This window comes from Podarcis pityusensis (genome assembly GCF_964106645.2).
Source record: "Podarcis pityusensis genome assembly, chromosome: 6".
Taxonomy (NCBI): Eukaryota; Metazoa; Chordata; class Lepidosauria; order Squamata; family Lacertidae; genus Podarcis; species Podarcis pityusensis.
This window is the reverse complement of record NC_138030.1, coordinates 57,917,759-58,061,937: the sequence shown is the minus strand read 5'-3', so window position 1 is coordinate 58,061,937 and position 144,179 is coordinate 57,917,759. Positions and strand designations below refer to the sequence as shown.

At 42.7% G+C, this 144,179-nt stretch overlaps 2 protein-coding genes and 1 long non-coding RNA gene across 4 annotated transcripts; 2 read left to right on the top strand and 1 right to left on the bottom strand.

The window, feature by feature from the left end:
* Positions 1 to 28,393: 28,393 nt before the first annotated feature.
* USP24 (ubiquitin specific peptidase 24) lies at positions 28,394 to 105,083 on the top strand. Of its 2 annotated transcripts, none has more exons than XM_081011707.1 (67): positions 28,394 to 28,840; positions 39,602 to 39,767; positions 46,139 to 46,206; positions 46,855 to 46,998; positions 48,089 to 48,211; positions 49,004 to 49,039; positions 50,069 to 50,134; positions 50,507 to 50,572; positions 51,744 to 51,818; positions 52,798 to 52,956; positions 53,673 to 53,787; positions 54,555 to 54,658; positions 57,296 to 57,403; positions 57,559 to 57,654; positions 57,748 to 57,909; positions 58,314 to 58,421; positions 59,809 to 59,958; positions 60,133 to 60,264; positions 60,622 to 60,733; positions 60,943 to 61,019; positions 61,688 to 61,828; positions 62,746 to 62,799; positions 63,402 to 63,517; positions 65,363 to 65,429; positions 70,099 to 70,209; positions 70,765 to 70,863; positions 70,939 to 71,109; positions 71,833 to 71,918; positions 72,054 to 72,147; positions 73,196 to 73,351; positions 74,419 to 74,516; positions 75,682 to 75,777; positions 75,896 to 76,124; positions 76,351 to 76,510; positions 76,668 to 76,823; positions 77,100 to 77,170; positions 77,699 to 77,859; positions 78,650 to 78,711; positions 79,525 to 79,716; positions 80,499 to 80,616; positions 81,578 to 81,722; positions 81,964 to 82,083; positions 83,130 to 83,255; positions 83,773 to 83,871; positions 83,979 to 84,061; positions 85,494 to 85,635; positions 86,113 to 86,232; positions 86,673 to 86,893; positions 87,396 to 87,520; positions 88,165 to 88,306; positions 89,269 to 89,419; positions 90,221 to 90,316; positions 91,554 to 91,657; positions 91,758 to 91,871; positions 92,468 to 92,564; positions 93,332 to 93,448; positions 93,954 to 94,046; positions 94,837 to 94,939; positions 96,389 to 96,510; positions 96,675 to 96,788; positions 97,713 to 97,778; positions 98,147 to 98,213; positions 100,045 to 100,126; positions 100,708 to 100,783; positions 100,876 to 100,962; positions 101,821 to 101,931; positions 103,319 to 105,083. In XM_081011707.1, the coding sequence occupies exons 1-67, from the start codon at positions 28,493 to 28,495 to the stop codon at positions 103,379 to 103,381; spliced, it is 7,839 nt and encodes a 2,612-aa protein (XP_080867833.1). In that variant the 5' UTR covers positions 28,394 to 28,492; the 3' UTR covers positions 103,382 to 105,083. The 2 variants fall into 2 exon arrangements, with proteins under 2 accessions (XP_080867833.1, XP_080867834.1); XM_081011708.1 differs by lacking the exon at positions 28,394 to 28,840 and adding an exon at positions 35,880 to 36,095.
* A 931-nt stretch (positions 105,084 to 106,014) lies between these two features.
* Positions 106,015 to 132,040, bottom strand: PCSK9 (proprotein convertase subtilisin/kexin type 9). The gene is made up of 12 exons (XM_081011773.1): positions 130,852 to 132,040; positions 127,008 to 127,199; positions 121,908 to 122,031; positions 120,306 to 120,439; positions 116,425 to 116,566; positions 115,520 to 115,716; positions 113,935 to 114,118; positions 111,136 to 111,306; positions 110,721 to 110,869; positions 110,407 to 110,587; positions 109,046 to 109,227; positions 106,015 to 108,540 (listed from the first exon to the last, which is right to left on the bottom strand). The coding sequence occupies exons 1-12, from the start codon at positions 131,044 to 131,046 to the stop codon at positions 108,343 to 108,345; spliced, it is 2,049 nt and encodes a 682-aa protein (XP_080867899.1). The 5' UTR covers positions 131,047 to 132,040; the 3' UTR covers positions 106,015 to 108,342.
* On the top strand, positions 127,214 to 130,532 carry LOC308480419. Its single transcript, XR_013988096.1, has 2 exons — positions 127,214 to 129,553; positions 129,726 to 130,532. It is a non-coding gene; the product is annotated as an uncharacterized lncRNA (long non-coding RNA).
* Positions 132,041 to 144,179: the final 12,139 nt, after the last annotated feature.

The window sequence follows — 144,179 nt, the reverse complement described above, 5'->3', positions numbered from 1 at the left end:
AATGGCCACTCAGTCCTTTCTCGGGTGGGTGGTGGTTGCAGCCCCTCACCCTCAGCTGTGGTTCCCCAACAGCCAGATTACTCGTGATGGGCCAGCCACTTGGGAATTCCCCAGCCAGCAGGGTCACAGGGTGGGACTTCCAGCCCAAAACTTAAGTTCAAATTGGACCAATCAGAGCCCCGCTACTGGGCAGTGCCTTGCTGGCCATGCCCAGTCAGGCAGCAAACCATAAAAGCCGGCTGTGTGTTTCTTCCGCAGCGCAGTCAGCAGAATAGGGGAACAGGAAAAGGGCTCATGAGAGGGTCATCATATTCCCCAGGCAGGTTCATATGGGAGAAGAAGGTCCTTGATCCCAAAGCCTTTGAGGAACCTGTGACCCTCCAGATGTTATCCAACTCCCATCAGCTGTCGCCATTATGGTGAAGGGACAGTGATGATGGGAGTTGAGAGTCCAACAACATCTGGAGGGCCACAGTTTCCCTATCCCCTGATTTAGGGTTTAAAATATTTATAAAGTTTCCTTAAATTTTATATATTTGCATGTGCATTTAAAATATTTTCTATGCTTCTACACTCTTATGTACTTTATATAATTGTGTCTCTGATGTACTATTCTGCCCATTTTGGCCGATATATACTTGAAGATCCCTGCAGCAGAAAATGTAAAAGTTCAGGGCTTGAACGTATGCATTAAGTCATGGCCTGTTGTCTCTTAAAACAGGAGATTTCAAATTGGTTTGTCGTATAATCTTAGCATGACTGAAGTCTCCTGCTACCCATACCAGTAAAGTGTATCTTGCAGTAATGCTTCAAACTGAGCTCTTTTGCAAGTGAAAAACTCCAAAGAGAATACATAGAAAATTCCAGTCCTTCGCCCCGTCCCATCTCACCCCTTGCTGGTGTGGATTACTGCAGACCCATTGGAACCAATGGATTTTATGTCAGCTGATGATTTGTTCTTAGGAGTAGTACACGAAAGAGTGAAATTAGCTCCATACTTTCCTTTCGGTATCCAAGGAAAATACATCGCCCCAGAGCCATGAATTGACTCAGAATGGAGAAGGACATTGTGATTGAGCTAATTACTCCTCTTCTAAATTATGTAGCATAGTTCCAGAGGGGAGGGGAGGATCATGTGTTGAATTGACAATGTGTTTCAACTAAACAAATGTTTTCCCTTTTAATGGTGCCTGTGGGCAAGGGAGGGAAGGGGTGGGAGGGAGGGGGAAAAGAAAGAAAGAAAGAAAGAAAGAAAGAAAGAAAGAAAGAAAGAAAGAAAGAAAGAAAGAATTGTGTTTGTGAAGAGCACTATGTGTTGATGGGGATACAATATAGTTAGTATATGTAACTGAATCCTCTTGTCTAGGGGCTTGCCTATACTACTGGTTTAACACGGGTCAGTGCTGAGCTGAAAATGATTTAGTTAGCAGCTGACCAGCAAATTTGTTATTGAAAACATATGGGAACCAGTATAATTGCCACTGGAAGTTGTATTTGTGCAGGTCATATAGTATACTTTGATGTAGCAGAGGCAGAACTGTAGGATTCTGTGACTAGTTAACCATGTCCAAAGTCTGGCGTATGTTTTGATATCTTAGAAGGGTAATTTGGCCAAGATTGAGCCTAACCAGAATTTGAGGGAAATGTGCTGGGTGAAAAATCCAAGGTGGTCAGCACCAAACAGTAATTTTACATATTTCCCTCAGAGAAGTAACAGCAAAGGTGTATTTGGTGTCTAAACAGGGATATTTTGGGTCAAGGAATTCATTTCTGCCAACGTAAAGCAGCTATTAAAACATGTTTGCCTCCCAAATGGTTTATGTTGGTGGACAATCTTCCATGTTAAGTCTTTTTAAAGTGTGGGGGCAGAAATCACCATTGACCTTATATAATCGGGCATCATAGTTGTAATATGAAATGTCCTGAAAATTAGCCCTCGCCAGCTTCAGCCATTGGCGTACAAATATTCTGTCTATGGTAATGAGGAACCCTCCAGTCTGACCATTTGTAACCTTCCTTAAAGGTTAAAGATAAAGGTAAGGGGACCCCTGAACATTAGGTCCAGTCATGACCGACTCTGGGGTTGCGGCGCTCATCTCACTTTATTGGCCAAGGGAGCCGGCGTACAGCTTCCAGGTCATGTGGCCAGCATGACTAAGCCGCTTCTGGTGAACCAACGCCGTTCCCACTGGAGCGGTACCTATTTATCTACTTGCACTTTGACGTGGCAGGAGCAGGGACCGAGCAACGGGAGCTCACCCCGTCACAGGGATTCGAACTGCCGACCTCCTGATCGGCAAGTCCTAGGCTCTGTGGTTTAACCCACAGCGCCATCCGCGTCCCTCTTCCTTAAAGGTTACTGCCCATCTAACATGGAATCACCGATTACCATGCCTAAGCTGACGGTTTTAAAAATAGCTACTTCACCATATCTTTTCATTAGTAGTAGAAGACAATATTATATGCAATTTAATGTGGGTCTCCTGCTGCATCACTTCCCTTGAGCCTTTCACTGCACATTCCAAAAGAAGAGGCAGAAGAATGCTTGCAATCATTTTTTATGCCAGGAGATTCTGTTTTTTATTTGGTGGTAATCTCGATCAATAACAGTCAGATCATTTGCGTGAGGAAAAATGAATGTGAGCAGCACTGCAAGTTTATATTCCAGCTGTGCGGTGGAATCTTGGTTTACTTTCCATGTCCTTGCCCACAACCCCCCATTCCCAGTTTGTCAGCAGGAGAAATTTAGGCTAATAAATGCCACATTGGGTTCCAGTGCAAGTGTGATAGACATTTCTCCCTGATTACCTCCATCTGCAATACATCTTATAATTACAAGTCAGGTAATTGTCCTAAATAGACACTGGGGGGAGGGAGAGACTGGGGGAGAGGGAGAGGGGGAATTCACAAGAGTGAGTACATTTTTTTTAATTCTGCATTTGCAGTTTTGTGATGATATTCAGGCAGGCCTCCTTAGAAGGCTACAGACCTCTACCTGACACTTCACAGATTAAAGCAGGAGACTCTTGTCACCCACCAAAGAACACTTTCTCGTTCCACACAACTACAAACCCCTGACATGTCTTTTTGCCTGCTCTGCATAGCGATGCCAGCTTTCTAACCAGCCCTTGAAGTTGTGCTTGTAAATGTGGCCAGTTCGTGGCATGGAGCTAAATGCTATTGCTTGCTGATTGCTGCAGATCACTGTTAAAAGCACAGCTATGGGACCTTCTTGAAAGGTTGGCAACCATAGCTGTAGGCATTCATTTCTTGTGCAATAGCCTCCTGTCATACATTGGGTCATGAAACTCAGTGTGCTCATAAGAGTGTGCATGCACACGAAAGCTCATACCAATAACAAACTTAGTTGGCCTCTAAGGTGCTACTGAGGGACGCGGGTGGCGCTGTGGGTTAAACCACAGAGCCTAGGACTTGCTAATCAGAAGGTCAGCGGTTCAAATCCCCACGACGGGGTGAGCTCCCGTTGCTCGGTCCCTGCTCCTGCCAACCTAGCAGATCGAAAGCATGTCAAAGTGCAAGTAGATAAATAGGTACCGCTTCAGCGGGAAGGTAAACAGTGTTTCCGTGCGCTGCTCTGGTTCACCAGAAGCGGCTTAGTCATGCTGGCCACATGACCCAGAAGCTGTACGCCGGCTCCCTCGGCCAATAAAGCGAGATGAGCTCTGCAACCCCAGAGTCGGCCATGGCTGGACCTAATGGTCAGGGGTCCCTTTACCTTTAAGGTGCTATTGGAAGGATTTTTTTAAATTTTGTCCTTATGGTCAGTTTGCATACACAATTGAAGGAAAACTAGGGCATCCAGAACTTTTTTAGGTGGTGGGGGGACTATTTCCAATAAGCAAAACAGGGGCAATGATTTAGCAAAGAATGGTACCAGAAAATGAGATAAAATAGGGTACAATTGGAGGTATGAAGACAGCTTTGGAGATAGTGTGTTTGTCAGTAAGATCTCATAAAGCTTGACAGGGAGAAAGAATGTGGATGCAATTACAGAGTGTTGAAATGCTGTTTGCAATGACTAGATTGCATGATTGAATTAGCACTTAGACCTTAGTCAAAGACTTGCCATGGGACAGGCTTCCCTTTGATTCAGTCAGTCATCTGCCTCATTAACCAAATTTCTAAAGAAATGTAAAAAAATACGCAATCATGTAAAAAATATTCTTTATTTCCTTTAAAGACAGCATAAAGTATTTTGAAATCATCATCACCACTTATTAGTGTTCTTATTGCATAAAACCCATGCATTCTGTATTGCTGGTCTTTTAGGGGAAAGGAAGTATAGAGCTGAAAGATGGGAAGGTGACATCCAGACCACAGAGCTGAGAGCTCCTCCAGATGATCTATCCACTGTGCATTCATCCTGATTTGCTTGCACTAGGTTTGCATGGAGTATAGATCATATTTGGTCTTTATTGAGCATTCGGTCAACTTGTTTGCAGGGAGATTGAACTACAATGAGCATTAGACCTGCATTCATCCTGATTTGTATTCCCCTGAGTTATTTGTTCATTCTACACATTTCACCCCATTTTCCCATCACTTTCTGAACCACAGTGTGTGTGTGTTTTAATGGATCTGTTGCACTAGGATAACAGAGTGTTATGATTCACTTTAATTGTGCAATCTTAAATTCTCTGTTAGGCACTTGAATCCCTCCCAGTACATTCTGGAGACGCACTGTCAACATTCAATAGCACAAAGATAAGAATATGGACAGTATAGTTGTTGTTGTTGTATTATTATCTATATGCCACCCATCTGAACTGATAAAGGTCAGCGAAAAGTATACTGCAAAAAGCAATATGGTGAAGATGGTGGTCACACACTGCTGTGGCAGGGGAGTTCCATAATTTAAAAGAGTCCTTTCCCCAGGCCACCATTCCCTGCTCTTCTGGGAGTTAATCTCTTTGGGCATGTGCATGGCCTTACAACATAGTGTTTGTAATATTGTTGTTGTATAACTCTCATTGTGGGTTCTGTCAAAGGAAAGGTAGGCTAGAAACCCACTGAATATATGAAATAATCCGTTTCACATGGACTTGCCATAGGAGAAAAGGAAGCTCACTGGCTTGTCATCTGAAATTCTGATGTCAGGAAGGAAATGGCAATGTGGAGCCATAGGGTGTTAGATAATACCAGGCTAACCCATTTCGATGATGTCAGCTAGGTTTGTACAAGCAAGACTTGCCAACAGAGCATCCTAAGCTAAGCAAACATTATTACTTACTACAGTGAGCCTGCAAAGGTTACGTTCCGGGGGCAGTGCATAAAGCCAAAATTACGTCTAGTCGAAACACGTTGGGTGCAACGGCAGGTGGGTTTGCCATAGTCCCCCCACCACCACCCAGATGCCAGCCCTCTTTTTATTTTATTTTTTAAGTTGCCAAACACGTAAAGCTGAATATGCACAAGTCAGATGTGCGTAAGTTGTGAGTGTACACTTTTGAGGCATTGTCTAGCCCTGGAAGATGGTGAAGGAGGAGGAGGAGGACAGGAAGAAATCTGCACCTTGATTGCTGAAGGTACTAGAGTATCTTTTTGACAGCAGAATCCTCAGGCCTGGCTTGTAGCCTGAATTTTTGATCCAAGAAGACCCTCCATTGTTTGAAACTGTATAGTGAGCAGGCTAAAACTAAACCAGGTGTTGTTCCAGTTTTGCCAAGAACAGGCTTGACACACGCTAGCATGTAAATTGATGGCTTTGCAAGATCAAACAATGCTATATTATGTTGGCCGTTCCAGCCGTCCCAGAGAAAAGCAATTTTCCTGCAGTTTTTTTTTTTAAAAACGTTCTTTATTTATCTATGGGTATAATTGGATATCATCAGGCTGGCTGGTACTGTTGTGAACCAATGTAAAACAGAAACGCTTGAGAAGAAAAGCTGATGAGATAAAAAAAATCAGTGATAGCTCTATAAGACTAAACTTTCCTTCAATTGTCCTTTTGAGGGCATCATTAAAAAGTCAATTAGATACAGTAAATGTCAATTGCCTTCACCATTTTAAACCAAATTATGGTCCACGATCAAGACTGGGTCATCTTACATCCCCAAATATCCAAATTCCATGCCAAAGAAGTCCAAATGTGCAGCTCAAAATTTGGGATGCTTGAAGAATTTGATTTTTTTGCAAATTCTGGTACAAACTGACCAGATCTGTACCTCCCACTCTTTAGCGCTCCATCAGAGCAAACAGCAAACAGGTTTTCGTGGTTTGTCGTTTGTTCTGATTGAAAGCTAAGGAGCAGGTTTTCCCTGGGGAAAGAAGCAGGGCAAGAGGAAAACTGCTTGGACCTGTGTTTTCTAGGCACAAGACAAGCAGAAGGATCTATGAACCCTAAAAGCAAAATCCCTTGAGGGAAACAGGATTTTCTCTTTTTTGTGAAAAGTGGCGGGGGGGGGGAGAAGATCAGCTGGATATTCAATGGCAAACCAGAGTCTAGGTGACCTGACTGAGAAGGCGCTCCCACCATTACCCACAAAACTCACTTCTGCTTGGGGTGGGATAAAGAGGAGGCCTCTATCCATTGCAGCAGCATAAAAGAAGTTCATATGGAAGGCTGTGTTCCTAAACCATGTAAGGCTTTCAAGACTAGTACCAGCGCTTTGAACTGGGCCCATAAACTCCCAGAAGCCAACGAATGTGATACAGCCCACTAGCAGCCTAGCTGTCATATTCTGCGCAAACTGGTGTCCAGGCACTATTCAAAAGTATTGCTGTGTGAAGCATGCTATAGTAGTCCAATCTACATGTAAACAAGGAACATGTACGGATAGCGTCATTATAGAGTTAGGTGCCCACAGGATTTATCAATACTTTCTTGAAGCTTGACACAAAACAAAAGCTTCAGATCAGGCTGACATTCCAAACAATCTGAATTTCTCTGACTTTTGAAATAAACAGGAAACAAAGGTGCTTTTCAACCCCTGTGCTTCATTGAGGTTTTCTCTCTTTTTCTCTCTTTTTTTTTTACAACGGCAAGTGCGCTTGCCCATAACCCCCTGAAAACTGCAAATGGTTCTTTCTGGAATTCCTCTTTCGCTTATTAAACAAGGATCTGGCATCATCTTCCCCCTTAAAATAGCTGGCTATTCTTCCTCTCCCCTATTTTTAAATGTCTTCCAGCCATAAAAATGTCAACTGCTCGACTGAAAAATGTTGTGTAACATTATGGCTCGCATGTTGCCTATCTCCGCTTGCCACGTTTTGGTGTGTTGGGGGTGGGGGGTGGGGAGCACAGCAGTGAAAACCAGAAAGAGAGAGACATGGAAATGAAGCCTCACTTTGCTGCACAATGTGTGTGGGCTTCTAGCCAAACAATTCTGTATAACAAGCTAGTCCCAAAGCCACCTCTCATGTCGGAACATATGGGGAAAGTGGATTAAAACGTATATTTTAAATAAAATAATAATTCTTGGCCATTTCATTTTTATTTCATTTATTTTTTGCTCTTCTTAATTTTAATTAAAAACACTCCCCACCCCACCCCAAGCTTGCCTGGACTGAGTTAGCTGGATCAAATAGAAGCTATTCTGTGCAAGAATAATTCATGTTAAGTTGCTAGATCTTTCATGAACCATCCTCCTTCATTCAGAAAGCCACACTATACATCCATGTGTTTAACAAACACTTGCTTGCCTGTTTGGCTATGGAGCAGGAATTGGGAGGGAGGTCATTTTCATATAAAATAGAGCATATTGCGGGGGGGGGGGGGAGAGAGATCTGATTTTTTTGCATTTTAATAAGAAACTTCCCAGTGCACACTTTTGGAACCAATGTGCAAATCCAAATGCTTTTTTTGGGGGGGGGGGGGGAGTTTACACTTCTTCAATTTTTGTGGGAGAGCTCTCCAACCAAACAATCTGTAGGAGGGAAAAGGCATATATTGTGGGGAAATTCACACTTCCCCCAATTTTGTGATGCAGTTATATAATCATAATCATAATCATAATATGGCTGGGTTTTCCCAGCCCCTCTGGGTGGCTGCCACAATAAAACATTAAAAACTTCCCTAAACAGGGCTGCCTTCAGATGTCTTCTAAAAGTCAGATAGTTGTTTATTTCCTTGACTTTTGATGGGAGGGCATTCCATGGGGCAGGCACCACTAGTGAGAAGACCTTCTGCAAGTACGGAAATGAACACACTAAGGTAAAGTGTGTGTTAAAATGCATATATTCATGAAAACAGCATACAAAAATGTGTTATGTTCACTCTACATCAGAACTGACTTCCAGTCTTTTGGATTTCTACAAATGCCACAATTTGCCAGCCTGGAAGGGACTTTGTTTCCATGCCCTCTGCAGCCCACCATTTCTATATACAACCAATGAGGGGACGTAGGTGAGACTAGCTAACCACCATGACACCCCACATTTAACCTGCCTCTTGTCTCTTACCCCATCTTCCCACTTTGGTAATAGGTTTTCCATCAGTGTTCTCTAGCTTCTGCCAAAGGGCAGAACCAGCTTATATGAAGGAAACAAGACTCTTTATTTTTGGGTGTATCTTAACTGTAACACAAGTAGCCTCTAACCCAACTGTCATCTGAGCAGCCAACGCCTGTTTAATTCCTGTAAATATTAACACTCAGCTCACCAACATTGCTGTTTGCATATTCTCTACCACGTTCCCATGATGACTCACTTTGGTTACTTCTTGCGCTAGATACCATTTTTCTCCCAATAGGTTTCTTCCACGCCTAGCATTTGACAGTTCAGCTTCTCCACTTCATACTAGCTCGGTGCCTTGGTCAAACATGCACCCTCTTGACAGCTGGAGAGGCAGGTCAATGGTTTATTTCTTACCATAGGCCGTAACAAAGTAGCAAAATATAGTGACATTTGCAATTAAACAATAATCAATTATTAAAGCCCATGTCTCGAAAACAGCCTTTCAGCATACAGATTCATTTGTCAAAGCAGTAATCTGTCACGTGGCTCTCTAAATGCACCACGCGCCCTTTGTCTTTTTCGCTACTGCCTTTGCAAAAGCAAGTATTTGTTGCACCCCTGTCAGCTTGTAAGGGACCACAGTCAGAAATCTAGTAGTGTGCTAAAAATTTGTAGAGACTTTTCTAAGTGCCCCAGGGAGGAAATATGATGAAGACCATTAACGCAATTTCTCTTTTTACCTGAGGCAGCTCGTGAACTCTGACTTTCAAAGGTTGGAAATCTCCCTTTCCCTTTTAACCGTGCAACGAAGTCCAAGCAACATTCAGAGTTTCCACTCCAAAGTTGAAACGTGGCTGTGATTAATGTGTAGCTTTGAGTTTCATGTATTTCTGAACTGTGTACATTGCTCAGGGCTTGAAAGGTTTCCCTTTTTAATGTGCAGTACAAATGTAGGTTTAAACTGGAGGGGCTTGAGAAGGGAATGCAAAGTCAAAAGTATTTCCATATGTATTTTGAGAATGTTGAGCCTGAAGTAGAAGAGTACCTGGGGATTTATACTGTGTTCCACCAAACTCTGAGAAGTGTGCTAATGAAGACGCTCTGAATTCAATTGCTGCAGTGCTTTGGATTACTACACAGCAGCCAAGATTGCCGAGAATCCAGCATTCTGAAAGTTGCCAACATTCATTCAGACAACATCTGCAATGTGCTTTGTGCTGCTGTGCTTCAAAACAAGCCAACTCATCCTTATGCTGATTAGGTCGAAACCTTCTGAGTTTAGGAGTCCCTGAATCTTGGATGGGATTTCATCACCGAAGCTTCACCAGTGCTGGTGCAGAAGCTGTTTTTGATACCTAAATAGAACACTAATTATTTCTTCTGTTAATTTAACACCTCATAAGGCTCTATCTTTACTATACGTTTAAAGAAGAATCATACCAAATCGTGGCTTTCCACACAGAATCCTGGGAACTGTTTTTAAGGCTTCTGGTGCCATATCTAATACCGTATGCTGATACGAATAGTTGTGAGGAGACCTCTATTCTCCTCACAGAGCTACCATTTCCAGAGTGGTTTAACAATCCCACTTCCCAGGGAACTCTGGGAATTGTAGCTCCATGAAGGGAATAAAGGCCTCCTCACAACTGGAGGACTATGTTTCGCGCAACACGCCAGCGATTCCTTCAACCCTGGGTTAGAGATTCAAAGGATAAAGCCAGTTTTGTTCAACAAACATGACTTGCTGGCTCTCACATTTTCTCTGTTCAAAAGTTCAGAAAAGGGCAAACAAAATGATGAAGGGGATAGAGCAACTCCCCTATGTGGAAAGGTTGAAGTATTTGGGCCTTTTGAGTTTATAGAAAAAGCAAGTAAGAGGTGACATAATAGAAATGTGTAAAATTACACATGGCATGGGAAAAGTGGATAAAGAAATTTTTTTTCTCCCTCTCTCACAACACTAAAGCTTCGAAAGAGGATTAAACAAATATTGCAGGTCTGAATGTATAGCAGCAGAATGCATATATGACTTGTTTGGTAAGATGGCTGGTTGAAAGAATAAAAAAAAAATATTAAGGTTTATTACCCTTGGGAAACAAATCTATTCTGAGTACCAACATACATGTAGCCTAACTGAACAAGAAGGAGGAAGGAAGGAAAACCTGGGATAAACATTCTACATATCAACATATAGTTAACTTAGGAAAGTACAGTGGTACCTTGGGTTACAGACGCTTCGGGTTACAGACGCTTCAGGTTACAGACTCTAATAACCCAGAAATAGTACCTCTGGTTAAGAACTATGCTTCAGGATGAGAATAGAAATTGCATGGCAACGGCACAGCAGCAGCAGGAGGCCCCATTAGCTAAAGTGGTACCTCAGGTTAAGAACAGTTTCAGGTTAAGAACGGACCTCCAGAAGGAATTAAGTTATTAACCTGAGGTACCAGTGTATTGGGAAAGGAAAAATAGATTGTCTTTCTGTCTATCACCCCTCCCCCTCCAAGTGATTGAGGGAACTTGTAACAAGCAATGATGCTTTACTCTCAACTGCAAAATTTGTGGAGGAGAAGACTATCAGTGGCTTCTAATCCCAGTGGATATCTTCCATCTCCACTGTTGGGGACAGTATGCTTCTGAAGACAAGTTGCTGGAAACCACAGGAGGGAAGTGTGTGTGTGTTTGTGCACTTCCCAAAGGCATCTGACTGGCCACTGTGAGGAGAGGATTATGGACTAGATGGGCCACTAGCCTGGTCCAGCACAGCTCTTTTTATATTCTTATGTTCTCTTTGCTGAGATGTAAAGCACCTTTGCAGAATATGAATGCCAACTTTCCTTGTTTAGTTCTCTTGGATCATTAGAAAACCTCACCACTACCCCCGCTACCCTTGCTTTCTTTTGTGATATTTCAGATTCCCATACTTTGCACCTAGAGATAGGAAGCAGAAGGGCACTCCTCAGTCTAGTGACAATTCCACTCTCCCAACTTCTATGACACTTTAATTAAAATAAGTGCCAAAGTCCAAAAGGAGTGCTGACTAATCCTAAACTAACCTATTCTTTATAACACACCAACGTCCCGAATTATTGGCGTGGCATCCTGTCTAAGCAGGGTCTAAAAGACCATCCTATAAAGATGTGATTTGACATCTCCCATATTCTTCCGTTTAGCTTGACTAAATTAAAGCAGAAAGCACACATGCACTAGAAATGCTGTTCATTTCTGAAATGTATAGTATTTGGATGGGTTACTGATGCATGAGCTCATCACATTTGGTGTGTTAATCAGTTCTGAGCACCCAGCAAATCCAGAAGCCCGCTTTTACAATGCCAACCTTGTCCTGTTTGAAGTGACCTCCTCCCCCAAATTTTAATTTCACATGGCAGACCTCCTCTCGTTTCTTAATTAAGCCTAAGGGAAAGGAGAGGGAGTCTTGCAAGCCCCGCAGAGTGGCCCCCCTCCACTAATTGACATGTCTGTAGGCTCACTCATGTGGTTACATTTTCATAGCCTGACCCTGAGCAGCCATTCTTCTCTACCTAGGCTTCCCCCCCTCCCCCCCGCTTTCCTCCCTTTCTCTCTCTTGAAGCAATTTTGCATACGTTGATTTGGGTCGAAAAATTCAAATTATCAAAACTGTCATGGGTGATTTGCTGGATATAGAGATACCCAGGGTCGGATCAGCTTGGGTGTCAGAAACAATTATGTATCCCAAAGTGATTCCAGTTAGCAAGCCCTCCACTAATGGGCCACCACCCTAAGGATGCTGATTGCTTCTGACGTTGTTTTTCATACTGTTTGCTAGGAATCGACAACCCGGGCATTTGCGGCTTAGCATTTTAGAAAACGCTCTCATAAATGAAATCTGCACATATACAAAAACATACTGGAAGTTCTTCAGCCTCTCCACTCCTTCAGTTCCCTCCTCCCTCCACCTCCACCTTAAAACTCGTTTCTTGAAAAAGCTGTAATGGGAGGACTGAGCCTTTCTGTCTTCGCATACCCTAATGATAAGTGTGCACTTGGTATCTGCTGTTTGCGCCCTCTTTTGAATAAGTCATGGTTTGTCGCAGAAAGTGGGCCATAATACATACACCAAATCATTCTGCTTAACCCTGCCTTAACCTTCATAAATATTTTCTCTGCTGTTCGTTGTGTGGCCCTACAAGGATTCTGGCTACAGTGCAATTGGTTGCAAAGCATCATGGTACGTCCAGATACAGGTGCATATCTGGAAATGCCTCAGCTGGTAGACCATTCAATCCTTGGCACTGATGTGGCAACATAAAGGTACAATGTGCTGTGGCATTCTAGATCTGGGAAATTATAAAGGTTTCCAGGAAGAACTTGCTTTCTCAGACTAGCGGCAACCTCAAATGTTTTACTACTGTGACCATATAGATACACACACACACGAGATACAACTGGCTGGAATGATGTCATTTCCTGGCTCAAAGCCAACAAGAGCTTCCTGACTTGGACATGTTTTGGGACTCATGTACAGTGAGAAGCATGTGAGAAGCAACCAGTTCATTTATCTATTCACACACTTGAGCTTTTTCCTTACCGCACAAAGTACAATAAATACAGAAATGCTACCAAGCACTTCTTAAATCAGATTTCAGAAGCTGTAAGCTAAATCCACAAGCACCCCTGGGGCATTCCAACAGAGCCTGTCTTATCCAATGCACTGACATGGGCTTTGCCCTGGGTACTCTAAAACAAAAGACCAAGATTACGAGGCTCTCTTGAAGCTAGGCTTCTAAAGGATTTGTGCTTATCTGCTCCCTCATCGATAAAAATCACTAAACTTTTAACACAATTGATAGTTCTGTGTTTTCTTGGTAATTTAATGGTGAAATTCTGAATATTTCCCAAGACATTGCTCAGAGATGCTTTGCAACTGAAAACACAGTAATTTTTTTTTTTAATCTGGAGGAAGATATATGGCATTTGGTAAACTTCATAGGAATTTCTGTGAACCATGAAAAATAAAATAAAGCCTAAAAAAAATCCCAAAGACTGGCGTCAGAGTTTCAGAATTTAAAGGGGGGGAATACTAGCCTGTGATTTGTAAATTCAGGGATATTTTTTCTAAAGTTCTCTACATCTTAACACCTCAATCCTCAATACTTTGTCCTGTCAAAATTGGCCACCCCCTCGCCTCTCGCACTCTATTCTAAATAATAGTTGCCACGTCCCCTGTGGCACCCACAAAGCTCTGCACCCAGTATGACTGAATGTGCTCCCTTAAATCCCCCTCTGCCTGACCTGTTGGGTTCCAAAAGTTTGAGACTTTTGATGCCTGAAACACCAGTCATCTACATCCACCTCCTTGTTTCTTAAATACATTGAAGTCGATTCAGGAGAGTAAGAAGAAGAAGAAGAGTTTGGATTTGATATACTGCTTTATCACTACCCTAAGGAGTCTCAAAGCGGCTAACAACCTCCTTTCCCTTCCACCCCCACAACAAACACTCTGTGAGGTAAGTGAGGCTGAGAGACTTCAGAGAAGTGTGACTAGCCCAAGGTCACCCAGCAGCTGCATGTGGAGGAGCGGGGAAGCGAACCCGGTTCACCAGATTATGAGTCCACTGCTCTTAACCACTACACCACACTGGGGTAGTAACCTAAATACATCCTCACAAGATGTAAGATTTGCTGCTACAAATGTTGTAAAATGTTACCACAGTGTGAAGCTTTACTATGAAATTCTCGCTACAGCTGATTTCAAAAATGATGCTGCATTGTGTTCGTTTTCTGCTGGTGCTCTCCAAAACCTCTCCCCTCCAAGTAACTTTTCACAGAATGTTTTGGTTCCTTTTATCAGTTCACAAGAGTTAAGGAGAATGGACAAGTGCTCAAGTCCTGCTTGATCCATTCCAAGTCAAAATGAAATGCCTGCTGGTAGAGACTATGCCAGATCGGATTATACAATATTCTACCCCAGCTGTGGCACTGTTCAGAATATAGGACACGGTGGCTTCTTGTTATCAAAAGCATGGCCTAGGGTTCAGCTGTTAACTGTGCCCTCAAACCCTTTATACTGAAAAGAGACACCAGCAGGCTCAAATGTGATTTCCATGTGATAGGCAGTCAGCTTCATTGACTAATTTACTCTTGCCCACATAAAAAGGATGCTTTAGGATTATCTAGGTTACATATGAAGTGTGGAAGATAGGGATGCAATTGCTGTAGTCAGTTGCTTTGAGGACCAAAAACTTACAGCAATGACAACTCTCACATGCCTGTAATATAATAGAATTAACTTAGTGTATATTAGGGACACGGGTGGCACTGTGGGATAAACCACAGAGCCTAGGGCTTGCCGATCAGAAGGTCAGTGGTTCGAATCCCCGTGACGGGGTGAGCTCCCGTTGCTCAGTCCCATCTCCTGCCAACCTAGCAGTTCGAAAGCACATCAAAGTGCAAGTAGATAAATAGGTACCGCTCCGGCAGAAAGGTAAACGGTGTTTCCATGCGCTGATCTGGTTTGCCAGAAGCGGCTTAGTCATGCTGGCCACATGACCCGGAAGCTGTCTGCGGACAAACGCCAGCTCCCTTGGCCTACAGAGCGAGATGAACGCGCAACCCCAGAGCCGTCCACGACTGGACCTAACTGTCAGGGGTACCTTTACCTTTATATATCTATTATGACGGTCCCAAATTCTCAATACCTCTTAATGTGCAGTAAATGGACACCTGGCTCATGGGGCACAATGCTATGTATATTCATTCAGAAGTTCCACTGTGCTCAAAAGGTAATCTTCAATGGTGCTTTTAGTATTGCATCCTTAGTCATAGAATCAGGAACCTTAGCTAAAGAATCCATGACAGGTGGCCATCCAACCTCTGCTTTAAAACCTGCAAGGAAGGAGAGTCCACCACCTCTCGTGGAAGTCTGTTCCACTGCCTAACAGCTCTTATTGTCAGAAAGCTCTTCCTGCCTGCTGTTTAGTTTAACTTGAATCCATTGGTTTGAGTCCTACCCTCCAGAGCAGGAGAAAACAAGTTTGCTCCCTCTTCCATGTGACAGCCCTTAAGATATCTGAAGATGGTTTTCATATCTCCTCTCAGTCTCCACTTTTCCAGGCTAAACATACCCACCCCCTTCAAGCGCTCCTTGTAAGGCTTAGTTTCCAGCCATTAATTTAGATGCAAACTCATTCCATCGCATGTTGAAATATAACACAGAGATCTTTGATGTGCCCAAGGTGGATGTGCTACATATAGAGTATGTTCCCTCCAGCAAAAGAAGAGAACAGAGTGAGCTTTAAGCATGTTGCCTTCGGTGATACATGACCTACAAAATAGAATGGTCAGCAATTCAGGGGATAGCTTCAGATTTGAAAAAAAAAAATGGTATCACAATAGAGAGTATCAAGGACATCAAATCTGTTTAAGCCAAGAAGGTAAAGGATAAATAGTATGTGGCAGAACAAAAGAAAGATTTGAGTTGTTCTAATTTGGGGTTAAATCTGTTTGTATGTTATCCATTAGTGCCATCTGGTGGAACTCAGTAAGAATTAAGAAGGCAAAGCATTTGTTCCTTGAAGGCCAGCATGTGACCTTGCATTTTAGAATTAATAAATAACCTTGATTCAGATTAAGTGGATGATCATAGCTAGGCATCTGAGCTAATGACATCTTTAAATTTGTTTCCAAAGTTGAAAGTTGGACACTGGCAATTGCATCAGTTTAATAGTGTAAAGTTAAGTACATGCACTTTGGACAGAGCAATCTTATACTCACTTTATGCCAGAACTGGAGATATGCCAGCACTAGGCAATTGTATCCAGCATGTGCTCAGGCCAGGAGGGGAGGGGGAGATAATGCACAAACAGAAAATACAAAAATAGAGTGAAAATGATCGACCGTGTGCCTGAACTTTCACTTACACCAGCCAATCAAGGATTGTGCTGGCAATTACGCCCACATGTGGATGGAGCCAATGAACTCATTCCAAGAGGGACACCCCTCCAGCGCTGAGCAGGCTGCCTACAGAGAACACACACAGCCGCCTTGGGACATGGATTCGAGACATGCCCAGTGAAGGGAGTATGCTTTTGCCAAGCTGGTAAGGGGAAGGGTCAAGAAATAATATTTATTTCTGTATGTATTTATCTAAGTTGCATACCGTCCTTTAACCGTAGATCTCAGGGCAGTTAACAGCATGAAATAAGGAGAACCACACAGCCAGACAGACAGACACACAAACACATAAACACTGACAACAACAGCCCTCAGTGGCCCACTGCATAGGGCACAGGGTTGGGAAGACTGAAGGAGTTCACTTTGCCCTGCATGCATGAGGAGATGAGAATAATCCACCTTTAGACCACCCAAATTTTGCAGCTGTACCTTGCTGTGGTGTTTGTTTGTTTTTAAAGCATAAAAAGACCTGGCACAAGAAATTACACCACCTGAGGTGGGCAGAGGACACCGCCTCCTTCTGCCTTCTCCTCCCCACTCACAGTCTCCTCCTCCCCTCCTCCCTCACTGGCCTGCTAACAGAATGAGGTGGGAAGATGGGGCTGATCCGCTGGCTTCCCGGTTTGAGAGTCATGGGAATTGTCTTCAAGTCATTTTCAGACTGGTAGCCATGTTAGTTTCAGCAAAAAGGACAGAGAGTCCTGCAGCACCTTGAAGACTAAACAGACGTATTGTGACAAAAGCTTTTGTGAACAAGAGCCTATTTCATCCAATGCTTAGCATTGTCCTAATTATATAATAGTACGACCTGGTGGAAAAGAGGGCAGGCCTCGTGTACCTTTACCCCACCTTGGACAGAGAGCAAGAATAGTTCAGGGATTTTTTTTGTGAACTATTTTTTCATGTGGTCCCAACACTCCCCACCAGAGATCCTGCCACCCTGCTTAAAGTGTATATTTTCACTCTACTGGAGTTCTTCCCGCCAACTGAACAAAGCAGTTCAGACAGGTTCAAATGATTTTAAAGTTTTATGGCCTTGGTCCAGTATACCTGAAGGAGCGTCTCCACCCCCCATCGTTCTACCTGGACACTGAGGTCCAGCGCCAAGGGCCTTCTGGGGGTTCCCTCACTGCGAGAAGCAAAGCAACAGGCAACCAGGCAGAGGGCCTTCTCGGTAGTGGCACCCGCCCTGTGGAATGCCCTCCCACCAGATGTCAAAGTGAACAACAACTACCAGACTTTTAGACTTCCGGGGTGGCGCCATCGGCAATGGCGAACTCCCTCTGATCTGGAGGGACTAGCTCCACGCGAAACGGGTCTTTTCCACTAGGGCGAAGCGGGGACCCTTTCAGAAATCACAGGCGGATGAAGCCTGTGACCATGGGACTCGGCGGGCACCTTTAGCGCCCCCCCAATCTGCAAAAGAACCCACTAACGGGCTCCGGAGCGAAGAGGGGGAAGTGGCGCGGTGCTGAGAGTCAGCTGCTTCTTCCGTGGAGCGAAGCCGCACAGCTGTTGCCGGAGAGCGCTGCCTTTTTCCTGGGACAATTTGGCTTCTAAAATAATCACCCGTGAGTACTTAAATTTCGGACAATTGGACTTTAAATAAGGACTTGCGAGCAGAAAGGAAAATTGGACTTAAAAGTTTACCTCAATTTGGCACTGAAACGGGAAGGTCTAAACAGGAAGTCAGCCTTCCGTTTCTTTGTAGATAGATTAAAGCAAAGACATGGCAAACTAGAGCTCAGAAAATCGCTTGTAAAAGATTAACTTTCATCATTTAAAATTGTTGAACCCCCCTTCGGAAGCAGGAGAAGAGGGGGGGGGGGTTTTCGGACTGTTTAAACCTGCAGAAGTGAGTGTAAAGTAAAGTAACTTTCCACCGTCCTGATCCTGGAGCGGGGTGTCAGGACTGACGTTTTTTGAAGCTCATTGACCAGAGACAAATGTTTTTGACAGATAGCTAAAAGAAGAGAAACATTGATTCCATTGTTCCCCTTCGCATTTTAAAGGAACAAATATTGACAAAATATCTGAAAAAGGAAACTTTGTTGTTAGACTTGTCTTTAAAAGAAAGAACAAATAGAAGTTTTCCCCCTAGAGGGAGACTGTGAAACTGTAACCAACTCCGGGGAGCTTGCAGCTGTTACAGATTACATTCGTGGGAATAGACTTCTGACCTTGTAGGACAATGTATTCAGAAGCTCTGTTGCGTGCTTTCTGTAAAACAAATGCCCTACTAGAACAGCTACATGAGAAGACGGACTTGATGACTGATGCGATCAGAAATTTTGAACAGGCAGTGGGAAATTATACGGAGCCCATCCAGGAATTAAATCAGGGGTGTGCCCTGACAGAACAGATGAGGGAAGAGGATGCTGCTGAATCTTGGGCGCCAGAGATGAAGGGAGCTGTGGCCCAGCAGGAACATGAGCTTTTGGACTTGACAAATGAACTTGGAAAAAGCCAGATTTGGAAAGATAAAGTTTGGTTTGGTTTGGAAATGGGGGGTTGGACAGACCCCCCTATGCAGGGATGTTTGGACCTTTCAAGTCTGGCAACGGGCCGTGAGATGTTTGGGGTTGTGGGGGCTCTTAATTTTGGAGGGATTTTGAAACATGTTCTTAAATATCACATGGAGTTTAGTGTGGACTATGGAAAAGGGGCTGATTTGTCGAGAAGGGTCAAAAACATTGTTAAGCTGGAGTTCCCACGAGTGAAAGGAGCAGGAGACAAAGGAAAATACAGTTATAAATATGAAGAAGAGCTGCGGAAGGGACATGAAAGAGACTTAAGGGCCTCGGATACAAGGTTACCAGGTTAATGCGCTAGATCGATGGGATAATAAGGACTGACAAAACCCGGGACCAGGAGGAAGGGACGCTGGATGAAGACTAGATTGTTTTTATTTCTTTTTTTTTTACTACTAGGATTGTTTTATAAAATTGATGAATGTTAGAAAAATGTTGGAATGAAATTACTTGGCTTTAGCAAAAATGTTTAAAGAATTATGTAAGAATATTATGGTTATGAAAAGTTGGTAAAAATAAGATTTAAGTTTTAAGCTTTAAGGTTCTTTATAGTAAGATAAGATTAAAATAGATTAAGGTAATGTAATGACAGAATATTATGAAATATGGAAAGGATTTGCTGCGACAATTAACAACTAGGATACAAAAAAAGGGAGGAGGAGGAGGTCAAAGAAAGAAGGTAATGACAGTTGAGGATTTGAGAATGATGGATTTGTTTTTGAGTGTTTGTGGTGTATTTTTGTTTTTTGAATTTGTATTGTTTGATGTGGTTTGTTTTTTCTTTGTTTTTTCTTTCTTTTTTTCTGCTTTGTTCTCTTTTGTAATTTTAAAAATTTTCAATAAATATCATTTATTATGTTTAGGGAAGCTTTTAATGTTTGATGCATTACTGAATTTTAATATTTTGTTGAAAGCCACCCAGAGTGGCTGGGGAGGCCCAGCCGGATGGGCGGGGTATAAATAATAAATTATTATTATTATTATTATTATTACTACTACTACTACTACTGGATACAGTCGTACCTTGGTTCTCAAATGGAATCCCTTCCAGAAGTCTGTTTGACTTCCGAAAACATTCAAAAACCAAGGCACGACTTCCGATTGGCTGCAGGGGCTTCCTGCACTCAATCAGAAACCACAGAAGCCGCGTTGGACGTTCAGGTTCCAAAGAACATTTGCAAATCGGAATACTCACTTCTGAGTTTGTGGCATTCGGAAGCCAAAACATTCGAGTCGCAAGGCATTCGACAACCAAGGTACGACTGTACTCCTTTAACATACAAAAGAATAAGAAATGACACACAAAAGAATAAACAGCACAACATCTGCTCAGGGGTAGGGGATGCTGGAGGTGACAGGAGAGAGAGAGAGAGAGAGAGAGAGAGAGAGAGAGAGAGAGAGAGGGAGGGAGGGAGCTCTGATGCGTTTGCAAAAGTCAATTGCACCCATAGAGCTGAAACATTGGATATGACCCTTTGATTGTCATGTATCTAGCAGCACCACATACACCTTTGTTCTTGATGGCGTTCTCATCATTTGCCTAGGTAGTTGGATTTTCATCCCTGTTATGTACTGAAGTTCTCACCCTGGGCCAGCAGGGGAATACTGTAGATAGTTTTCACTCAGGTCCACATATGCAAATAAGGGATTGAAAGTGACGTTCAGTGATTGGATAGTTACAGAAATTTGTTACAGTTGCGTTGTAGTGGAGCTCTATATAAGCAGGCTGGCCGAACCCTTCAGTTCAGGTCTGTTCTGGCCTGTGAATAAACAAGAACTGTTTGAAGAATCGCTGTGTCGTCTGATACGTTCACCCACAACTTAACAATCCCCTTTTTTGCGATCCCCAGAAACAGCTGGCTGGGTTGAGCAGAGCTGCTATGCTATTTTCCCTCTTTCGAAATAAGATTCATAACTACTACTACTACTACTACTACTACTACTACTTTTTATTTATCCCCAGCCCCTCTGGGTGTCTCCCAACAGAATAATAATAATAAAGTGATAAAACATCAAACATTACAAACTTCCCTCAGCAGGTGGGTGTGGGAGAGAGAGAGAGAGAGAGAGAGAGAGAGAGAACATGCATGTGTTATTCTAGTTCTATGACAGTCATAACTGCATAAAAGCAGTTACAGTGCTTTTTGAAGAGACCATGTTACAGTGACCATTGAAGAGGCCATGTTAGTGACAAGGAACACAAACACATTGGCCTTGGTAAATGTATCTTAACTTTGGAGCAGACATATGTTAGACTGCATTGGAAAATGCCTTGCTAATAGTCCTTTGGGGAGAAAAATGCAAGTATAGATGATTTTCTTGAATACACACACAAACACACACGACTAATTGTAGCTTGGGAGAGCAAGGGGATTCAGAATGGAAAATAGATCCATGAAAAGGGTTAATGTGTCAACTTCCAGTGCTCCAATCAACTTCAGAGACCCCTGCATCTGTTTTAAGGTAAAAGAAGGAAAGGAAACAAAAAAGTTCAGAGAGCCAATCATGGATTTCCCGCATCGTGTGTGGTTTGTCCCTCATCTAGCTTACTAGTCAAGGTTGTGTATTTATTTTGTTATCTAAAGACATACACCAGTTTCAGCAAGAAATCTCAAGAAGGTTGCAATTATGTTCAATCCAATGGCTCATCCGAAAGATCTGCCAACATCCAGAAGAGGGCAGTAATGTACCTGCAGGAAAATACATCTATCCAGTGCTTTTTTTTCTAAATAATAATAATAATAATAATGTTTAGGGGTACTCTCTTTTTGACTCAAGAAAATCACCATTTTATTGTTCAAATCAGGGGGAAATAAATACAGTAAATGGACAAAAGTACAAAGAATCACAAAATGTTTAGGGATATGCATACCCCTGCGTACCCCCAGGGAAAAAAAGCACTGCATCTATCCATTTTCACTCTCCTTAGCTCTATGGAGAAATGATTGATTTCTCCCTTTTTGTTGGAGAAACTGCATCTCTGTTTCAAAACGTTGCTGCTTTGCACCTAGTTGATGAGGGTATGGATAGATGAAACAAAACTATTGGTTGCCATTAGCATCAAAGGGGGGGGTGCGTCTTTAGCACACCATCTCAGTGTTCTGTCAATGGATCTATACCAGGGTTGGGGAACTGGATCCGGACAGAGGACTGGAACCAGAAACGACCAACCCTCAATGGACCACTGTGATTACAAAATGGCATTTGAGAATCATGTTGAGTATTACAGTGTTATATACTGAGTTGAATAGGATCCAAAATGCAGCAGTCTGATTGGTCCTAGAACAATAGGATTCAGAAAGCAGCAGCCTGATTGGTCCTAGAACAATAGGCTCCAGAATGCAGCAGTCTGATTGGTCCACAGGAGCCACCCAATCCAGCTCCAGGTGGAAGTGAATCCGCGACCTGATTGGCCTTCAGGAGAATCCCGGAATTAGCCAATCACGTGGGGCTCATTGTGTAAATAATGTATATAAGTCAAACATTCTGGGGGAACTTCCATTCCTCCTCACCACTATGAGCTGAATAAAGAGCATGAAATCCACTCTCGACTCCGAGTATATTTCATACAGTAAAGGGAGGAGGGTTTGCTAGGAGTTGGGGAAGTGGGGCTGGCAAAGGGTCTGCCAGTGTTGGAGAGCAGCAGCAGCTCCTAGTATATAATATAAATGATCCTGATTTCTTTAAAACATGGAATTAAGTGCTCTATACTAATTTTAAAAAATGCTAGTGCAAAACCACCTAATTATCTTCTATGTTGCTGATCCAAGAGGAATATGTTGGTGGCATTTTACCATTGTACTTTTGAGAGTGTATTAACTTATGGTCTATGTGTGTGGTTTGGGAGCTGCACGGTCAGGGGAAAAACAATGTTGTCCAGGGTTGTAAAGACTGTGGAGAGAATAACTGGGTGCACTCTCCCTACCTTGGATCAAATCTATGCTTCCAGGTGCCATAAGAAAGCTGCAGAGGTAGGGCAGGATAGTGAGCACCCCAGAAATGATCTCTTTCAGCTTTTGCCTTCTGGAAGAAGGTACAGGTTTATAAAGTCTAGGACTAGCCGCCTGAGAAACAGTTTCTACTCAAATGTGATTTTGGTTTTAAACGCAGTGTAAGGTAGTCTCTATGGGAGTATATTGTATTTAATGATGGGGTATCAGAGTAGAGAATGCTGAAAGGACCCTTAGCCATAACAAATTTGATAGCTGTGGCCTTTAGTTGATGTTGCATAGTAAGCTAGATAGATAGACAGACAGACAGACAGACAGACAGACAGATATACATATCTCTCTCTCTGTGTAGACGCATGTTTTTACAGGTTTTTCAAAAGGAACATGACCCTACTTATCAAACATTTTCCCTTACCCACACAAAACACAAATTCTTATGGGGAAATGATGCATAGTGTTGAAGGTTTGAAGGCAAATGTGTTTTAGTGGTAACGCTCTGGATAGTGTTTGATATTAACCGCCTTTTCTCTCACCTTATGCATTTCCATAGTTTTTGAACGCTGAAATAAAATGTGGAAAATAAAAAGCAGTACTGTATCATAGGTTTTTATTTCATTCCCCCTTCCCTCTTTTTTTCTTTTCTTTTTTTACTAGTAGGTGGAAAATTTTCATTAAACAGATACAGTGGTACCTCGGGTTAAGTACTTAATTCGTTCCGGAGGTCAGTTCTTAACCTAAAACTGTTCTTAACCTGAATCACCACTTTAGTTAATGGGGCCTCCCGCTGCCACCGCCACGCAATTTCTGTTCTTATCCTGAAGCAAAGTTCTTAACCCAAGGTACTATTCTGGGTTAGCAGAGTCTGTAACCTGAAGCGTATATAACCTGAAGCTTATGTAACCCGAGGTACCACTGTAATATAATCTTACTGCATCATCTGCCCTTAATAACATTACCATGCTGGTACTAATTTAAATATCTGGAAGTTGGCCACTTGCTCTGAACACTCTCATTTGAACTACAACAACAATCCAGTCCTATATACATATCTATTCAGAAGCAAGTGTCATTGAGTTCAATGGGACTTACTCCCAGGTAAGTGAATACAGAATTGTAGCCTATGATGCCTTAATAACATTGAACCTCTAGCAACAGTTGGTTAAAATATGTTAGTTATTTCAAATGAAAGAAGCAGAAATGTATCGATAATTAAGAAAAATTCTGGAAAGGGCAGGATTTATTAAAGCTTTTCATACTGTACCCTGTGCAAATGGGTATCTGAGGGTTGGTTTGGGTTTTACAATCAAGTGATTTATACTTTTTCCTAAATAAATGAATAAAATATGCCAGAATTTTTTATTTATTTTATTTTATTTTTTATTTTTTTGCAGCTTCAAAATCCTACCCTCAGGTAGATAGATTATGTTTGGCTAAAACATGTAGTGCAAATATAACCATTCACATAGCATTCAAAAATACCTAGTCTAGCAAAAGCCAGTATATTTGATTCAGTCACAGCTTATTTTTAGGCTGGCTAGCTATCAAACTCCCACAAGTTCTTGCAGTCTTTCCAAAGAGAGACTGAAAGGTCACAGGTCTCTGGAAGATCCAAAAACATTCATATCCATTGCAGCTTGGGTCAGCCTTTATTTCATTACAGGGATCCTGCTCTTTTAATAGTTCCATTGCAGGCAGAAGTTTAATAGATGCAGCACTCTCAGCACAGAAAGGAAGAAGACCCTGTTGAATTTCTATATGCCTTGTATTATGAAACAAGTGGTGTTTTCCAGCACCTCTGCAATGTAAACATATGCAAAACGGGATATCTACGGGACCGCCTCTCCTGGTATGCCCCACAGAGGAACTTACGGTCTTCAAATAAAAACATCTTGAAGGTCCCAGGCCTCAGAGAGGTTAGGCTGGCCTCAACTAGAGCCAGGGCTTTTTCGGCTGCGGCTCCATCCTGGTGGAACGCTCTGTCACAAGAGACAAGGGCCCTCCAGGACTTGACATCTTTCCGCAGGGCCTGTAAGACAGAGCTGTTCCACCAGGCCTTTGGTCAGGGCGCAGCCTGACTCCCTCCTTTGGCAATCTTTACAATACTTTAGTTTATGGTTGCCATCAATTTTGATTTTAATTAATTCTTTGATGTTTTTATAATGTTGCACTATTTTAGTGTTGTTAGCCGCCCTGAGCCCGGCTTCGGCTGGGGAGGGCGGGATATAAATAAAATTTATTATTATTATTATTATTATTAAAACAACAACTGTTATGTACTGAAGTTCTCACCCTGGGCCAGCAGGGGGATACTGTAGATAGTTTTCACTCAGGTCCACATATGCAAATAAGGGATTGAAAGTGACATTCAGTGATTGGATAGTTACAGAAAATGGTTACTGTTTCGTTCTAGTGGAGCTCTATACAGTGGTAGCTCGGGTTAAGTACTTAATTCGATCCGGAGGTCCATACTTAACCTGAAACTGTTCTTAACCTGAAGCACTACTTTAGCTAATGGGGCCTCCCGCTGCCACCGCCACACAATTTATGTTCTTATCCTGAAGCAAAGTTTTTAACCTGAAGCACTATTTCTGGGTTAGCGGAGTCTGTAACCTGAAGCATATGTAACCTGAAGCGTATGTAACCCAAGGTACCACTGTATAAGCAGGCTGGCTGAGCCCTTCAGTTCAGTTCTGTTCTGGCCTGCGAATAAACAAGAGCTGTTTGAAGAATCGCTGTGTCATCTGATATGTTCACCCACAACTTAACAACAACAATGCAACAAATGACGCAGTTAGCATCTTACCAGATGAGCCCAAGGCTTTCTTCATTGTTGAACACACAACCCAAAAAATTTGCTTTGCCTTTCAAGTTAAGGCAACTTTCCAATATTATTCTAAGGAGTTCAAATTTAGGGCCTGCCCCAGAATTGGAGGTTCGGTGCTTTGCACCCATGCATTTTCCCTGCCTCTTATATATCTTCCATAACCCATCTAATCTCTATTATTGCTGCTCCAGCTCCTATTATATATTAGGTTCAGAGAAAGAAAGAATAAAAGGCTTCCACCCTCTCCTTTTAGACGTCCAAGATAAGGAGTTTACAAGAGGAAGTGGGGAGACTTGCAAAGCTGTGTATTTGACAGTCATATGACATAATAATCTAGGTCATGTATGATTGTGCTTCCAAAAGTTATGGGTCCATGTCCTGCCCACTGCAAGACTGGCTAGAGATGGAGGCAAGCAATAGGCCATTTTCTGACAAGGCATGCAGGGTGGCTCAGGTTATTGCACGCTGTCATCTGTACTGCAAGCGGCTAATTTGAGGTTTCACTACTGCAACAATGTCATGAAGAGCTTTGGGAAAATAGAAATACGTATGCATAAGCCTTAGTAATGTGCATTCCCACCATTCCTTTTTTGCACCTCACTTTGCTCATATCTCAATGTTTCATTGATGTGTCTGTTTGTATGCAGAAGTGTGAGTTTCCCCCATATGGTTTGCGGTTATGCTTTGGCCTGTGTCAAACAGGAATTATGTTGACATCAGGGAAACATATTTCATGTTCAGCGTTCATTTTATTTTAAGATCCTTGCGTTACTTGCACATTCCAGAACGACAGTGTTCACGTGAAATGCTATTCTTGTGCAAAAACACCCAGAACGTTTAAGAAAAAAATTGAGGCGATGCTGACTTGAACAATGACCTATGGGGAGGAACTGTAGAGACCCAGAAGAGGAAACAAGAAGTGGAGGGAATGTAGGAGGGAGAGAAACAGAGGTAATAATAGGGCACTGTGTGTGTGTGTGTGTGTGTGTGTGTGTTCAAATAGGGTGGACAAGACCACAGAGAACTTAAATCCAGAGCCTGCATAAATATGGCAGATAGCATAGACAGGCAACTATGAGCAGGCTATAACTGATTGCACACAAATTCCATGCTTCAGAGTCACAGCAGGATATATAAACCCCTGGTGACAGTGTATATAAGCACCACTATAGATAATATGATTAACTAATCCATCAAACATGTTAAACAGATCCAGATCCACACTTCAGTGTTGGAATTTGGCTTAAGGTCTGGATTTTTTTGAGGTTCAATAAATTATGGCTTTTGAGGTCTACAGGAATTTTGAAAGCTGCAGCAGCTTCTGAAAGCAGAAATCAAAGACTGCCCACTAGTTACATACACAATTAAGCAGCAGGATCTCAATTTAGAGATCTGATTCTGCATGAGGATTGTTGTGTGTATGCCTCCAACAGCAGCACTTTAAGCAGAATTTGAGCAGGTGCAGTTTTTTTCATGGAGTGGTGAAGAAGTGATGGGGAATCTGCACTAGTAGCAGAGGATGAAATACCTGATAGAAACCAGTATTTGATTATAAAAAAAAAAAAATGTCCAGTAGCACCTTAGAGACGAAGAATATGAAGAAGTGTGCATGCACACGAAAGCTTATACTCAGAACAAACTTAGTCAGTCTCTAAGGTGCTACTGGACAATTTTATTTATTTATTTCGACTGTGTCAGACCAACATGGCTAACTACCTGAATCCAATATTTCATTTTCTGCCTTTAGAAATGTCACATGGACCAAAGAAATATGGAAAAGCAAAATATGTCCAAAGCTTCTGATGACCAGGGAGGTAATTTATGCCTCTTTAGGAGAGGAGACTGGTCCCTACATGCCTTAAAGGCATCTCCAAACAAGTTCAGGACCTGCACTGTCTTTCCAGGTACTGATGGAACAAAGCTTGGTGTAGTTTTTTGAGACTTTGGCTCATGGGGATTTATTTATTTAAATATATTTACTACCTGCCCTTCCCAAAAAGGTCCCAGGGCAAGTTACAAAACAGAAAAGAACAATGCCACCATATATATATAATATGGCATACATATAAATGAGAAAACCCAGCCACAAAGTCACCGAACCCAAAAGCAATATTTTATTTATTTATCCGGGGAGCTTTTCTTCAAAACGGAGAGGTCAAGGTCTGGAAAATAAAAACACCAGCGAGTACAGTAGTAAATAAGCACGTGGTGGCAGATCCACCCATGGGCGTAGCCACGATTTTTGTTGGGGGGGCTGAGGTGGGCGGGCAGCCAAAGTTGTTGAGCTTCTTTTAGGAAATCAAAGTTGAGCTTTTCTTGGTAAAATGCTCCGTAAATAGGACATTGCGGTGGGGGGCAGCAGGCTTCTTGGGGGGGGGGTGAAGAACCTCAGATAAATGAATACTTTCCATGCTTTTCAAGCTTGGCGGGGTGAGCGGGGCTCAGTATAATAGCCGCTTCTTCGCCCGAAGCGGCATTTGCGGGATTCCACCGCCTGTTGCCTCTGACGTTTCCAAGACAACCATACCTCTCCTCCCCTCCCTTCACGTTCGGGCATTGGCCTCGCCTCGCCTCCCTCCGCACGTGATCGCGGCGGCGCTCCCCCCCCCCTTTCCCCACGCTCATCCGGGCTTCAGCAGGCCGCTTCCGGGTGGGTGTGGGGCTCGGCGTTGTCCTGCCCTGAGGCGGTGGCGGCGGCGGGAGGCGGGCCAAAGGAGGAGGAGGAGGAGGAGGTTCCCGTCAACATGGCGGCGCGCAGAGCGGGCGGCGGCGGTGGCGGCGGCCGCCGGAGCGGGAGCAGCAGCAGCAGCGCCTGAGGCGTCGCGGAGCGAGGCGCCATGGAGAGCGAGGAGGAGCAGCACATGACCACGCTGCTCTGCATGGGCTTCTCGGACGCGGCCGCCATCCGCAGGGCCCTCCGCCTGGCCAAGAACGACATCAACGAGGCCGTGGCGCTGCTCACCAACGAGCGGCCCGGCCTGCACTATGAGCCCATGGACAGCGGAGGGGGAGGCGGCGGACAGGGAGGCCCCCAGCAAGGCAGCGGCGGCGGCGGAGTCTCCCGCGGCGGAGGGGACGGCGAAGGCACCGGTGGTGGTGGAGGAGGAGGCCAAGGTGGAGGCGGCAGCGGCGGCACTACCGGCTTCGACCCGCCCCCTGCCTACCATGAGGTGGTGGAGAACGAGGTAACGGTCTCTGGGCGGAGGATGGGAGCGGGCGAGGCTCGCCTGTGCTTTGCGCCGCCGTTAAGCGGGATCCCAGCCTGACCTTTGGCCCCACCGCCCCGTTGGAAACGCATCGGAAGGGGGACGGGATCGCCTTAAAATACCGCTTTGGTCTTGAGAATGAGAGGACTGGGGGTACCAAGAGCTTGCAAGGATAGGAACCGCGCAGCCCTGAATCCTCACCTCGATTTCTTCTCAAGGGGCCCCCTCCCCCAGTTTCCACCAGTTTATAGGGACCCCGCCAAGCGCGCCTTGGGGGTCTTGGTGGAGTTGACCCCCCCCCCCCAAAAGCAGGCGGGTTTTCCCCGGCGTCTTGTGCATGAGCTGTCAGGTGCATAACCCAAGCTTCAAGTGCGATCTGCGTTTGGGTGCCCTGGTTTGTCACCGGAAGAGGAATGTAGCCTGGAGCCTAGGAAAAGGGATTGCTGTGCTATGCCTAGGCTGCAGTGGTGGAGGGTTTGGAAGCTGGTCACTTGTGTGTGTGCAGACTCATTCTTTCATTATGAGGTGCCCATACTAATACTTTACATATCTAATCCGATGTAGGCCATATTACTTTCAGTTGAGTTTGCTCCCATGTGTGTATAGTTTTGCAGCTTTTGTTAACCAAGGAGTTCTTTGAGCACCCATGCAATTCTTTATAGCAACACTGTCCTGATTGTCTTACTTGAAAGAGTCTGGGTGGCTTACAAGCAACAAAATCAGTAAAATGATCCAAAACCATGAATTAGGTAGGAGGCTTTAAAACTATTGCATCATTAGTGGTTGAGGTAGAACTGGATTTGATGCTTATCTAAAAGTGATATTGATAGGCCCAGGTGCACTTCTTTTGGGCAGCTGTTCCAAATCTTAGGCACCACATCTGAAAATACTATATCTCTGGCACTATCCTGCTATACTGCTGATGGTAGAGAGATTCGGCAAAGAGTCTCATTAAGCAAACAAAGTTCTCAGTTATGTTCATCTGGGAGAAGGAGATTTTTGAAATATTCTTGTCCCAGATTGCTTAGAGCTATAAAGCTCAATAATTTTGTGCACTATATCACATAGGTAGCTATGTTGCATGAGCAGCAAGTCATAACATATTCAGACATGGGCAAAAAATAAATAGAGGTATAAAATACGCATTCTGACAAAACCTCATAAAAGCATATTGTGTCAGGAACTTAAGAGTTGTAGTCAACTTTTACTCAGAGTGGACCCATTGAAATGAATGGCCGTTTAATAATTAATGTTTGGATCGTGTAAGCTGATCCAGACATTCAGTAGCAACTTGCCTGGTGAGCAGTGTGGAGGTTGGGGCTGTCTGGGCACATCCAGTCCTGCCAGTACACCTGCACAGGCTCTGCCACCTTGCCCCTCTTCCTCTTGGTAGTGATGCGACTCTCCCCACTGAGTGAGCTGCTTCTGACTATGTTGCAATAGGTAAGAAAATGAATAGCCTTCCTACAATTGAATGGGTTTGGGAATAGGAATGAAAGGTAGGCGGCTTCCTCAGCTGCTTCTTGGTGGAGTCACTCTGAGCACTTCTACCAAGTGCATATTCTCTGCTGCCTACAGGAAAGGTGATGGGGGCTTCCTGGGGAGATACACTACCAAATATTGGCCAAGGATAGCATGGACTCCTTTGACTTCTGTACAAGATAGGAATTCAGAATGCATCTGGGACATCATCCAAGCTGTCAGTGGAGAAGCAACATGGCAGCATTGTAGACCTCTGATACAATCTTATTCTGATCCATCATACACTGAAAGAACTAACTTATACTCTACTTTTTCTTCCATACTTTCTGCTCATTAAGACCTGCAATGCTGATTAGATAACATTCAGGTATGAATTTGTGGTTTGTCTCCAGTAATGTACCAGCACGGTTCACCTAGCACAATGGGATTGTTTATTCTACCCCCCCCCCCAAAAAAAAACCTCTGAAGCTGAATTTGACAGCAGGCAATGGCCAGAAAGGGACAGAAGAGGAAGCTCCATTGCTTGCACGGAAGCCCATTGCACTGGTGAAGCTGCAGTGTTGGGTACAGCCCTGTGTTTCTAGTTGTATTTTGTAACCAAGAACAAGTGCCTGAGTTTGTTTTTGGCTCCTCCCTCCCAAGGCCACTTTCCTTTTGAGTCAAGTAAGATTATAAGCTTTAGGTTAAAGACTTGCTTTTCTATGTAGCAGCCTCCCTTTTTTTGGCTGAGGAGTGAGATAAAAATCCTTCAAACAAACAAATACTACTTACATTCCTTATCATATTCCCACCCCAAGACTCCAGAAGTGATGTTATTGTATGAATCATTTTAACAGATAAATTAAAAGTTAAAATCAAATTTGAAAAGCTGGTTTTTGTTGTGAAGAAAGAGACAGGTACCTGGGGTTGAGAACTCTGGCTGGGAGCTCTTTTGCCAGGCTTAGCTGTGTACGAACTCCTTCCTTTCCTTGCTCCCAGTTCTCCTAAATTACATGCTGACAACTGAATCACGACTAAAAAGGTAAATAAACATAGGAATCCATGAGCATGTTCTTGTAGTAAGTTGGGAATTTTAATTATGTTGGGAACCAGCACAGAAGTCTTGTTTTGATTCTTAAGCATTTACTATTCTTCGCAGTTGTCATTACTGTAGTGCCACATCAGGGATTAGTGCCATATAACCACCAAATATTTACCTAGTCAGTTTTTGGTGTGCCATGTAAGAGCCAAACTATCTATCTCTTTATTTATTTCACAATGTTTATATACTGCTTGAGTGTAATGAAACCTCAAAGCAGTTTACAAAAAAAAAAAAAAAAAACCACCTACGTAGGACATTGGTGACTGGATTAGCCAACATTTTGATTCTTTCTTTAAAAGCTGTCACAGGAATAACACAATTAGATCTGATCAGTAGTGCTGAGGAAAAGAAGAGACTTTCTCTCCTGTGTCAATTTCTGTTCTGTTTGACTCTCTTGGGAAAATACAGATATCTAAATATTTGGTCCTAACAGAGATAAGCTGCCTTTACAGTTTCCTGTACCTGGTTTTGTTCAGCAGCTATGCAGTGCCAGTACTAATAATCTAAAATAACACATTGGCCAAAAAATAACGGGACTATTCTTTTTCACAAAGAGTCCACTACTTGTATTTCTGCACTGTACATCTGTTCATCACATAACATTCATATTCAGAGTACCCTTCCCATCGATCCCATCTTGGGTGATGCAAGACTTGAGAGTAGCAGAACACTTCACTGTAATGTGTGTTCCACTATAATCATGTTCTTTATTTTTGTGTGTGTTCACACATGTACAATTGCTGTGGCAAACTATGCTTATGCATAGCTTCATATATTTAAGAGCATTGCATCATTCACTAAACATTCTGAATCATTTTATGAATGTTTAATTCTTGTCAATAAACTAATAATTTAAGATATAGTGTTTTTAGAGTGCATAAGTGATATTTTTTATCCGTGAGACAGAAAGTTGCTATCTTAATTTTAAGATGAAGGGACTCGAGTATTTTAACCAGAGTTGGCCGAGCTTCTCTTCCCCCACTCCTGTGGCTTACATTGGCCTAAAAGTTAGAGCTAGGGGGCTGCTTCAGAGGACTACTCTTAGGGTAACTGGGATGGGCAGGTGACAGAAGCTTACCATACAGGTGGCTCTGGGAACAAGAGGGTCTCTTTATGGGAGTAACTGTAGTAGGGCAGTCTTTCAGGGCAAGTTGTAAAATGGAAAGTCCTTTCTGGCTTGATTTTTAATCTGGGCTGGGGAAGAGTTTGGGAGCTTCTAATGGTCACCTCTCCTTCCAGTTATAGTGCGATGTACTGCTAGAATTTAGTTGTCTGTGTTCACGTTGCATAGCTTAGTACTACATCCTGAAGTGCAACAAGTTAACTTAGAAAGTTTGAACAGCTATTGTATAGAATAAATATATACCCCACAGATTCAGATGTTATATTTTCAAAAACAGGTATATTCAGTTATGTGGTACCTTCTCTGAAGGTAAAGGTCTGACCACAGCGTATCAAATTTCAGAGCTCTAACTTATTGGGAAACACCGAAACAATTTTCATATTCCTATCAGGCCAAGCACCTGATACATAGTGGTCTGACACATGTTCGCCAAGTGCAAATTTTTACTTGTGAACAGCTCTTAAGAGTGTTTGTTTTTTATGGTTTGGCATTTACCTAGTTGCTCCTCTGTTTTCCTGTATATTATTACTCAAATTTCTTAACTTGCCCTTCAAGTTGCAACAATTTAAAAATACAGTATTAAAAACAGTTGAAGCAGATTACAATCAAGAATAGGATGCGTTCTAGTTGTATATATATTAATTGTTTTGTCTTTCGGTTATAAATCAAGTGGGGAGTTGAAGCCTGAAAAATAGTGTAAAAGCTTAAGTATACAGTAGTTTCTTCACATTCTCCATAGATATGTTCATTATCACTTTTGTGCCAACTTCATAGCTTTCTGAAATTACGGGTTGCAGTTAAGTCAAATGATAGCATTGATTTCATTGTTTAACTTTGTCGTGCCTGTGTTCTGTTGATTTTTAGAGGAGGAGTTCTTAAAATCTTAGATATGGAAGGACTGTGCCACCAGCACGTTAACCCTTTTGTGTAAATTATAAAATACGGCCATATGCATTTTGTGTATAACACGTTTCAGGATTAAAGCATTTTTCTATGTAGTGTTCTTGGGTTCCTGGTTCTGCAAAACTGGAATCTCAATATGCTTTCAGCACTTTTATTTCTTGAATAAAAAATATTTATGGACATTGTCTTTTTAACCTTCTCCGCAGCTGTTATAGTCTTCAGTATTTTTCTTACTGTTAACTTCCACCTTTAAAGGGTTTCCAAATCCCATGTGAAATATTTTTCTGTTTACTGAAGCAACCTCCAGGCGAAGATTAACACTTGATGTGATCTAAATGTTTATCATTGGTGGAAGTGGGAGGCCATTTATGCATGGAACAAACAGCAGCTCAGCTGGGCAGGAAGTGTCTTTCAGATAATGTTCAGTAGAGACATTTTCTGGTCATCTTCCCAGTCAGAAGTTCTATTCAATGACAGCTGCTTAATAAGGAAGTGAAATGCTGGAGGAAAATGAGGCCAGTGTTAGAAGTTAATTCTACCAAACACATTTTGAATGTTTCTGGATAAGAACAGGAGTCTCTTATAAGAAAAGGCCTGGGAGGATCCTAATCTTTTATAGGTTTTATTTGAAAACAACTTACTTATACAAAAAAGCTTGTCTGGGATAGCGGAGGCAGAGGTCTGACAGTTTATAACAGATCCTCATTTGGTGTCAACTCTTTTTCACCTGTTTTTTGCATGTATTGTTTGCTTTCCTTTGCTTAATATAAAAAACTGTCTAGATGAACTTTTCAAATTCAGTGTTAACTGACAAATATAAAAGGGAGCTATAAAATTGTAACTAAGTAGATCTATACGCTCTGAGTTATTGTGTGAATCATTCGATGCACCTGTGTTTCAAATCATTTTTCCTATGGCTGTCAAGTATGGAATAAAATGTCCTGTCTATGGCAGCATCCTGATCTGGATGCTAGCACCTGACAGAAGGACAGGGGGAAGAAGCATTCCTATTACCATGCCATGGACAATTATCCTTGTTTCACTATGAATGTATTTAGCTGGTATTATAGGATTTAAATTCTGAATGTGTTATCTTTGTGAATGTACAATCTTGGGCACCCCAAAGGAAAAGACAGTGGTGATTAGCACTTTTCCCTTGGGAATGGGAAAAAGAAGTAATGCTAGAGAGAGCTGTTAAAGTACCCATAACTTATATAATCCTGCAGCAATATAGATGAACTAGAATAAATAGGCAGCTTGTGGTTTAATGTTTGATGAAAACTGTGCTGTAAAAAATGAATCGCACTGTTGTGTTTTCCTAGGCTTCCATTAAAGAGCTATACCTGCATTTGCATTAAGAAATGCAGGCAACAATAATTCATTCTATAGAGGAAAGCATAACTTGCAGGGCTGAGCTACATCCAAATATCCCTCAAAGTTCACACTTCATTTGTGCAGAATCGGAATACAGTGGTACCTCTGGTTATGAACCTAATTCGTTCCGGAGGTCCGTTCTGAAACCATTCTTAACATGAGGCACCACTTTAGCTAATGGGGCCTCCCGCTGCTGCCACACCGCCAGCACGCGATTTCTGTTCTCATTCTGGGGCAAAGTTCTTAACCCGAGGTACTACTTCTGGGTTAGCGGAGTCTGTAACCCGAAGTGTTTGTAACCCGAGGTACCACTGTATTACTTGCATGTACATGCTTGCCACTTTCCTGACTAGGTTACTTACTTACATGATTTTCTGCTAGGATAGTGAGATGTTATTTTGCAGTTGCTGTAGTCGTCCACACACTGGCTACTTCCAGGCTAGGCTGCTGTAATGCGTTTTACGTAGGGCTACATTTGAAGGCAGCTCAGAAGTTTCAATTGGTACAGAATCCAGCCGCCAGGTTGCTTGGAGAGCAAAGAAGTCTGTGTATATAACACCCATTCTCCTTCAGTTACTTTCGTTGCCAGTTTCTTCTAAGCTCAGTTCAAACTGCTGCTGAAACGGGACACCACATCTCTGAAAGTCTTTCCCCCAAAATGTGTTTGAACCCTCCACTTGAGTATTTTATGTGGGCCCTGAAAAGTTTATTTTGTTCTGTCAGGCTTTTTGTGATCCTGTTGCTGGGTTTTTGTGCTATTTTTTCAGTAATTATGATGTAGTTTTATTGTGCTAAAAAAACGCACCTTGGGAGGGCACACCTTGAAAGGTGACTTATAAATGATTCAGATAAATAAATGATGTGTCGTTTTGTGCTCTGTGATTTTGCTGTCATGTGTAGCATTGTTTGGTATGCTAGTTTTGCAGATAATGTGATGATGCCGTGCACAGCCTCACAGTAGCTCAGTGTTGACTGAATAACATATCTGATGTTGTTTCTGGCTCTCTTTGCCATGATGGATAGTGTGGAGACTGCTGCTCTGCTCTTAGCAGCAACCTCTGACCCTGTACTTCTCCTACTTGCTCTACAGTCTAACCTCAGGAGGCTCTTCTGCAAAACCTCAGAGGTTTATGCACTGTGTCGGAGGTCGTGGGTAGTGGCTCTGTCAAAGATTGGCTGTATCTTGTTTTAGCCTAGTTAAGTAGATTGAGTTCGGGACATCAATGGGGTATATATGAAGGGATTGGAATCTGTGTTGAAACTGCGTTAGGGTAGGTCCAAGATTGAGCACTTCTGAGCTTGTGCAGTCTTTTTTCCTCTTGAAAGGAATATCCCTTTGCAAATATTAAGTGTTCTCTTTGTTATCAGCAGGATGCCACTATCACCACACTAAAAAAAGCATTCCTCCCTACATATATTCCATAACCCATAGTATATGTATTGCATCACTTAGCCCAATAATAGCATCATTTCATGAAATGAAATTTCTAGCCTTTACTCAATTGAAATGATTGTCTTTATTTTGCCTCTTCTCCTGTGCGCATCATTGAGCTTGGCCAAGGGGCAGACAACTGCTAGGGAATTTCCTAAAGGGTCTACAAAAACATCAGAATATATGAACCTATGGATGGCATTATAGTTCAAGAACATCACTCCCCCTCTCTCTATATAGTGTAGGACCTCTATAGGAGGGGTTCAGGGGTGTCATTTTTATAGAATTTCCCTTCATAGTCAAAGATCCCCCTGTGTTTTAGGTTAATTGATAGAGGCATTGCCATACCACGAGCCCAGATGCTCTCACGGAAACCCAGATGAAAGCTTGATCAATATGAGCAAGCATCACTTGATCTCTATGGGAATCAGTTGAACCACCATACTGTACTTAGGATGCATAATTGTGTATTTGCAAGTGCATGTTCTGAGAGTATAAATGTTGAGAGATTATGTAGCATGTGGTATCACAAGATAAAGATATCTAAGAGTTTTCCTTGCTTTTCTAGCTGTTATCTTCAGTAAAAGGGCTATTTTCATGTGATGTACTTTGGGGCGGGGAATCCTAAATGGTGACTGGTCAGAAACACAATTTTGAGGTTTTGACGGATAGCACAATGAAAATTTGACCCTGTGTGTGGATATTGTAATGCTGAAAAGGGTTCAATAAGAGGAGGGGTGTGAGGGAAGGTTCCAACATTTGCTTAGAAAAAAATGTGAAGAAGGAGGAACATGATAGAGATGTATTCATGCTGCAGAGAAAGTAGGTAGGGTGTTTTTCTCAGAATATCAGAGCCCATGGCTGTCCAATGAAGCTGGGTAACAGAAAATTCAAGACGGGCAAAGGGAAGTATTTCTTTACGTAGCACACTGTTAAACTAGCGATGGCCACTTATGAACTCCTCCTGAATTTCCCATAGACCTCTAGCTGACCACTGTGAGAAAATGCAGCAGGGCTGTTCTTACATTCTTACTGCAATGTTCACCATTCTCAAATGCTGTTCTATAACCACAGTGTTGTTTTCTATATTTCAATCCATTGAAAAGATAGTATTTAATGTCCGTGCTTTCAGTTTGTTGTTGCTTTCCTAGATAATAGTTTCCTGCTCCACAGCACTTAATGTTCATTCTCAGATAGGAAGCATTATTTTATGAATGTGCAGTTGTTTTTAATACAGAGAGAGCGCTTGTTAGACCAGGAAATGAAAGCAATAAATGAGACAGTGGAGTGGTACTGGAAAAACAACCTGTGACTACTAGTTCACAAGTTTTGAACCTTGTCCAAGTACATACAATGATCGAAAATAGCCTGCTCACTGACTAGCCAGTGTGCAGTGAGTCATGGTTTTGGTCTTTTTGTGGTAGCTATGTGTGTTCATGAGAGTTTTATTGTTAGATCCATGCTTGGCATCAATTTGCATCCTGTTGGCACTTTTAAAAAAGGTTAAATCTCAAGCTGAACAATGGTCAGCACTTACTACCCAGTCTTGTACATGGTGAAGGATTTCATAGGCTCCACTGCTTTGAGCAGCATTGAATGCCTTTAGACCTAGGGTGCTCAAACTATTTGTTCGCAATAATAATAATAAAAGTTAAAGCCTCTCTTCATTAATTGTAACAAATGATTCGAATTGTTAGGCCTGCTAGACGGAAGTAGGTAAATTTAAGTGGTGTTTGGGGAATGGAGAGAGAGCAGGGATTTATAAAATGAAATGTGGGTTTTGTGCTTTCTGTTCGGAGAAATGGCTCCATAGGAAATGAAACTGATGAGAAAGTGGCATAAATGACCTTATTTGCTTTACTATAAATAAGTTGAAGGAATGTGCTGTCCTCATGGGCTACATTAGTTGGGGTGGGTCAGATACCATCTTGCTCTTTGTTTGCTTTTATTTCCCCTTATGGGAATCCACCTTAGCCTTGTAGATCTGTACCTATGGATTTCAGAATCTTTTGCTGAAAATGTGAAAAATAATTAGAAAGTAACTATAGCAGAATGGTTTATAAACTAGATAAGACACTCCTGTGGTAACCTAAAGAAAAATAGATACCTGTAAAGATTCTAAACCAAACTTTGTTTTGAGATTATGGTGTTCTCTGTTTCCTTATTCACTGCAGTAGTGATGATTTGGTTATTTAGATATAAAGGAGAAGATAAGTTCAAGGCCAAATAGATCAATATTGATTTGTTTGATATGATTGTCATATCCCTATGTAGATGCAGATGTGATAGCTGTAAGCCTTTCAGTGTGGAAAGAGCTCTTCACAAAGTTGTAGGTCTAGCTGCTCTTCAGCATGGTGATGGTCTTTTTCATGTTTTTCTTTCTTACCTCAGAAGTGGTGCACTCACTTCTTCTATGCATTATGATCTTGGACAGGTGAGTAGTCCAGTAAAGGCAGAAAAGAGAGGCACAGTCAGTGTACACATCCACTGTAATGCAGAACTATGGTAGCTGTATATTCCATATCTCCTCCTGCCATAAAGCAGAGGTTGGTACCAAGGTAAAACTATTAGTGATTGCTCATTATAATGGCTGTATAGTTATTGTGTCCTGTATGATTGGCAGTATGCCTCTGAATACCAGTTGCTTTGGGTCATAAACCGGAAAATGCTATTGTGCTCATGTTCTGCTTGGGGGTTTCCATAGGTATCTGATGGGTCACTGTAGGGGCAGAATGTTGGCATAGATTGGCTTGCGCTCTTATGTTATTAAAAGAAGCTGCATTTTTGTTGCATAGTGGGGAAGCAGAACCTCACTAGAGTGCCTGGCTTGTGGGTCTGGTATGATCAGATCTGTGGATGGGCAATTAATACTTCATTGTTAGCATGTTGGATTAATTATGTGATTATCAGAAGTTGTATTCTATATCTTTTAAATAATTAGGTGATTTTTTTTTGGTTTGAAAATGATTGGAATAATGTCCTTCAATCCTTTCCAGACTTTTGATTCAGTAATCTAGGAAAACTTTTAAGTCAATGATGGTAGTACATCTGTCTCACCACTGTGCATATATATATGTCACAGTGCTAGATTCTGCATTAATCCTCCCTACTTTTTCTGGCAATTCCTTATTTTTCTGCTGGGTGCAGAAATGGTGGGAAAAGAGGACAGCAAATAGGCTTTGTTTTCTGAGTTAAGTAGAATTTCTGTTGCACAGGAGTTGCTTTGTAGTTGGAATGTCAGGTTTTCTGGTATGGGTCTGCTACAATCCCTTTTTATAACAGCCAGTAACTAGAACAACTAACTGTGGCTTCTTCATACAGCTAACTGTGGCTTCTTTTCAACAGAAAAATGACGAAAATGGGAACTGCTCTGGAGAAGGGATTGAGTTTCCTACAACAAATCTTTATGAACTGGAGAGCAGAGTATTAACAGATCATTGGTCCATTCCATATAAGCGGGAAGAATCTCTTGGCAAGTGTTTAATTGCATCCACTTATCTTGCAAGGCTGGGTAAGTTGCAACCTTTTTTTTAAAAGTAGCATCATAGAAATGTTGACTTTTATGTTAATAATGATGACTTGATAGTAAAAACCTGTCTACTCAAATAGCTTTTGACTTCACCTTTTTCCACGTTGCATGTTGGTAACAGGTGTTTAATTAACAAAATCTTTTCTTGTTGGAAGTAGTATGACTCTCTTGGCTTCAGTAGAGTGCTGTGCATTTTTAAGTTGATGCTTTCACCTTTTAATCGAATGTTTCAGAATCACTTTTGAATTATAGGTGATCTTTAGAACATGTAAAGACAGGCACAAATATATCCCTTCTTAAATATTATTTTGTTTGGTGGTTAACAAACTGTTGAATAGGCTGGTATGCTCAAATATTGGGGTGAAAATGAAATTTTATTTTCTAAACTTGCTTAAATATATTGCCAAGAGCAGGGCTCTTCAGGCAATTATAGAAAATTAACTGTGTTGTTTTGTTGCAGCAAAAACAAATGAGCTGCTAATTTAAAAAAGGCTAGTAGTAATGTTTTTTGATATGGAAATGCTTGTAGTCTAATTGCAGTATAATTAAATGGCGGTAACACTAGTCTGCAACATTTCAGTAGAACTTTTGCACACTTGGAAGAGTGTATGCATGTGATGCTAAAGGTGATTATTTGGTGTTAGTTAAGTTGTGGTGGGGGTGTGGAAAGAGATTGGTCTTTTCTCATTATGAAAAAATCACAAAGTCTTCTGAAAACCAATTTCTCAAACTGTGAAATACCCAGCAATTAAAAAAGGTAAAGGACCCCTGACAGATAAGTCCTGTCACGAAAGACTCGGGGGTTGTGGCGCTCATCTCGCTTTACTAGCCAAGGGAGCCGACGTCTGCCTGCAGACAGTTTTTCTGGGTCATGTGGCCAGCATGACTAAACCGCTTCTGGTGAAACCAGAGCAGCGCACAGAAATGCCATTTACCTTCCTGCCCGAGTGGTACCTATTTATCTACTTGCACTCTGACGAGCTTTTGAACTGCTAGGTTGGCAGGAGCTGGGACCAAGCAACGGGAGCTCACCCCATCGCAGGGATTTGAACTGCCGACCTTCTGATTGGCAAGCCCTAGGCTCAGTGGTTTAGACCACAGCACCACTCGCATTCCTTAACCGCTTCTCAAAGAGAACCGTGCCAAGCAATTATTTCCTAGTTATTTCTGCTTGGCACATAGAAAAGGGTCTTGGAAAGGTATTTGCAAAGGGAGGCACAAAAATGGTTCCAGTGGCATTACTGATAACTTTGGCTTAGATCTGCATGTGCGTGCACACCTCCTTTTTCCTCATTTCAGGAATCTAAATCCTTACTAGGGTCTTTATTTTATTGGAGCTTCCAAATTCGTAGAGCCCCTGCCTCGTAACTTAAGTCTCCAATGAAGTCTTGGGAATCTCTTTGCTTAGCTGGTGAGGAGGGTCTAATTGACTACACTTCTGAGGTGGTATGCAACAAATTAGATTGCGCAACAGAACTTCTCTGCCTGTGTGCCCCTTAAATGTGTTCTGGGGATAGCCTGAACCCTCTGGAGCAGATGTGGGGAGAGAAGTTCCCTTGAAAAGAGGAAATCTTTGTGTCAGCAGAACTGCTTATTTGGATTTCACCCCTGAGCTTTTGATGATGCTTAAAGTTAAAGGGGGGGGGGTGAGGAAGTAGCATGACATCTCTACATAAGGCAAGGACCAAAAGTTATTGGTAGAGTGTGTGCTTTGCATGCAAAAGACCCCAAAATCAATATCTGGCATCTTTCAGGTAGGCTGAGGAAAGACTCCTGTAACCCCGTAGAACCACTGCCAGAAATATAGACATTACTGAGCTTAGAATGTTGGTGCATATGGTCAGACACAGGCAACAAAAGCTGAGAAAACTTGTTTTATTGGTGACAGAGGATAATGTGGCTTTTTGGCTTTTTGTGTGTGTGGTGCACAGTTGGGGGTGATTCAGCTGTATAGAATGAGCCAAGGACTGTATAAGCTATCTCCCCACACTAAACTGAACATGTTTGGAGACTGCCTGCAAGCACTTAAGGGTGAGTGGAAGGCTCATGCAGATTCCTTTTATTGCATCACAGGAGTGTAAAGAATCATAGAATCATAGAGTTGAAAGAGACCACAAGGGCCATCAAGTCCAACCCCCTGCCAAGCAGGAAACACCATCAGAGCACTCCTGACATATGGTTGTCAAGCCTCTGCTTAAAGACCTCCAAAGAAGGAGACTCCACCACACTCCTTGGCAGCAAATTCCACTGTCGAACAGCTCTTACTGTCAGGAAGTTCTTCCTAATGTTTAGGTGGAATCTTCTTTCTTGTAGTTTGGATCCATTGCTCCGTGTCCGCTTCTCTGGAGCAGCAGAAAACAACCTTTCTCCCTCCTCTATGTGACATCCTTTTATATATTTGAACATGGCTATCATATCACCCCTTAACCTCCTCTTCTCCAGGCTAAACATGCCCAGCTCCCTTAGCCGTTCCTCATAAGGCATCGTTTCCAGGCCTTTGACCATTTTGGTTGCCCTCCTCTGGACATGTTCCAGTTTGTCAGTGTCCTTCTTGAACTGTGGTGCCCAGAACTGGACACAGTACTCCAGGTGAGGTCTGACCAGAGCAGAATACAGTGGCACTATTACTTCCCTTGATCTAGATGCTATACTCCTATTGATGCAGCCCAGAATTGCATTGGCTTTTTTAGCTGCCGCGTCACACTGTTGGCTCATGTCAAGTTTGTGGTCAACCAAGACTCCTAGATCCTTTTCACATGTGCTGCTCTCAAGCCAGGTGTCCCCCATCTTGTATTTGTGCCTCTCATTTTTTTTGCCCAAGTGCAATACTTTACATTTCTCCCTGTTAAAATTCATCTTGTTTGTTTTGGCCCAGTTCTCTAATCTGTCAAGGTCGTTTTGAAGTGTGATCCTGTCCTCTGGGGTGTTAGCCACCCCTCCCAGTTTGGTGTCATCTGCAAATTTGATCAGGATGCCCTTGAGTCCATCATCCAAGTCGTTGATAAAGATGTTGAATAAGACCGGGCCCAAGACAGAACCCTGTGGCATCCCACTAGTCACTCTTCTCCAGGATGAAGAGGAACCATTGATGAGCACCCTTTGGGTTCGGTCAGTCAGCCAGTTACAAATCCACTGAGTGGTAGCATAGTCAAGACCGCATTTTACCAGCTTCTTTACAAGAATATCATGGGGCACCTTGTCAAATGCCTTGCTGAAATCAAGGTAGGCTACATCCACTGCGTTCCCTTCATCTACCAGGCTTGTAATTCTGTCAAAAAACGAGATCAGGTTAGTCTGACACGACTTATTTTTCAGAAATCCATGCTGACTATTGGTGATCACAGCATTCCTTTCTAGGTGCTCACAGACTGTTTGCTTAATGATCTGCTCCAGAATCTTCCCTGGCATTGATGTCAGACTGACTTGGGCGGTAATTATTTGGGTCCTCTCTTTTCCCCTTTTTGAAAATAGGGACAACATTTGCCCTCCTCCAGTCTGCCGGGACTTCGCCTGTTCTCCAGGAATTCTCAAAGATGACTGCCAGTGGTTCTGAGATCACATCTGCCAGTTCTTTTAATACTCTTGCATGCAGTTCATCTGGCCCTGGAGACTTGAATACATCTAGACTAGACTAGTGTTCTTGTACTATCTCCTTAGTTATTCTGGGCTGTGTTTCCTCTGCTGAATCATTTGCTCCAAATTCTTCAGGTCAGGCATTGTTTTCTTTATTGGAGAAGACTGAGGCAAAGAAGGCATTGAGGAGTTCAGCCCTTTCTGTGTCCCCTGTTTGCATTTCACCATCTTATCCTCTGAGTGACCCCACTGTTTCTTTGTTCTTCCTTTTGCTAAGAACATACCCATAAAAGCCTTTTTTGTTGCTTTTAACCTCTCTAGCAAGCCTGAGTTCATTCTGTGCTTTAGCTTTTCTGACTTTGTGAAGGTGTTGAGCCTTCTTTGTAGAAGTGGAAGTGAAGAGGGAAAGAATAAAGTGAACCTTGTATGATGAGAAATGCATGTTATCCAGCCTTATAGAGTGTGCCAAGAGCAGTGGGGCCCTGCTGAGGTTCAGACCTATATAGGACTGGAGTTGTGTGCCCTAGATTTTCCCCCTCCCACTGATCACATACATTCTTAATGAAATGTGCCTTAGTTAAGGGATAAGGGAAATTAACTGTTCATGTACTCAGAGGCACTTTCCTTTATTATTAAATCAGAGCAAATGCAAATTGTTGGGATAAAAAAAAAATCATCTGAAATGGGGTCTCAGAAAGAGGAATACATTGAGGAGGGTGCAAGTGGACAGATTAAGACTTACTGTCTTACAGATATGGGAACAATCAGCTGTCTGCATTGATTTACAGCAGGGTCCCTAGCTTTCCTGGGCATATTTGGCATTTTCAAAAGGTGTTGTGAATAACACCACAAAATTGCTGCTGTGGAGCGAGCAGGGCAGAGAAGGCTGCAGGTCATAACATGACTGCTGTGAGTGTCATGCCTAGTCACAAATTTTGGAAAGTACGTCTCTCCCCCCCAAACCCACCCTGCAACTTACTTACATTTTATGTCTCCTGGGAAGGAGGTAGGCAGGCCTGGAGGAAGAAAAAACAAGTAAAGGCTCACAAACCCCGGAGAACAGGGGGAAACAAACAGTCAAATGCAGACACCGGTGGCCAGGGAAGTATGGGAAACAAACAAACAAACAAATGTAGATGACCAGAGAGGAAAAGGTTGGGAAGGGGAGAATGACAAATACAGACTGCTTCAGAGAGGGAAAAAGTTGAAACAAGAATTTAAAAATAAAAATGCAGAACTGCCGCCACCCCCCCCCCCCCCGGAGAGAAGGACAAAACCTACACACAGTGTTCTGTTCCTTCCCTTCTCTCCCTCGCTAGGTCCCTCTTTTCTTAGCCCCCTCTTACTTCTTTTTTACAAAACACTTTTTCTCCTGGTCACTCTGTGTTCTCCTTGGATAGTGATTTCAGGCTAGAAAACAAAAGAGTTTGAAGAGGAAGTGGGAATGGCACTCCTCCCACTTCCTCTCTCAGCTTTCTTTTCCAAGCAGAAATCGCTCTCTTCTTACTTCTGAAGGGGCAGGGAGTGAAGTCATAGCATTGTATGGGGTATGGGGAGTACAGAGGCTTTCACTGAAGTTGAGAGAGGCCTTCACAGGTGCTATTGCACACAAAAACCACATTGAGGATGCTGGCATTACAGCCGAAGCTTTATAAATAAATACATTCTATGCATGCCTGCACATATTGGCTCTTCTGATTTTACATGCTGTGGAAAATCACCAAGTCACAGGATATGCATTGGGCCTCCATTTGAAAGGAAGTTCTTATAGATGCTGGTTGAATGTGTAATCTTTTGTTTACAGTGCAGATGTACCTCGGTCTAGTGCAGCCCTGTAAATATAAGCAGTCTGCATTTGCACCCTTCAGGTTTACAGCATGTGCTTTGTGCAATGATGCTTATTCAGGATGATAAGTGATGCTGCAAGACCTATGCTTTAGGGAACTATTTAAGTTGTCTGTGCATAATCAGTATCATCATGAAATTATAGCTAAATTGCAGCTGTTCAGCGCGAAGCATTGCCTGCTTACTTCTGCCGCAGATGGTGTGTGGCACATCTGATGTGCTCAGAAATGTCTGTATCCTTTCCCAAGGGTTTGACAGTAAACACCATTAAAGAAACAAAATAGTTCCTAGGTTGGGGATTGAGTCTTCTGCTCTTGAGTATGATCTCTCCCCCTTCCCCGTTTTTCATCTTGATGCTTCAGATGAAGTGAAGAGCATTTATGTCACTGATAACTGCATACGCTCCAGCTGGAAGCATCTACATCCACAGAGAAAACAGAGCAAAGCTTACCTTTTATTACCTTTGCTGTAATGTTCTACTGTGCCAGCCAGCAAACTCTGCCTGGGATTCATAGAGCTGTTCTGTCTCATGTGAACTACCCTCATAGAATTTCTGACTCCAGTGCCATGTCATAAACTACTTTTGAAAGTCCCACAGTTGAATAAGAAAATATCTAAAGTCTCCTTTGTTCATAGTATTCTGGATCCTGGCCTTTGTGAGCAATACCTTGCCCCTTTTAAGCACAAAAATATGGAGCTTTAGAAAGCATTGTTGCTTCTGTGTTGACTTTTAGAAATCTGCACTGTTTTATTTCATTCATTTCTCCTTATTAAAACTATAACTTCTTTGAGTTTCTTCATTATTAAAATAATTGGTATGCAGTAGTGGTGTTTGTGTGAACCAACAAAAATCTTGTTTGGGTAGCCCTGTGAGCTTCAGTCCGTAGCTTGCAAAACTTTGCAGGATTCTAACTCCTCCTTTTTTCTTTAATAAGGGCTTTCGGATTCTGATGAAAACTGCAGGAGGTTTATGGACAGATGTATGCCTGAAGCATTTAAAAAGGTAGGTGTAAGAGAAAATTACAGTGGATTCTATCTAGTGCTGTAGATAGGAGAGTAGGCGGTATATAACTCATAAAGTGGCAGCTTGCTACATTCTGATACTGTAGCAAGTAAGGAGCAAGAGGGCAAGTTACAATAATGGACATGGTTGACAAATACTATTGTGCTATTCCACTTCAAATTTGCAGAGTTAAGAGCTGCATTTGATTTTTCTTTGGCATGTTGCAGCAGTTTTGTGGTGTTCTACAAAATAGGTCATTTTTTATTGGGACAGCAAATGGGGACAGGAGAATGGGGCTATTGAGAAAAGTTTGTAGGAATAAGGACAGGAGTTTGTTTGGGGTTTTTAAAAGTGGATTAGTGAGGTTATGCCAAGTGAAGATGTTCTCCTAGCCACCTCTGGTCTTGGAATGTATTGAAGATATTGTGTTCTCTAAATATTCTATGCCTAAAAATGGAATCTTCTTAAAACTGGGATGGGGAGCTAAGGTAGATGCCTGCTGTTCTTTCCAGGTTTAAAATCTGCCTTCAGAAGTTGTTTGTTGCTAAATAGATAGCTCCAAAAGCATTTCAAGGCTAGCAAAAAGGTACTCTTTTCCCCCTTGTAGATCCATGTCAGCATTTTAACACATACTGTGCTCCTTTGCAGCTGTTGACATCAAGCGCTGTTCATAAATGGGGTACCGAAATCCATGAGGGAATCTACAACATGTTGATGCTACTAGTAGATCTGGCTGCAGAGAGGATAAAGCAAGATCCTATCCCTGTTGGTCTTCTCGCTGTACTCACAATGGTATTGCAGTTACTTGATCTCAAGGCTATTCAGCATGAAAATCTTACAACTGAACATCTGTTCATCCTAAACGCATGGCTTATTAAAATGTAAAATCTAGAAAAGACATTTCTTGGTTATATTTGCATACTCAATACATTCCGCTAAATCATGATTAAGGAAGCTTTTAACTATGACTTAGTGTGATGTTTGAATTGACAAGGCATATTGAATTGACAAGACATCACCCATTGAACCAGAATAAGAAACCTAGTTTGAAGTGGTTTTTTGAACCATGGCTTGTACTATTCTGGTTTGCCATGTCTGAACTGACAAACCATAGTTATGGCTGTTGTCTCATTTTCCAAGAACTGCTCCAAACCTTGGCTTTCCTGTATATTTGGAAATTCAAACCACTTAGGTTCTAAACTATAGAGAATGTAATTAATAACTTAGCAAGATGTATGTTCATACTTTGCTTTGACACTTGGTATTCCACTGTCTGCAATGACTTTAAACTTGTCAATTTACTGTTTTTAAGAAATGTGAAGAGGGAGTGACCATATCTCAGTGGTAGAGCACATAGTCTGCCATCTCAAGATCCCAGGTTCAATTCCTGGCATCTTCAGTTAAAAGGATCAGGTGGTAGGCAATGGGAAAGATCTCCCTCTGTCTGGGACCCTGAAGAGCTGGTGCTTGTCAGAATAGACCATACTAGAGCGGATGAGCAAACATTCTAACCTGGTATAGGGCTGCTTTTTGAGGTTTCACTCACAATATTTCACTTTTCATTTTAAAAGCCAAAGTTAAGCATCCATGTTAATATCTACATAAACAAAATCCGAAGCAATGCATTTCGCCAGTCTAGGCTCCAATAGCCACCCAGTGTTTTGTCAAAGAAAATTGGTTTTGAGATACTAAAACCATGTCTTCTATTTCTTCACTCTGAAGTTCTGGTCCTGCTTCTACAAAAGTGTATGTACTTCTTGATGTTTAAACACTTTTCTTTCATCAGGAAAACCTGATGAAAAGCCACTTGATCCAAATGTGTTTTACATTGGAAAATTGCTAATCCTATATGTCTGCTTTCTTGTCACACCTTTCGCTCTAGGCTCTTAATCCTGATAATGAGTACCATTTCAAGAACCGAATGAAAGTATGCCAAAGGAACTGGGCAGAAGTATTTGGAGAGGGCAGTATGTATGCTGTCTCACCCATATCTACTTTCCAGAAGGTAAATGTGTACACTTCAGGTCTCTTACTAGAAGTCAGACAGAATTTAAGTTGTGTTTTAGTGCAATATATGTGTCACTTGAAATAAACATTGCCATTTCCTCCCCACCCCCTTTCCCATATCTAACAATTTATCAATCTGTCTCATTGACAGTAGCCTTTCGTGTGCTATTATTTCTGCTACTTTGACTATAATAAGGGCTTAATTACCACTCCAACCACAGTGCTCTCTTCTAGATCTTAGTGGTGACCACAGTGTAGCTGTGGTTTAGACTGTCGTATGGGTGTGATAATTTCCAGTCCTTTTAGATCTGAATAGTGGCTAAGGAAGTGATATAAGGAAGTGATAAATGAATAAATAAAAATTCGGTCATGAGACTTTTTAGACACTTTTGCAGCATTGAGCTTATTGGTGCCAAAATATTGCTTCTAATTTCATTCCTTAAAAAAAAGAACCCTTCTACTCCATTATGGGTTATAAATATAACTGATTCTGTGTCACCAACTCCATATCCTAATCTTGCCATAGAATCATAGACTCATAGACCATAATACATTATAATAGGTTAGGCAATGTTTGGGAAGTGGATAGTGCTAACCATCTCATCCAGAAATGTTATGTGCCTTATCTGAGCAGTTGTCGGCAGGCAGTGCATGTGTTGTATTTGCAGTGACCAGTCATGCATGAAGTAATCTAGAGCTCTAAATGAAACACACAATTAAAACACCATTATTTTACAAAGTATCCTTGTGGGGGAAATGCTACTAATTTGTTAACATCTCTGTTGGCTAGGAACCACATGGATGGCTAGTGGACTTAGTGAATAGGGTAAGTAAATGATAAAGCATTATTTATTCTGAACCATCTGCACATATAGGGCACTATAAAGACTCTCATTAAACAAAAATAAAACCAGTTCCTGGGGTGGGGTGGGGGACGAAAAGAGGATGAGAAGAATGACTGTGAAGCAATACAGTTAAAAATATTTAAGCTGAGATTAAGTTGGAAATAAGGGTGAAAGTGTTGGTCAAAAGACATACGGGGAAAATAAGATACATTTGAGGAAGGATCTGAAGTGGAAGAGTTAGCACCATGTCTATATTCAGGGAGATCACAAAAGAGAATGAATGGGTTGTAATTAAAAGCAAGAGGACTTCCGTCAGTGAAGGATGTTAGCACTGGAAGAATGAGGATCATATATAGGCATGTATTTTTAAATGATATCCAGTGGATGAATTTATAGTGGTAACTGAAGGGAATGGGAAGTATTTGAAGGGAAATGAAGAGCGGATATCACTTGTACAACGGGGGGGGTGAATGTTTTTGTCAGCAGGATGAGTATTTTTAGCACCAAATATGAGGGAGAGGCTAGAGTTCTGTGGAGAGGCTTCCAAGGCTCATTTTGTATGTGTGTGCACACATGTGCATGTATGCAGCATTATTCTTGCAAAATGTTCATGTGTCAGTTTTCATCATTTATCTGGAGCTGTAATAGAGTAAGAAGAAATGTATGATGCATATGGAAAAATAGTTTTACCTCTTAAAGGGATTTGTCGTCAATTTACATGTGAAATGCCATTGAACTGAGTGTTCTAGATGAACTTCAGAAAAATATGAATCTTTGACAGAGAGAACTGCACTAGTAGTTTTCCTATCCTCCTATGAGAATTGTTGTACCTTTACCTCCATTACTGAAATAGTAAAATCCTTAGACTCAGCATACCTTACTGATACACTTTCCTGTGGTGGACAACTGAAGGAAATGCTCATCTATTCATGCCTGTTTCTGAGACCTATCACACTACTTTTATTTATATAGTTCATGTCTTTGACTGTGTTGTTTGTATACTTATTTAGTTTGCAGAATTAGGTGGATTTTCTGCAATTCAGTCTAAGCTTCATTCAGAAGATATTGAACTTGGGGTAAGTTAAAATCCAGATCATTTCCCTTTGTTTTATGAATCTTTCACAGTAGATGGCTCTTGTTCAATACTTATGAATTTTCTGCTGTTGTGGAACTGAAGTAATATTTTAGTCTCAAGATGTGCTGGGTGAAGCAAACACAACTTCTAAAACTGTAGTGTGAATTGGTGTGCTTCATTGCATTACCTTTAGGCTGTGTTTGCTGCTGCTGTCATCAAGCAAAACTATACTAGCCATGTTCATCTGTCTGTTTTATCAAACACCATTCTCTTGTCTTAGTCTCATATGCTAGGGACCAGTTTGGTCCCTTCTTGCGGTATTTGCCTCGGGTCTGTTCTGTGTATGTTCTTAAATGCTTTCTCTTTCTTCTAGGCAGTATCTTCTTTAGTTCAGCCTTTGGGGGTTTGCGCAGAGTATCTCAATTCTTCGGTAGTACAGGTAACTTTCTCTTTAAAATTATGTACAATTAGTAACTTGCTCTGAGCTTTTTTAAAAAAAGTGAAACAAGTGTGGTTCATTGCCCTATGCCTTATGTTTGTTTTTAAGGTAATGAATCTGCAAAATACTTGTTTTGAAACTCATAATATTATAATAATATAATAACACCAAATGATGTTCACATTAACATTGATGCTATTATTGTTAAAAACAACAGTCAGTTTGGGATAACTCTAGATAATCTGCGAGATACCTTTATAGGACAGATTGGAGGTGGGCGGACTGTGAGATCCAATTTGTACACTTAGAATTAAATAATTCTGAACCCTGGAATTTGTTTTTAGTGACAGAACTGAGTTTGCAGTCCTTCCACATAAAAATCCACTTCTCCAGCAGTTGAATGGGGGGGGGGGTCATTTTGCTGCCATTATTAAACAATTGGGAGTTGGAAATCCTTGTTCTACTTTAACCCACCCAGAGATCAATCAGTAGGTCCTAATCTAACATTTGCCCATCCCAATATAGATTTGTATTTATTTTTACATTGGGAAGTATCTAACAGTCACATGTGAAGGTTGTTTGTACAACTGATCTTTCTCCTCCCTACACTTAAAAAGCCTTTCTGGAGGACTTCATTGAACAACGTGGGCTGTTTACCTGTAAGGGGGGTGTTGTCTGAAATTGGGCACAAAAACCTTGCTTCCTTTGCCCATTTTAGGGAGAGTTGCCTATGACACAGCCCATAGGAAAGCCCTCCAGAGATGTTGTTCAGGGGTCTACAGGGGCGGGGGTGAAAAGATTGGTTGAGTGAGCAGTTTCCACTCAGGCAAGCAGTGGATACAACACTTTATAATTAATTAATTTGTTTGCTTCCTTACTTCACATATACTCACATCAAATTGGCTTACATCTATTTTAATTGTACCTAGTTTGTGTCAAATAATGGAACACTAGCATAAGGCTTATGTTCTGAGCATGAGTGGAATATACTTTTGCTCAGGGGAGAGTGGTTGCAATTTTTGTTTTCTGCACCACATTAAATCCCTCTTGGGGAAACTTCCCTGATCTTCCGAAGGGTGCAGGAATAAAAGTTTTCCATTTCAAGAAAGCCCTTGGAGCGGGGAGATACATTTCTTTTTAACATACAAAATGCCTATTTCTTGTTTTACAGCCCATGCTGGATCCAGTAATTCATAATATGATTAAATATGTACAGAATGTTGAAGAGAAGGACCTGAAAGACAAGGTAAAACCTGATTTTTCAGATATGACCTACAACTTGAACTGCAATTTGAAAGTGTAAAACTGACATTCCGTTAGCTAATGCTGCTGCTCCCATGCTTAAAAGCCTGTGTGTACTTAACTAATGCTTGGTGAAACACTTGTAATGACACTTGACAAATAATCAGCATTAGAAGATTTAGCTATTAATGCTGTCAGCTGCAGTGTTCTTAGTACACACTTTCCTTTATAAAGTAATTTGTTCTATATTTATGATTTATTTAGAACATGTTTACCCAGCTCTTCAGCTGGGTTACTTACATGCAGTCAGTTAATACAGGAAAGTGCCTGCCTACAGACTTACAGTCTAAAACACATGATGCACAAGAAAGAAGGGCTTGGGAAGGAAGAGGAAACGCAGGATACCCATTTAAAAAACAAATAAATAGTAATTTCTATAATGACAGCATGGAATAGAATTGTTCAGGGACAGGAAGAGCCCGATAAAGCAAGTCTTTTAGTGGAGCTGGTGGAGTGGCCCTGCTAGAATGGTTGTTTCCGTGTAGCAGTCTACATCAGGCATAGGCAAACTCGGCCCTCCAGATGTTTTGGGCTACAACTCCCATCATCCCTGACCACTGGTCCTGTTAGTTAGGGATGATCGGAGTTGTAGTCCGAAAACATCTGAAGGGCCAAGTTTGCCTACGCCTGGTCTACATCCACAATAGTTGCAAATCAACACTCTTTGTTATAGGAGGTTCAAATCTTGTATAGCTATTGCTTTTTCAAAGCTTGTTTTATAGACAAACAAAACTAAAAAAAGCTTAATAACTTTTGCCAGAAAAATGCTCAACAACTTTTGTGTCCGGATTTTCACCTTTTGAAATATGGCAGCCCTACCCGTACAGTTTTAAAGGCTGCCTGAACTTAGGTGGTATCTTCCTTGCCACTTGAATTCATCACTGAGGTCTCTAAAAAGCGCTCATAATTCTTATGTTTCGCAGAGGCTGGTCAGTATCCCTGAACTCTTGTCTGCCATCAAGCTCCTTTGCATGCGATTCCAACCTGACTTGGTAACAGTAGTAGATGACCTGCGCTTAGATATCCTGTTGCGTATGCTGAAATCCCCACACTTCAGTGCAAAAATGAACTCTCTCAAAGAAGTAAGTTTGCTATGCTAAAATCTTCAACTGATTAGATTGACATTCACAATTGGGTATTTTCAACTTTCGCAGATCTAGGACATACTTTTATCCCAAACACTCGTTTGGCGACCATTTTATTGATCTTTTACCATATATGTGCATGTTGGTGGTGCTCCTCTTGCAAGCCGCCATGGATCAGGCTTCAGCCCATGAATGGGTCCTGATCCAGTAGTTAAAGGCTAGTTCTCTAGCTCATATTAACCGTAGCAACTTAATGATAACCATTGTTGATTTGGATCATAAAGCTTTCAAAGAGAAAATTCAGAGGCATAGGAGGAATCAAAAGATTCTTAGATTCTATCCATGGCTATAAATCCATTTGAAGTTCACTTATGGAATAAGTGGCAAATATATGGTGTTAGTGTGCATTTAAAAGGCCTAATAAACTTTTCATGAGGCCATTGAAATATTAATGATTTTACAGAGCTGGGCACTGCTCAGTGCAGTAATGAAAAATAGGATATAGTTTTGCTTATTCCCTGGATCTTCAAGTATTTAGTGTTTCAGGCCTTGCAAACCTTCACAGTGAAGACACATATTTACAGCCTTCCCAAGAACCACCCATACATACAGCAACTAACTTTCAAGTTTATTTATTTTATTTCCTACACACTTTGGCTATTGATATATCTAGTTGTTACAAATCCTCTGAGTGACACTGTGTTAATTTTTAGGTAACAAAACTAATTGAAGACAGCACTGTATCCAAATCAGTAAAGAACGCAATAGATACAGATCGGTTATTAAACTGGCTAGTAGAAAACTCTGTTCTTTCAATTGCATTAGAAGGTAAGTTTTTAATATCCTGCTGCATTTCTGAACAGAGAAAGAAAGTTGAGATTGTGGTTGCAGTCAGAAGGTGTGCTAAACTATGTTTGGTGTTAATGAAAGTGAGCCTTGTACTTGCATGCTGCCCCATTCCTCTTCCTCCAGGTTGGCTGCGAGGAAATGATGTGAAGCTTCTACTTACATGATGAAAATAAATTCAGAATGTTGTCCAAACCCAGGCAAACTGTGGTTTATCTTAACAGTGGTCGATTGACACAAACCATAGGTTAGAAACTTGGCTTGTTTCAATTAACCATTGTTAAGATGAAGTGTTGTTTGGCTTTGGATGATTAAAAAAACTGATGGATGCTAAAATTGTGTACTTTTTGCAGCCACACCAGAGTACGAGAATAAAGTATATGAGCTAAGACTCGTAATGCTAAAACACAGCACTTTGTCTGAACCACTCATGTATCTGAATATTTTGGTGTAGATATTCCTGGTAAAAGTTCATATTTTAATGAGTCTTTCAAATTCTCTGGTATTTTTAGAAGTATCTTGGGTGCTACCAGCACCAATCCATTGGGGAAGAAAGGGCATTTTTAAAAATATTAAGGGCCTTAGTTGTGTAGTGAATGAGATGGAGAGGGTTGTTAGAAAACAGATCTTCACGTTACTGAACCTCTTCTTAGTTGTTTTGAAGGAGTATATATTTTGTTATTACCGTATCAAAGACTTGATTAAGGCATTCCTTCTGGTTAGGCTCACTGTCCTGTTTCTTTCACTAGGTAACATAGACCAAGCACAATATTGTGATCGTATAAAAGGAATTATTGAACTCCTGGGCAGCAAGTTATCATTAGATGAGCTGACAAAAATATGGAGAATACAGGTGAGGATGTGCAGCAGTATGACTCAGAGTTTGAAATTCTTTTGACAGCATTTGTGGAATGTCTTTTTCAGGTGCATGTATAAAGATCCCAAACCTATCCAAATTTAGCAGATAATAATAGTGTGACTGATCATACGATAGATATCCATGGAGATGGAATATGTGTTATTCTACAGAATTAGGACTCATGGCAGGAAGTTGTGTTCGTGGATGCTAAATAGATGCATCAATCCTAGGATTTGAAGGAGTCCAGTAGGTCATCTTGTTAAACAACTTGCCCAAGGGAAGTTTCACCTCAGTGAATCATATTTTATTTTATTTTATTTTATTTTATTTTATTTTATTTTATTTTATTTTATTATTTTATTTTATTTTATTTTATTTTATTTTATTTTATTTTATTTTATTTTATTTTATTTTAGCAATCACATAAATATGCCACAAGCAGAGAGCAGAGTTTGTTTCAATGCATGCTTCTCAGTACTTTCCTATCACCATATTAAGTCCTGACATCTTTATCTTGTGTTGTGACTTTCCCAAACCTCATAAGACATAACTTGTTCATGTCCTGCTGACCAGTAATCTGCCTTATGCAAGTTTCCAAGAAGATGTGTGACAACCACGCTCTGATGCTATATGAGCAAGAAAACAAACAGTATGGTGATCACATTTGCTGAGGCCCTGGAAAAAATTAAACTAAGATAGAATCTTACGCTTCTAGTTTCATCTCTTTTGTTTCTAGTTGTATCTCTCTTCAAATTCTGTGTGAAAGAGAAAACATTGAGAAATGTATGATTATTATTTTTTGTCCTAGTTTAGAACTGCTAGTTTTTTTAATTGCTTTGCTAAATTTCTTTGACACCCACATACCTTTGCATATCTGTACATTTTATTCAGTCCATCCATCTTCCCACACACCATTACATTATTTGGTTACTTAACTTAGTTATTGCACTTTGATAAACAGAGCTCTAGTAATTCATTTATCTTCAAGGGCACTTCTATCACTTTTCTTTTTTACAGAAATGATGTTCATTCAAATTTCACAAAAGTGTTAAAGGCTGCATGTTCTCTCCCTTCCCTGCCTCCTCACTGATTAATTTTAGTACTCTTATATGAAGCAACTATGTCAAATCTTCCTGTGCGCTGACTATGTTAAGAAACTATGGCCTGCTCTATACCTCAATTTATGGTTATTCATAAATTTAATTGAAAAATTCTGCATGAAAATTTGTGCTGGAAAATTTCTGGAGTGCAGAAATGTAATGAGCACAAGGATCACCACTCCAATTTACTTTATAACTAGATATGGGCGTCTTTAGAATATCCACACAGCATTAAGCTTATAAATATGCAGTAGTCTGTAAAATGGTGACAAAGCTCTTTATTTCTGGCATTGTTGCAACAATGTGACGTACTTCATCATTTATTTTGAGCACACTCATTCTGCTGACAAACCTGTGACATGTTCTAAAAAAAGAGATCTTAAGGCTCTGTGTGTCTCTGAATATCACATATTATAGAATTTCTTTGTAGTCTATCCCTTTCCAGTACTCTAGGACATGGGTGTGTTGTGACTGACTAAGGTGAGTTGCAAATCAATGCCACAGCATAGCAGGGATGCAGGTTGAGTTGATGTAGAAAGTTGTGAAGTCCACTGCTTTTAAGCACACAATTTCCAGTATTCTAAATGGATGACTTCTGTGGTTCAATGTGTTTTCAGTCTCTCAACATTACATAGGATACTTATAACTAAAACTACTGCTACAATATTTTAAGGTGACTTCATTTCTTTAGATTTTGGCCATGCGTTAACTTCAGTTGTATATGAGAACAAATAACATTTGCACACTGCCCATTCACAAGTATATTTCTTGTTGCAATATGTAGCACCAATAGTTTGGTTGATAAATTAGCAGCTCAGTATTCCATACAGTCTTCATATTTGCATTACCTTTAGAATGTTAATTTCAAATACTGTGCTAATCTGCATTCATATAAGGGTTGTTAGCACCTATGTCAGCAACTTCTTTTGATTTCGAACAAATCAATTCAGCCTTCCTGAAGGATTGTGAGTCCTTTCTGACATGGCTTGAGCATTTATTTCTGTAATTTTACCTTCCAAGGTACTCAAAAGCACCATCTTTTCTTAGAGATGAATGAATGATTCATCTTTATTTAATTATGTAGTAGCAGTTACACAATGCCTGCATTTCTACTGGTTCCATTAGCCTCCAGAATACCCAGAGCCTGAAACAGAAAGCGCTTCTGAATTAGTAATCAGTTTACTCAATGACACACCTAGCAAACGGTATCTGCCCTTCACACTTCGTATAAAACCTTTCACAGAATACAAATACTTCCTTTGTTGTGTCCAAAACCTGAATGTAAAACCACAAAGTTGTCAGTGTGGTATTTCTTGCAGTCTCTAAGATGGGGCTACAGTCTTCCTCATTCTTGCTTGATAATACGCAGTGTGAACCTAAGCATGTTTAATCAGAAACATCTATGTTTTCAGTGGGTGAGAATGCCTAAGATTCCAGATTTTCTGTTTAATATACATCTCTGATCATTTTTTCAAGTTCACCGTTTTTCATAGCTGTCTCTTTAACTGTTGCTTTTCTCTCCTCTTTAAAGTCAGGACAGCCGTCAACTGTAATAGAGAACATCCACACCATTATTGCAGCAGCTGCTGTCAAGTTCAGCTCAGACCAGCTCAATCATCTCTTTGTCCTTATTCAGAAGGTGAGGCAACTACAGCAAGAAACTGAAATATATATTTTGAAAACTGTTTGGATCTAAAGATCATAATATGAATAACCAAAGCTTGGCCCAGTTGAAACTCAAATTGTTTTTTGTTTTGTCTTTATTCATTCCCCCCCTTCCCTCCCCTTTTGTAGAGTTGGGAATCTGAGAGTGATAGAGTGAGACAGAAGCTGCTAAGCTTGATAGGACGTATTGGTCGGGAAGCACGTGTAGAGACAACCACTGGAAAGGCATGAGTAATAAATTCCACTTATAAGAGTTAACATGGAGGCTAACTTCTGTAATGAATGTTGATATTTATCTGTGTGTGTATATCCTTGTAGGTTCTTGAGGTTCTCTGGGAGTTGGCTCATCTTCCAACATTGCCCAGCAGTTTGATTCAACAAGCCTTGGAGGAGCATTTGACAATCCTTAGTGATGCATATGCAGTGAAGGAGGCAATAAAAAGAAGCTACATCATCAAATGCATAGAAGACATCAAGAGGGTTAGTTTGCCTTATCTCTCAGAATGTATATTCCGTGTGCCCCGCCCCCAAAGCTTGGCACATTCATTAGTTCTCAAGTTTCACAGGACGCCTTGAAAAGGGAGAGTGTGTGTATCAGTTTGCTTCTTGTGAGAGTCATAGCCAGTATCTTGCCTTTGTTTCTGCCAAAAGGAGTGACTGTTTGCTGTGGGGAAGCTGCAAGAATGAAATTTGCAAATAGATCCACGTGTCCTTCACAATGTAATCTATATATATTACATAGAGAACTAAATACTGGATTTTGTGGAACTGAGGAATAGCTATAGTACAGACTACAAAAGTAATCTAGAATGGGGAATAAAACTTGGAATGTTTATGCAGTCATTGTTACTAAGCATATCTATTACTGTACCTTCTCCTAATAGTCATCCCAACATAATAATCCTCAGTTTGTGTGGGTGGTACCAGCTTTACGTCAGCTCCATGAAATCACACGCTCATTTATTAAGCAGACCTACCAAAAGCAAGATAAGGTAAGATACTTTTGAGACAAAATTGTGTCTTGTGTGGATTGATATGATCAGGAGGGGAAAATATCAGGAGGGAATGAATCTAAAAAATGGGATGCGTTCAGAGACAACATTGAATACTGAGGGTTTGGGTACTTGGGACCTGAATATGTTTGTTTGTTATTTCAGTGTATAGATCAGTGGTTCCCAGCCTTTACAAATTTGAGGACCACTTTTTAACCTCAAATTTTTTTGCAGGCCCTAGCATACAAATTGTTGTAATTTTAGGCTCTGTTAATTGAGAAAACACTATTATGTACTCAATACAGCATGCTAGATTTTAAAGAAGGGGGGAATGTGTGAAAGAGGGGGGGGGAATGTGTTTCTTTGGGTGGTCTTAAGAGCTGTCAGCAGTAGGATCTCCCAGAAATAGCTATTTCCCACTATTCAGATTGTGTCCGAATATCTGGTCTGGTGTAACTCACAAGTTCACATACCATGTTGTAAACTCTGGCGTGGTCAGATATATTAGTTCTGATTAAAGATGTTCTTCTGGCTCTCCTTTTTTTCGCAATAAAGGCTGTCTTATATTGAGCCGCTTTTCCTCAGACCCCACCCTCTATCAGCAGGATCTTCCATTATTTCCCATTTTATCTTTGTATCGCCCTCTCCTCTTAACATTTTTTAAAAAAACTATCCTTTAGAAAGCTTGCATCAGACCCTAGCCTTACTTATTTTGTTGATCCAGATAATGATGATTTAATTAGGGTTTTTCAGCTCTGCATCAATACTTTATATTTGTAAGGTTACCCAGTATTTTATCCTTTTAACCTTATTAAACTTTACTTGTGTAATTCTTGATTAAATTCTACTAAGTAGAGGAAACGTATTGGCTGACACTGTGGGCCTAAAGTCTCATCCTTGAATCCCAAATCTTCTTTGTATTTAGCCCCCCTCTTCCTAACTTTATCCCTTTGACATGGCACCTGTTGTGTAGGGAACTGATGTGAAAAACAGCTATCAAACCCTGGGTCTGCTACATAGAAATCAGACTTAGACTTCCTCTTTGAGCAAAGCAATCGCTGTCACAATGCCATGCCATATTAGTGTCGTTCTTAATGCTAAGTATTCGTAGTAAGTTCAGATTTGGCTTTGGAAACGAAAGCGCACGATTTTGTGCTGTGCTAACTGAAGTATATATTTGAAGTGCTTAGTACTTCTTTCTGCACGACTAGTGTCATGACTGGAAACTGTGGTGAATGAGGATAGAAATTATGAGACTTTTGAGGCCCTTATTGAATAGATGGCCAGGGGGGGTGCAGCGAGGGAAACTTGTATTCGAGCCTTGAAAGTCTAATTGCGCATGTTGTAATGCTCTGCTTAACACATCTTTTCCAATACTTCTGCCAAGAGCATTATTCAGGATCTGAAGAAAAACTTTGAAATAGTGAAGCTGGTGACAAGCAGCTTAATAGCATGCCACCGATTGGCCGCATCCGTAGCAGGTCCTGGGGGCCTGTCAGGAGCAACCTTAGTGGATTGCCGATACACGTATCGGGAGGTAAGCCAACTTGTGACGTTCAAACCAGCTCATTTGGGGATAGCCCTGTATAGAAGCAACTTGTCTCTTTACCAAGGTAGTGAGCTTCAATCCCTCAAACCTCAAATTTACAAAACGTTTCATAAAGGTCTGTTTGGAAATGTTAATTGCAGTTTGTGTTTGCTTCCTTTTCAGTACTTGGAGGCACATCTCAAATTTCTGGCGTTTTTTCTCCAAGAGGCGACGCTTTACTTAGGATGGAATCGCGCTAGGGAAATCTGGGAATGCCTTGTGACAGGCCAAGATGTTTGTGAACTAGATCGAGAGGTGAGATGCTGCTGTTGAATGTCCTTAGAATAAATGTAGCACTAATTTACTTGGAAACAATGTATCCTAAAGATGATCTGGGGCTAAAATCAAAACACACTAGGAAAACAAAATCGTTTCACAAATCTGTAAAAAAATAAGGTGCTGTTATGAATGTTTGAGGGGCTATCGGAAGTAGACAAAAATTACTTTTAATTCTCAATCATACGGATACTAGAGTTTTCTTAAATTGTTAGCAATCCTCAATGAAATTCTGGTGCGTGGAGTAAACCATAGTATGGCGGATATTTTTTAGAGCAATGTAAAATATATCATTTAAAAACAGAATGTGAACCATAGTGTAAACTCTTTTCACAGATGTGCTTTGAATGGTTTACGAAGGGGCAGCACGATCTCGAGAGTGATGTGCAGCAGCAGCTTTTTAAAGAAAAAATTCTTAAATTGGAGTCTTATGAAATCACTATGAATGGTATGTAAGTATTTTTGTTTTATCAGCCTTCTGTATAATAGATATCTTAGAATAAAGTTTGGGGGGCTTAATAACTGCTGAAGATTATGAACAGCTTCAGAGACTAATGAAGTCAGACTTTAAAGCTTTTATTTTGCATGAGTAATGTTTCTGTGTTTGTTTAAATGAAAATAGCAGAATTCCTTTAAAATGTTAATTTTTAAAAACAGGTTTTGGTTTGTTTAAGACCTTTTTTGAAAATGTGAACCTCTGTGATCATCGATTGAAACGTCAAGGAACTCAGCTGGTAAGCAGCTTTCTATAAACTTGTTCCAGTGCAGTTCATAGGTCACAGCTGGCAAGTTTATTTGGAAAATAGTGTGCGCTATAAAATAGTGACCATTGGGAAGTGGCAGTTAGAATGTGGCTCTTCAAAGCTATAGTTACGGATTTTCCCTGACATTACTGGGATTTCAAAGGCAGAATTGACATCCAGGGGAATTTTTGAAAAGCAGCACTTTGCCCTGGATCTTAGGCAAGTCAATTTTTTAAAAAAGTGTTTTTCCCCCTAACAAAAGCTCAACAATTTTGGGGGTTCCTTTAAATAATCTCAACAATTTTGGGGTGCCCTGGTTTTTACTTTTTGAAACATGGCAACCCTACCATAGTACATTAATTTGTCCTAAGTCAAGATTAGGTTTAGGGCTCAGATCAGTTTTCTTTAACTTACTCATATGAAACAATCCATGAGCACAGTTAAATTCTTTGCTTCTATATGCCTGGGAGGGAGGGGATTTTTCTAGGATTAACCAATATAATTAGAGGAGTCCTTATTTGTACTCATATTACTATTACTTGTTATTAATAATAGTATCTTCAGGATACTAGGATAAAGCTGTGCAACATGTGAAATATTTCAATAGCGTACTCTGATCTGGGTGCTAACAATCTTAGTTTCTCTCTTATTTTGTCTAGCATGTAGAAAAACTGGAATTAATAGGAATGGATTTTATTTGGAAGATCGCAATGGAGTCACCTGATGAAGAAATAGCGAATGAAGCTATTCAGCTAATAATAAACTATAGTTACATCAATCTAAATCCAAGACTAAAGAAGGTAACAACTCTGAATTGTTTGGTTGCTGTACTTGCCCCAGAAGATGAGATGTAGGCTGCCTTCAGACGATCCTAACCCAGCGTTCGGCATCTGTGTTAAAAGAACATATGAGAGTAGGCAGCGAAGACTAACCTGGTAGCTCCATGTGGGCACCCCATCCTCATTGCTCTCCATGACTTGGAGGGATAGCTGCTTCTGCAGTGGAGAGCCTGCTCTTTTTATGTGGGTTCCTCATGTGATTTTCAAGGATTCTAAATCTCACAGGTTGCCAAAATGAGTAGAGCAGGCTCTCTGCTGCAGAAGAAGGTATTCCTCCAGCTCAAGGAGGGTGACAAGGCTGGGGAGTCAGAGGTTGTGTCCCTGTCCTCACTCTTCCACCTTGCATGTTGTTGTAAACAAATGTAGAATGCCTCAGTATTGCCCCTGAAATGTGCAATCCCACCTCTTCCTTTGCGTGCACGGGGAAAAGAGATTAGTAGCTTCCACTTGTTGACAATTGATAGTTTGCTGCATTTGTATGGAACTACAAACTATTAGCTTGTCACTGATTTGAAGTTAACTTGTCACTGATTGAAGTTAAATTGTCACTGATTTGAAGTTGAACTTCTTTCTCTGCATCTGCATGCTTCTTTGCACAGGAAGGAAGAGGGAAGGGGAAGTGTGTGTGTGTGTGTGTGTGTGTGTGCGCGCGCTTACTGCTGTTCATACATAATGGCAAGCCATGGTTTTGGTTGTCTGAATAGAGACATGGACCGTGTACGTTTTTGTATTACCAACACGCTTTCTCCTATCCGTGCTCATGCTTAAATTCAGTAATGTGTGTATAGTAGCAGTTCACTGTATGTACTCTTGCTCTCTCTGCATGTGTGTGAATTAATGTTTTTAATATAGTTTAATTTAATTTTCATTCTTTTCAGGATTCAGTGTCACTCCATAAGAAATTCATTGCGGATTGTTATACAAGATTAGAAGTAAGTGTCAATCTTTTTTTAAAAAATATGTCCTGTTGTATTTTTTTATTCTTACATAATTGTAAATTAATTTCCAGCATTCCACCTTGTACTGTACAGAAAGCCCTTTCTCAGCTGGAGTAATGGAGCAGCCACCATGTTGGGTTATATCCACTAATTATTTGGGGCAGCAGGGAACTGCATGGTAGACTTGTGACCCTAGACAACGCCAGTTCTTTTCCTGTCTTTGTCTGGGACACTGAACATTCTCCCTCTTTTGACCCAAGTAGAGTTATTCTTTTTTTGGGAATTGTATTTACCATCTCTCTCCTGCCATGGTTGGAACTGGAGCCAGGAGCCTAGAGTCAGAGATCTTTTACCTGTTTCCTTGCCTTGGGTATAACCCTCAAGAATCTTAACTAGATAGAGTATTCACAGGGCTGCTTTCTTGAATATCATTAAAATGAAGGTTTGTAGAGATGTCTGCCTGTTATGTCTTGGCGCTAGGAAATTACTTTGCAGATAAAAGGCAAAGTTTAGGTTCTCAGTGCTGAAGAAGTTGCCGCACCATTATGTGGCCTTCCTTGTAATCCAGAAATAGCATGATGTTTCTTTCTTTCTAGGCAGCCAGTTCAGCACTTGGTGGTCCAACGCTGACACATGCTGTCACAAGAGCTACCAAAATGCTAACAGCAACTGCGATGCCTACTGTGGCAACATCGGTACAGTCTCCATACAGGTAAGGTTTTGGTTTAGGAATAGATAAATATGATCTATGTTGGTTTGTTCTAGATAACCATGATTTAGAGGACTGGGAATGTGCTGAAGGCTCACACCTTCCTTCAGTTTCAAGTTTTCCGTAACCATGCCTTGCTAAGATGTGCAAAACCATGGTATGAAATCCTCTTTAAACCATGCTAATGTGGTTAGCTGTAACCACAGTTTGCCCAACTTGCTTGTGTTAAAAGAAACCTCAGTGATGAGGAGTCTCATATCTCACATTCCTGATCCACTAAACTTTAGAATGTTACATCTGAACCAGGTATTCTTGTTTGTGTGTGAAATGGATATGGGCCAAAGAAACTACCGAAATTAGAACTGGCACCCACAGCTTCATCATACATAAACGCTTTACAAAGGATAGGTTTATTCAATGTATTTGTTCCCACAAATGAATGTTTCTGGTGTGGTTTTGTTTGTTTGTTTGTTTTTAAATACCTTACAAAACCAAGTCTCTGGTTACAAAAAGAAATGTTGAGTAAACACTTTTTTTAGGTTTGCTCAACTTATGCTGGCCTGTGATGAGAAGGAAAATAATACAATACAGCACAATACAATATACCTTAAGTTTACCTTTTGGAAAATCAAATGGTGCTCTGTTCCAGTTCCAAAAAAGAAGTGTTGTTCCTATATTAAACAAGTGTAGTAATCGTGGAACAAATAATGTGCACTTCCATTAAATTGATTTGGACAGCTGCTTAAAGAAGATCAAAGTTGGTACTGGTAGTATTTCTCGGGGGATGTACAACAGCATAGTAGTCATTTATGCAATTGGGAGAAGTCTACAGTGAGGCTGCAGTTTACCAGAAACAGCACTGTAAAAATTTTAAATCTAAATGTTTTCTGTTGCTGATGTGGCTTCTGTGATGCTGTTTCTACTGCTGTTTGGTCTCATCTGTATTTTTATTTGTAAGCTGCATTGAGTTTACTGTTACCACGGAAAGGTGTGAGATATAAATACATTAATTAAATAAATAAATGGAAAGATGAATTGGCCCAGGAATACAGCCAAGTGCAGAAGCTGTTGCTATTTCCCTAAAGCACTGACCACATTCCCCCTGGCCCTGAGGGGAAGGAGGGCAAATTGGAGGTATAAAATAGCATCAAAAACTACAGTAATCTGCAGCGCTGTCTTGCTATTGGCTCTTCTCTCACACCTTCTTCCCCGCTAACATTTCTTTAAAATGTATGTTGTACCTCACTTTTTAAGCCTTTTTCAGGTGAAATAATAAAGTGTGTTGCCAGGTTTATCTTGAATTATGTGAGCCCCAAATAAAAAAAGTTTAGGAAAAACTGGGCTGAGTTTACTACTTATACTCCTTCATTCTTTTCTTTTGCTAGGCAAAACTAGGGTTGGAAGTATGTGTTAAGGATGACTTTTTTTTCTCCTTGCTGCCACCGCCACCGGTACTTCACCACTAACCTGTGGTTACTTGGAATGCATAATATGATATGACCCAGTTTAGGAATTTCTCTGGCTCTGCTTCACTTCATTGTGTAATGTGGAGCAGGTACAGCAAAACAGTGTGAAGACATCACATCACACTTCCTCTTTTTTAAATCAAATGTTACTGAGGTGATGGTGGGGAGGAGTGAATAAATCTAACTCCTTGACTGTTGCCACCTTGAAACTTAGTTCCAGCTTCTGCATACTCCTTGATAGTGATAAATTTGTTTGGGCCACCTATCAGATAGCGGCCACAGGGCATAGTGTTGGTGGCTTTTGTCAGGCTGGTAGGTATTTTCAAGGAGCTCAACTGAGATCTCACCCAACTGTCTGCCATTTTTTGATTGCAATCTCCAGGTCAACGAAACTTGTAATAATTGAGAGACTGCTGCTGTTGGCAGAACGCTACGTCATCACTATAGAGGTAAAAAAAAAAGAAATTTTGGTACCCATGTCCCTTTAGTTTGAGTAGCCCAGTAAGTGCAATGCCAAGTTTAGGCTTCAAGTTCTCCTGTTGTTGTTGTTGTTGTTGTTGTTGTTGCTATTGTTCTTACTTATTGAGTTTATATACCGCCCTTTCTTCTTCTTCTTTGGCGATCACTCATAGCCGAGTAAGATTGTCTTCATAAACACGGTTTTAACAATGAGTCTGTAATAATAATAATAATAATAATAATAATAATAATTTATTATTTATACCCCGCCCATCTGGCTGGGTTTCCCCAGCCACTCTGGGCGGCTTCCAAAAGAATATTAAAATACTATGTTACATCAAACATTAAAAGCTTCCCTAAACAGGGCTGCCTTCAGATGTCTTCTAAAAGTCTGGTAGTTGTTGTTCTCTTTGACATCTGGTGGGAGGGCGTTCCACAGGGAGGGCGCCACTACCGAGAAGGCCCTCTGCCTGGTTCCCTGTAACTTGGCTTCTCGCAGTGAGGGAACCGCCAGAAGGCCCTCAGTGCTGGACCTCAGTGTCCGGGTAGAACGATGGAGGTGGAGACGCTCCTTCAGGTATACTGGACCGAGGCCGTTTAGGGCTTTAAAGGTCAGCACCAACACTTTGAATTGTGCTCGGAAACGTACTGGGAGCCAATGTAGGTCTTTCAAGACCGGTGTTATATGGTCTCGGCGGCCGCTCCCAGTCACCAGTCTGGCTGCTGCATTCTGGATTAGTTGTAGTTTCCGGGTCACCTTCAAAGGTAGCCCCACGTAGAGCGCATTGCAGTAGTCCAAGCGGGAGATAACCAGAGCATGCACCACTCTGGCGAGGCAGTCCGCGGGCAGATAGGGTCTCAGCCTACGTACCAGATGGAGCTGGTACACAGCTGCCCTGGACATGGATTTAACCTGTGCCTCCATGGACAGCTGTGAGTCCAAAATGACTCCCAGGCTGCGCACCTGGTCCTTCAGGGGCACGGTTACCCCATTCAGGACCAGGGAATCCCCCACACCCGCCCGCCTCCTGTCCCCCAGAAACAGTACTTCTGTCTTGTCAGGATTCAATCTCAATCTGTTTGCCGCCATCCATCCTCCAACCGCCTCCAGACACTCACACAGGACTGTCACCGCCTTCACTGGTTCTGATTTAAAAGAAAGGTAGAGCTGGGTATCATCTGCATACTGATGAACACCCAGCCCAAACCCCCTGATGATCTCTCCCAGCGGCTGCATGTAGATGTTGAAAAGCATGGGGGAGAGGACAGAACCCTGAGGCACCCCACAAGTGAGAGCCCAGGGGTCTGAACACTCATCCCCCACCACCACTTTCTGAACACGGCCCAGGAGGAAGGAGCGGAACCACTGTATGACAGTGCCCCCAGCTCCCAGCCCCTCAAGACGGTCCAGAAGGATGTTATGGTCGATGGTATCAAACACCGCTGAGAGATCCAGCAGAACTAGGAAACAGCTCTCACCTTTGTCCCTAGCCCGCCGGAGATCATCAACCAGTGCGACCAAGGCAGTTTCAGTCCCATGATGAGGCCTGAATCCCGATTGGAAGGGATCCAAATGGTCCGCTTCTTCCAGGCGTGCCTGGAGTTGTTCAGCAACCACTCGCTCAATCACCTTGCCCAAGAATGGAAGATTTGAGACTGGGCGATAGTTGGCCATCGTGGCCACATCTAAAGATGGTTTTTTAAGAAGCGGTTTAATAACCGCCTCTTTCAGCGGGTCTGGGAAGGCTCCCTCACGGAGGGAAGCATTCACCACCCCACGAAGCCCATCGCCCAGCCCTTCCCGGCTAGCTTTTATAAGCCAGGATGGGCAAGGATCAAGGAGACAGGTGGTTGGTTTCACTCGTCCAAGCAGCCTGTCCACATCCTCGGAGGTAACAGATTGGAATTGATTCCACGCAATTTGACTAGACAGGACTCTAGCACTCTCCCGCCCCGGCCCTGCTCCCACGGTGGCGTCTACCTCTTCCCGAATCTGAGCGACTTTATCTGCAAAAAACTTTGCAAAATCATTGCAGGAGATCATGTGGCCCGTACTGGGCCCCGATGTAGCAGGTGGTTCCGCTAAATTGCGGACCACCTGAAAAAGTCTCCTGCTGCTGTTTTCTGCAGATGCAATAGAGGCGGCGAAGAAAGCCTTCTTCGCCGTCGCTACCGCCACTTGGTAGGCTCGACACTGAGCTCTAACCTGTGTCCGGTCAGCTTCAGAATGGGTCATCCGCCACCGGCGCTCTAGCCGTCTCAACGATTGTTTCATTGCCCTCAGATCCGTGGAAAACCACGGGGCTGTCCGGGCTCCATGCAATCGGAGAGGGCGCTTCGGAGCCAAACAGTCAATAGCCCTGGTTAACTCCACATTCCAGCGGGCCACCAGGGAATCAGCTGAAAGGCCATCAACATGGGATAAAGCATCCCCTACCGCTCTCTGGAAACCATTTGGATCCATTAAGTGGTGGGGGCGGACCATCCGAATCGGTCCCACCTCCCTGCAGAGGGGAAGGGTCGCGGAGAAGTCAAGTTGCACCAGGAAGTGGTCTGACCATGGCACTTCTTTTGTTTCGCTTTTACTTAGTGTCAGAACACCAACATCCATGGAGGTAAACACCAGGTCCAAGGCATGTCCGCGGCTATGGGTTGGGCCAAACTTATTCAGGGACAGCCCCATGGAGGCCATGCTTTCCACGAAGTCCCGAGCGGCCCCTTGTAAGGTCGTGTCGGCATGGATATTAAAATCCCCTAGGACAACCAAACTAGGTGTCTCCAGGAGAACATCCGCCACAACCTGAAGCAGCTCGGGCAGGGAATCCTTGGTGCAGCGGGGAGGTCGGTACACCAAAAGGAATCCTGTACTGCCCCTATTGCCCAACTTCCAGAACATGCACTCAGAGAACTGGGTCTTCCTAATAGGACGCCTGGTGCAAACTAATGACTTCCTAAAAATCACTGCAACCCCCCCTCCCCGCCCACAAGGCCTGGGTTGCTGTGCGTAAGAGAAACCTGGTGGACAAGCAGCAGCAAGAACAGGCCCATCTGCTTCATCCAACCAAGTCTCTGTTACACAAGCCAGGTCAAATCCTCCATCCATGATCAAGTCATGGATGGCAGTGGTCTTATGAATCATTGACCTGGCATTGCACAGCAGCACCTTCAGGCTATGTGGGTATCCCTTGCTGATTCTAGTATCCGTCCGGACAGGACCAGACCCGGAGGCAGGGATAGTCCTCAGACAACGACTAAACCTGCCTCCTCTGTAATGACATGGTCTGGTCTTAGCGTAACTCCTCCTCCTACCCGTGATCACTGAGATCGGTTGTCCCAGCGCATCCCCCTCTGTGGAACATACCCCAGCCATTTTGTTGGCTGGGACCCACTCCCCGGCAGCCCTGGCCATCCCCTTAAGAACAAAATAAGACAGTAAGTGACTGTGGAGGCCAATTCTGGACCCACACATCCTTCCACAGTGGGGACATTGGTTCCCAGGTGGGAGTTGATCACAGTGTGGATTTGCCAAGCATGCCTTCCTCTTAGCAAGTTTCTCCCTTGCATCCTGAGTTTGGGTGTCTTCAAAGTCCATGACACCTTTGGTAAAGGCTGTTCTCCAACTGGAGCACTTGCAGGCCAGTGTTTCCCAGTTGTCGGTGTCTATACTACATTTTTTTAGATTTGCCTTGAGACCCAAAGGTCTCAAGGTGGTTTACAAAATAAAATCAAAATATTAAACCACAAAATACGTAATCAAAATAAAAACAGCAACCCAATAACACACACATCCCACTGTAGACTCATTGTTTAAGCAAGCAAGTTTCTATTACCTTTGGGCTGCATCAGAGAGTGAGGAGGATGGGAACCAATGCAGAACTGGATTGAAAAGGCTACAGTTTTATTAGTGGTGGCTGTTTTTGTATTTGGCTGAACTGTGGCAGGGCAAGTGATCTAGTGAACTGGTCCTGGATCCCCAGTCTCTCAAGTTTTGGGAAGAGATTTATACCTTGGAAGGTGACTAAGAAGTCCTAATAATAGCAACTACTGTTACAACCCCTTAACAGCCCACTGCAACAACAGTAGCATGCAGTGATCGGATCTTGCTCCATGATCATGGGCCCTGCTTACTACCCAAGTGAATGAGAACACTGAGCTTCACCCGAAATTGGGTCTCCTTTGAATGACCTAGGAGCAGGCTGGAGAGAAGATCTCCATTCTAGACCACCGCAACCCTCTCCACCCACAGGCCATGCGGCACCAAGCTGACTCGCTGAGGGACAAGACCCATGAACAGTGCAGTGGCAAAGGCATGGACTTGGAGCTGCATGGCCTCTACACTGACAGGCAGTGGCTCTTCATGATTTCATAGCAGGAGCATTCCCAGCCCCAGCTGGAGCTTCTGGGAATTAAACCAGAGACCTTCTGCATACAAAGCAGATGTTCTGCCACTGAGTCCCAGCCAGCATGGGCAGCGATGATGATGTCCAAAATACCTGGAGCGCACCAGGTTGGGGAAGGCTTTGCTGTATAATAGATGGATCATTGTGACAGCTAAAACACAGATAAAAATGTTCAGTTGATCAGCTTATGCAGTTTACATTTTAAATTGTTCCTTGATCATTTGTGTCAAAGGTCACTTTTACCACTTTCTTTCCGTAGGACCTTTACTCCGTTCCACGTACTATTCTACCTCACGGTGCCTCCTTTCATGGACATCTTTTAACACTTAATGTTATGTATGAATCTACCAAAGATACCTTTACAGTAGAGGTATGCTCTTGCAATTTTATTGCATTTTAAAATACTCATATTTAAGGTGTGAAAATTCTCAGCAGAAAGGGAGTTGGGTGCTGATGCAAAGCAGGGGTCAGCAAACTTTTTCAGCAGAGGACCGGTCCGCTGTCCCTCAGACCTTGTGGGGGGCCTGGACTTCATTTTTTGAAGAAAAAAAATGAACGAATTCCTGTTCCCCACAAATAACCCAGAGATGCATTTTAAATAAAAGGACACATTCTACTCATGTAAAAACACGCTGATTCCCGGACCATCCGCTGGCTGGATTTAGAAGGCGATTGGGCCGGATCCGGGCCCCAGGCCTTAGTTTGCCTACCCATGAAACAAAGAATATAATAGCATTGGGATGTGCTAAATAATATGTTTTGAGCGTGTTATATATAATGTCAGTGGCATGCTGAGTAAATGGGGATTGCAGGATAATGTGGAAAAGTTTCATGCGCTTGTCCCTTATGGGTCACTGGTTTCTATCTAATAATACTTCCTAGAACTGAGAACATGAATGAACTAACTTCCACTTCATTTTTGCAGGCTCATAGCAATGAGATCATAGGGAGTGTCAGATGGAAGATAGCAAAGCTGTTGAATGCTCCTGTGGAAAACATACAGATATTTGCAAATGACAGCTTGGTATGTTAGGATGATTTTATCAATATTCTAAATGTGTACGGTTTGCAGAAGCTAAGAAAAGATATTGTATTTCAGCTAACAGTGAATAAAGATCAAAAGCTACTTCACCAGTTGGGCTTTTCTGAAGAACAAGCACTTACAGTAAAGACATCAGGAAGTGGAACCCCATCAGCAAGCTCTGCTGATTCCTCCACTAGCTCCAGCAACAGTAGTAATGTCTTCAGTTCATCATATGCAATGGAACAGGTACAACATGGGGGGAGTAAATATAGATTTCACACGCACAAAGACACTTTTTCATTAATTAAGTTGGTTTCTTTTCACTTTAAAAACATGCTTTCCAGTATCTTCCATTTCTCTGTACCTGCATTGGTCAATCGTGATTCAAATCTTTATAAAATTAGTTTGTCAGAATTTGAAAATCAGTTGGAAAGACTGAAGTGAGCTAGTGCTACATGCAGTTACTTACACTGATCCAGCACTTTTTCCCAGTCGAATTGAGATGCTTGATAAATCCAACAGGAACTGCTAGCACACCTTTCTGGTTTTATCATCTGATTTTGATGAACGCAGGATTTCAGTGATCATTTCAGAAATGAATGCATCTGAATTGTTTGAAGTAGTTCTAACTGTAAGCAGAAATGGGAAAAGTAGAAAGCATCCTCCATGCTGCTGTTCATTATATTTGATGACATGTTTTGGTTCACTCTGTACATAAAAGTTAAAAGTATTAGAGATGTGAAGCTGTGGTTTCTTTGGCAGAATTTTAGATCAGCACTGCAGTTGTGTGTGTGTGTGTGTGAGAGAGAGAGAGAGAGAGAACTATACAGGATTCAGTGCCTTGTGTTGGCAAGTAGCTGACATCCGTAGGCCAGGTTCTAAATTTATATCGCTCAATTTCTAAAAATTGAGAACCCTAACAAATTGCTTAAGAAATAGGGGAGTTAATTGTGTGTTCTTAATCCTCAGGAAAAATCCCTCCCTGGAGTGGTAATGGCTCTTGTGTGTAATGTGTTTGACATGCTGTACCAGCTTGCGAACCTAGAAGAGCCAAGGTAAGTAGTGTTATTGAAGACACTGTAGAAATACTGTGGCTGCAAAAATAAATAAATTTTGGAAGCCTTTACAAGTAGGCATAGTGTCCAGCCCAGCAGAAATTGAATACATTATATGTCTCTTGTATTCTTCAGGATTACTTTGAGAGTACGGAGGCTTCTTTTGCTGATTCCTACTGACCCAGCTATTCAGGAAGCTCTTGATCAGCTAGATTCTCTTGGACGAAAGGTATATATTTTTCTGTTAACTACACAATCATAGTCTAGTTTTACTGATTGAGATTGGGATTGAAAGGAATGGAGAAAGAAATAGGTAGGGCGTTAAATTGTAGGCATTATAAAATGCTGGGGAAATGCTAGCCATTGTGGAGCAAGAATTGAACCATCACTGGCTAAATTAATTTTATTTCTCTTATTATTAATGATGTGTTGCTTTTGGGGGGGGGGGGGATTCCTTTGCTTAGCACACATTACTTTCCTTCTAGGGATTCAGATAGCATGGCTAATGTGCTTATCGCCACTGGGGCAAGAAAAATGCCATGTTAGCACAGTCGTGTATTAGCTTGCTAGCTTCGTCTGTAAAGTTGGCACAGAATCTATTACTCGTAAAGTTCCTAAGCCACAGGCTCATTTAACATTCACCCTTAAGGATGGCTGGCCTAGCTAACTATACAGGATAGTAGCAAATAGTCATTGAGTCCTAAACATGTTTCATAGAAGTTAGCAAACTACGTTAAAATAAATCTGGCATTCACAAAACATGTCTCTCCCGTATCTCTCGCGCTGCAACCTTCCAACAGTTTTACTTCACCCCCAAAGGCACACTCCTGCATTGTCTCCCAAGACAGATGGATGCCAGCTATGAAAAAATAATAATGTAAATTCCAAAAAATACTAATTAAAGAGAAATGGTATTTACACTGGGGTGCATCGAAAAAGAAGGGTGTGGCATAAACCTTGTAAAAATCTGCAGATTGTATTTTATAGTTCTTTATGGTATTGAATAGGGATGGGGAATCTGTGGCACTCCAGACATCAAATTTCCATCAGCCTTAGTCGGCTGCACCAGTAGTTAGGGATGGACTTGTAATCCAACGATACTGAGAAGGCCATGAGTCCTCTGTCCCTGGTATAGAGTATAGCAAAAGGTGCTTGCAAGAGATTTTATTACTTTTTGGAAGTTCAGGACTCCGAAGACTAGCTGTCATGGCTATATAACCGTGTTATATCAGAACTGCCTTCTTATTTGTATTTCTCTATGCTTATTCTTTTCTCAGAAAACATTACTCTCTGAATCAAACTCTCAGTCTTCAAAGTCGCCTTCTTTGTCTACAAAGCATCAACACCAGCCTAGTGCTACTTCAATACTTGAAAGTCTTTTCAGGTCTTTTGCCCCAGGAATGTCTACTTTTAGAGTACTTTACAATCTTGAGGTAAGAGTAAATTGGCATGGAAGTGTGGGGTAGGGTCAAATATCAATTCTTTTGTTTTGCATGTAGAAGACCCTGTGTTCAGTTCCTGGCATCTCCAGGTAGAGTTGGGAAAGTTTTCTGTATGAAACTTTGCCGCCAGTCAGCGACCTGGTTTACACCATAATACTAAAATGTGACTTAGGCAAGTGTCAACAAACTCTGAGGAGGAGTCTGTGAACCCAATGATTTGTTGAGGCTCATCCATTTAGTGCTAAACTATAGTTTAGTGCTTGGGTCCTCAAACATTTTGAGTCCTAAGGCACATCTGGAAAACTAAAAAAAGATAATGGATGCCACAATATACCCATTCACAGAAGAAAAATGGGGTGATGCCAGCACACACAAAACAAAGCTGGCAAAACAAACATGCAAAACCCTCCATCCCCCAAAAGGGGGAAAGGCAAGTAATAAAAAGCAGCCCAGACTAACAAAACAAAAAAACACAAAACCCTCAGCCGCATGCCACCATGCAGAATACACACAGTGCTAGCAAACAAAAAGGAGTCATTGAATTCTCTTAAGATGAAACTCTGCTGTAGTGACACTGTGTTTCCAGTTGTCCACAGCTGGGTTATTTTTGCCTGGTTTCCATAGTAGTGATCCTGCTCTCTTTCAATCATCTAAACATCTGTTTACCAGGTCGCATGGCACTCCCTCACCACCTTGTAGTTCCTTTTTACATACTATGTAAATATACCATAACTTCTCTCTTGAAATAATAGGGATTGTCATGGGCTTTGAAACACACATCGTGAAAGCTTTGTTAGTATTCAAGGACCTCTGGGTGTGTTAATGTTCTTAATTATATGGCAGGTGTTGATAAAAGAATTAATTAACATTATTGAAAGGTCTCATTGAATTCAGATGACCAAGTGCCGTAGGATGGTGAGTTAATTCTGAGTAGCAGTGTTAGAGTGTAATATGAACTCTGGCCCAGCTGAGCATGCTTTGCCTGTGGGTGAGAGAGGGACTTCGTGTATTGCTCCATTGAAACTCTGCCACTTACCTAAAGTCTGAATATTTTTCAGGTCCTGAGTTCCAAGCTGATGCCTACAGCGGATGATGAAATGGCAAGAAATTGTGCCAAATCTTTCTGCGAAAATTTTCTCAGAGCAGGTGGCTTGAGGTTAGTTGAAAGAAATATTCTGAAGTGGAACCTTCCAGCTCTGCGAGAACTAGTCTTTAAGCATTCTCAACTCAGTGTACATTTAATACTAGTATAAGTACTGTAAATGGTGCTCTCAATAGTAGTATTCGAGCAGCTATTCCAAATACTGTGGGGACAGCATAAATTACACTAGGTAGTTTGTCTTCTTTGTGTGTATGATGTTGAATAAATTGAGCAAGGGTTTTTTCCTGTTACCTTTCCACTTCCATAAGCCTTTCTTCGTACATCCTACACAAAGAGGTGTCAAAACTGCAGTGCAACCTGGATATCCTTGCTTTTTCAAAACTGCTTTCAGTGGTTGGTGCTGTCCTCCCAAAATCTGTTAAGGTGTTTGCAGAAAATGCTTTGTCAAAGAGTTCTGGATAATAGATAGTACTATGCCATTGACCATTGAATCTGCACTTAACTTTGAATGGGAGTAGACAATTTGAGGCACTGAGATGGCATTGACTATGCCCTACTAATAAAGTATTTAAATAGTTGATTAGAATTTTTAAAAAATAAGCTGGAGGTTGTAGGTATTACATGTCATCTCTTAGCATATTTGCACGTCAGTACTTGACCGGCAAATGAGAGCTGCTTATATTTGTAGTCTCCAGTGGTTGTGTGCTTAGAATCATAGAATGGTAGAGTTGGAAGGGACCCTGAGGATCATCTAGTCCAAACCCCTGCAATGCAGCTGTTCCATACAGGGATTGAACCTGCAGCCTTGGCATTATCAGCACCATGCTCTAACCAACTGAGCCATAACACACCAACAGAAGAGTATGCCTTTGGACCACAGAAAGGAAGGAAGTCACAGGTGCTGCCATTATTGTGATGGCACGGTCATTGGATCGGTGTCCAGAACATTGTGGAGTGCAGAAAGAAGTTTATGTACACCAGAGCCCTTGCTTTCCCCCATTTCACCCACTGATAGTCAGAATTTGGTGGAGCCTGTCAACTGGCCCCCTGATTTAGTGATGGTGTTAGCGAGGCTGCTCTGTTTTAAGTGATTAACACGTTATATTAATCCTCATCAATACAGGGAAATATTTTCAACCAGCAGACTCCTACATGTGTAATATGTTTCTTGTCTTAAAAAAATACTTTTGAATTAAAAATCTCTAAATTTATTTTCCAGTTTGGTGGTGAATGTTATGCAGAGAGACTCCATCCCATCAGAAGTGGATTATGAAACAAGACAGGGAGTTTATTCAATCTGTCTGCAGCTGGCAAGGTATGTGATTGATTTTTCAAAGGTAGATATGCATGACCCTAATCTGCTCAGTGTTTAATCTTCCTAAGGTACATAGTGCCTTCACTGTTCAAAACAGCACAATTCTTTTTACGTTTAGGTTTTTGCTTGTTGGGCAAACCATGCCTACCTTTCTTGATGATGATATTGTTAAACATGGAGTGGAAACACTATCGTCACGCCCATTCCGTAATGTGAGCCGGCAGACTACCAGGCAGATGTCAATGTGTGGAACCCCAGAGAAGTCCTCTTATCGCCAGCTATCTGTGTCAGACAGGTCCTCTATCAGAGTGGAGGAGATCATTCCTGCTGCACGGGTTGCAATCCAAGTAAGTAGGTCTAATGTGGCAGCAGTAGCCCTGCTAAAGGCAGAGCTCAAACACCCGCTCTGCAGAATTTTAGTACCTTTTTTAAAAAATGCCACACTGCCAGAAAACCAGAGTTTTTCTCCTGTTTCCAACTATGTTCCTTGGGTTTGGTGTTGCCTGTAAGTGCTTTTCTGGCCTAACACATTGGTATCTTGAACAATAATTCTTTTTTTTTTTCCTCCCCCAGACAATGGAAGCAAATGACTTCACTTCCACAGTTGCTTGTTTTATGCGACTCTCATGGGCGGCTGCTGCAGGGCGGCTTGACCTGGTGGGAAGCAGTCAGCCGATCAAAGAAAGCAACACACTGTTCCCTGTTGGCATTCGTAACCGTCTTAGCAGCTCAGGTACGCCGCTGACTTAACAGAATTGAAACAGCTGAGATTTGGCAATGACCTCAGCTCTGTGTTGCTCATAAGACTTTATCACAACTGCAGCTGTTCATTCCTAACTTGAGAGATCTACACTTCTTTTAATCTTTTGTCACTTGTTAACATATTGCAGGAAGCAATTGCAGTTCAGGGAGTGAAGGAGAACCAACAGCCCTGCATGCTGGGATCTGTGTGAGGCAGCATTCTGTATCCACCAAAGATGCACTGATTGCAGGAGAGGCCTTGTCTCTCTTAGTTACATGCCTACAGCTCCGCAGTCAGCAGCTAGGTAGGTTTGAGAGAAGTGGATGAAGCTTTTCTGTTGTTTCCTGACCCTACATACAATTGAGCCACAAAGACCCAGTCCCAATTTGTTACCATCCAACTCTGTTTTCACTTTCTCTCAACCTCTGCTTATATCTGGCACCCACATTTTACTGTAACGCCATATAACGCTAATGAATCTATTAGATTTTCCCAATGATATTTTAATACTAGGAGTATTAAGTACTATAGTGCTTTCTCACGAAACAAATTGTGACAATCCACATTGTGTTTTTCTTAGGATCTTTTTACAACCTCCCTTGTGTTGCTGACTTTATCATAGACATACTACTTGGCTCACCAAGTGCAGAGGTAAGGTGCTTGCATTTATATTCAGAGCCGTTCTCTTGCAGAGAGCAGGGCATGTTCTGCCCTGTAGCATGGACAAAGTGCTCGTGCCAGTGGCAGCTGAAAAACATTTGCTACAGATGAAGTTACTTAGGCTATGCCACTGACTTTCAAGCAAGCAAGTTCCTAGGATGAGAAAGCTGTGTTTTTTAGAGGACTGGACTTCTGGGAATTAAATTAACTGCAAGCATTTTTTATCATACTTCATACAGATGTGCCAGTTTAAAACTGAAACTAAGATTTGCCTCAAAAGCAGCAATGGCTTGATGACATTTTTTCCTGCCTCAAGTGAGCAATTGGAGGATGACAACCACTTGGTGCTGTCCTAGTGCCCACTCGAGAAAGAGCCTGCCTGGTCAATTCTGTTCCTTACATGCTTGTCTGTCTCAGCTAGCTTGGACAAATTACGATAGTAACTTGGGTGTTTTAAGAGTTTTCTAAGACAGTGGTATTAGGTTTTGTGATCTGACGTGTGCTTCTCCCCTGTTCCAGATTCGTCGCGTGGCCTGTGACCAATTGTATACCCTCAGTCAGACAGACACATCAGCTCACCCTGATATACAAAAACCAAACCAGTTTCTTCTGAGTGTCGTCCTTACCGCTCAGCTGCCGCTCTGGTCACCTACCAGCATCATGAGAGGCGTCAACCAGAGGCAAGTTGGAGGCATGTTTGTTCAATAGAGAATGTAAGAATTAAAAATAAGCATTTGTCTTAAATGCTTATTTAAGACAAGTGCAGTAAAAACTTGTGAAAGGGGGGGGGGGAGAGTGCTAGAAGTGAACTGAGAAGTTACGATTTCCCCTGTGGTTGCTTGAATAGGAATTGGATAGCCAGGAAGTGACTGAATCATAATGCAGCATTGAACCACAATCTACCCAGTACAAAGAGAGGATAAGCATTTGGATGCAGTAGCATAAGCCAGCATACAATGCTAACTTTCTTTCAGATTTGTTGATCATAGTAAATGCACAAAAAACCAATAGTGCTGTGAGGGTTTTTTGTGCTGTTTAAAAATTACATGCATGCCAATAACAGAACTTCAGCCTTCTTCCTTGTTACCATTAGATTTCCAGTAAGAAAATAAGCATCCATGATGTTGAATGTGCAGCAATGTTTGCTTTAAAAGTTAAACATTAAATATGAACACCAAATCCCAGATCTGCTTTCAGAGAAGGGGATTTTAAGCTGATAGCATTTCAACATATTATTCTGGGATGAATGATGATCATCGTTACAAACAATTCACTACTGTGAACTTAAAATAAAAGCAAACCTTTGTTTTATAGCATAGAATGTAAGTCAACATGTTGGCTAGGTCTGAATAAACATCTTGCATGTGTACATGGTACCTGGGAAAGTAAAGGTTTCTGTAAATATTTTACATGCTTCTGAGATTCTCCCCCCCCCCCCCCCCAGTATTAATTGCCTGAATTTGCTTTTAGGCTTTTGTCCCAGTGTACAGAGTACTTTGACCTTAGATGCCAGTTACTGGACGATCTCACATGTAAGTAATAGGAATCAAAACTGCTTGAAACTTAATGTACCATAAGAAAATGTCCCTTATCCACATGGTAAACAGTGCCATCGAAGTTGAGTCAAGAATTAATATTGATTGCGCTTATGGAGAGAGAGAAATGTGTTTGTCTTGGATTCTTATCCTTCCTTCATTATTTGTGTCCTTGTAGTTCTGTGCAGGACTGTATTTGCATGGGCTAAAAACTCTGTTTCAGAGGTCAAGTGAAAGATCATCTGCCTCTCTCATGAACTTTTTACCTGGGTCTTCTCTTTAGTTTTAGTGTGCAGTCTAATTGTCTCAAGTGATTAGTAGTTGACTCTGAGCACACAGGTGGGTAGCAGTACTACCCCAGCCAGATGGGCGGGGTATAAATAATAAAAGTATTATTACCATTTCCTACCTTTTCAAGACCATAAGAAACTACACACTACAACTACCATAGCATTCGACTTTCTTGCGGATGGAAATAACATACAAGAGCCACTTTGGCTTTTTTCACATTGTTTTATAGAACTAGGAAAAGTGGCCAGGATAATGCTTGCATGTTCTTTGCCACTAGGGGATGTATGTAGGAGTATGAGCAAGTGATAGAAAGGCAAAAGAGCCAAAAAATGCTATTCGCCTTTATAATAACTTTTTTTTTTTTTAAAGGAACGTTTACCTGTGTCTTGACATTTCATTTCCAAAAAGTAATTCTGTGTTCATTTTAAGCTAAATGATATCTTTTATATGAAACAAAATGTTAACCTAAGTTTGTCCATCTGTTCTGTAGGCTTAACCCATGTGGTTTTTCTTACCTAGCTTCAGAAATGGAACAACTAAAGATTAGCCCAGCTGCTATGTTGGAGGATGAGATCACGTGGTTGGATAACTTTGAACCTACCCGTGCAGCTGAATGTGAAACCAGTGAAGCTGACAATGTGTTGTTGGCGGGACATTTGAGGCTCATTAAGACCCTCCTGTCACTTTGCGGAACAGAGAAGGAAATGCTAGGTAACTTGCTTTCAGTGCTTAGTTGTGTCATTACAATGTTAAACCTAGTGATTTCTTCCTTGCTGCTGAGATCGCTCAGGCTTCAGGTCACCAGAATTCCTAATTTGTCAGGTCAGGCTGCTTGCATCTGGTTGCCATGGGCAACAAGAGTTCTAATTTTCACAGTGGAAAGAGAATGGTTCTTCACCTCCTTTGTGGAGCAAGGTTTAAGCTTTCAGGCAAATAAGCAAATGCAGCAAATTTGGCAGTATGAACAACTATCTCTTAGGATAAGACCTGAGTGAGCAGAGGTTGTCTCACTTTCCTGCCTGCTTAGAACATACTTCAAATAGCAGTGGTCTTAAATGAAAATTATTTGCTGTTTTCCACATTTGATTCGTAGTGCTTTGGTCATAAACTAGACAACTAGAACAAAAATAACAGTTATCTGGGGTTCTGATAGCTATATGTGTAGTTTACAATAAAACAGGAACAGCATGTGATGCCGTTTGATAATCATTGCTTAGTTGTTTTAGTAAAGGGAGGGGAAACTGGTGGTGGTGCTCTTTAAATACAGTGAAAGCTGCTATAGTCCGGCTTGTGTTCTGCCAAGGTGAAGCTATCTGTTCTGACACTGGCAGCAGTGATCCAGTAAGACCTTTCTCAGCTCTGCTTCCTATGACCTGTTTAAGTGGAGATGATAGGAAAAGCATGGTCCCTCACTGGACACCTTTTTCTTGCATGATCATTTATTATAAATCATGTAACGGTCAACATTGAACATAGTGTTATTCCCTTTATAGGTTCGTCTTTGATCAAACCATTATTAGATGACTTCCTCTTCCGAGCATCTAGGATTATTCTGAACAGCCATTCTCCAGCTGGCAGTGTGGCTGCCACTCAGCAAGACTTTCATCCAAAGTAAAGAGTGCATGAGGACTTTTGTTGTATTAAACAAAGAAGCACAGAGGGCTCGGATCTACCATCCTTGAATAGTCAATCAGCTTTGTGCAGAATGGAACAATTTCCTTTTTAAAAAAAAGACATTAAAGTAAACTTCATAAGCAGTGCTTGAGTGTGCTGAGAAATTAAATAACCAAGAATAAATGTGGTTCCTGAGAGAGGCTATTAAGAAACATATTGAAATACTACTCAATTATAAATCATCCATATTGCTCTCATGTCCTTTATTACATTTTTAGAACATGATGTTCCATATCTGTGGAGAATCACATTTCAGATTCTTGAAGATTATTAAGCAATGTTTTAAATGCTCTTCCAGAACTATTTATTTTTACTGTGCATAATTTGAATGGGTATAGTTGGTCCATTACAAAATACAAAGGGCTCAGTTGTTTTAAAAAGCAAAGCTCAATTCCTCTTTCAGAAGCAGAAAGGCATCTGAACAATTTATTGGACCATAGGGCTGGTGTAACTAACCCGTGCATTATCACAGTCCATAACTCCCTCAAAATGTTGAATGCCATACCCAGAAACAAAGAAATCGGGTTAACTGTTTTCGTAAATTTCTCTTATGGGTGTAACTTAACTTAGCCACTGAGCTTGGGATTTTATGCAGAAATCTAAGTACTTTTCTGCTTAAGTGTCATTTTATTTACATCCCAGAACCACCCTTTCTTTAGGAGGGAATGATAAGCACACAGACTTTTTTTATTCCTTGCCTTCCTCTGCAAAATAAATAACATCCACTGGTGCAGGAAATAAAAATGCCCTGAATGGTTTTAAAATTGGACTGCACAGATGGGCATTAAACTTTACTTGGATTCCCTTTGGCAACTATTGGAAGTAGGTCATTTGATATATCTTGCTAGTATGAAAACTGAATATGCAGCATGAACAAATTCTTTTTGCTCCCTTCTAGGTGCAGTACAGTGAATAGCCGATTAGCAGCATATGAAGTGCTGGTGATGCTGGCAGATAGCTCGCCTTCAAATCTACAGCTTATTACAAAAGAGCTGCTCTCTATGCATCACCAGCTTGATCCAGCTCTTTCCAAGGAATTTGATGTAAGTGTGTTGCTTCAATGGAAGTACTTTTTTTCACTCCAGCTATGTATATGTGAAGCTAAGTGTCAGATCTTCAGAATGGATTAAATAATGAGAGTCATAGAATTGTAGCGTTGGAAGGAACCATAATGAATACTTTCGGAAAGTCTCTTGGATATTCAGTTTTTCAAATAATTATATCCATTAATGCTTTAAAACTTCTTTGCTACAAATTTCTGCTCTCTGCCTCCCTATCTTCCAGTATCTCCCACCTGTAGACGGTCGATCCATTTCAGGATTTGTGGGGCTAAAAAATGGAGGTGCAACATGTTACATGAATGCAGTCTTCCAACAGCTCTATATGCAGCCAGGACTTCCCGAGGTAATCTTTATTTACTGTTCTTAAAGCAAATTCTTTTGGAATGCCTGTTAACTTCACACATATAGTATGGACTCTGGGAAGGAAGGAGTGCTGAATCATGAAAATGGGCCACAACTCTGAGGTAAATCCAAAACTACCTAGTTCAGAAATTACAAGGCTGAGAGTCATATGCAGTAAATGAGGGGATCTCTAACCTTGGTGGTGGGGTTTTGGCTCAGGCACATTTAGAAATCCAAAACTTTCTGGGACACCATAAAATGCCCATGTCACAGAATAAAAACTGTTGACGCTCACACAGGCAAAACACTTGTGTAGATGACAAAACAAACATGCAACACCCCCAGAAAAACACATACATCACAAAATAAACACAGTAAAAACTAGGCAAAACACGCATACCCCAGCAGTGACAAAAAGCATAACTTTGGAAATAATTAAAAGCAAGGAGAACACCCAGCCCCAAACAACAAAAGCAAATTGCACACAAACACAAGCACCTAAAACAAAACAACAGGAGAAGCACACACACAATTGGTCCATCATCCCCAAGCCTCCCAGATAGCAGCAGGATTCCTTTTCTTCTCTGAAAAGGTTTGGAGGCTAAACACAGAGCTGGAGCTTGCCTGCCCTCTTTCCCCTTCCTTTGAAGAATACCTCTGGGCCCACCTGGGCCATAGTTGGAGCACAGGGGCATTTGAAGCCCAGGCTCTTGCTCTGCTTTGCTTGGAGGACAGATACGGGAGCCTTGGGATCTGTCCTCCTTATTGTTCCTTTAAGGGGACAGAATGAATTCCAGTCCTTTGAGGTAGTGCAGTTTGGTGAGAAGCCTCTCAATGAGGCCAGCCATGTTGCCCTACTCTTCGTCCCTTCTATCTTCCTAACCAGTGTGTTTGTTGAAGGTGGGAATAGCTAATAAGGAAGCTTTGGGTATGTTGAATATTAATATTAAATACCTTGGTTACTGCTCTTACCAACTCCTGACAAAATTGAACTGTTCCTCAGTGTGATGCATTTGCAATAACTTTCCTTGCCAATTGTTTCCAAAGGCATTGCTTTCGATTGACGATGACATGGACAATCCCGATGACAATGTGTTCTATCAAGTTCAGTCACTCTTTGGTCACTTAATGGAGAGCAAGCTGCAGTATTATATACCTGAAAATTTCTGGAAGGTAATTCTCACCACCCCCAATTTTAACATGTAGATTTAGGTCTAAACATACTGAAATGCAGCAATACTAAAAGGGCTCTTACCTGTTTGAGTATACAGTCGTACCTTGGTTTTCAAACAGCTTAGTTCTCAAAAGTTTTTGCTCCCGAATGCTGCAAACCTGGAAGCAATGGTTCCAGTTTGCAAACTATTTTTGGAAGCTGAACATCCGACAGGGCTTCCACAGCTTCTGATTGGCTGCAGCAGCTTCCTGCAGCCAATCAGAAGCCGTACTTTGGTTTCCAAACATTTTGGAAGTTGAATGGACTCCCAGAACTGATTTCGTTCAACTTCTAAGGTGCAACTGTAATATATAGTTTTCCATATTGGTCACAGTCCAGTGGTGCAGATTACTGGGATGTTCTCTCCTTCTACTGGGAGGCAAGCTTTTTCCAGGGAACTGAGATTCATCTGCTGCTTTCCTTAAGAGTCTCAGTATCTTAAAGCGGTGACTCTATGGAATACATTTTATATTTTAGATCTTCAAGATGTGGAACAAGGAGCTCTACGTACGTGAACAACAAGATGCTTATGAGTTCTTCACAAGTCTTATAGATCAGCTGGATGAATACCTCAAGGTTATTTTTATGTTTGTTATGGTGTTATAATTACGCAGTAATTCTTTTCATTAACAGCTGCTTCATGTATAAGCTAGTTGCTATTAGCATTTTTTTATCTCTTACAGAAAATAGGACGAGACCAAATATTTAAGAACACTTTCCAGGGAATCTACTCTGATCAGAAAATCTGCAAGGACTGTCCTCATAGGTGGGTGAATTTTAACTAGGTTATTCCTAGTTACGGGTAGCCTACTTGGAAGAAAAAATTTCTTAATGTTAACTACTGGAACATTGTAGGAGAAGTACGGTACTTGATTTTCATCTTTGTTTAGTGCCATTCAGTGACTTCATTTTAAAGGAGTAAAAGCTCTTGATAAGTACACTGCCAATATCCCCCCTCAACTTTTTCTCTTGCAGATTAGCATGATTCAGGCAGGGAATTCTCCTTTCCACAGGCAGGGCCATGTCAGTCAGCTTTCAACATTCCATGGAATATGGCCTACCCAGTCCTAACCCTGCCTGCTCTGCAACAGCACAGACCTCTTTCAACCATTTCTATCCTCCCTTCTCTGGATTATATGGGAGAGGAGCCCAATCATTTCTCAGTCAACACATTACATTAGATTTCTAAATTAATTTCTCAAGCCTTGATAATTCTCATAGGTTAGGGTTTATACGAGCCTTTGCCAATTCTTCATTTTTAAAAGTAGAAATAAAACACAGCAGCTTGGTTGCAAATACGGAAAACATGTTCCCAGCAAATGATGTCTGACTGGGAAGTCTCTTGTCCAGCCCTTTCCCAACCTAGTGCCTTCCAGGTGTTTTGGGCTACAACTCCCATCATCCCTGATCATTGGCCATGTTGAGTGGGCCTGATGGGATTTGGAATCCAAAACCTCTGGAGGCTGCCAGGTGAAGGAAGGCTGCCATAGATCTGTTTCTATGGCACCTGCCTCCCCTATCCTATATGACACCCCCAACCCCATTTTCTTGTCAATATGGTTAGTATTGCATCTGTAATTATACTACTTCTTAATTCTTCATAAATAGTAACTATGGTTAGTTTTTAAGCAGCAAACCCTCACCAGGATTGAAATTGCAGGGAGGATGGGATGGAGCCATGAGTCTATAGCCTGCCATCTTACAGCACAATCCAAACTCGAAGATCCTCTGGGATGAATGGGTTTGGTTCTGGCAGATTTTGGGCTTCCTCAGCTGGGGATATGTTGGCAGAGGTCTTTCACCCTGTCTGAGGTAGACAGAAGTCTCAAAAAAGGGAGGCATTCTGAGGGCCTGGCAGAGGTGGAACAGGGCAAGGAGAGACTTAGACCTTTTCCAAACCCCTTGCAATTAAGTCATGTGGCCTCACAACCCAGCAGAACTTAGCCAGCAAAATGGGTGGTGTGAATCATATTCTTCCTTTACAGAGCTGGAAATAGGCTTAACTTAAGCCAGTGTAAATTAAGATTTTCTACACTTAAGATTGCTCTGTAAACCATCAAAGGAGATGATAAGCCTCATGTCTACAGTGGGTTTAACTGTTAAAGATATTGCCAGAAAGAGACTTCTCTTAAACCAAGAAACAATAGAGTTGGTAGTATTGCAGTCTTAACGCTTTTTCATTATCCAATTTGGTGTAGGTATGAACGAGAGGAAGCCTTTATGGCTCTCAATCTAGGAGTCACTTCATGTCAAAGCCTGGAAATTTCATTGGATCAGTTTGTTAGAGGAGAAATTCTGGAAGGAAGTAATGCATATTACTGTGAGAAATGTAAAGAAAAGGTAATGCTCCCCCCCCCCTCCCCTGGTGACAGTTAAAATACCTGTGATATTCTAAGGGAGAGATAACCCAGGGTGTGTTAGTACACTTAGAGATCCGGAGAATGAGTTCTAGCCCAAGCCCTCAAGCTTAATGTGTTCTTGTTTTTATCACATTGATATTCTGCGCTTCCTTCGATGAGTACTGGGGTAGTATATACATATATATATATGGGGGGGGGTCACTTCAGAATATTGGTGTCCTAGGCAAAGCAGAGACAAAATATTTGTATGTTGGAAAGTTTTTGCCTTTGAGAAAAGGCGTGTTGTAAATGATTTGATAAGGAATTAGTAGTTAGTCTTTAGAAAATAGTTTTCCTGCTCTTTGATTCTATCAACCGAAATCCATAATTGTAAGAACACTTCTCTACAGTGAGCAGGAAGTATGCATTCCCTGATGCTAAAATGAGTAGCTGGAGGTGACTCTCTTCTATTTTTAAGAGAACTACAGTAAAGCGGACATGCATTAAAGCTCTGCCTAGCTTGTTGGTGATCCACCTCATGAGATTTGGATTTGATTGGGAAAGTGGACGTTCCATTAAGTACGATGAACAGATAAAGGTAAGCGCAGCTGCTCTTTATTTCTCTAAAGGCATTTTCTAGAATGGAATCTTTACTTCTCACCATTATTTATTCTGTTTCCAAGTATGCATGTTGCCCACGGTGTATCTCTGTCCCTCTGATAGGCCTTTGACATTATTGACATTACCTGCCCTAACTACTAATGGTGCTTGCAGAGTTTCAAAAGAAGTGATTGTGACTTGCTTTCTGAGCTGAAGTCCACAATCTTCCTCACTGGAAAAAATAGGAAGTTCCATGCTGAGTCCTGGAAAAACAGACAAACCTTCTGGTTTGCTCTATGACTCTTCATCCCATAAACTATTTCCTGTGTTCAACCTTTAAAGGTTAGGCACCCTGTGTTTTAGGTAATTACAGGAGGTTTATAAACAAGTAATAGGGCTCAGGTTTAAATTTAATCGCAAGTGTTTCCTTTCAAACAGTTCCCCTGGATGCTGAACATGGAACCCTATACAGTTTCAGGAATGGCCCGGCAAGATTCTTCCTCAGAAGTTGGAGACAATGGGCGACACGTCGATCAGGGAGGGGCAGGATCCCCACGGAAGAAAGTGGCCCCTACAGAAAACTATGAGCTGGTTGGGGTGATAGTGCACAGTGGTCAGGCCCATGCAGGGCACTACTATTCCTTTATCAAAGATAGAAGGTAAGGAGAAAGTCTGCTCTGGACGGGCTCTACTAGTTCTTTGCTTGAGTACTTTAAAGCAGCTAAGACCATGCAGTGTTAAACTTGCAAACTCCTATTGGCAAATGCATCATTTTTGTACAGCACTTTTTAAAGCTCTGTATGAAAGTATACCAGTATGCTTGAAAGTTTTTGCAAATGCAATGGGGTAGCTCTGGCTTAAAACAAAACCAGAATCTTCCTTTCAAAGGATGTGTGTGACAGGAGGGATGATCTTTATAAAGTTTGAATCATTGTATGAAACAGACTGGTGGTGAATGTGTGATTTTTGCTATGATTTCTGATCCCTTTATATTCAGATCTGTTTTGTTCCATATTTGATTTTAACATGAAATCATTCTCAATGCAGATTATCTCTTTGGTAGCCATGAGAATTGGAAAGCTATTAGGAAACTTTTTTGAGATTTTTAAGCCATCATCTTTGACAGTGAGCATGGCTTGTGTTTCTGTGTGTTACCAACAGGGGATGTGGAAAAGGAAAATGGTTCAAATTCAATGACACAGTTGTTGAAGAATTTGAGTTGAATGATGAAACTTTGGAGTATGAATGCTTTGGCGGAGAGTATAGACCCAAAGTTTATGACCAGTGTAAGTATCAATTTTGTGTTCCATTATCACTTTTCCCTGCATTTAAATCTTACTCACTTCAAGGCTGAGTTACAGGATAACAGTTGCTGATGTGGAAGTTTGGTATCTGTCTTCAGAAAAATTTAATCATATTACTGACATACTGTATGGCTGCTGTCCTGTTGTTTTTTATTCTGTTCATATGGCTCCTTAACCAATTTGGAACTGAAGAGTGTAACTGGTGTGATCAGAGTTGCTACACAAAAACATGCTTTTTCTACACAGAAGGCATTACCATGTAGGAAGCAACGTGAAACATGCGTGTGATGTGTAGTGTATTGCTTCTGTGCATGCGTGTACACACACACACACACACACAGAGTGAAGCATGCATGCATATGCTGTTTCCTGCACAGACCTACTTTTCTTGGCCCGGGGGTCGGGGGGAGAAAAATGTTTGACATGAAACGGAAGTGAGCCACCTGCCTTTGGAAAATAAAATCCCATGGAAAATGTTGCTTGTTGACCCCCTTAATCAGCAATTTATTCTTTCCCCGTTGGAATGTGTAGATTTCCATTAACAACTGCCTGAAAGTTGTAGTTAGGCCAGTATTCCTGCTGCAAGAATCAGGTCAGTCAACTATAAGGATATCTCTTCTTCGCAGCAAATCCATATCCTGATGTTCGCCGCCGCTACTGGAATGCCTACATGCTCTTCTACCAGAGAGTCTCTGACCAGAACTCGCCAGTTTTGCCAAAGAAAAGCAGAGTTAGCGTCGTGCGTCAGGAAGCTGAGGACCTGTCTTTGTAAGTTTACCTGCCTCTAACCCCGGTTGTCTGATCCCTGCACAAGCAGAACATCTTGCTTCCCCACCAGTTTCTCTCTCTCTCTCCCTCTCTCTCTCTCTCTCTCTCTCTCTCTCTGTGTGTGTGTTTAAGCTACTTAACCAGAAGCTTATTCCTTCCATGAGGGACCTCTGCAGAATTTATAATCTTCTGTTCAGAGGAGTACTCTTGAGGCTATAATTTGGTTACGCATAAGCTCAGGACAGCTTCTGTTAGTATGTTTATGACCAGGGGCATCCAAGACATTTAGGAGGTGGGTGCTGTATGAAGGAATAGGACTGTACAAGCTACAGTATTGAAACTTTTTAAAGATATAACCTTGAAAAAGTAGAACATAACCATTTGGGGGTGAATACTTGCACCATGAAACTCAAATCCTGCTAAAACGGCCAAAAAACATTTAGTCAGAGAAACCTTTGGTTTTCTCTTTACCTTGTTTCATTTTTTCCCATTAGCAGGGGGCTGGCCAGCTGACTCTATGAAGCCTCTTTTCATTATGAAAAAGAAATGGTTCAGTTATGAACATCATTGGGTATTACAGATACAGTGTATTAGTAGTAGCAGAAGCAGAGCTGTGAGAGAGAGTGCTTGGCAGGCTGTTGAATGCATGGGAGCATCTGTTTAGAGCAATGTACTCAGCACCACAGCAGTAAACAGCCCTGGAGACCTGATGAAGGAGGAGAAGCTACACTGGCTTCTTAGAAAACACTGTTCCACAGCGTGCTGCCCTAGCAAAGGATGCAGGATTGTAGCCACAATCAGCCATATAATGAGTTCAGGCCTTCCATGTGCAGAACGTAAAGTTATGATCAAATGTGCATTGCTAGATGCACAACATACTTGAGAACTTTGGCTTTGCACTTTGTCAAGCAAATGGAAGAATATATTTTCAGCATTGAGCTTACATGCGTTTTATTTCCCAGGTCTGCTCCATCTTCACCAGATGTTTCACCACAATCCTCGCCACGGCCCCATAGACCCAGTAGTGACCGCTTGTCCATCTTGACCAAGCTGGTCAAGAAAGGGGAGAAAAAAGGCTTATTTGTAGAAAAAATGCCGGTTCGGATATATCAGGTAAACAGTGTTAATGGCAGCTAGATAACATTATGAAAATGTCAGGTATTCACATTCACAGGTAGATAAAATTCTAGGTGTAATGGATATAGGTATATCTTTTACTCTCTGAATTGTTCTGGAGCAAAACAAAAATCAAATTTAATCTCGTAGATTTAGAGGTGACACTTCATTTTAAAGCTATTCAATTGAAGACCATTTTCTCAGGTTGTAGGAATCGATAATCAATAAATTGTAAGCCTATATGTCTCTCTCTTGTAAGCCTATATGTCTGTCATTTTCAGTGGACAACTCAGTTGTAGCTGCCCCTTTGTGTGTATCTTTGCCAGCACTATAACATAGAATAATAGAATTGTAGGGTTGGAAAGGGACCCAAGTGTCATCTAGTCCAACCCCCTGCAATGCAGGAATCTCAGCTGAAGCATCCGTGACAGAAAATCATGTGAAAGTTTAGTTACTGTTTTATGGCACTGTAATAAATGTGAGTTCTGTTTTCTATTTATTTTGCTGGTAATTCTTCACATAGAATATGCCATTAATCTCACTGCTGCAGCACACTGAGCCTGATGTTTTCAGTGAGCCTTTCCAGTATGACTTGATTAGCTTGGTGATAATTACAGCTAATTCAGCCCAAATCATGCCATTTCAAACATACAGTATGAGATATACATTGCTTCTAACATCCTGCTTTTAATGATGCTTTTGTTTACAAAATGTCATATTTTCTGTAAGAAAGATTTAGAAATTCTAAACATATCCTTGACTTTTATTTCTAAAACCAGACATGTGTTGTCTTTTCAGATGGTGAGAGATGAAAACCTGAAGTTTATGAAGAACAGAGATGTCTACAGCAGTGACTATTTTAGCTTTGTTTTATCGTTAGCTTCATTAAATGCTGTGAGTGATGAATTTTATCTTTCAGATACTAAGTGAAGTGAATTGCTGAGGCTCAGTGGAGCCAGAACAAGATAAACTGTCCTCATTGGGAAGAGGGGGAGAAATTAAGACTATCCAGCAGCAAACTTCTTTTTTAAAAATGAATGCATTGTTGATATAGCATACTATGGCCTCTTTAATTTCTTAACTGCAGTAACATATGTTCAGTCTCTGATTATATCTTTTAGGGTGTTCACTGCCTGTGTGTGGGCCAAAATACAAGGTGATTTGTGGGGCTGTCCTCCACCAAGTTGGATGAAGGATCCCACAAAGCTTTATGTTGTTCTGTCCTATTGTTTCTGTACTTTTTCCCTCATATATCTATTTTTTCCTACATCTCTTTGCAAGAAGGCTGTCCAAAATGATGTTGAAGGGCTCTAGATTGTGTTTTTTGTCACAGCACAGCGGTGTAGGACTTTTTAAGAAGTTAGAAGCTACTCACACACATATATATTAGCTCCTGTGTTGCTCTGCTTTAACAAAGAAAACTGAAACACCAAAACTCTGCGGCCAACATTTTAGACACCCTAAGGCTGTATGGCTTATCGTAGGCCTGTAAAACCCATCAGAGGACACAACCACTGGAATGAAAAAGCTGGTATGAAGCATTTAATACACACACCTTTAATTATTGTATGAAGAGAAAAGGCAAGAGACAAATACCTGCTTCCCTCGCCCTTGTAAATTTCATCCACTTTGGTCAAAGGGAGGGGGCAGTGATACCATTTTTCAATTCTCCATTATAGTGAATGGGAACCTCAGAATTTTGTTTACACAAAACCAAATCAAATAGCAGGAAGCAATTTGAAAATGGATCAGAATTTTAAAACACATACAGCTACAAGGCAAATATTGAGCCCACTGCACACACTCATAGTTTGGTTTGAGCTAAAGAGGAAGGTCCAAAAAATGAGAAAAAGTTTGTGCTGGATTGCAGCTCCCAGAGCATAATCGAAGGGACAGAAGCTGTTTTCCCCCTTTCTTTAAACACCAAGGAGCTTAGCAGAAGAGTGGAAGTCACCAGACATGACATTTGACAAAGCATTTTTCTGAAACCTCAGATCATTCTCTTTACCTTCTTGTGCCATCCTAAAACTATTTTGGCACCATCTCAGTTCCAGTCTGAAAACTGTGTTTAATAATCTTATCAGAAAGGCCAGTACTTGTGGTGTTATGTGATGCACTTTCTTTTTCTTAGACAAAGTTAAAACACCCCCATTATCCATCTATGGCAAGAGTAAGTTTACAACTAGCAGTCCAGTTCCTCTTCCAGACGTGTCTGCGAACCAAGAAAAAACTCAGGTAACACTTTTAAAAGCTTTTTAAAAGAGAGGAAACTTATATTTCACATATTGAAGTCTTGCTGACCTTGCTGTGATTTTTTTGTGTGTGTTCTTTTAAGGGTTGACATAGAAGAATGGATTGCAACCATTGATGCTTTGGTTTCTAAAAGTTTTGAAGCTTGTCAATGGTTGGTTGAATATTTAGTTGAGGCAGAAGGGCGAGAGCTCATAAAGTAAGTATCAACATAAGTACACAAGTCTAACTATTATATACTACTCGCTTATCTTCATTAGAGGCATGTACCCAAAAATTTGTATACTTGGATGAATAAGCCATATGAGAGAATGATCTACTTGTGGAGAGGCAGATAGCCTTTTAGATATATTTTCTGGCAGGATATATATCTGAATATAAAAATTGCTTGATCCATTAAGTGCACAGTGAGTCAGTGTGTGTGTGTAGGCATGTGTCTGCTCCAAATGACAAGCTCTGTCACACTGAACGACTTTCAGTGGAAAGAAAGCCTATCTACATTGCTTTAGGCAGTCAATTACTGCTTCCTTTTAATCTGTCTATTTTGTTATGGTATTAAGTCCTGCTGATTTGAAGAATTCCTGTCAGACGCACATAGATATCATTTACATTCTATGAGGCACCTTCAGTTTGGCTATTAAGTGACCGTATCCAGTCTTTCTACTCTCAAAGAAGTGTAAATACTGGATTTCACACTTGAGTAAAAGGCAGGGATTGCAGATTTCTACTGGCACATGAGAGAGATGGATTCTATCGCGCACATCTTCATTTTTATTGCATGTGTGCATTTTTCAGGACTTTTCTACTGGAATGCAGTGTAAGAGAAGTGCGAGTTGCTGTAGCCACCATTCTTGAAAAAACCTTAGACAGTGCCTTGTTTTATCAGGAAAAGGTCAGTAATATGTAACTGCTGGTATGCGAAACATTTCATTGCACTTCAGAATATTGTATGCTGCTGCTTCATTAATGGTATATGTAAATTGTTCCCCACCCCTCTGCCGCCCTTGCTCTTCTATCTTATTTCTTTAGTCTGTTCACTGCCAGAATCTTGTGACTAGTTTCAGACCTTTGCAAATCCTATGGTTCTGTGATGGTTTTGTCTAAGTGCGGTATTAAGTGTTGTGAGAAAATCCTACTTGAAAAAATAAGTTTCTGTTCTAACAACTGCAGAGATCCATTTGAGAATGTAGGGTCGACGTTTGGTAAAATCTCAGGAGGTGGTTGGTGGTCAGAGGAAGAGGCTTAAATGTCCTGCCTAGCTCCTTACATACACACGCCCCAAAGTTGTTTTCGCTGTGCTCAATACAGAGCTTTTTAAGCTTGAGTGTTTTTACTTACATTTGCTGGGCCAGTGGTCAGACTTGAAAGTGTTATAGTCCTTCTATTCTAAGAGTGTATACGCTGATGCCCTTCTTAAATAAAGTTATTTTGTTCTAAGGATATGTGTGACTCCTGAAATGTATGTAATAGAATTGTTCAGGGGGGTTGTTAAGGAAGCAGTGCCAAATGACCAGCTGAACCAAGCTGCCTGGCATTTGTCTTAAGCAAGCCTAATAAATCCATAGGCAGTAGGTGCCTTTTGTACTTATTGTTAAATGTGCCTTAATTAAATCCGCCTTCCTGATAATACAAGATCTCCCCATCTCTACTTTTCAACAGTTGAAAAGTCTGCATCAGTTAGTGGATGTGCTGCTTGGTCTGTTGGACAAGGACGTCCCTGAGAACTGCAAAAACTGTGCCCAGTACTTCTTCTTGTTCAACAATTTTGTACAAAAGGTAAACCAAATACTCACTCTTCCACTTCTCTCTTTATTTGTCCTATGTCCTAGGACAAATTTATGTTATGGGTAAACATTACCACTATCACATAAAGGTAGATTATTTTTCTGGATTTCTTATATAGCCATTTAGAGTTTAAACCTGTTACAGGTGCTCAAATCAAGCCCTATTGACTGGAGAGCATGCCTTTCCCCAGGTGCTTTCCAGTGGTCTGCTGCAGTCTTTAGGGCATGTGTTTCCAGCTGTCAGGACTTCCTTTGTGTTCAGGGCATCCTATTGTTAAACTGGTAGGCAAGCAAACCTGAAAGAAAAAATACCTGCAAATCACAGGGAATCTGGTGCTGTGGAGCCATTCAAAAACCTGCCAGTCAGTGGTATTCAATTTAATCATATGTGCTTTTGGAAAGCATGAAGCATAATAAGGAACCATAATCTAAAATGTGCAGGCATGCTCTGCATATGGAAACAGATGTGACCCTATGTTCTGTTTGTCCTTTCACAGCAGGGTATAAGAGCTTGTGATCTCCTTCTCAGGCATTCTGCCTTGAGGCATATGATCAACTTTCTCCTTGGTCCTAGCCGTCAGAATAACCAGGTAATGAGGTGCTTAATATCATCCAGTAGCCTTTTGTGTTGCCTTCAAGTTCATATACTCAGTTACAGAAACTACCCGTTGGGATTAAAACCATCCTTGCAAGCCATTGTGAACTCTGTCTTCCGATTGCCACCGCTGCTCCTGTACCTGAGAGCCCAAGAGAAGCAGCCAAGGAAATTTAATCTGTGTGCTCATCTTCCCCCTGCAACCGTATGTGCAAGAAAACAGCCAGACTCCCTGCAGCTTGGGCCCAGCTCTGCGCTGCCAGCAGCATTTGAGGCAGGAGGGAGCCAGAGCCATGTTCCTGGCTTGCCTTGGCAGCTGCTGGTACTGATTGCCTCAAGCCTGTAGGTGATTCAGCTCAACTCAGCCCTGTTCTGAACTTGCTGCATGCATTGCTTCTCCCTCTTAGAACACCCTACCAATTGTTGGGACAAGTTGCTGATGGAAGGCTTTTTGCATTAATCAAACAGAAACGGGTGCCTACTTGCAACGTAACCCGATTCATGGTGCGATATGCCTAGGTTCTGCTGTACCATAAAATTGAGTCTACCTTGGAAACTCAAAGTGAGTTTTCCATATAGCACTCTATACTTTGCTACTAGTATATGAACACAGTTGCTGCTCACTTAAAGCAAGCATATGATTGGTTTTAGAATTGCTCTTCCCTTAAATAAAATAAAAGAAAGGACACAAAACTGAAAAGTATGTGCAGGCAATGGTGTTTAAACAGGGCTTGCAAAATAATCATCTACTCTTTTTTTTTTTTAATATTGCCTAACAAAAACAGAATCGCAGATGGAGTTCAGCACAAGCTCGAGAGTTTGGGTTCCTCCATAATACCGTGGCACTGCTTGTTTTGCACTCTGATGTCTCATCACAAAGGAATGTGGGTAAGTATTTTATTTCACAAAGTTAAATGGCTGCTGTTAATAATGCAGCTTGGCAGATCTTCAGTAAAGAGATTAAACTTCCTCAGTTTACCCACCAAGAGCAATTCCTGGTTTTCAGTGACTATTTGGAAGGAGTGTACACCAGCCACAATATTCAACTTTTAATCTGCAGCTTTGGGAAGCAGCTTGATCTGTTTGGAGCCAGTCTTTCCAATTCAACCCATTGTTATTCAGAGCAGAGCCAATTTAGATCTGTTAAAAATTAAGCCCTTCATGATAATGGGGAATCTAAAAACAGCTGTAACTTTCTTCCCTTTTCACAGAAGTGGGTTAAATTTGCCAGTGGGTCCTTGCTTGGAGGACCCTCCAGAGTGGATTAAGCCTGCAAACTGTAGGCATTTATATCCAGGGGACACCTAAAGGTTAGATTCTTTTCCCATCAAAGGACAAGTTATACTTTTTTTCACTTTCTTCCAGAATTGGATGAAATTTGTAGGCACAGTCACCCTTTCTGTGAGAGAATGAAGTTTCACGGTGCTTCTCCCACAAGTCAGACTTGACCATTTTAGGGTGGGCACACTAGGAATTGCGGGCGAAGAAAAAAAGTGCTAGATTCTCATGAAATATTGAGTGTGGGAATGTCGCTCCTAGCAAAGACCCTTGTGCCCAAATGGTTCTTGTTAGCGGGTTGAGATTCTGCCTCCTACAGACATTTGGAGGCAAATTTTCTACTCACAAGGAGACTTGCATGGAAAGGGGTTTCTGCAAAACAGCACAAATCCCTAGGAAAAAGCGATTTCTCCCAGCAAGGACCTGTTACCGTAAGGGTCAAAGGGCTGGTCTTCAGCCCCTTTCCCACTTACTTTGAGGCATACAATGGAAATCTTTCCATTCGCTTGCATAGAGGAAAACATGTAAAGAAATAGCTTTCAAGCCCTCCTCTAAATATCTGATTGGAGTGCTCTGGGAAAAGAAATCAGTGTTTCAAAGCTAGACCTGTTTCTCAGATTCAACCACCTCTCCACCCTTCCGAGGTTTGGGAGTTTCCCCCAGTCAGCTTGACTTAGTTTCTGGGAGGCTAGGGGTGGGAATCAAGGCCACAGAGCCACCTGGAGGCTTAGGGAGTCCCCAGTCCGTCTGGAGGCACCATGCTAGTAGCACAGTCTGATGTGGGAATCTTCCCCAAATCACCTTGTAATTTGCAGTACACAGAACCAGTGCACACCCCTGCTATTTACTCTCTGCATATAAAGTTGCTACTCAAAAGGAGTAGTGGTTCAACTATTTTCTCAGGAGGCAGGCAGGTGGGGGATGTCTCCGTGTATTTGTTCAGGAAGGCCAGAAATCACGTGGATTGAAGTTTTTGCTATCCTCTCTGCCACTCCTCCCTCTGTGTGTTTCCTGCCTCCATATTTCATTTCTTTTCATTTCATTTTGTTTATTTTTCAGCTCCTGGTTTGTGTGTTCTGCATTCACCCCTTAGCATTACCACCTCTGGGCCGCTCCTGGCCCTCCATGAAGAAGTAGAAGCTTTACTGTTCCTGCCCGAGGGGAAGCCTTATTTAATGGAGGTAAGCTACTGTTTTAGGCCTATAAATTATGAGGCTTGGGTTGGGTCTTAAATGTGAAGAACATTTAAAAAGAGCAAATCTACGAGTTTCCCAAAGCTGGATTTTTTATTTTTATTTTAAGAAAGAACGGCTGCCTAATCTGACTCTTTGTGTTTCTTCATTAGGTGATGTACGCATTAAGGGAGCTGACTGGATCGCTGCTGGTCCTCATTGAGATGGTGGTGTACTGCTGCTTTTGTAATGAGCACTTTTCCTTTACCATGCTGCATTTCATCAAGGTAAGGAGAAACCAGTCAGGGTACACTTTCAAAACATGGCCTGTTCTACGTTGGTGCCTGTGTGTGCGCACGCACGCATGTCTGTGTCCGTAGCAGCTCTGTGCAGTACAGAATCGAATTGCCTGTTGCATAATCTCCATATTGGCAGATGCCAATTCTTCAGAATGAAAGAGCTTATTTGCACTTCACTGTACACATTAGCTATTGTAGCACATGAAAAGGCTCTGCAAAAAGGTACGAATAGCCAGAGCTGCTGGCATATTCCTCCATTCATTCATCCATGCATGCATATTAATTGCATTTCTATCCCACCCTTTTTGCGAAGGAGCTGAAGGTGGCATGCATGGTTCTTCCCTTCCTCAATCCCCACAACAACCCTGTGAGGTAGGTTAAGCTAAGGGACTGCGACTGGCCCAAAGTTACCCAGTGAGCTTCATTGCCAAGTGGGGATTTGGTCATAGTGCAACATATTTCATATTTATAAATGTAACTTACTTGCTTTTACGAGAGCAAAACGTTTATATTTGAAATAGCAAAACAAACAAAAATTGCTTAGTTTCCATGAAGCAGGAGACCTGTATGTGTTTTAGCCCATAGTTTGTACTCCTCTCACTTCTCTAATTTTCCTATTTTATATGTTTGGTTCCTGCTGCCTGTCCTCTAGCACCCTATCCTTTGAACCAATGCTCTTCAGAAAAAAATCACAAATAAAGAATTCTTCCCCAGAACAAATTGGAAAAAAAAAAGTTTAAATGTATTTCTCTGATGACACAGGCTTCTGATAAAAGTGCAGATATCTAGCCCCCACCTTGTTACAATTTAGGGGTTTTTAAAAATGCAAAATCATATATGAATTATTATCCTAAATCTGATATTCATGTACGTGCCCTTCCGCCTGCTTAAATCTGCGTCTTCAACTTACAGAATCAGCTGGAGACGGCTCCACCCCATGAATTGAAGAACACCTTCCAGCTTCTTCATGAGATATTGGTAACTGAACACACCTTAATAACAAACAGGGGTTTTTTTGCTTGTTTGTGTTATACTGTTCACTCAGTTGATATGCATTGGAGTACAGATGAAAATGCCAGAAACGAAACTAATTTATACAACTAATGTATCTTATATCCATACGGATTTTTCATTATCTGGTTTTTGCAGTGTCATAATATTATTTATCTTGCTAACATAACAATGGATATAATCTAGCCAAGGTAGAATCGAGAGAAAGCCCCTTTTGTGCAGGCAGAAGTCCTTGTACTAGTGGAAAGACTTCGTTGGGTAAAACCAAGAAATGTATAACTATACGATAGATTCCAAGTGTCTGTATAAAATAATTGTTCTGTTCCTTTTCGCAGATTATTGAAGATCCTTTGCAAATAGAGCGGGTCAAGTTTGCATTTGAGACTGAAAATGGATTGCTGGGTGAGTAAACCTGCTGTGAAGTGTTAATGGATCCAAAGAACCTTGTAGGTTCTTCCATGCATGCAAAGAGGATTTGTTTTTTCTCAGCTTCCTGGCATATCACTTTGAAATTGTGGGAAACTTCCAGAACACATAATCGGCAGTAAGAAAATCAATGGCTTAAATCCAGTGGTCGCATAAGTGAAAGGCAGGTTGCACAAGCAATCTTCCTCTTCTTTCCACCTGAAAACTCTCTAGGGGGTGATGGGGCTGTGTGATACAGAGTGGCAATGCAGGAGAGGAGAATTTCCCCCTTCCAGTGACAACAGTTCAGCCCCACCAAAAAAAAACTTCTGGACAGGGTTTTCATTTTGTACAGAAGGCGGGGGGGGGGGGGGAGATCATTTGCGTAAGCAGCCTTACACTTCCACACCTAATGGATACTGCCCACAATCTCTGTCCTTGAATATATTCAAGTGAAGAATTAGAAACAAATTTATGATGTGTGAATTCAAAAGGAGCTTTTTTTTATTGTGAAGACTTGGTTCATATAGAAACTGAAGTGCTTTTTATCATTTTGACTACTACGTCAGAAGCAGGTGGCATCAAAAGAACAGAAATCCTGTAGGTAACGGGTTATGTTGATAATCAAGCTTCATCATCTTTAATTGCTCTATTATAACCTAGGTTGCGTGGCTATTCCCTCCCCCTCCACATGCGGATAAATGAAGACACAGGACACCAGAATTTAGGTTAATTGGGCGAAAATGGCCACAACTTTATTGATTACAGGCAAGAGAGGTATTGGCTTTAGGCATTGGCCCTACCAGACTAACCAGTCTAACCGGTGAGGGTTAAGCACCAACAGGGGGAGCCACCCGAGATGCATATCCCTAGGCGCTCCCCGAGGGGTTACCGCTCGGGGGCGCGCTTTAGGCCCTAGCCTCCGTAGGTTTCGGACGAGGCGACGCCCCTCGGAGTCCTTTAACGAACTACCCTCCAAGCCTTGGGGGGAGGTGATGGCGCTCCTCCCCCCCCCCCGATCTCATCTGCATGACAATACCCCTGCCAATGCCTACCGCCAAAACCCAGAGTTGTGACGTTTTGCTACGAGGTAGGCGAAAAAACCAAGTGGCTTCAAATTCCGGCCAATTAGCCAAATGGAAAAACTCCTACCAGGCCCCTTGCGGTGACCAGCCGAAACCCATAGCAAAGTCAAGGGCAAACCTAAAGGGCGGGAGGGTGGGAAACCGCGTTGGAAAAGCAGGGAAAAGGGGCGAGCCGAGGGCTGCCCCGACCTTAAATGGCCCTAGAAGAACCGCCCACGCCGCCAGCCGATTGGCTGGCGAGCATGGGTATGCTAATAAGGGAATCCCCGGCTCCCGCGAGGCAGGGGCCAGCCTCGCGGGAGTGTGGGCGGGGTCGTGAGCCCGCAACCCCACCCCCTCCTGAATTTCGGTAGTGGCATTGTAATCACACAGCTCACTGCATGTTTTAACTAGAAAGGGGGTCTTAACATTTTGTTGTTGTTAAGTAAGACATGAATCATAGGCTAAATTCATACGTTGCACCAAACTATGCTTTTGTCTAAGTTAGCGAACCGTAGTTACAGCTATTGTCTGCAGAAGCTGGTGCTGCTCAATAAAAGTGAGAAATATTTATGAAAAACTTCTTGAAATGGTTTATCTGTGGAACGTTTTGAAACTACAACCATGGTTTAGATTCTACACTCTGATTAGTGGTCTGACATGAAGCCCAAACTAGGATGTAGAATCAAATCTCCCTGCTTTATGGCAGGGTCCACTCCTAAAGTCTTTAATACTGATTAATCTCCTTTCTTTTCCTTCAACAGCACTGATGCACCACAGTAATAACCATGTGGACAGCAGTCGCTGTTATCAGTGTGTCAAATTCTTGGTCACTCTTGCTCAGAAGTAAGTATAACTCAGTGAAATGGAAGTCGGTGTGCTCTGTTTGTATTAAGTCACATGATTATAAGAAGCAGCTGTGTCTTCAGCAAGCCTTTGCCAGTTCTCTTTTATCCTTTCTCAGGCCCAAATAAAATGTGTAGGATCCATTTATAATCTAGATAAAGGGTCTGCTTCTTGTGAACCTGTGATCCAAGGAAGACTAGTTGTATGCTGTGCATTCAGTTGCATTGTAATAATAGCAGGCTCAAAGAAAACACTGTACAGAACAGCAAATATGAAGCCTGTGCTCTTTGAAAAATAGTGATGTTCTGTCACTTGTAAAATCGTCCTGTCACTGCAATGTATCATAGCCACTCAGCTGACTGACTGTGCTCAAAGAAGAATTGCCCCGTGTGACAAGGAAGGAAAGGTTTTGTAAAGTGGAAGAATTTGTACTTTGGAGACGTTCTGAAACATTGGACTCCATCCTGCAACACAAGCAAAGGCAGTGAATTGCACAGCCAGACAGTTCATAAAGTATGAAAAGGGAGTGTGATCCTAAATTACCTTTAGATAGTTTTAATAATTTGCTTTGGATTTCAAAGGTGCTCTGCTGCTAAAGATTATTTCAAGGAGAATTCCCATCATTGGAGTTGGGCTGTACAGTGGCTTCAGATAAAGGTAATTTAAACCCTTTCGTTACAAAAGTTTCTTCACGTGGCTATAGTACTGTTCCACAGTTTCCATTAATGGGTGCTTTCATATTTCTCTAGATGTCTGAACACTACTGGGCTCCACAGAGTAATGTATCCAATGAAACCTCAACCGCCAAAACCTTTCAGCGCACTATTTCTGCACAGGTCAGCCTAAATTTGACACTCTTTACACAGAATCTCTGTGGGCTGTAGTTAGTGTGTGTGTGTGTGTGTGTGTGTTTATACAAATATAATGAAAATGGTAATGCTGTCTAGCATTTTTGCTGTCGTGTGCAGAACTCTCCTGTCTAATTACTATGTAATATTGGCTGATGATTGCAAAGTTTTATTTATGAAAAGCACAGCAAACTTGGTGTACAAATGCCGCAAGCTACATGCATGTATGCATACATTGCCCGTCTTCATAGGCTTGAAATTCATTAGCATGACTGATTTTTAAATAATTTCAAGTTGCCCATTGCTTTAAACATTGAAACAGGACTGAAGTGCCAGAACTTTCCAGTTTGCTCTTTTAAAAAATAAACCTCAGGGGTGGGGGGACCTTGGGGCCCAGGAGCCAAATCCAACTCTCCTGCCCTCTCTGCATCTCACCCTTTTGCATTTGGAGTGCTTTGGCCCAGCAGTGTCCCTGAACAGAAGATGAAGACTCTGTGTGAAGTAGCCTACTATGCAAAGGTGAAAGCTGTGTTTGTTGCTCCTCCCCCCTTTGCTTCTGGCTCCGCCCTCCACTACCATGTGGTCTTCCAAGGTTGCGCAGAAGGGAATATGGCCCACAGGCTAAGAAAAAGGAGCCCCTGCCATGCAGTATAGCAAGGGATTTTTGTTAAGTCTCCTATATGGAATCACTACCATGCTTTTTAAAAAAACCAAAAACCAGTTTGCCATATTTGAACCAGGGCCAATTTATGCCTGTTTGCAGTACTGCATTTCTTTTTCCTGGTGACCAGCAACATTGTGTAAAAAGTATTTACTTGGCTCTTAAGTCCTGTGGTTTTCCTTTAGGACACGCTGGCATATGCCACAGCCTTGCTGAATGAGAAGGATCAATCAGGAAGCAGTAACGGATCCGAGAGCAGCCCAGCCAATGAGAATGGTGGCAGACATCTACCACAGGTAAAGGACAAGGTTGTTCTGAGTCCGTTACCTGCATGCTTGCTGCTGTTAGCGTCCTTAATGGCACTGCCTCTTTAAAGCCGAGTGACTAATACTTCGGAAATGCTTTGATTTCCGTTCACCGTTCTTGCTTTGCATAACCTGATGTTGAAAACTTTTGAATTCCACCCCAGAAGCTCACCTGTTTTATAATAGTGATTGTTTTCTATAGACGACCATAATTCCCATTCATGCGTTCAAGAAGCTGTGAGAGTGGTTGCTTGACTTGAGAGTTTCGCAGAGACAGCTTCATATAGAAAGTCATTTGTGCAAGAAGCTTCCCACGTGGTTCCAACTAGTTTTAAACCCCACCCAGTGCAAATGAATTGAGCTTGTGCATTCTTCTGTTAAAAGCTGAAATGTAAACTTTTGGAAGCCAGGTAGGACCTTACCACCTGTCTTCCTCAAGAACCATTTGCAGTGTTCTTTGTTTCAAAGGCCTTGTTGCCCAGCTTGATTTGACTTCAGGCCAGTCTAGCACCAAAGAGTGATAAGCACAAAGCATCAGAATACTGAAATACTTGGGTAACAGGCACAGAACAGTTTCACAATATAGCCAAGATAGGTTTGATACTAGCCTGGTTTAAGATGCATCTGTTTCTAAGCAATATAGTGGAGTTCTTAAGCACATTACTTTCTTAGATGAAATTCACACTCTCAGACTGAGGCAAGAATTAGCTCTACTAGCAGCATCTTGGAGGCTTAATTTGGTCTGGCATACTTTTACCGTAGTGCGCCTTTCTGGTAACTCTTGTGCCATTCAGATCAGCAAAATAATTGCTGAGTAGTTCTAAATTGCCAGCTATGCGGTGATAGTTCAGTGCCTGGAGTCTGTGATGTACTGTCCATGATCTCCATAGCATCTTGAGACACTTCACTTGGCACCTGCTAAGACCCACTGCCCCTCCCAATACTCTTTAAAGAGCATTTGACTCCCCCCACTTTCCATGGGTAGAAATAAAAGGGCATGCATCCAGCCACACCTTCATCGTGTCTCCTTTTCTCCAGAATGCTTCTTGCCCACCTACTTTTTTGTTCAGTTGCTTGTTTTGGTTTCGTGAAGGTTGCCTGCTTGCTTGTTTTGAGGGGAGGCAGTTTGCGTGCTTTTTGTTGGTTGGAGGGCGTTTTGCTTGTTTTGGTGGGGAGGTTGCCTGCTTTTAGCTGTATGTGTTTTATTTGGGAGAGGGTGGTCTCAGCATTGCCTATTCCTTCTGTGAAATGGGTGTATTGTGTTGCCTGCTTCAGATTTCCAAATGTGCTTTCAAACCCCAGAAGGCTAGGGACCCCTGCATTATGTGATATTTGGAAGAGTACATATGCTTTCCTAACTCTTTTGTGTTTTTGAAAGGGCACAGTGTCCCCAATGATGATTGGTGAACCTAAAAGTGACCTTGATGATGTGGATCCTTAGTGGTTAGCTGCAAGCTGAAGAACAAGCGTTCAACGGAAGCATTGAACCCCTGGCATCTTTCTGATATTGTTAAAATCCCACCGCTTTCATCTTTTAGAAGTGAAGCTTTCTAAGAAAAAGTGGCCATGCTACTTCCTAAAGAGAGATTCTCCAACTGAGAAGTTTAAGCATCAGGCTGTGGGGGAAGTCCCAGCATCCTTTGTGGTTCTTGTGGGATGCTGGTCCAAGCATGAGTTAAAAAATCTGTCACAAGATTTTACCAATTTAAGGAAAAATATCAAGTGGTTGAAATTTTTATTATGTGAACCTTTAATGAGTGAATGTAAAAAAACTTGCTTTTCTGTGATGCTGCAAAAAAAAAAAAACTTTCAGTTTTTATACAGAAGAAGAAAAAATCTGACTGCCTTTAGGTATGGAGGGCAAATTTTTAATCTTTCTGAAAATATTGAATAGTGATATTCAAAATTATGTAAAAATGTGTGACTTACACTTGGCATTGTAAATTATTAGTTAAGAATCAGTTTACACAAGGACCTTTGTATTTAATATGTCTCCTAGGTCATTTGTATAGCGCTTTGCAGAAAGGGTTTGCAGCCCTTTTGTGTAAGGATGGTTATTCCTTATGGAATGGTTTTGGTACAAGGAAGTCTGAAATTGGTAACTTTTTCCTGATGCTAAAAGTAAATGGATAAGAGCAATAAAGTAGCTTTGTTTATTCCAAGAATACATTTATGTATTGTGGCATCAGTGGATCTTTTTAAAAAAAATGTTGATGAGTAAGTTTAACAAAACAAAAAAAGCACTTTAAGACAGAATTTTATTGCTGTTTTGCCTCCTTAAATCATCATTCTAACACTTGGAGACATATTGAATAAATTGTAGTCTTAATGATGTGATCTGCAATCATTTGCTTATGCTTTTGAATTTGAGAGTTGGAATTGGCTGTATATTCCTTGAGTGACATGGGGACATATGAATCTTTTTTAAAAAAAAAAATAACACAGGCAAAGATTGTAGGCTTTGTTTTGCTTGGCCAGGCAGCATTGAAAATACAACAGGTTCATTTGTTCCTTAATAACTGGAAACCAATTGAGCTACATGGGTACAATTTAGTTTTCCCATGTGAAATGCAGTTAAGTGATGTCTTTAGCAGCTCTGGGTACTAGCTTCTTCTGTGCCAATTTTTAGTTTTTAGTTTTTTCACATTTTTTTTTGCACTGCTTTTGCCTTTGTTCAAGGATTTTGCCTTAATTTAAATGAAATGCACCATGCACATGAATTGAGGGGAAGTTGTAGAGTGCCTGGGTTACCTCCACTGTAGAAAGGTTTGCCAAGTCAAAGGCACAAACAGCCAAAAAGTGCCTCTTTTTTCTTTTCACTTTTATGTACTATTGCAAAACCTGATCTGACACAATAGCTTTCTTCACAGTTGTGCACTGGTTGTGAATATTACAGGTCACTTCACTGCTGAAGGAAACAGCTATACATCTTCCAGCTGGAATTCTCTGCCATGTGTTTTGAGTCAAAGGAATCGTGTTGGTAACACTGCATGTGCAAAACAGTGACATTTCAGTTGAATTTGCTTCTCTCAAGACACGTGTCTTCTTTGAAATGTGGCAGAATTCAGATATTTTATCAAAAGCCTCCAAAATTTTAAATGTGGTGTTTTAAAATTTTGAATAAATTTTGATGTCCCACCCCATTTTTTATTGCAGCACCTATCTTCACTTTTAAGTTGAACCAGAAGCGAGTGTTAACAGAGGTGATATTAAAAAGTATCACTCCTGTTCGTCCAAAGGCATTGGCGCTTCCATCATTTCCTATGGAAAAGATGGTCTCTTTTCAGACTGAAACAGAACATTCAACCCCAGGAATGTTCTGCTTTACCACCATACATTATAACATTATTGCAGGCTGTTTTCTGGTCCTCTTTCCACTTGTACAGAGTTGATGGTTACTGTTTTCAACTACAACAATTGGTTGATTATTTGATTTCTGGCTGCTATCACTTGAATCTGCTGAAGAATATTTTTTTAAAAAAACCAAATGCAACAAATCTAGTTTGCTGTGTAAATTGTGACATGTTTCTATGTTGTGATCACTTTTACTGCCAGTCTTTTTGGATGAAAAATGGATATATGTTTAATGGAATGTTCTATGGGGTGGGGTGGCAGCTGCGATTCAATTGTTCACTCTCGGCTGTGTGTGGATTTGTCCAACTAATTCCTAAGGCACTTGGTACTGGAAAAGAAAAGGCAGTTCTCATGGGGGGAAATCCTGGTCAATGGAATAAAGTTTATTCCTCTCACACACAAAAAAGGACCAGTCTGATCATTAGGTTGTGAAAAGAGGTCAGATGTCATTTTGCTGGTGTTTTACTCAGGAAATTGCCCTATACTTTCCCTATAGATTTCCGCTGAAGACTAGCAGAAATCTGTACCTTTGTCATGTCAGGTAGCTGTCTAACAAAAAGAATGCATCTAGTCAAAACACATTGGGTGCAAATGGTTGGCAGGACTGCCAGGTTTTTGTTTGGTTTTTTAAAAAAAGCCAAGCTGAATGCACACAAGTTAAATGTGCGTAAGTTGTGAGCTACCTGTAGTTAATATTCTGCTTAAGAGGAGGCTACACAGTTATGTGTTCCCAAGAAAATTCATATGAAACTTTATTCCAAAAAAAGATGGCATTATAAAATGTTTTATATAAAACAGAATAAATAGTTTCCAGATAAAAATGTAAAACCCACAGCACAAGGAAAGCTTTTCTTTACATTAAGCACCTATCAATTACAGTAGTTAATATGTGTGTTAGTTCAAAAACACTTACAAAGTATAACATGCTGTCTACATTACTCATGAAAAAGCTGTTTAGACTGCAGCCCTATGCAGACTTACCTGGAAAGTAAGCCTCACTTCTGAGAAAACAGGGAAGGATTGGTCTGTCAGAGTATTTTTAACATACTATTTCAACATACATCAACAGATAAACTTTTGATTATGTAAGCAGTTGGGAAACTTGACTAAAAACCCAAAGGAGGGAAGGACTTGTGCCTGCTTAAAACAAAAATTAAAATCGTAGCTACCAAGTGCTTTATCAGTAAACCAAACTATTTGGCCTAAATTACTGACAGTGTGCTTGACTTCGCAGTATCTCATGTGTGGTTTATGGCCAATAATAGTTTGTGGTCTCCTGAATCTTAAGTGCTTTGGGTTCTAAAGAAATGTTCTTCAACAACTCAGTGGTATTCTTGGAGGCCAACAATGAAATCTAAACTGTTCCCTCTACCTCGGCTGATGACTTTTGCAGTGCCTTCCGCGGTCACAGGTAGGGGCAACAGTGGCCAGTTAAATATGGCCGCCTTAACATGGGATCACAGTAAACAGCCCTTGTAGATGGGACATTTCTAGGTTAGAAGGCAGCATCAGAAGTCATCCTGACCATTCCTTGTTTTCAGGGAGGAGGGTTTTAAATTTGCAAGGCTCTCCGTTAATTATTGCAAATGGGGTCTGTAAGGCACTTTAGAACTCAAAATATTGAAGGAATGCAGGGGTGTGTTTGTATGAGCTGAGTGCTGCACCTCCATGGGCATGACGACTCCCCCAATCTTGGCTAAGCCACAGCAAGATACTGAGATCCCTCAGCTTTAACACAGGAGAGAATCTTTAGGCACTGGAAATTTTTCTCTGTGCTTAGGCAGGGGTGGGGGACCTATGGACCTCCCAAGTCTCCCCAGTTGCATGGCCAGTGGTCAGGAAAGATGGGGGTTGTAGGTCCAGCAACAACTGGAAGACCACAGGCTACCCTTCCCTCCTGTAAAAGGTTATGGCTTAAGAATCCCAGGAGAGGGTCTTCTGGACTAACCTTATTTTCCTACTCTGTCTTGGACAGGCAATCTTGTTAACCATGTTTGCTGGGAAAACAAAACGTTTACAAAATGAGACTGGCCTGATAGGTACAATGCTACTTAACATAGTAAATGGTTTTTTAAAACATGGAATGACCCTTTGAGGGGGAGAAGCTGAGCATACAATGCACGACATGGAGTCGTAGGAAAGTTGTTGCACGAGTAGAACAGCTTCTATTTGCATAATGGGGCCTTCTTCCCCCCTGCCCCGCACCCTATATCTCTTCTGAGAGTTCCCTCAACCCTCTGCAGTAGATCTCGGGGCACCACAGGGCACATATGGAAGGGGGGGCAGTCCCACTGCATAAGCTCTCATGCAGTTACTCAGTTGATTACATCCATCCAAAATCCTGCTTCAGATACCAGATTAAAAGTCTTAAGGGGGATACTCAACATTTAGTTCAAAAGCTGCTAATTACTGTAAAAGGGGAGTTGCTGGTTACACCTCAGACACCATGAAGGGGTTGAGGTCCCACAAAAACCTGTTGTCCTCTCCAAAGCTCCCATTCTTCTTCTTTATCCCCAGCTTTTGAAGAAACACTGAACAGTTCTTCAAAAATCATAGAAGTCAAACACATTAAGTGAATGCATGTATGTGCATTAATATCACTTTGAGCCCAGAGCACTGCCTAATCCATGCTGTTTTCAGGAAACCACATCAATAAGGAGTATGGTTAGCTACCCTGCAGTTTTGGGACAAGAAGAAACTTGGAAGGAGCCGGTGCTGTCACACATCCTAAAGGGCTGGAAGTGGCTGGCCATACATATAAAAGGCAGATAGGGGAAGTATTGACTAAGCTACTGTCAACATCATTCTGTGGATGCATCTCAATTGGTATTACTGAGAGGGCATCACTAGAACCATCTCCCCATAGTGAAGATGGTGATACTATTGGCAAACTGGTACCATTGGGAGCATTCTACTGAGGTCACCCCAAACGCTTTCTTGAGTCCCCCCTGGAAGAATATCTTCTTCACCAGGGTGATGTTATGGGGGTGTGGTCTTAACACAGTAGTTCCAGGGATAGATAGTAAAGGGTGGGTGGGAACAGGTCTGTCACTTATAATTGGAACCATGCTTATCTTCCAAGAGTCTCTTTCTGCAGCAGATGGCCAGAGCTGCTGCTCCTTTGCCCCTTGGGCTGCTCAGGACGACGCACGTGTTGTCCACAGAATACGCCCCAAGTGTGTTGGGGCCATGGGACTGGGCACTGCATCCTGTCAAAGTCCAGCCATCATCACAAGTCACCATCACCTGTGATGGAGAAGGCAAGGTTAGTCAACACCGACAAAAGATGAAAACCTCTAGATAAGGCAGCCCCAAAGGTGGCATCCTCAAATAAGTCTATTCATTCTCCCTTGCAGCCTCTTATACAGAGAATCCCACAACCCTGCTGCCACTGGTTCAAGTACCCCTGCCCAAAGAAATGGACTCGCAGCTAAAAGACCACAAGACCATTGTGTAGAAAGGTCTTGTGGTCTTTTAGCCGAGTAAGTGATAAGCCTGCAGGAGCCCCCATCCCCACCGTTGTCTCTCTCAGCTTGGGAATAGAGCAAATTCCAGTACTCGTGGCGAGTGGCCTCCACTTGAGGCCCAAAGGTGATTAAACTCTGCCAGAGGTTGAAGCTAGACTTGAAAGAAGCTGTCTGTCATAGCCAACAGAGTAAGTTGTGGGGTGCATGCTTCTCCAGGTCGCAAATGAGCCCATGGACCCACAATGGTTGGTGACTCATGCCCTAAAGGAACAACATCCACATACCTTTGCTGTGTACTCCAGAGAAGAGTATTCCTGCACCTTGCACTCTAGGCTGGGCGCATGGCAGCAGGAAGCATGCACGGTTGCACCTGCCTGGCCAACACACTGGTCACGATGGCTTTCTGTCCCCAGTTCAGGTCTGATGCTGTCACTGAAATCTCCAGCCAGAGAATGAGAGCTGCAACCTGCCAGTTTAGATCATATTAGGGTATATGCTCAGTGAATGCAATCATGGGAACAAGTTGATTTGGAATGTTCACACTGGGAATCCCCATTCTTGTTTGTTCTGTTTGCTTTGGTTTATATTGCAGGTCAGAAATTAGCTGGGGTATGGAAGAGGTTTCTGCATCAGCACCACATTCTACTGTCTGTCCCCACCCACTCCAATTTCGCATCATCATCCTACCACATGTTGTCGTTTGCAAGAACCCAAATATAAACCCAGATCACCCAATTTGCAGTCCTTGAAAAGACCAAGCAGTAATGTGGGATACAGTCTTGTCTGTTCAGACCTACTGAAAGGCCTGTTTCCACAAGCTATTTTGCCCACTTGGGTGTGCATGCACTGTACTGCTCATGGGCATTGTGCATGCATAAGCAATGTGTGTGGATGTTGCCATGACCATGCAATAGGTTTACATGCTGTTTTAAGGATCCTTGACCAGCACTTTACTTTCCCTCTGGCTTTTAAAAAAATAAACTGCTTCTGTGAGTTTGGAGAAAGGTGCTAGTCAATTTCCAAAGAAATTCTATCCAGCTTTGAAGAATTCCCCAAGTGCAAATACAGTCGTACCTTGGAAGTCAAATGGAATCCATTCCGGAAGTCCGTTCAACTTCCAAAATGTTCGGAAACCGAAGCGGTGCTTCTGATTAGCTGCAGGAAGCTTCAGCAGCCAATCGGATGCCCCGTCGGACATTCTGGTTCCAAAGAAGGTTCGCAAACTGGAACACTCACTTCCAGGTTTGCAGCATTCGGGAGCCAAAATGTCCAAGTACCAAGGCATTTGGGATCCAAGGTACGACTGTACTTATAAACTCTTCCATTTTCATTACCGGTAGTTATTAATTGTGCAAACTACGCAAGCCCAGAAAGAGTTGCCTGCAAATGTTGCACAGTGGTCCCAAGATGGCATGGTGGGAAAGCCCATCCCAACCCACACAGTGCAATGCTGATGGGGCTGTGGGTGCATCAAACTATAAGATCTACAAGTGTGCCGCAACACATTATTGGCCACGTAAGTCTGGGTCCAGTAAGGGAGTCCTCTTCCCTGCACGGAACCTTCCTTGGCGACTCAGAGCCCACATGGGAAAGATGCTTTGGCACGACAACATGGATTGCATCCATCATAGCTGTCGTCACGTACCAGTCAATACATGGCCGTCCTTGGTGCAGCTGACACTCTGCAGTGCTGTGCCCTCTGCAGTCTGCGAGTGGGCATGAACCTGGCAGTCGGCTTTGGGCCAAATGCAGCACCTGGCAATGGCATAGACGCCTTGGCCCCCAAATCGATTATGAGCCACGCACTCCTTCTTGCCTCCGTAATCCTGGAATTTGGAAAGCACAGCAGTGAGACACAGGGAAGTGCCAACAAGCCTCCATAACCCACTGAAAAGCTTGTGTCTGCATGTAAAACAGCAACTCCAAAACGTAGCCTCGCCCCCCCCCCCAGAACATCACCTCCATGCGCTCGCCTCGCCGCTTGCCATTCTTCGATAAGCTTGAGCAGCTGAACATTTCTTCGTTGCTGTTGCAGCGGGCGGCAGCTATCGACTTGCTGGTTGACCCCGACAGGGAAGACCACACGGAACGACAGTACAGCTGCTCATCTGAAAGGAAGTGGCTCGTGGCCATTAGAGGTGCCTAGCAGTGCCCACAGAGTGCAGCTCTTTCCCTGGTCCAGCCAACTGGAGAGCACACACGCATTCACGAGACCCATCACAGGGAGGTGCTTGGGAACCACTTGAAAGTTCAGCTGGAAAAGTGGAATTTTGGAAGGCGGGGGAGGGGAGGGGAACGTCAAATGGACCCTTGTCATGGCCTGTCAAAGCTCTTCTACTAAAGCATGAAGCCAACGACAATAAGGATCACTCACCTGCTACCAGTTTGGAGGGAAGCCCAGCTACCCTGTTTGGAGTTAGTAGCCTCTGGTCTTCTGGAAACCAAGCCTCATTGATGAGGTTTTTTCTGGAGAAGTGGATCAGCTTCTGCCTCAACTCGGAGATGGACAGGTCAGGGTTGGAGTTCAGAAGCATGGCTGCAATTCCTATGGAAACGTGCATATTACTCTGCATTATTTGGCAGCGGCTGTGTGTGTGTATAAAAATAACTAGATTGGGCGATTATCTTTTTCTGTTTTCTGTTATCACAGAATTATGTTTGTGTGCTGTGAAATTAACAGCTCAGTGTTTTGGCTCTCTGTGTGTGCAGCTGTTTAGATGGAATTCACTTAATCATTAACAGGAATGCACTTAATCATTAACAGTAATCATAACTGTTTGGTAAAAAGTGAGAGGGCTGGATCAAGTTGCGTTGCTCTTCCACTCACCTGGGCACATGCTTGAATCTCTCCCATTGAACTCAATGAGACATAAAAGCGCTTAACTTTGGCTGGATTGTACCCCGTAGTCTGTTACACATCCAGGCTACTACTTAACTGAGTCTGATGCTCTTGCCAAAGAGAGAGAACAAGAGGCAAACGCAGGCAAATATCTGCTTTTTTAGAAAGGCCCCACAGAAGAAACTTGGCCCAACACATACATTCACTGTGGGCAGAGGGGTTCTCTGATGGGTGCACTGCTTTACTCTAAAGAGCTTCCCCATTCACTTCAATGGATGGAACAACCAGTTTCTCCATGGAACGGAATGGTGCACACACCCAAGTGGTCTTGGACAGGATAAAGCAAACAGCAAGAACCACCTTCTAATCTGCAAATTGCTTTGTTGTTCTTGGGCGTTTACTTCTGCCGATAATTCAGAATACAAATTATTCAGCCATCTGGAACTCCTTTCCTCCAGTATAGCCTAATCAGAGGGGTTATTTCTGCGTTAAGTAAATGCCTTTTCCTTTTCTCCCCTTCAAGCTGCATATTTCATTTCTTTAAAATATCTGTTTTTACACTCGCCACAGGCACCCTCCAGGATGCACAGAACCATTTAGTAAGGAAATGTGTTGGCAGCAGTTAACTCTTCGATGCATTCAGCCTTCGGCCCAACAGCCCACGAGGCATGTCACTATCAGACCATGACACACACGCTGGCATTCCCAGCTGCATCCGCACAAAGATGCCAAATGAGCCTGAGGAGCGGGGGAGGGCGAGAGCATGCGCATGTGCACACGCTGGGAAAATATTCTGTGGCGTAAAGGTCAGGCTGTCATTTCACATGGATGTGCCATGCCAAGGCCACAGCTTTCAGACATTGAGGATCTGATGGGCCACAGGGCAGCTTCCCAGCTACTTACTTGTTAATTTATCAAAGTATTTATATGCTGCCACCCATCTCGTAAAATATCAGGCCGATGTACAACAAAATGTCCACCATGCAATATGAAACACCATTAAAAACCATTTCAAAATAATCATGAAAATGACTGGCTAATAACCCAAAAAATTAAGCAGATGCACAGGTCTTCAAATTTGAAAGCCACGGCGCTTGCCTAACCCGCTCGATGAGTGTTCCACAGGATGGGACCAGCAACACGGCATGCTCAGCTTCCAGCTGAGTCCAGTCAGGCCTCTCTGTAACATGCCTGGAAGCATGTGGGCAGTCAATGCAGATGTTTTAGCAGAGGTGTCACATGCAGTCGGCCATCTGCCTCCATTCTGCACCAGCAGGAACAGAGCACTTTCCCTGATGTTACTTTCCAGGCTTGAACACACAGGTAAGAACTGAACCACTGCAATATAAAGCCTCCAACACACACACACCCCAGTCTAGGAGGAGACCATGGCCCATCTTTTCAAAGGCAGCTGAGAGACTGAGTATGAGTAACAGGGTTGCCCTCCCACTATTTTGTGATAAAGGTAATCCATCAGGGCAACCAAGGCTGATTTAGTCTTGAAACTAGGTTTAGACCCATGGAGAAGCCCTATGTACATGGGGTCCCTTTCACGCTACTGCCAAATGTGAGATGAATCCAGCGGGCGCATTTACATCCAGGGCACTGGCAGAGGGCCTTCCCGGTAGTGGCACCCGCCCTGTGGAACGCCCTCCCACCAAATGTCAAAGAGAAAAGCAACTGCCAGACTTTTGGAAGACATCTGAAGGCTGCCCAGAGTGGCTGGGGAAACCCAGCCAGATGGGCAGGGTATAAACAATAAATTGTTGTTGTTGTTGTTAGCTAGTGCAATCCTCCTCCTGCCATCATGCATGTGCTTAATATGTGGGACGAGGGGGGATATCTATGTGGAAAACAGCCATCGATGAATCATGAAGCTGCAGAAGTGGAGGCATATCTGTAATTGCATGAAGTCCTGAGTGATGGGGGCCACTATGAGGAAAATCTTCATTAATTCACTGTTCTGTGTTTGGGTTTTGACTGCTTGATGAGATGGAGAAAATGAGGCAGGAGAAAATATTTGCCTTTCACCATTAAGAATGGGAGGCTCAAAACGACAAATCCTAAGGTCACATCTGCACCGGGCCATTTGAAGCATGTTTAACACACATTTAAAGCACACAGCTCCCCCTGCCCACAAAAAATTATAGGAACCATGGTTCACCTCTCACACAGAGCATCCTTGACAAACTACAGTTCAGAGGATTCCTTGGGGGAAGCCATGTGCTTTGAATGTTTGGCGTGGGTGTGACCAGAGACACAGAGAGATTCCCTGAGTTCGACCCTTCTGGGAGCCGAGCAGCAGTCACACAAATTCTGCCGTAAGGTTTTTACCTGCCACGTGTGCAGCTGCTTGGGATGTCCCGCTCTGTGAGGTGAAGCAAGTCGTGCAGTCGCTGGAGGCACCGATGATATCGTCTCCGGGGGCGAAAACGTCCACACAACGGCCAAAGTTGGTCCCCAAGGAGCCCATGGAAGCAGGCTGGTCCTGAACATTGGTGGCCCCCACTGTGATAACCTATGACGACACGAGACCTAATCATGGCTGGCGCGGAGCAAAGAAGAAAGGCAAACTCCTAGAGGCGCAGAGGGTCTTAGATGGCAGAAGCCATCGAATCCAATCCTCTACTCAATGCAGGAAACCTCCAGCAGATGGACTGTCTGGCCTCTGCAAGAGACATCCCACTGCCAACCTGCCTGAGTAATTAGTTCCACCGTCAAACCTACGTTTAAACTCTAGTGTATATTTAAACGGCACAAGCACAGGGTGCAACATGGATGGGAAAACACCCAGAAACACCTGGAAGAGGTCCTGTCCACCCCAGACGTTTAGAGCAGGGGTCGCCAGGCTTACCGGGCATAGGCCGGATCACGCCCGCGAGATCCTCCATGGGCTGGGCTGGCGCAGCGCAACACTGGAAATCACGTCTGTGCATATCAGCGGTGCCGGAAATCGCTTCTGTGCATGCCCAGACGCCAAAAATCGTGCCTGTGCAGAAGCAATTTCCAGCGTCTGGGCATGCGCAGAAGTGATTTTCGGCGCCGTGAAAGAGTCCCCGTGCTGCGCTGCTCCGGTTTAGCACAGCCCGCGGGGACTTGCTGAGTGGTTGGCTTGGTTCGGTGGCGGCTCATGGGCCTTAGATTGCCGACCTCTGGTTTAGAGCATTCTTACGCCGCTTCAACAGTTCTGGCTTCCCCCACAGAATCCTGAGAACTGTGGCTTGTGAAGGGTGCTGACCTCACAGAGCTACAACTCCCAGCACCCAAGTTTCCAGGATTCTCCACGACTTTTATCATCAAGTTGTATAGCAGTGCTATAGGGAGAGAGCATGGTGTGGGTGTGACCAGAGACTCCAGAAAATATGTGTGTGTGTGTTTTTAATGGCTTCCTCTTCAGCCAACTCTGTAAGTGGGCTGTGGCATAGACCCTGCTCTGAGAATCACGACCCACAAGGCTAAGTGCCAGCCTCCCCCTCTTTACATCTGGAGTCAATGTAGTCGCAGAAAGAAATGTGTGGCTTGGCCAAGATATCTGCAGCAGGTTTTGAAGATACAGCATGCTCTAGGGCAGCGACTGAATCTTTCTCCATCCGTAAGCTGCCCAGTCCTTGGTTTGGAGGATGCAGGTGGCAGCAGTCGCCCATCTTTCCATGCCTTGCCCTGGAGTGCTGATATCCCATCAAATGGCAGGTAGGCTAGCCCAGGTGTGTGCACCAGTCAGTACTTGGCAACCGCACAGTGGATGAGTGGCAGGTCCGTGTGGCAAACTGTCTCAATGGAAGAGCGCTGTGTTTACAACCATGTGAAAGATGTACCCGTGATGAGATAATCTGGAAGCTAATTTGGGGTGCCACAAATAATTACTGGGCTACTTTACTACGGGCCTAGAACAAGGGAGCAAGCTAACCCTCTCACGTACCTCTGGTTCGGATGCCGGTGAATACAAGCAAGCATCTTCCTTGTAGTTGCCCGCTGCAGCGATTATCACCACCCCCATCCGGACCATCAGGCGACAGGCTGTGTTCAGGATGTGGCTGTAACCACCAGCCAAGGGAAGCAAGACAACCAGAGGGCTGTAGGGCTGGACATCCAGGGTCTTCTTAATGAACTCCAATCCTGTCATGTGAAAAAAGGGAAGCAGACAGCGTGTATCTGGCTCAAAAGAGAGGACACAAGGCACGTCTTTTCAGTGTGTGCTTTGCCCTGTTTCTGAGCTGGGGAGACAAACCAGTAGAGCACATGTGAAAGAGGGAAAGGAGCTTTTTGTACACACATCTGTCCTACTATGCAGAAAAGGAAGGAGAAGGAAACGTCTTGTTTGTTTTAAAGAGGAACCATGCAAGTGCAATGGACAAAAGGGTCAGCCCGTGATAGTACAAAACAAAAAAAACCCAAGAAGACTTTTGTGGGACTTGAAAGACAAACATTTGTTATGGCAGAAACTTTCTTGAGCTAGAGTCCAGCTGACAGATCCATGCACCCATTGAAGTGGGCTGTGGAGGTCAACATACTTCCACTAAATTCTTAAGTATTTCTCCTTTGGGGTCTTCAAATATGAAACCACAAAATAAGCTCCGTCTCTCAATATAAATTAGATTTTGACCGCATTCTCTCTCTCCCCCTTTTGTTTTTATACCTGACTGGGTGCCAAACAAAGCGAGAGCTGAGTTCATAAGAACTGGACTGAATATCTAAGTCCATTCAACCCAACAGGCTCCTCCCCCAGGCGGTGGTGGATCAGCAACATCCAAAGTCTGGCTGGGATGTGACAGATTGGACTCCAGAGTTCCGCTCCCCCTTGGTGAACAGCTGCTGCTTACTCACCCATCAGAGTGCCACTCACAGTGCCCTTCCCCTGGCAGTTGAGCACTCGGAGGCTGCTCACGCTGGCTCCTTTGGCGATGCCGGCATCCCTCCCGCTCACAACGCCAGCCATGTGGGTCCCATGGCTGTCACACTTGCTGGCCTGCCACAAAGCATAAAGTTCACCATTTATCACCTGTTTCTGCCCCCTCACGCACACCAGGAATGGCAATCCTTCACGTCGTCGGGTTCAAAACCACCCTGCGGCCTCAGCGTGGCTAAAGAACCGGGTGGTTCTGTTGCCTTCGACAGACAGGAGGAAAAAGAGGAACCTAAAGAATGTGAAGTGCTGAATTATATTACAGAATTCTAAATTAATTTTTACTGAAAACTACAGTGGTACCTCGAGTTAAGAACTTAATTCGTTCCGGAGGTCCGTTCTTAACCTGAAACTGTTCGTAACCTGAGGTACCACTTTAGCTAATGGGGCCTCCCGCTGCCACCGCGCAATTTCTGTTCTTATCCTGAAGCAAACTTCTTAACCCGAGGTACTATTTCTGTAACTTGAAGCGTCTGTAACCTGAAGCATATTTAACACAAGGTACCACTGTATTTGGAAAAAGAGCAACAGTAGAATGTCGGGGTGATGTGAAGACATAATTCAGGACAGGAATTACCATTATTGGAAGGGGCAGAGAGAGAGGAATAAATGCTCCCAATGTAAAAGGGTAGGCATGACTGGAGCCATAATTTCATCCTTTCAAAGCTATCGTGAAATGCTATGCTGTCTAAAGGCCCCATTATTCATCCCTTCGCTAGGCAAAAACAACCAAACCATTTTCCCTCATCTTGTGAAGAGCTGACTGCTCTCCCTCCCCATTACTAACATGCTAAATCGAGAGGGGGGCTGCAGAGGTTGAGAAAAATATTAGGGGCTTTAAGCAGACCCAGGTTGTGCCACAAATATGAGAGGCTGGAAGCCCCTTGATCCTTCACATAAGGAGAGATTGTCATTACAGATAAAAAGCAACTGAACTGCCTCTGGCCTACTTGCTCAACTGACACTTCCCGCTTCAAGAAAACACCATCCCAGTGGTGCCGCCAAACGCAGTAACACATTTTTATGAGGAATTCAGCAACGGAACAAGTTGTCGGCATGACAGCTCATGTTAAAAAGCAAGTCACGAATGTTACGGGGCCTCCCCTGCCACACATATACAGAGAAAGCATGGCGAGCACATGGGGCCTTTCAGATGCGACAATAACTCAGCAAAGCACAAAAACGTTGATTGATAATGCCTGAACAAAAGCCTCTCTGTGACTGAAGAATCCATGGGGTTGGCTCAAGGGGGAAGCCTGAAGAAGGGGACTGGCTGAAGCTGGCTTTCACACTCTGCCCACCTTTTGACAGACCCTCCCCCAAAACCTCTCCCTAGAGAAAGGGGACCCTGCTCAATGGAGTAGGCTCTGGTATAAAGGGCTAAGGGAGGATCCTCAGAAGTCAGGTGGAGGTAGCTCCTGTAAGGTGCTTCTGCTCAATTTGCGAGGACTGGCTCCTTCCTCCTGAGCCCACGACACCTGAAGGAGCGTCTCCACCCCCATCATTCAGCTGAGTTCCAGCACCGAGGGCCTTCTGGCGGTTCCCTTGCTGCGAGAAGCCAAGTTACAGGGAACCAGGCAGAGGGCCTTCTCGGTAGTGGCACCCGCCCTGTGGAACGCCCTCCCACCAGATCTCAAAGAGAAGAACAACTTCCAGACTTTTAGAAGACATCTGAAGGCAGCCCTGTTTAGGGAAGCTTTTAATGTTTAACAGACCACTGTATTTTAATACTTTGTTGGAAGCCGCCCAGAGTGGCTGGGGAAACCTAGCCAAATGGGAGGGGTATAAATAATATATTATTATTATTATTATTATTATCATCATCATCATCATCATCCTCACATCCCACCCCATTCAACAAGGTACCCCAACCAACAAAGTGCGAGATTGGCTTCATTATTATCAGATAATGGAGGCATATAATTCGGACAAGAAAATTGGCTTCCAGGTGGAAAAATCAAAATTAGAAACAGAACTGTTAGAACCCAAAACTAAGATTTTGTCAAAGATGTATAACTTGCTGTTGAAATGGAATACTCAGGATGAAACGGTGAAATCTGCTATGATTAAATGGGCACAAGATGTTGGACATAACATAATGATGGCTGACTGGGAACAGTTATGGACCACAGGTATGAAGTTTACGGCATGCAATGCCTTAAGAGAGAATATAATGAAAATGATATACAGGTGGTACATGACCCCAGTCAAGCTTGCAAAAATCTATCATTTGCCCGATAATAAATGTTGGAAATGTAAAGAAACTGAAGGCACATTCTTTCACCTTTGGTGGACGTGCCCAAGGATTAAGGCTTTCTGGGAGATGATCTATAATGAATTGAAAAAGGTATTTAAATATACCTTCTTGAAGAAACCAGAGGCCTTTCTCCTGGGCATAGTCGGCCAATTGGTGCTAAAGAAGGATAGAACTTTCTTTACGTATGCCACAACAGCAGCAAGAATACTTATTGCAAAGTACTGGAAGACACAGGATCTACCCACTCTGGAAGAATGGCAGATGAAGGTGATGGACTACATGGAACTGGCGGAAATGACTGGCAGAATCCGAGACCAGGGAGAAGAGTCGGTGGAAGAAGATTGGAAGAAATTTAAAGACTATTTACAGAAATATTGCAAAATTAATGAATGTTAGAATGATGTTAGAATGAAGTTAAGTGGTTTTAGCAGCAATGTCATAAAGGTGTATGTAAAAATGGATTGTTAATAGGTGAGAATCTAAAGCTATAATATATTAAGTTAAAGGACTAAGACAAAAACAAAGAGGGAAAGGAATTGCTGAATTAACCAATTGAACTGGAATACAAAAAAGGGAGGTGAGAGGAGGTCAGGGAAGCAAGGAAATGAAATGTAAGATACGGAAGGATTAATTTGTTTTTAAGTGTTTTTTACTTTTTTTCTGTACTTTGTATTTTGTATGTTTTTTCTCTTTTTTATTTTTTTTTCTTGTTTCTTTTCTCTTTAACTATGTAATTTTTTGTTTCTGAAATTTTATTAAATATCATTTAAAAAAAAAAAAAACAAGGTACCCCAACCCAAAGGAGTGACTTTTCTGGGGTGGAGGCCATCAGGGTTGAAAAATCAGCTTCCACCAGACTCCTTCTGTGGGCTTTCCCCTCAATTCAACCCACAGAGGCAGGATGAAAGCCCAGCCTCAGGTGTCAAACTGCAGTGCAAAAATTAGTTGGTATGAAATTTTTGGTTCAATTTTATTTGAAAAATGCTGCCCTGGACCCTATCTCACTGGCTTTAGGCCTCTTAAGATGGCACTGAGCATGTGCATAGATTTCTACCGCAATTGTGCCATTCAATCTGGAAATCTCCATGCAATGTACATATTTGAAACCACCTTAAGAGGCCATTCCGCCCTGGAGGAGAGGAAGAGACCCAATGGGAAGACTAGGACTCCGACATCTTGGTCAGAGGGAATCTGGCTGCAGTCAGGTCTGTCCACAAATGGCATCTCACTGGGATGCGCAGAAGCACAATCAGCACCCACAATGGCAAGTGTCTGTTAAGAACTCACCCACTTCCCAGCGGTACAGTTACGAGCATCCCTTTTCAACATAACGAAGAAGTGGGCCTGAAGAAACTGACAGATTGAATTACACATGCTGCTCCCACAAAAACACCGTAACTGGTGCTTAATCCCACAAATCTCCTCCAAGGACTAAAGGTTTCAGGGTTGAGCCATCATAATAAACATAGGGTTCTAGCAACGTCACTGGTAAAAGGGGAAAGTGGCAAGAAAGTCGCCATTGCTCGTGTAGCAGAGCTGGCGTACCTGTCGGTGGAAGCGAGTGCCATCTTCTTCTGGAACGTTCTCAAATTCAGTCATGAACACTCTGCCCTCGATCTCTCGGTGGTTGCTCTGGACCCCAGTGTCCAGCAGATAAACTTCAACCAGGTCGCCTCTGTCTAAAAAGAGGAGACAGTCAGTCAGTGACGCCTAGAGGCAGTGAAGGCGTTGCTCTCAACGCAGCATCCCAGCATGCCAATATACAATGAGGTTTATCTTGCGCAAGCAATTTATAAAGGGAGCTGCTCCAATTTTGTCTTGTACGGAGCAGGCAGGAAAGGAAATGGAAGATTGGACTTAACACGATTATCCCTTCTATTCTGGTGATCAAAGGCAATACAAGCGAGTTAGCGGCTCTGTTTCTGTGTCGTTAAGGCCAGATTTGCAATCTTCGGAAAGCGGAGATTGGGGTGGGGGTGAGTCAGTCTACTTCGCTATTTAAAAAGTGAAGTAGCCTATCCAGTAATTATTTGAGGCCTCAGCATTTAAGCATCTAGTGGTTTTAGCAGAAAACAAAAAGAGATATTCAGAAAATCCACTCTGCTTATTGTTAAATTTTGTTTTAATCAGAAACATGTGTATAATGAAGTACATGTTTTAATTTCTCCCCCTTCCCCGCTTCCTCCTCCCTTCCTATAAATTCTAATTGTTAGAGCCCGGCTTCAGCTGGGGAGGGCAGGATATAAATAAAAAATCATTATTATTATTATGATTATTATGATATTATTATTATTAATAATAATAATAATAATAATAATACAAAATACCTTTTACTTTTGGTCACCCATCGAAGCAATCAATGCACTTTACTATATATAAAATTTCATATCTGCAACAATAGTGATCATTTTGGCACAAACACTCATTTCATTCATTTATTAAACTTACTAGTTGCTTGTCACCCGAAGGTCTCCATTTTGACACAACTTTGTTAACAGATTCAGAAACGTTTACCTGAGTACTTATGGTTGTTTTATTTCCATTTTAAATTTCATGTAATTGTTGCATGTCATATGCTCTAAACTAAACAAAGATGAATCCCAATGCAATCATGTTGAACAGTTTAGAGAAGGAAATGAATAAAAACTATGTTACAAACATAAGATGTGCGTGTATATACATGCAGAGCAATTCAAAGCAACCCTCCAACCAAGCCAGGTTGGGTGGGTGGATTCAGCAAGGCTCTCTTTCTCTGCTCATCTCCACTGGCTCAGCCCAGCCCTGCTTCAGCTGCCAAGCATGGGGATGAGAGGCAAGCTGGCAAGTTATTCGCCAGCAGAAAGCCCCCAGATAGAGTGCTCCTGGGGAAAAGAGGGGCAGGACTAAGCCAGCCTGAGATCCACTGGATCTCGCTATTGTCATGTGACGGTCTCAGGCCCAAATAGGGCTGTATGTGCAGCGAGCATGTGAAACAGGGCCTTATTGGTGGTGGCCCACACCCATGGAATGCAGTACCATGTGAAACACATAGTGGCAGACCAAGCAATCAGTGATAGGTAGCGCCATCCCTCTGCATAGGATTTTGTTGTTGATTCCATAGATATTTGGCATCTCATGCACACATGGTTGAATGGGAATATCACCTACTGGGAGGATTATATTCAGTAGATCCGTCTTGCACAGGGACAATCCGGCCCAGGTTCCAGGGAATGCTCTGAGCAAACACATAGGAGTCCTCTTCTATATAATCCACATGCGGTAGTCTCAAAGCCTGCACAAAAGACGACACGGGAAGAACTGTGCAAGTCACGCAAGAAATATCATCGCCATCATCCTACTCTTCTCCTAAAAGTATACAGAGCATATAACAAGAATGGGGGATCTGTGGGCCTTCAGATGTTGTTGGACTACAACTCCCATCACCCTGAGCAGTGGCCATGTTGGCTGGGGCTAATGGGAGGTGGAGTCCCAAAATCAAACGGAATGTGGAGAGAGGCCATTTGTGTAATTTCCTCTTCTCCCTGCGGCTCCTCCCCACCAATGAGAGAGCATCTGGAAATTCAGATTTATACAATTAGTGCCCTGGAGCAACAAATCCACTTTTAAAAAGAAACTGGTTTCGAAAGTGACAGGGAAATGCACCGAAAAGTAGGTCAACAGAGGATTAACATGCAGATGGTATACACCGGCTCAAACAGATCAGGACGAACACTCAATAAAGACTGGGTACAATCTAACCTCTGTGTAAACCTTGTGCAAGCAAATCAGGATGAATGCTTAACAGGTGAACTGGAGGAGCCATGAGTGCGGCTTACATTGATCTCAACAGAACTGGGGTGTCACCACTAAGAAGGCCCTGCCTTGTGTGGTGACCTGCCCATCCAACCTTGTTCCATAGTCATTTGGAAGCACAAGCAGAGCCTTCCTTCCCTGCAGGAATCAGAAGCCAGTCTGACTGGTACTGAGGAAGCTAAACAGACACAGAATGGAATGAGGAAGCCTAGCAGGGTGGGAAGGTGCTGGAGATTTAGGGCAAGGGTAGGGATGAGAGAGGAAAATGGAAAGGTTGGTGGTGGTAAGGATAGGAGTGCAGCAGGCAAGGTGGAGGGGCTGAGAGAAGGACTGGGGAACCTTTGGCCCTCCAGACATTGCTGGACTCCAATCCCTTCAGACCCAGAAAGATGACAGGACAGAGACCAAAGACTTCTCTTCTTCTCTATGCACAACATATCCTTCTTACAAAATTGTGCAGGCTTCTGTTTCATAAATGCATTCAACTACGCCTGACATCCAGCAACGTCACTTGCTCCCGTAACTGTTTTTGTAAGCCCATTCCCTTCATTGGGCAAAAAGATTCCTGCATTGCAGGGAGCGGAACTAGATGACCTTGGGGGGTCCCAGCTCTACAATTCTCTGATTTTATAATCTCTGATAGCTTTGTTTTTAATTTTCTTGTCATTACCATTAGTGTTGTTGATAAAGTTATGCAGCTATTATCGAACTCAGCATTACGGCAGGTACTTAACAAATGGAAAAAGACATACTCCTCCAATTCTGGATAACTCTAACAGCTGGAAAACTCTAATAACTCCAATTCTAATAACTCTAATAACCAATGTCTGACAAAATTCCTTCCACCGTCTGACTTCTAGCTCACATTTGCTAATTTCCCCTTTGCCACCATTTAGGGAGCATTTCCAGCCTCTTTTTCTCAAAGCAGCTCAAACTGTTGTAGCGGCAAGTCACAAATTCTCCTGTGTGCGCTCAGCACTTGAGGCCTTTGTTGGTAAATATCTACTGCATGCAGGAAGCACACCACTGACAGACTGTGGGAGAATCTCCTTGCTGCAGGCTAACTCTGTGGTCGCTGCCCCCCACAAACATACACCAAACACGCATACACAATCTCGATCTCTCTCATGCTCCCACACAAATTCTAATCCTCTCGCCCATTCTCTCTTTGGGTATGTGCATGCATGCGCACACATCCATCTGTGAGCACTCCTGAATATTTTCCCTTCCACTTCCCTTATGCGTGTGCAGACAAGCCTTTGTGACCGCAAGCACAGCCAAACAGAGGGCATGAGATGCTCTTCCCTGCACCTGTCGCAACTTGCACATGGGTGTCTAAAACCCTGCAGAGAGAGCTGTGTCAATGAGTTGTTTTAGAAAACCCAAACCAGGAGTGTTTGCATTCTGCATCGGATGATTTCCCCTAAGCAGCGGCACACCTGGCATCATCTTTAGCGTTGCAACGCTCTTAAGTTCTCTGATTCACCGACTTTCACAGAGCTACCAGCCTGAAGCGTATCTGGCATCGTAAGTGGCTAGGAAGTGATTAAGCAAACCTATTTGCCTCCACTGAGTCTTGCATCACTTTGGATTTCTCAAATGGCACCTGCCTTATCGTAAGATTATGAAATGTTTGGAAAGGACCACTGGGTTATCAGTTGTCCTGTAAAAAGCCACAGGAGTCCATGCAAATATGCCCTTCTCAGAACGAAAGGGGGAAAGCCATCACAAAACACCTCCCAAACACTTCCCACGGGGACAAAGAGGAAAGTTGCTTCTTATTTGTATCTTGCCAAGGAGGTCAGAACATTAGCCGTGCGGTAATCTCACAAAGTCAACATAGCATGCACTCCTGCCCAACGAGAGAACGTTGTGGCTGAGCAGAGACCTGAACCTGGTTTTCCCGTCACCATAACAAACTCAGCACACTGAGAAAAAACACCACACTACAGTCATTCAAAGGCTGTTGGGGAAATTGGGAAGCATCGTTTGGTGGCAAAAGAATATCGTTCCCGGCAACGCTGTGATCACTGGATGGAAGAACGCTTTTAACTGTAAAGCAATTGCTTTTAGAATGTTCTAACTGTAACTGCTTTTTAACCAAACATTTTTAACGCAAACTTTTAGATGTTTTTTGTTACTGTTTTTTAGAATATTTAAACTGCTTTAGAATGTTTTTGCTTTGCTTTCAAACTGTATGTCTATCTGAAGCCCTGGGGCTCCTTGGGGAGGAAATAAATTCGGTGAACAAGTATTTTTCTGCAGAAAAAAAAATCTGTTTTAAAAAATGCATTGTTTCATAATATAAATTAGTAACATAAAGAATGAGTACAACGCCAGTCAAATTGTTCAGTTTCAAAGGGGGAGTGTGTGTGTGTGTGTGTGTGTGTGTGTGTGTGTGTGTGTCTGCACAGGTCCTTGGCCATACAGTAAGCCCACAACTTATGTTAGGGTTATTTCCAGGGAGACCGCCAAAAGCCAAAGTCACATATAGTGAAAACAGAATCACAGACTTGTAGAGTTGGAAGGGAATCTTTCACTCAATGTGAGGCTCAAATCCATAAGCCTGAGATTAAGAGTCATACTCTACCGCCTGAGCTATCCCATTCAATGGGGGGGGGGGGTTGCCAAGGTCATATAACCCCAGAACCACCTCCCTTTAAATTTTATTTTATTTTTTTACCACACACATAAAGCTGAATGCCCACAAGTTTACGTTGGACGCTTACTGTACTAATATTGGAATGTTAACTGGTCCAGCTTCCAGTATCTTCCATTTTTGTTCTCTTTAAGATTTAAACAATATAAAGGAAGAGCATGCTGCCGAGTTGTAATGTCTTAACTTACTTTCAAGCATTCCAACTAAAGCATATTTTTCAAGCAAAGCTCTTAAAAGTGCACTACCTTGATTTATTTATTCTTACCCCAATCATATATTTTAGTTCAACTACAGTTGGCCTACTGGCAGTACCGGTTGCTAAGGCTACACAGGGATGGCGGCCTACATTGACCCCCAGTTTTCACAACTCTGTGCCTCGCTGCCACTCACTGAGAGAAGGAGGCGTTCAGTATGGTGTGGGAGCAGAGCAAAGCCAAGCTGTTCCTTCTGCCCCTGCGCCATGTTGAGGTCCTGCAGCCTTGTTCCCCCTCCCTGCCTATGAGCGGCAGCCATGCGCAGCCCCAGGAAGACAAGAGAGCAACACAACCACACAGCCTTCCCACTACTGGTTATGGGAAAAACAATTTGAGATATTTATACAACAAGGAGAATAAACATGGTGTACTTGTTCAGTTTTGTGTACTAAAAGCAACTCAAACACCACTCAGTAGATCCTGGTCAACTTCGGCCGGTCGCACATTGCCAGAAGACCCACATCACTGCCCCACACACTGGGGAACAGGGACTTAGTGAAAGTTCATACAACAGAGATGATTAAAAAAAATAAATAACTGTAGGGACGACAAAAACCAGAAACAAAAAGCAGACAGATGCGCAAGTATTAGCCCCCCAAAGTGTTTTGGGATTTTTACTTTCTGCTCACTTAAGCATTCTGCTTGGTGCACCAAAAGAAGAGTCTGAAACTGAAAGAAATCTCACTTGAAAAAGAAACATATACATGCAGCTGGCTTTAACTAAGCAAAAGATGCCAGCAGATTCTGCTCCGCAAAAGCCAAATTCTTAACCTTTTTTTTCTCCTTTACAGATGTTAACAGCTGTTGAGATGGTGTCTTGCTTTTACTAGCCAGATTTCTTAAAAATATCTATATTAGTTGTTGATATGGCATTGCACAAAATATATTCAAACACAGCCTAGACGGCCATCTTTTACAAGATAGCCTTGCTCCATCCTTAGCAGGGAGGTTTCGACTAGATGGCCTACAAGACCCTCCCTCCCAGGGTTTGGGTGGCATTTGGCATGGCGTGGGCAGAGACTTTCACTTGCAGCGTGGGTCCTCCCCTTCTCCCTCTCCTCTTCTCCCAGTATAACTCCCCTACACCTCTCCAAATCTCTCCAATCCTCAGGAGCAGATATTGGAGCTGTGGGGAGCCAACAACGCCCATTCCACTGGTGGAACCCCACAAGGTATATTTTATGCTGCATTTGATAAAACTGTAGAGCCAAGGGAGGCTTGGACGAGAGACATGCCAAGATCTGAACGTAAATAAGTACCTATTGTGCTTGTAAATACTACTGGGCTATGTCAGGGACCAGGAGGAGGAGATAGGAGACTGACTTGGAACTGATGGGAGACAACAGGACTGGTGGGCCCGCCTTTTCCCAACTTGTAAGTATACTTTTGACAATAAAGAGTTTCTTCCACACTCTGGACATTTCTGATAGCACCGTGATGGACTATAACTCTCCTCGTCCCCGCCCATAGGCCATGCTGACTGGGGCTGACGTCTGGAGAGATCCTGAGCTCCCCAGCCCCGATGCAAAAAGAGGGACTTACCATGTGCAGCACGTCGCTGCTCATCTTCACGAGAAAGCCCTGGAACAGGTCCTCAAAGATATGCAGGATCTTTGTCAAGTAGCCATGCCTGGCTGCTCTGGCCTGCAGGCGCTTGGCGGTCCTTGACGTCTGAGATTTGTGGGTTTCTTCCTTAAGCACCACAATGTATTGCCCTGGCAGGCGCCACAAGTCCTGCGTTTAGACAAAACAGAAGTAGAGAGTCGGTAGATGATTTGCAGAAGCGCGTGCCCCACTAGGGGGGTGGCGCAAGCACAGGGTGGAGCTCTGGTGCCCTTAAGAAAGTGCGAGATTCTGCTCCCAGTCCCACATACTGGGCATTGCCTCTTCTGCATGCTCACTGCTCTGCCTGCTTCTTTTGACATGCATATGAAGTGAGCCAGTGGTGTGGCAGAGAAGGAGCAAAGCGCCACCAATTTCATAGCAGGAATGACGGTGACATCCCCCTGAGGAGGGCCTCCTCTGTGTGCCAACCAAATAAAGCTTTTCTAAAAGACAAAATGACCAGATAACCAACCACCCTCTATTATGGCTAATCAAAATAGTGAGGTCCACCAGAATTCTCCATCAGGCTGCAAATTAAGCAAAACTTGGAAAGGGGTCCCTGCATTTATCCAAAAATCATTTTTGCTTTACAGCCTCAGAAGAGATGGGGGGGGGTGCTGTCACAAAGAGGGCCTGCTCTTAAAAAATAACTACTGCACCACTGTATTTAACACCTCACTGGAAAGGAAACAGATTCCGCTCAACCACTCCTCTGACTTAACATTTTTTGGCTCAACGCAGCCACTTTAAGAAGTAAACAACACCTTGTTAAGCGCACACACATAAAGCAGCACAATCTTTATTTGCGTAGTGAACGACAACTAAGAATTGATGTAGTTTTGAAAATGAAGGAAAGATGTGCTGGTTGTTTTTCCAGTTCAAAATCTCTCCCTCCTAGCAATTCCACCCACAGATATGCAAACAAACATATGGAACTTTGTGTAAGAAATAGCAGGAGCAGAGAGAGATTTTGAGTGAGGAAACTGATCAGCAGAGAAAGGATTGCGTAAACACAAGCTCACACACCTCTACTAAAAATCTGCTTTTTATTTTTTAAAGAATGAATTGGGAGTTTGTTACACACATCGCCATGTAATGCATAATCTGCCCCTTAGAAGGAAGCTGATTCTGTACCGTATATCAGAGGCAACTATGAGAAAGTGGGAAGGACCAGGAATTTTGTGAAGCAAATCTTGCTGAATCCAGCACAAATTATTCTCCCATCTTCCTAGTCAATCACACAGGGCTGAAATGAATGGGATGTGGGAGATCCAGAATCAGACCTCCCAACATCTTTGCTCAAAAGCAGTCACATCCTCCGATTTGGATCAGGGTTGGATGTTTCTTCTCTGCACTGTTTCCGTGATTTAAAATCCCCATCTCCCAGAAGCTGCTATTAGCTGTGGAGCGTGGAGGGGGGAAGACATAAACCATGACTGGATGTGCTTTCTCTCGTCTCTGTGGCAGCGTTGGGGAGAAGAAATTTAAACTGGGGAAAATGTTTTAAAACCTGTCTTTCAGCACTAAATCCTGATCCAAATCATTTCCCCACCCCACCTATAAGCGCTTCTTAAGATGCTGAGAGATCCAATTATAGATCTCCTGCGTTGATCACATATAGATGCCCCCCCATCTTTTAGCAATCTCCATTTGTGTTCCTTTCTCTTTTCATTTTTCACACACCCCTACACTGTTCTGATTTTTTTAAAAGAAGCCAAAAACAAAATCCAGTGACCCCATTTTGGGGGGGGGGCTGGGGGGGACCCGACCTGCATGCACATCTAGGAAATCCAGGTGCTGACTGCTCACCGCTTCCAGTATTGACCATACCACCTGGTTCATCACTGAGCAGACTCCACCTCTGAAAGCCAGGGATATTAATTTGCAAGAAGACCTTGGCTCTTCCTGATACTCCCTTGCAGTAAGAGGAGGTAGGTCAACTGTGCACCCCTGCACAGCAGAAGCCAAGGCAGCAGATATTCTCTATCATGGCTGAAGCTTACAAGGTAGGTGGACTGCACGAAGGCATCCAATCAAAAGAGGCAAGGCTCAGAAGTGCCCCAAAGACAAAAGAAAGACAATACAATGCAGAGTGCCAGGAGAATCCCTGCATTTCCCAACCACTCCCTGGATGCCAGATCTTTCAACTCACATGCAAGACAAAGCAGGCATTTTTAAAAATGAATAGTTCCAATAGACGGCATGTCACCAGAGATCACAAGACCTTAATAGGCAGATCTACCTTTCAGCAGACGAGGAGGTTCTGAGTGAAGGCAAAATGCAACAGGTGTGCATTCGTTGCAAAATATCCTGGAAGCCTTTAAGGCATGTCCAACGTTACAATGGTATATGACTAGTGCCTGGCCAAATTTCCTAAAATGGATGCTTCACAAAGCCTCTTCCTCCTGCTGCCTGAACGTAACATTTCAAATGTCCCTTCTTCAAGAGACAACACCCCCCTCCCCAAAAAAGAGAGCATTACAGTTCCGTAGAGGATAGAGGGGCAGTGGCATAGCGTGGGTTGTCAGCACCCGGGGCAAGGCAAGTAATTTGCGCCCCCTAACCCGTGGATTTGCGCCCCTAACCCTAACCCCCAGATGTTGCACCCGGTGCGGCCGGCCCCCCCTGCACCCCCCACGCTACGCCACTGTAGAGGGGTGACTTCATAAGGAAACAGAACAGATCCAAAATAACAGGGGAGGGGGATATTGGGTCCCTGTTCCCACAACAGCCTTTGCTTCATGAATTATGATGCTAATAATAAGCCCATCCCAGGTCCTGACCTACCGTGGGTGTCTGAATTTGGCAGCAGAAATCCCAAAGCATGCATTAGTATCCTTCCAAATGGGGAAAACAAGTTTCCAGACAGGGGAAGGGGTTGGGGAAGCAGTGCCACAGAAACAGGGCTTCAAGTCAACCTAGGATCATCCCGTGGAAATGTTTCTGAATGCCAGAGCCCTGCCCAGAAACAAGTGAAGCTGACTATAATGATGAGAGCAGCCTGGGGCATGTGCAAAGAGAATGTACAGAGAGATTATTTTCTTTCCCGCCCAAGAAAGCACAGCCCATTTAGGAAGCCGCCTCAAACTGAGTCAGACCCTTCTAGCGCAGTGTTGCCGGCACGGACTGGCAGCGGCCCTCCAGGGTTTTCACGCAGAGAACCATTCCCAGTCCTGCCTGGAGATGCTGGGGTTGGAAGCAGGCACGCAAAGCTTCCCAATAATGCACACTCGGCTTCAGGTGGGGCGGGGGGGGTTCCAGAGGGAGGGAGCAAGGCAGCGCCAGGCAAGATCCTCTCTGGTTTAGGGGCTGACTGCTCGCAAGCAAAGGAACGAGCATCTGTGCAATGCGAACCCGGGGCCTTTGGGCAATCCTTACATTGCCAATCCCTTCAGAAGTCCCACGGAATTCGCTGGAGCTTAGACTCCCGGGCAACTGCCGCCTAAGGTCCCAAGCCTTTTTGGGGAAAATCTCTTCGATGTGTTTTTTCGGCAGTCAAGAGGCATATATACATTTTATGAAAAAATAAGCTCCATTGCAGCGCGTAAAGCTACTTTTGCACAGGAGCCAGGGGCTCTCGCTGCCCCCCAAACCCCGCCTGTCTGGAACGACCAGAGTCCTCAAACTAGAACCCGAGCTTCGGAGGACGGAGGTGCCCCTCCAGGTCACCCCCCAGCTCGCCCCAAGCGAGTGGGAGAGAAGCAGCAAGAGCACCAGCCGGAGCCGGAGCCGGAGCCGGAGCCTTCCGAGTCCCTCTGGTCCTCCTCTCCGCCACGGTCACCTTATTGCTCCGATGGAAAGCGGCGGACCCGCTCCGGTATTTCCCCAAGTCGGCCTGGCTCTCCTCCTCGAAGGCGAAGGACGCCACCAGGTCGTCGTCGTCCTCGTCCGGATCGTCGAGGTTGGCGGCAGCCGGAGAGAGCGCGCCCAGCAGGAACAGCAGCAGCAGCGGAGCGCGCAAGCAGCTGCCGCCCATCGTGTCCCCCGCTTGGGAAGAACGCGGGAGTCGGCAGAGACCCAGAAGCAGCCGCCGCACGCGGAAAGGCTCGGCTCTGGAGCGCAGCGCGGCGCCTAGAACCCGGCGCGGGCGGAGCCTAGAACCCGGCGGGGCCCTGCACGCAGCGGGCTACTGGCGCGAGCTGCCCTTGGCGCGGCGGCAGTTGCACCGGGCGAAGGATCAGCAAATGGGAATCGCATCCCACAGCTCGCTTGCACACACAGCGCGCACGCACACCCCCCTCGCCCGCTTCTTTCTCGCCGCTTCGACTTTCCCTCCTCCCCTTTGCCTTTCCATGTGCTCCTCTAAATCTTTTTGGGGCGTGGATGTACCGGATCACGCCACTATTATCCCATCGGACCATCCTATCTCGTTAAACATTAATTGGAGTTTCTCTCATCCCTGGAGATCAAGTTGCTGCCCCGTTTTGCTTTTCCTGGCGTCAAATTACAGGATTACTTTCGCGTGGGTTTTTTTTTCTTTCTTTCTCAAACGCATTCCATTGCATAGCTTCCAGAAGGAAAAATGTACTGTATATATTCTATGCGTGAACACGATTGGAGGAAAGCGTCTCAAGGGGATAAGGGGGAGCAGTTGTGTATGTAAGGAATTCGAGAAGCAATAGGCATGTTATGGCATGGGCCTTTGGAAAGCTTTTTTGAAGGAAACCTGGAAAAAAATGTCCACAGTACTCCCCAGACTCTTGTTTCTTCAGGGTACGATAGTACTTTCATCCCAAGGAAGTACAGCTTTAATTTCCCAAGAGAACTAGAATGAACATAGCACACAAAGAAAGGCTGAGAGACCTCTCTATCCCCCACCTCAGGGCCCTCACTAGGGCACAGCCCCTCTCGCTGAAAGAGTGCCTTTGCCTGGCTGGAATGTGACCTTGAAATGCCAGAATCTTTCTTGCTTGCCTCAGTTGCCTGGATGGAGAGGCGGGCAGACGGGCTGTAGGGTTCCCAGACTTTTGCATGCCTGAATGCAGCCTGCTATACAAGGGTCAGAGTGGTATCCACTGAGCCACCTACCTTTGCCTATGACTCCACCCACTTCTGAGTCTGGCTCCATCCACCACTGGCCTGCAGTGACTCAAAACAAAGCACATACAGTATGTAAGCCCACTCCTGCTAGCCAATTTCCTCTTTGCTGAAAGGCCTGCGGACTGAACCTAGTAATCTTAGAATCATAGACTCATAGAGTTGGAAGGGATCCCAAAGGTCATCCAGTCCAACCCCCTGCAATGGGGTTTGAACCCAAGACTGACTCAGAGATTAAGAGTCTTGTGCAGGCCAAGCATGTGGTCTAACCACAGAGCTATGGATCCTGCCTTTGACACTGTCAAATACAGGTGAGCCTACAGAGACAGAATTAATACCTTATGAAGCCCAGGTCAAATATTATGAATTATTATCGTCATCATCATTTAACCCCACCTTTCCATCTTCACCTTTTCGAGGCAGATTGCAATATAATGTTAAAATAAAAATAAGTAAAATTACGCCTGCAAATATCTCTGTTCTTTCTTTCTTTCACATTCTTACTCTGCTTTTCATATTAGTTGCCGCTTTCCGTATTGGCATGAACTCACATGGCAGACATTCATAAAAGCAGATTAGATAACAATTAAAAAAATAAGAAAGGATGAAACATGGGGGTGGAGCAGCAGAGAGCCACGGGGAGCAGCCTTCCCGCTACAGACATTTCTACACCTTGCTTGGATGGGGCAGGTCAGGGTGAGGGCAAAGGCACTGGACAGATGCACCTGCAGAGCCAATCTGGTATGTAGCCCCACTTTGCCGCTGCCCCAGCCCCATTTCTGTAAACTGCTGAGCCAGCAGTATTGGGAGGGTGACTCTGCCCCACACCACCAGCTGCTACTGCCACAGACAGAGCTTCCATATCGCCTTATGTCACCTTTCACACTCAGTGGCATCACTTTGAGTCACCAAGCATGCAGCGCCTACACTAATTAAGGCTGCAGCCTTTGATTATATCCAACTATGTTCCAGACCCATTGAAATGAACAAACCTAAGTTAGTTCTGCCCATTAATGGCATTGGGTCTGCTGCTGAGTAGGTCTAACACTGAACACAAGTCCTAGCCTTTCTTTCTGGAAGGGCATTGTGCCAAAAGCATAATCAGAGACGCATAGTATTGTCCACCCTCCTGCAATGCAAGAATCTCAACTAAAGCATCCATGACAGATGGCCACCCAACCTCTGCTTTAAAATCCCCAAGGAAGGAGAGCCCACCGCTTTCCCAAGGGGTCTCCTTCACTGTCGAACAGCTCTTACCATCAGAGAATTCACCCTGATGTTCACACCCCCTATGCCAGGACCCTTTCAGTGCTTCTGGATCTCTTGTGCAGAGGCAGTGCTACATCCAGGGCTTTCGGCAGCAAGGAACAGCTTCAGCTTTTCTCTACTACAAATGGGACAGGAATCCATGCTCAGCCTTAGAAGGTCATTCCGGCTTAGAGTTACCGTGCAGTCGTCACCTGAACACAGAAGTAGAGAGCAAAAGAACTAGAAGCAGCTTCTGATCAAATGAACCAGCCACACAATTGAATTACTTTATCAATGCAAAGAATGTAGATTTGGGTCAACTCTTAGGAGAAATGTCTTTGTGGTAAGAGCAATTTGACAATGAAACCTAATCTGGGTGGGGTGAATCTCTCTCACTGGATGTCTTCGTGCAGAGGCCAGACGGCCACCTGTTAGGGATGCTTGAGATCTCCGACTTTCTTGAACTGATTGGGATTGGACTAGATGACTTATAAGACCCCTTTCACTAAGGATGAGTGAATGTGTCAATTTCATTTTCTCTCAGTGTCTCATTTTTCCTTAAGTTTAATTCTCCACATTGCTGCAGCAGTTTGTGGCTTTTTGCTTTTTTAAAAAAGGTCCTCAGGAAAATTAATCAGCCTGTTAGTGTCTATTTCTCCTAATATGCCCAGGTTTGTATGCAATGTCTCCTTATATAATGCACTTTGTGTACCATTTTCATTTACATATATATATTCATTTCTATGCACCTCATGTACAGATTTCCATCCACTTTAACTGGAAGGAGAACTGCGTTGCAAAATTAGGAGAAGCACATCTTTCAAAAGACGTGTTTCAGCTCTCCTGTTGCTCTGGAAAATACAAATTAAGTACATTCACCTTTAAATGCAAACTGAATCAAGTTTCTCCCCCCAGCCCTACCTCTGGCTCCGTGGTTCTGCTGTTCTGCAGCAAACTGCTCTGTCACATAAACTGTGAGGCCGTAACAGGCCATGCCCAAAGGGAGCTACACAATGTGCTCTCAACCAAATAAGAGTGCTGTGGAATGATCAAAACTCAACTAAGTCATATTTTTGGAAGAATAACTGAAAAGTAAACAGCAGTGTTTTCCTCTCTTTTTTATGTTCTGGCCAGGACATTTTCAAAACAGTGTTATCGTGAAATGCTGGGCAATCATTTCTGTGCGCTGGAGGAGGGGGAGGTGGAACTGGCAAGAAAAACCACCAGGAAGAGCTCAGCGGATGGCCTTGGTTGGAAAGCCTGTGATGTGGCTCCTCCTTCAGATGTTTGGGGCTTAATCCAGTTCAGCCCATTTCCAACAGAAACCACAACATGCTGCGGTGCCTTTGATTTTACAGTCTGTATATTTTGTGGGTTGCCACTGTGACTCTGGATGTTGGCCGCCTCCTCAGACTTAACCCATGTGATTTGCTCCCAATGGGACTACTCCGGAGAGAAGGGAAGGCCTAAAATTTTGACAAACCTTTCTCAGTCTAAGGACCTCATCGCCTCAGGGACAACCTTCTTGAGGAGAAGGCAGAGCTAGAGGCAAAAGTGGGAAGAGCAACAGATGTACCGTAATTCTTGCCTTCGTACTGCAGGCTTCGTACCACTGGCCTTGCACAAGTCAGAGGTTTCTACACAACCCTCTCTCTCCATCCAGGCCAACGAGAGGGATTATCATAGTTCAATGGCACAATTCCTGTCAGACAAAAGCACTCAAGGACAGCATAGAGATGGGGTAGAAGCAGTGCCGGATTTACATATAAGCTAAACCAGCTATAGCTTAGGGCCCCACTCTCTTGGGGGCCCCCAAAAAATTAAAGAAAAGAAACTGGATGTACATTTCCAAAATATAAGATAAAAAACAAATAAAATAAAACCTACATAAAGCAACAGTGCTTTAAGTTGTGTAGGCTCCTATGATGTAAGTAATACAATGCTTTGATAAAATACATATTTTGTTAGGTGCAAATAGCTAATGACCAAACTGTATGGCATATATTCAACACAAAAAAACAGCGACAATTTGTTGTTGACAAAGCACAGCTGGACATATAAAGGGCCCCATTACCTTCAGTAGCTTAGGGCCTCATCAAACCTAAATCCGGCCCTGGGTAGAAAAGAGAGGGGCAGTGTTGTTGCTGGGGCGGGGCATTTTTGCCTTGGGAAAGGCCTGAGGGTCACATTCAGATCACAGTCCTGAGGTTCGCCATGCCTGGGAGAGATGAATAATTTTATTAAGTTGTTTAACGTTTGATTTTTTTTTTAAAGAAGGACAATAAAGTGTTTGTGAATTGTGTGAACTGGCATGGGCTCAGAGGCGCACAAATGCGCCTCTTGTCACAAGTCATGCCACTATCCAATCAGAATCTTACAGTTCTGTGAACCCATAATCCCCTAGACTGAATGAACTAGGGTTCAATCCTTGGCATCTTCTTAGGCACCTGAGCTTCCAGGGACTCAGGCAAGTGCCTCTCCTGGACTGCCTACAATCAAAGTCCATCTGGCTCTCACACCTGTGGAATGGAAGGGGCAGAAATAAGACACCTTAATTTGTTTCTGGGGAAGGAATATTTCTCCAGACAGTGCACTATTATAAGGAAAGGTGTGCTTCCCCTGCAATGGCTGTACCTCACTTATGACCACCTGGGAAGGTCTTTCACCTTTGTCCTTGAGATTCTAAGTAATGTCTGGGCTCTTTACAAGAATGCTTTGGATAGCTAGTGAAGATGTTTATGTTGCATCTTTTGGACAGCAACAACAAAGGGCTCCTTTTCAGTGAACGAATACCAGTAAATAGCATGCATTCCTGCTCTACAGAATTCTGAACAGGGCGATTTAAATTTATCTGATTAGCTTAAAATGCACATACACACAAAATGGAAATTTGAACCCATCCCATGTTACATTTGAAATCGTGTTACATAATGAAAGGAGGAGGAAGAGAGAATCTCTGTGCCACTCGCGGTCAATTTCACACAGTCGCTGCTCTTGGCTTGATGCCTCCCTGAAAGATTGGCTCCTTCTCTATGGACTAGAGGCAAACTGGCAAGCCAAGAAAGCCGGCAGTTGGCTGGATCCTGAAACACATATGAGTTGTTCCAGTTTTTCACTGTGGAGAGCTGGCCATAAGGCCTCCCAGACAGCAGGAAATGGGATCTTGGGAGCCCCTGCACAAAGGGGGCCTGCTTAGCCTGTATATGAGGCTTTACATTAGGAACTTCTTGGTGGAGCAAGAAGAGTTAATAGGCTAGATCTTTTCATCTTTGTTCATGAGCAGGAAGAAATCTTCTGCTGGGCACCAAACAGCAAAGGCTCCTCATGCCAAAATAAGAGGAAAGCCAGCAGATCTGGAAAGAGATGGATTCAGTGACCTGCTTTCGTTTATCCAAAAGACAAATGCCAATTGCTCCTGCTCATATTAGAATATTCCTGGATTCTAATAGAAATTGGTTTAATCAGCTTTGACCAGAAGCACGAATTTCCTTCACAGGATACATGGAATAAAAGTGGTCAGCATGTTTGTAACCTGGTGGGCTGAGATCCAGGGCAGAACAGACAAAGTGGGCCTGTTCCAAAACGGTAGCCAATGTTAAGACTATATTGGGGGAAAGCAAATAGGAGCCCTGTGGAATAATCCAATTAACACATCTTGCAGCAGCAGGCGTTTCCTTTTTCAGATGCATGAGTATTCTATATCAGAAGGCTAAATTAATATCTTCCAGAGAGACAAATTCCAGTTGGGATGGTCAAAAGCAACTGGGGCTGGACACATCAAAAAAGCGTTTCAGGAAAATGTGTTGTAAGCTTTATTATGGGAAATCACGTTGGAGAATGATGGGACTCCACAGTGCCATCTGGTGTCACAGAGTTATAACACATATAGAACGCTTTTTCTTTACTAATGAAGCTGAGCCCAAAGAACCTTGCGGCACCAAACCATTTCTTGTGGTAGGACTTTTCTTGGTTCAAAACTTGTTTGTTTATGGGAATGTAAGGAAAGATCCAGAGAGCTAATGTGCAAAGCATGTATTTAGTACATAAGCCAACCATTAGTTTGGGAATCAAAGCATGAGAGGGTAGTGAAGGATAGGGAAAGAAACAGGGCTCAATAGTTGTATAGGAGAGACTTTAGTAGTAGAGTTGGGATGCACAGACCCAGAAAGAGTCATCGCTGTGTTCTGGAAGCACACTCACATCATTGTCATGTGTACCTAATCCTCTACAGTATTGATTGGCAGCTGTCTCATGACATCACAAATGCTCTCTCCTCAAGAGTGATTTTGCAGTGTTTAAAAACTTGGCTGTGCTTGCTTTCAAAAAGAAGCTCCTGATTGCTTTGGCACCCAAGCAAAGCTTTGATAGAAAGACAAAAAGGCAGGCAGACAACTCACCAAAAATATAGAAAGCAGGGCAAGACTCTTATCAGTGAGAGAGGGAGTTCCCAGGCAGGCTGATTACTGAGCATTCCTGCCGCTAACATCCACAACTTGCATTGAGTTTATTTGATGTCTTCTGCTTCTCAAGCATTCCTCATGTGGAACCTAGTGGTTGCTATCTCACACTTTGCAATGTAGTTTTCCATAACTTTTCTTATCAGATTTTTTTTGCAGTTAAAAAAGGGATGGAAAATTGCACTAGAAAGTGCAGGGTAACAATCACATTTTGTGCAAATAAACAGCCAATCTGGAAGCACTGTGATAGTTACCCAAAAATGAGTATTAGTTCTAGCTAACCAGCTATATAACTGTATGTATGTATGCATGCATGCATGTATGTATACAAACAGACATCTATAAACATGTACAAACTGATAGAATTGGAAAATCAGAAAAGCAAGTCCCCTAATACCAATATACCAATCTCTGCATCAGCCTGTCATCCAGATACACCTATACAGAACACTGATATTTGGGCCAGGTCCATATTGCTCCCACAGGGGCATCTACAAATTCTGAACTTTGGGGGGGCAACTGGGGGGCATTTGCCCCTTATGCCCTCTTACAATGCCTTCTGACAGCTTCTGGAAGAGAATTGTTGCATCCTGCTCTCAATCCCAGATCCAGGGTTTCTCCACCAGGGCCTTTATAAAATGGGCACACAGAAAAGACGAATTGAACAGGAACAGCCCCTTCCTCACTGGCGGGAAATGACAACAAACAATGATATAATGAGTATGTGTGATGAGCTTCCAGAAAAACAACAACAAAGGGGAGGGGGTTCTGTAAAAGCTGCAACTGAGGCAATGGAGAAGTGTGTTCTCCGAAAAGTGACTTCAGGCTCCAATAAATATTGTTATTTTTTGAAGGACCAGAAATTAGAGTTTCTCCTTCATCTGAGGGCCACTGCAGACTGGCGTGTTTGTGGTTGTCTTCTGCTACGTGCCATTGACAGGGTGCGTGCAATTATATGGGACTGTTACCATTCACACACCATTCTGCTTTTTTAGTTCTGCGATGCTTCCACAATGTCACCGCACTATTGCCATCTGGAGGGGCAATTGCCCCACAGCACAAGAAAAACCACAGAGAGAGAGAAGAAATTTCAGCAGGAAGAACAGGACATGCACTGATCAGAAACAAAGCAGTACATCCACCCCAAAACTTGCAAGCACAAAGCAGTTAAACAGTATTGATAGCAGGGCTGAATATGGCATCCTGAGTGCAAATTATCCCGAATGCACAATCCTAAAGACTTCTGGCAGGGCCTGATATGAGCGTACAGATCCCCCCAGCTCATATTCTGTCTTTTCCACTTCTGCCATCAAGCTCTCCATTCTACTACCTAAGAACAATTCTAGTCCTACTTACCTACTGCCTATGCGGGGCTGTGTATCGTAAGTATACATATACTGTATATCGGAATAAAGCTGTTATATCACGAGTGCTCCTTTTACATCTTCATTTTTTACCTGTGGTTTGAGAGGCAATTTGATGATCATCTGTACTTAGTGGTTGTTGTTGTTGTTTAGTCGTTTAGTCGTGTCCGACTCTTCGTGACCCCCTGGACCAGAGCATGCCAGGCACTTCTGTCCTCCACTGCCTCCTGCAGTTTGATCAAACTCATGCTGGTAGCTTCAAGAACACCATCCAACCATCTCATTCTCTGTCGTCCCCTTCTCCTTGTGCCCTCCATCTTTCCCAACATCAGGGTCTTTTCCAGGGAGTCTTCTCTTCTCATGAGGTGGCCAAAGTATTGGAGCCTCAGCTTCACAATCTGTCCTTCCAGTGAGCACTCAGGGCTGATTTCCTTAAGAATGGATACGTTTGATCTTCTTGCAGTCCATGGGACTCTCAAGAGTCTCTTCCAGCACCATAATTCAAAAGCATCAATTCTTCGTCGATCAGCCTTCTTTATGGTCCAGCTCTCACTTCCATACATCACTACTGGGAAAACCATAGCTTTTACTATACGGACCTTTGTTGGCAAGGTGATGTCTCTACTTTTTAAGATGCTAACACAAATTAAAAGCTAAGAGAACCTACTGTGTAGGGTTGCCATATTTCAAAATGGCAAATTTGTTGAGTTTTTTTTCCTTTTTTACCAAATTGTTGAGTTGTGTTGTTGTTTTTTAGTTTTGCCCAAAATGTTGAGGTTTTTTGTGAAATATCGGGGGGGGGGGTGTTAATTCTTGATCTATTTTTAAGGATGTTTGCCAAAATCCACACTATATGTCTGGATTTCCCCCGACATTTTAAGTGATTTCCACCCAGACATAGTTTTTGACGGCCAAAACCCAGCGATATCTGGGAAATACCAGACATATGGCAACCCTACAACTGTGTAGTATAGTGGTACCTTGCTTCCTGAACTCAATCCGTTCTGGAAGTCCGTTCGACTTCCAATATGTTCGCAAACCAAGGCACAGTTTCTGATTGGCTGATTGCCAATGGAAACAATGCCGACAGCTGAAACAGACGTTTGGCTTAAAAAAAAACATTCGCAAACTGGAACACTTACTTCCGGGTTTGCGGCGTTCAGGAGCCAAGCCGTTTGGGAACCAAGGCACGATTGTACTGCATTATAAAGTATCCAGAGCGGTGTGTGTACAAATGTAGTCAGCAGAGGGCAGGCTGCTACAAGATTCCCAGTTCTGGAGTTCTGTGTGTTGGATCCCACTGAGAAAGATGGAACACAAATTATTTGTGTAAATAACCATATACAGTACTCTCAGATGTGCCTGCTTCTACCCCTGGGTACAGGCAAGAACAACCCACTATTAAGAGGAGCTTTTGTACTCTTCGTATTTATCTCTCATACTTACAGCCCGCCCTCCATAAGCCCAGGGGCTGCTCCATTTAATAGTAGGTTAGGCTGAGAGTCTGTGACTGGGCGGCAGTTAGCCAGCCAGCTTCATGGTTCTGCGGGAATTTACAACCCCACTCTCCCTCATACAAGTCCAGCATCTTAACCTCCATTACACAGTCTCTCTGCTTAATATAAGCAGCTAAATGGAACCAAAACAAGGAGTAGAATAGCACAGCAAAGATACAAGCTCCCTTCTGAGTAATACCCCTCCCCACCCTCTCACTATCTATAGGTGTGGTGACTTCTGTTTCAGTGTATCTGAAGAAGTGTGCATGCATATGAAAGCTCATACCAAAAACAAACTTAGTTGGTCTCTAAGGTGCTACTGGACAATTTATTTATTTTTATTTTTATATATTTCTACCGCGTCAGACCAACATGGCTACCTACCTGAATCTAGAACTTTTGGGTTGTGTTTGTTTTCTGGATTGTTTTTATTGTACACTGAATTGGGTGGCAGGGGGTTGTACACAGTCTTGGTATCATTTTAATGTGAGGCAACATAGAAAATATTTTAAGTAAATAAATCAAACACTAACTATTAAGGTGCCTCTTTGCAAATGGATTCTACCTCAATGCAAAGGATTGGAATAGATTACCTAACATTACCTCCAGATATTAGGTGCACATTTCCCGCAAGTCCTCCATTTTCACTGCACCGCTTATGTTCTTGGGAAGACAGGATCACCAGAGCAAAACTGGAGCTTCTTAGTAGGTTCTATACAACCCCAGCCAAGTGCCTCGTGCCTATTCCACAGGGAATAGCCTGCAGTGCCTGAAAAGCTCAGCACCTGGTTTTAATTTTCTCACAGGTGAGTTATGTCTGGTAATGCTGCAAAGTCTATTGCCTCCCATGCCCTATGTCAAGGTTATTTACTAGGGCTCTGGGTGTTGCCTCAGACTTTTCTACAATTAGGCAGCCAAAAGCTCAGGGATTTCTGTTTGCATGTTTTAATTTCATGCAGGAATGTCTCCTTCCCTGCCATATTTAACCCCTGCCAAAAGTGATAATTCCAGGTTTGAGCTATGCAGCCAAAAGCAGCAGGACACAGAAGACTTAACAGGAATTATCACTCTATATAACAGGACAGTGCTGTCCCAATGGTCCAGGAGGCTGAATCCTGCTTCTCAGTAACAATAAAACCGTCACACTGATCTCATCTCACAAGTGGCCTAAATCAGGTCCAGGAGAGGACTACTGGCCAGTCTCTAGTGGACCTTCTCACACTGGCTTGACACTGTGATTTTGCAAAGAATTAAGGACTAGATGGAGACACAACTGCCTTGGCAAGGCACTTCTTGCATTCTTAAGCCAGAGTCCATGTTCACTTAGCACAGATTAGTTGTACCTTAATTGTTAAGACAAGGAATCCAATGAAAATATGTTTTTTACAGGTTGATGTAAACAATGGCTGCAACACCACTGTGGCTGTTGGGATGAATGCACTGCAATAACACTGGTGGTTTTATGTCTCTGTGATGAAAATAGTGGCTGTTGGCATCTCAGGGGGCCCCAGACTGTCAGTATTTTGTAGGAGGGATCCAGGCACATACCAGAAGAATTAGGCTTAGGTCACTAACGTGAATGAAAGTGTTCAGTCACCCTTCTGCAGGAGTGAATATGCCCTTTTCAGTTTCTCTCTCTTTCTCATTTTTCCAATCTTAAATTCAGTTCTCCACATTGCTACGTCATCTTGTGATGTATTTATTTTTAAATTGTCAGCAGTTCTCTGGAAATTTCTCCTGCACGTTTTTATGTGCAATGTTGCCTAATGTATGCATTTTTGCAAAGCAATTTCCCCTAAAATAATGCACATTCTTATGTTACTTTCCCTTATATACACATTTATATGCACGCCTTACCATAGTATATGCATTTTTGTACACATTAATTGCCTGGAGCGTTGCATTGCAAACTGCGGAGAAGCTCACATTTCAAAGGAGAGCAGTGTTTCAGTTTGCATATTGTTTTGGAAAATGCAAAGCTTTCAAGTTCACCTTTAACAGTGAACTGGAGCAAATTTCTCCATGTGTGTGAAGGGGGGCAGGTTATACCAAATTGAACAGCGACAGGGGCAGGCAGTTTTTTAAACCCTACAACCGTGCTGTGATCCCAATCCCACAGTCCTGCCTTTGCTGTTTGTTTAGCATAATTCAGGTACCCAACAGCAGCAAACTCCATCTAGCTTGGCCAGCACATCACGTCCTAGAGTGAGGTGAGAGCAAGCAAACCTCTCAGGACTTGGAAGGCCTGCCTTGGGGAGTCAGGGAGCTGGGAGCAGGGACATGAGTCAGGTCTAAACAAGGAGGGGGGTCCATTTTTCTTTTGTGTGCTGCTCTCACTTCTGAAAACAATGTTTAGGAAACATGTGCTTTTCTTCTTTTCTTTTGTTTTCTTGCTGTGACACCCAACAAGTGTTTCTTATAATTGTATAAACAATCCTCAACTCCCTGACATTGTTTTCACCTTTGGCTGCTTATTTCTGTGTACGTGATCAGAGGGCCAAACATCTGCAGGGAAGGCGGCGTGCTTTCTTGTGGTAGACAATGAGCAAAGTACAAAGATACCTGCTAAATTTATAGTCTAGCTTTGAAAGAGATGCATGCAGTGGAATATAAGAGGGAACCAGGGCACAAGGAAGACGGAAAAGGGCAGCACTATGAAACTGGACCACCAGACTATCTATTTTGGCAAGCTGATGAGAAGGTGGCATTGCACCTTGCAAAGCCCCCAATCTCTCTACCCCCTTAAAAAATCCATGCCTACTGCAGACTTCTTTCTCCCACCCAGCAAGGCTAGGAAAATACACAGATCAAGAGTTCTTGCTGGAAATTGCAAGAGGGTGTTTTCCGTTTTGTTCTATCCAGCCTGACAGTGCTCCAGAAGAGAATGGTTCCGTTTGACACCCCTCAAAAGCTATTTTGATGGGCTAAGCCAGGAGTGGGGAACATTTTTTCAGGCCAGGTGCCACCTACCTTCAAATCCAGCCTTCTGGGGGGCCACATGCCAGAGGAACAAGGAAATGGAATAGTGGGTGTGGTGAAAATGAAAGTGGGTGTAGTCAGAGCTGATATGGGATACATATAGGCACACAACATGCGGCACACACAACACATATTGACACAACGCGTGGGCACAAAATAGCCACGAGAGCCGAGATGGAAGAGTCATAAATAACTGTCCCAGTCAAGGAGGTTGGCAGGGATGTTGGTGGTGGGGTCACCGCTCACAAGACTTGTGGGAATAGAAAAAAAAGAAGCGAAGGAACCCGCAGAACAGAACAAGATGGTTCCAAGTATCTACTGAAGGACACATGGAATATTCATGAATACGGGATGTACCTTAGTAACTGGATCTGGGGCTGCAGCCTCTACAAACGTCGAGTGAAGCTACGAAGGACACCTCAGGGTCACGAACTGGGCTTTTCTATTTAGTGCAAACAACACATTTTAAATGGCTGTTGACACAGTACACGAGTAGGATTACCACTGTCAGGGCAGCTTATGCCAAGT

Bases quoted from the DNA above. Each gene is read 5' to 3' on its own strand.
- USP24 (XM_081011707.1), top strand. From the start codon at position 28,493: ATGGAGAGCGAGGAGGAGCAGCACATGACCACGCTGCTCTGCATGGGC. The intron at 39,768-46,138 runs GTAAGTTGCAAC...TTCTTTAATAAG, and splicing joins CACTTATCTTGCAAGGCTGG to GGCTTTCGGATTCTGATGAA. The intron at 100,784-100,875 runs GTAATTTAAACC...ATATTTCTCTAG, and splicing joins TACAGTGGCTTCAGATAAAG to ATGTCTGAACACTACTGGGC.
- PCSK9 (XM_081011773.1), bottom strand. From the start codon at position 131,046: ATGGGCGGCAGCTGCTTGCGCGCTCCGCTGCTGCTGCTGTTCCTGCTG. The intron at 109,228-110,406 runs GTACGTGACGAC...CTAAACTGGCAG, and splicing joins GGACGGCCATGTATTGACTG to GTTGCAGCTCTCATTCTCTG. The intron at 108,541-109,045 runs GTATGTGGATGT...TCTCCATCACAG, and splicing joins CTCTGGAGTACACAGCAAAG to GTGATGGTGACTTGTGATGA.